Here is a 144179-nt window from a genome sequence, read left to right on the forward strand (position 1 = left end):
AGTCCTAGAGGAGGACAGTTACGTGGATGACATCCTAACATCTCACAATGACCCAGAGAGAATGAATGACATCACCAACCGAGTGGAGGAGATTCTCAACGCTGAAGGCTTCTCCCTCAAGCCTTGGATCCGGTCTGGTCATAGAGCCGTAACTGGAACCAGTGGCGACAGGAGACCTGTGTTGGAAACCCAAAACTCTGATACTGCCGAACCAGATGCGGGAGGAAGACAATAAAGTGCTTGGCATTGGGTACGACGTAGAGGAGGACAAGTTATATATGATGATATCAATCAGTTGAAGAAGACCTCTGACCCAAGCAGGAATGACATTGGCACTGATACAGGAGCATCAGGGGACGGTAGTTCTATAGAGCCACAGTCACCGGTGGAAATCCAAGGGCCGGTTCAAGTGGTGGAGAAACCGAAGAGGATGCCCTGGGGTGCAGCGCTTGTCAGCCTTGTGGAACCTGAACGGTTCAGTACCCTGTCGAAAACTATGTGGAGTCACAGCCTGGGTTCGACGGGCCGCAGAGACGTGGATGAGCAAAGATAATCAGTCCTCGGGTCAAGCAAAGTGGGAGGCGAAGGTCTCGGAAGTGAGACAGAGTAGGCCTGTGCTGGCCATGGAGGAACGAAAGTCCGCCTTCCAGGATCTCGCTCTGGCAGCCCAGGATGGAAAGGACTTCCGGGGCACGACTCTCAACAGGCTAGTCGTAGCCAAAGACAATGAAACAGGGCTCCTGCTCTGCGGCGGAAGAGTCCAGTCCTGAAGCGAAGATGGAAAGGCAGTACCGCTACTCCCATTCCGAGCGTGGCTGGGGACCCTGCTGGCGAGAGAGGCCCACAAGATAAATCACGAAGGTGTTGCTGCCACACTTCTGCCCATGAAAAAGAAAGCCTGGGTGGTGCAGGGTCGGCGGATAGTGAAGAAGGTTGTCAACGAGTGCATCACCTGCAGGAAACTGAAAGCAAAGATGTGTAAGCAGGTAATGAGTGACCTCCCTCCGGAGCGGGTAAACCCAGCAGCCCCGTTTGAGTTCACCACGTTGGACCTCTTCGGTCCCTTTGAGGTGAGGGACATAGTGAAGAAGAGAACAAAAACGAAGGTCTGGGGAATCGTGTTTTGTTGCATGGTGTCTAGGGCGGTCAACGCACATGTCGTTGACGACCAGTCTTCAGAGAGTTTCCTCCAGTCTTATGCCAGGTTTGCGGCTTTGAGGGGGCATCCTCGGAAGTTGTGGTCGGACAGGGGGACAAACTTCGTAGGCGCCAGGCCCGCCCTGAAGGAACTGCACAAGCACCTGGCATGTCTGAAGAGGGCGTCCGTTGAGGATGTGGCTGCCAGGAACGGCACCGAGTGGAAGTGGGTCTTCTATCCTGCAGACTCTCCCCACCGAAACGGAGCGGCCGAGGCAGCCGTTCGGATCCTCAAGAGAGCGTTTACCAATCTCGGAGGGACCACCGGCAGCTTAACGTGGGGGGAATTCCAAACTCTCCTCTACTCTGCAGCCAACCTGGCCAATGAGCGTCCTATCGACGCCCGAGTTCAGGAGCAGGAAGACGCCGTGGAGTACATCTCTCCGAATTCCCTCATCCTAGGACGTACAGGACAGGGAGGAGACCTGGAGGGGATCAGCTTGAAAGGCCGCTCTTGGCACAGGTTAAAGGCTATCCAGGCCGGAGTAGATAACTTCTGGACAAGCTGGAGTGACTTGGCAGGCCCAAACCTGTTCCTCCGACCCAAATGGCACAGAGCTGCCAGGAATGTCCAGGTGGGAGACCTGGCCTGGATCGCGGACCAGAACACCTTAAGAGGTCAGTTTCGACTAGGCCGAGTTGTAAAAGCCTATCCAGACAGAAGAAGAGTCGTCCGGGACGCTGATATTCGGACCTGTGTGGGCCTTCCTGCCCCCCTCACTGCTGGATCCCAGAAGAGACTGACAGTCCCAGCCCCAACCACCATCCTCTTCAGGGACGTACGGAGGCTGGTGGTACTGCTCCCCGTGGAAGAGCAGTAGAGGCCAGGGACCTGTCCTGAAAGTTCATCAGGTCTGTGAACGGTTGCAGTGGCCGACCGGTTCTGGCTCCGGTTGTGTGGAGACGGGAGGACCCGTCTCGCTTGGCTGGGAGGGCAGGACATCCCTCCTTGGCTTGAAAAAACCAAGAAGTCCCAGACACCCCACTACAAAAGACTCTGGTTTTGGGAGTCCAGGGTGAATTGTGTGGGGTCTCCCTGGATCTAGTGATCGGGAGCCCAAGTGGGAGGTGTGGAGTTAATTTTGGTTGTTTATTCGTTTATTTTCTATTTATTTATTTCAATCAATAAGCATTAAGCTACTTGTTTAGTTGTGCAGGTTATCATGTAAAATAGGTCTCAGTTGGGAGGGAACCTTGTTTCCAGTATTTTGTTTCCCTTGGGAGTCATTTGATGGCCAGCGAAATGTTTGTTACTCATGTTTTGATCAGCCACAGGGCACACGGGCAGCCGGTGAGTGTTTTGGTTTAAATAATGGTGACAGACTTTTGTTGTGTATGCTTTAAGTAATTTGTTTATCATGTGTTTTCTTTTAGGTTGATAACCTAACTTTGTATGGAGGAAGCTAACTTTGTGATGCCATGTGCTACTATGAATGGAGAAAGCACATTGAATAAAACAGCAATTCTACACTAAGCTGAGTAGTCACGCCCCGTGTTGTCCAAACCCTTTCGGTGGGAGTAAACCGAACAGTTGGTGAGACTTTAGATGTGCAATACATCCCCTACCCATTGGCAAATATACTTTTCATACTGTAGTTATACAGTTTAATTAAGTAATCTTGAATATGAGTGGTTAACTCATGGTTCTTTTTTTTTTTTAAGAGCTACAAATAAGTTGTATGAGCTCAAAAGTAGTGGTACTATTTCAGTTGATAGTTAAGAGCAAGTTATGAAAGTTATAAAATCCACTTTTCTGGTATTTTATTTTATCATTCACAGTTTTTTTGTGTCTTTTGACATACTGCACAATAATTGAACATGGTGGTTTGACATGCTTATAAAACCCATCTAAGAAATCTTTAAATATTTGTTCTCTACCTGATAAATGAATGTTTCACAAATTATAATAGCTATTAACAGTAAATAATGCATTAAAATCCACTGGTTTGTAATTTGATATGCTTTAACAATGTTGAATAAAATCATATATCATTCACTTTGCTTTGGAACATGTGCAGTTCACATAACAATACCACAGTGTTAGCTTTAATTTTTTTATCTAAGTTGTCATGCGCCTTTCCTGTGGTTGCATAACACATTATGATGATGTTGATTCTCAGAGGGAGCCTAAGGTATATTTTGGCAACAAAGCTTACAATGTTGGTCAGCCTTGGCAAAGCACAGGATCGACTGCTGAGAGACATGTGAGACAAAGTCAGGGCAGATGTTTTCATTTATTTTGTTTTTACCTTGCACTGCAGGGACAGTAATCTCAGTACAATAGAATAGAATGGATATGTCCTAAAGAAACCCAGCCTGGGCCTGACAGTGAGTTGTTTGGTTACCAAACAAGAGGTTTGGAGAGTAATCTTTCAGCATTCCTGTGTTTAAGTAGTGTTAGGGTTTGTTCAAGTGCATTTCAACAGTAGAGCAATCATTATAAACGTATTATATGACTAACTTTGGTTAGCTTTAGGTTGTCTTTTTCTTTGTAAATGTGATGTTTCGGTGGTGTTGTTTTTTGTTTTGTTTCTTTCCGTTAACTGTCAAGTGGGAACTAAGTATTTTTTGTAGTAAGTTTTTGTGTTTCTCTTATTATCCTATGATACTGTGTGAATAAGAAAATATGAAGGACAGACCATCTATTTCCATTTTGTTTAGAAAGGGGCAGGTAACATAAGATTATTTTGTTCGCCCTGCTCCTTTTCGGTCAATGGTGTCTTAATAGAGACATGTTTTGTAAACAAGTATTATACATTAAGTTGTGCATACCATGAACGGAACAAATAAAAATGAAATGAAATGTTAATGTGACATTTGGTTTATAATTGATGTCTAATAATTTGTTCATACATAAATACAATAAGATTACACTTGATATGCCTTGCTGCAGATAACACACACCAATGTCTGTCAAAAATTGTCCAAACAAATTATCAGAACATTAGGCAGTACTCCCCTTGGTCTGTCTTCTCATAGTTTAAGACAGCGGGGTTCATACTGTATGTAAGGCAGTACAGGCAGTATAGTATACATAACTCAAGATTAGGTGGATTTAATGACAACAATGTACCTTTTGTTGTGTTATGAACATCATCTCATCTCTCTCTCTCATGTTTAAATGTAAATACTTACAATACACATTATTATGTTCTTTCTTGTCTGTAAATAGTTTGTGTGATTTAAATAAAGTCTTTAAAAGCAGAGTTCAGTCCTGTCTAGGAGAGGGAGAAGAATATGTCTTTGGTTGAATCAGATACATAATCTAATCACATATCTGATTATCCAATGAATTTGTATTAGTTTTATAAGAAAGGTGACCATTATATGGTACTATTAAAGTGATTTCACTGTAACTGACCATTTGTGTAACAAGAGTGCCCTCTAGTGGAAGACCACGTAGAAAAGATACTAACGTCTGGACAGAAAGTGCTACTAAAAGCTTGTCATTTTACACACAAACACTCTTACTAACTACATGTTGTTTATGTGACCCTGTGCACATATAGAGTGGAGTCTTCTGGATGTATTTTTGGTTTGAACAATTCCTAGTTGGTCAAATCGGATAAATGTACTCTTATCTTGGTCTTTTGTCTACTCTTCAAGATACTATTTTTTGTATATCAAAAGGTAAAATGTAACTACATATGGTTTTCACATTGACATCATTTGGCAGTTGAAAATGTTTAGGATTAACTGACAATAAAGCAGTGCCATGTTCATATTTGAGGAAAAGAGAAAAACATACAGTGCCCGCGGCTCGGAAAGTCACAAGATTTGAACCACCAAAGAATGTTTTTCTTTTATATTTTTTATAAACCTGAAATGACCTTTAATCATTTCTAGCCCTGCAGAGGGAGTCTGGACACCGGCCAATACATCATCCCCTCTAACACCCACTGCCATATTTCTTATTCTCTTTTTCAGATAAATACGGCACGACTTCAGAAGATGGATTACCTTAAAACTAAAGTGCCACAAGGCATGTGTACAATTGTATTAATTCTTAACAATTGAAAGCTATAACTACAATGTTGTATTATGTTCATTAAACAAGGCTGACCTCATCACCATAATCACAACGTACATGCAGCATATCTTTGAGACCAGTTCAACCAAAGGGATATAGTATTCGATAATTTACGTAATGAAGAAGTAAATTAGCCAGAGAAAAAGAGAAGAGGAAAACATTAACACAGGTTGTAGCAGAAATGTTTTTGTTGCTTCTGTAATTTGTAACTCATCCGTCTTGTGCCCTCTTCCAATCCTCCATATTGTCATGTTGGGCACAGAGGCACTAAACTACCTCCCAAACGACTGTCTAGTATACATTTGAATGCTGTTAGGAATAACACAGTAGTCTCATGATACCTTCGTTCTGTACGTGTTTGTAAAGTGGTGACATGGGTATTGGACCACATTAAACAACACCTTTGTTCTAGCAATTTATGTACCAGCACCGACAGAAATCATGTGATACAAATTATATCCAGCAGAGGGCAGTATTATCCCAAAGCTCAGGTAGTGGGCCAAACTCCACAAGTGTCTTGCCTTGGATGTGGAAAAATATATTGATGAAATAAAGTAGCAACAACAAAAAATAAAATATAGGGTTGGATCAAATCAACTTAAGTAGTGTATTAACGTTTTGAATCAATTTGAGAGGTTATTGGTGGACAAAGCATGAGAGCAAGTCCTAATTGTTTTAATTTAAATGGAAATGAAGTTGGAAAGAAGGAGACAGAATGAGGACCAGTGAGAAAGAAGATAAATGGATGACTGATCCTGTGATGGACTTGTTCGTAGAGGGTGGAGCTGCAATCAGTACTACAGTGTTCTCATCACTTATGTGCTCTTGTGTACATGTCGGCGTTTGTGTGAAATAAATAAATGAAAAAGGTGATGGACTGTATCCTCTAGTTTCACTTCTACTCATGCCTCACTCTCCTCCTTATATGGGTAATGTGTCCCAAATGTACCCTGAACACGCAAACACACACGGGCCGCAAAAGTAACTCAATGTATATCAAACATATTCACAATCAGTGCAAACTATTAGGTACAGTCTAACAGACATCAGGTGAAACCCACTCATTGCAATAAACATAGGCTACAATGTAATAAGTATGTAAATTAATGAATGTATAAATAAACATAAAGTTGCTACACTGCATGATCGGATATAACACCCCTGTAGGAATATTACAGGACCACATTTAAATTGATACACTAAAATGCAGTAAGGCCACTATAATGTAGCCTATTAGTTTATTAAATTACAGTACAATATTTAAATTGATAACAATTTAAAATGCCAAAATAACACAAAGGTCTCTTTAATGTAACCTACAAATTAGTTTAGCATACTCCTCATACATTTCCTAGACCCGGCACAAAGGCACCAATGGAGGTGCATTAAAAAGCAATGGCCAACGGGTAGTAAGGTCAGTAAATGAAGCCCACTATTCACTAACATAAATTAATTATAACATCCCTTTAGAAATATTAGGCTCTATAACAGCAGATAGAGTGCCATTCAAAGAGTAAGACTGTATTTAAGACAATGATTATTTGTAAATCTGTGCGCACAGTTCACAAACATGTTAACAACAATCAGAAATGTGTTCGCACAGATTTACACGTAAAATAAATGTCTGCCATGTGACCCTGCCATTCTTAAACATGTATGTGTGTTATTTCAATTAGTTTGTCATGTAACACATGTGTGTCTCATGTTGTGATTGGGTGTCCCCATTAGCCTGTGAAGCTTAAAGTGTCCTAGTTCTGGAAGGTGGCACACTTACAGCTGGCTCAGCACAGCTCTGCACTAATTATCACCGGGGTTCACATTTGACAGTAAGTTAATTGAATACAAGCTGATGTAGAGCACAGGCTTAAGAGTGTTTTAGTGCGTCTCACATGAGATGGAGGCAGAGAAAGAGAGAGACTGCATCTTTTTACTGCATAGTGTTAAGGTTGTTCATTTACACCTAAAAGATCCAGCACAAACTCCTTCAGCCCTCTACATTATCTGCACTCTGTATGACCTTTCTCTCTTCCCTATTTTGAGTTTTAAGTCTTCTGTATTCCTTTATAGGCATTTAGACCTTCTACTACTTTTCCAATCATGTCTCTTTTATTTTCATCCAAACATTAAATTCCAATGTATTTGCATAGGCTTGAGTGAAAATAGTGTTTCAATAATTCATCCAGTGCCTTTTTGAGCAGCATTCAAACTGACACAGTGGGGATATTGAGGGCTTTGCATGCTCTCATCCTTTTGTCGAAGTCACAGCATGGACCGAAAAATAAAATCGTCCTTTAAAGCCCCAAAACAGTTGTTTTTACATTTTTCCGATGTGCATGACAATTCTTCCTTCCTCAGTGAAACATGACCATTAGCAGTGGAAATATACAGCTATTGCTTCTTTGGCCAATTTAGTGTTTCACTTCAGTAAGAGGAACAGTTGGGTTCATGCTGTTTTATCTTTGTCAGGGGAACTGTCAAATTAAATTTCCCCATTCTGTTCTTACTGACTAACACAGAAAGAACATAAAACCCAACCGTAACGAAGGGAGTAATTGTGAGATTTTGGCACAAGGTAAGGTTTCTGGGATATTTCTTGTTTCAAAATTGCAGTTTGTGGTTAATAAAGTCCATACCTACAATAATAATGTTATTCAAAAGAGTTATAAATCAAAGCACTTTAGATTATATATATCCCAAATGTTGTGAATTGGAATAAAATATATCACATTATTACTTTGGAAGCTACAAAACATTTTTGGGAAAAAAAAATCAATATACCAATCTCGGATGAAAACAGACAAGGTGAAAAGTCAACTGAGAAAGTGATGACACTAAGCCATGTCAGGGTAATTTTAATCACATAAAAAAGGTAATTAAATAGCCAAGACCCCCCATGGCGAACTAGGTTAAGACTCAGTTTGATCCCTGTGCCTCTACATGTCTTTGTTGTATTCTATGCCATGTTGTGGATCTATTTCATTTTCAGTCACGGCAGCTCTGGAGGCTTGTTTTACACACGCTGATGGTGTATGCTGTGTCAGGCATTTTCAGCGTTACTGATATGATTGCCTCTGCTGTCTATTGGGACGTATAAATTCAAAACCACCGTCAGGTCAGCTAACTGTCAGCTAATCGCCACGCTAGTCACTGGACACGTTGCAGAGCTAAGACTTCCTGGCCTCAGCAGGGTCTATATATCTGACTCTGCCATGTTTTCCTCTCCAGCCTCTCATAGCAAGCTCTCAGGTCAGAGAAGCACAACTAATGTCATGCTGTGGATATATTCAGACACTTTACATTTTAAGTGTAAAGCTTGTACAAAATGTTCTGTGTTAGATCATGGTTGGTGTATGGAGACTTTTCCTTAAGCCCCGAGCCTGTTTTCCAGGTCTCAGGCTCGAAAACCAGAACAAATGACCATAACTTCACTTCTAAAAGGGGAAAATTATTAATCTTTTTTCTCAAAGCAATGATAAACCTGTGAGTTGGATGTAGAAAAGTCAGAATCAATATAGATTTTTTTTATTTTAAAGTAAATTCAGATTGAACATAGTAAAACATTTTAAATTATTGTGTCCGTCCAAAAAAAACACATTACTTATAGTGAAAACCACCCTTGAATGATGGTAGACTCAAAGCTTTAGGAATCCAAACTATAACATATAATAAGTACCCTGTATCAAGATTGATGTAAAACAAGTGAAATTTGACCTTTTTAGAGAGATTTTTAGATAAAAAAAACCCACTTCTGGGGTCATTTGGGTGGATTTGACCTATCTCTGGCCCCCCTTGGTCGATTTTGATGATTGACATCTCTTTTTAACCGCTAGAGCCAATGGAATCAAGGGAAAGTACCACATACACACACAGGTTACCAAATGAGGAGTGGGAGTGACGCATAGCAAAAACCGGAAGCTGCGCTAACCTCTGGTGGCTACCATTAGCAGCTAATATTTATTCTCCGATTTTTGCATAAAAATTGAATTATGGATTATCAATAATTTTTTCAAAGTGACAGACAAATTGGATTAACCTATGGATTAACCTTCAGCCGCGTTTTTTCTCGTTTTAATGCCATTGAACACAACTTTTGATCAGAATAACAGCTAAAGGTGAGCATATCTCCGTGTTTTGCTACCTAAAGCTACGTCATGTGTTGTCTGTATTTGCTTCCCCTGTCGCGAGTTCTAATCGCTCAGTGATGATACTTATATTTCTATAATCTGTGGAATCTCAGGATGTTAGCTAAGCTTGTTTGTGCAGATCCAATAAGTATATCGATCGGTATAGCTAGAGTTCTGTGCTAAGTGCGTTAGCATGTTAGTGCTCCAGGCTCATTTAGACCCTTCTTGTGAGACTTGTGTTTTGTTTCGGTAAAAAGGGTTCGCATCATCAGTTAGCTGAGTTTCTTCCCGTTAGGAGGGTATGACACATTCATCGTTTTTTTAATATTAAGAAGCCCTGAGACACAGTGTCGTGAAAAAAAAAAAAAGACCCGCCGAAGGGGTCTTTGGGGCTTAACAGGTTCCTTAGCAAACAGTCAGAATAGCAGTAAGCAGCTGCCTACTTTTAATTATCCTAAACAGTAGCTTTAAAGCTTTTTCACAAGCTATGAAACTTGGTTCCTGCATTAAACTGGCAGTTGTGTGACACGCAGGGGTGCACTCCTAAACTGCAACATCTGTGTGTGATTTCCCAGTTCTTGTCAGAGTTCACGTGAATCAACACCGTTCATTTCGGCAGGTGGCAGTTGCACCTTTTGTTAACGGGTTATTTTCCAAGATCATGCACACGTACACACACTACAAACACTTCAGGGCCTTTTCAAAGTATTCTCTTGTTTCATTACCTGCATCACAAGGTTTTACAGATGTGAACATTAACGCACAACACAGAATATAATGGCCCTCCTGTTCTGTTTCTCGACTTGATGACATCATACCGCTGCTGTGGGCACACCTGGGATCTGTTAAACGTGGTATAATATGTAAAACACATTGTAATGATTAAGTAAGATTAGTATAGACAGTGAACATCTTGTAAACCTTGGGGGAAATTGTCAAATCCTGGAAATTGCTCCAAACGGCAAGGGGGAAGGACTCTTTATATATCAAATGTACTCTTAACAGCACACCAGCTCTCTTGACACTCCTTTTCTCTGGGGCCTGACTCTGCAGCTTGGTCTGTTGACAGCCAAGCGTGGGCTGACGACAGAAAACTTCCCTTTGCAACACTGACATCAGCCGTCCCCCCTTACTCCTCATCATCATTGTAAGTCTCCCGACTTGTCTCCATTTTGCTCCCTCCCATCTCTCTATAATATCAGACACAAAGAAACAGAGCTTGACAGTTTTTTTTGTCAGTTACAGAGTTTGGACCAATGGCTTGTCATATCCGCAGCCACCTAATTGGTGTCACATGGTGTCAGGGCCATGGAAAATGTCATAGCACCCGGAGGACGTCACTGACACAAATCTGTTTCCACACTCAAGAAAAAGAGAGTTGGCAATAGGCCCTTTGAGGAAAACAATGCATGAAGCTGTGACAATATTTGAATGTTTTCAATGTAAATTTGGAAAGATAAAAGTATAATGATGAACTAAGATTTGACACAAAAGAAGTTGCCTGACTTAACAAAAAACTATCAAAATAACTACTAAAACGTTATTAATATCTCTCTATATCATGTCTTGCGTCAGACATAGATACATTTCCCCTGTTTGGTGTTTTGACTTCCTGGTTTGTATCTGTTGGCACCAAAGCACAGGACTCACTTTGCCAGCCATTGTCAAAGTGGTCAACAGTTCTTATAAATAACACAACCAAAGGAATTTGTCTCAGTCTGCTTGGTTTTAAGAAAATACAGGGAGGAAATACAGAGAGATTCTGTTGGTGATCACAGGACTAAAGTACGGTGGCCCGGAAGTGCAAGACACCACAGCATTTCACAAAACACCACAGCATTTCAGAAAACACAACAGCATTTCAGAAAACACAACAGCATTTCAGAAAACTCTACAGCATTTCAGAAAACGCTACAGCATTTCAGAAAACACAACAGCATTTCAGAAAACACAACAGCATTTCATAAAACACAACAGCATTTCAGAAAACGCCACAGCATTTCAGAAAACGCCACAGCATTTCAGAAAACGCTACAGCATTTCAGAAAACGCAACAGCATTTCAGAAAACGCAACAGCATTTCAGAAAACACAACAGCATTTCAGAAAACGCCACAGCATTTCAGAAAACGCCACAGCATTTCAGAAAACACAACAGCATTTCAGAAAACACAACAGCATTTCAGAAAACACCACAGCATTTCAGAAAACACAACAGCATTTCAGAAAACACAACAGCATTTCAGAAAACACCACAGCATTTCAGAAAACGCAACAGCATTTCAGAAAACGCAACAGCATTTCAGAAAACGCAACAGCATTTCAGAAAACGCAACAGCATTTCAGAAAACGCAACAGCATTTCAGAAAACACAACAGCATTTCAGAAAACACCACAGCATTTCAGAAAACACCACAGCATTTCAGAAAACACAACAGCATTTCAGAAAACACAACAGCATTTCAGAAAACACCACAGCATTTCAGAAAACACAACAGCATTTCAGAAAACACAACAGCATTTCAGAAAACACCACAGCATTTCAGAAAACGCAACAGCATTTCAGAAAACGCAACAGCATTTCAGAAAACGCAACAGCATTTCAGAAAACGCCACAGCATTTCAGAAAACGCCACAGCATTTCAGAAAACGCTACAGCATTTCAGAAAACGCAACAGCATTTCAGAAAACGCAACAGCATTTCAGAAAACACAACAGCATTTCAGAAAACACAACAGCATTTCAGAAAACACCACAGCATTTCAGAAAACACAACAGCATTTCAGAAAACACAACAGCATTTCAGAAAACACCACAACAGCATTTCAGAAAAACACAACAGCATTTCAGAAAACACCACAGCATTTCAGAAAACGCAACAGCATTTCAGAAAACGCAACAGCATTTCAGAAAACGCAACAGCATTTCAGAAAACGCAACAGCATTTCACAAAACACAACAGCATTTCAGAAAACACCACAGCATTTCACATTGGACGGAAAGGGTATTCCTTTAGGGAGAACACTTCTTGTTTGTGATTGGACAGAGCCAGCCAGAGAAGCACTGCTGTGATTGGTTGTTTTTGCTGCCAGTCAAGAAATGACGCTTCGTGATTGGTCAGCACCCGACAGCGCAACATGTCCCAACACATCAACCGTTAGCTGTTAGCACACAGAGCTCACAGCTCCTCATATCTGTTCAGAAACTGGACAATAGTTAAACAAGTACAAACCACAGACTGTCTATGTCATGGCGAATACAGTCGCTGCTTTATTTATGTCTATATGACGCTGTTGTGAGTGTGGACGGAGCAGCTACAGGTTAGTTTAGCCGGATCCGATTCCATTCAGAAAACACGCATTTTAAAAGCTTTTCGCCTGCCGTCTTGTCTGCAGACTTGTCAAAGCATTAATTCATGGTTTTTACTAACCGGTATCAGTATGTAGTTACTTCGGCATCACTTTGAAACGTGTATTACAATTAAATCACGGTCAATATGTTCATTTTGTTGTAGTTGGTATCTCCCATAGGATTTACATGGAGATACGCCCCGCCCCCTCTCCAGCGCATCTTGTTTGAATGACAGGAGCAAACACAGCTGACAGCCGCGGTGAAACTCGAGCGATTAGAGCGATGCGAATATTGGGTAGTCTACCATAGTATTTACATGGAGATAAGCCCCTTAAAAAACATGAATTAATAAAGCATTAATTCATGGTTTTTTCGCATCGCTCTAAATCGCTCGAGTTTCACCGCAGCTGTCAGTGTTTACTCCTGTCATTCAAACAAGACGTGCTGGAGAGGGGGCGGATCGATCAGGCTAAACTAACCTGTAGCTGCTCCGTCCACACTCACAACAGCGTCACACAGACATAAATAAAGCAGCGACTGTATTCGCCATGACATAGACAGTCTGTGGTTTGTACTTGTTTAACTTTTGTCCAGTTTCTGAACAGATATGAGGAGCTGTGAGCTCCGAGTGTGTGCTAACAGCTAACGGTTGATGTGTTGGGACATGTTGCGCTGTCGGATGCTGACCAATCACGAAGCGTCATTTCTTGACTGGCAGCAAAAACAACCAATCACAGCAGTGCTTCTCTGGCTGGCTCTGTCCAATCACAAACAAGAAGTGTTCTCCCTAAAGGAATACCCTTTCCGTCCAATGTGAAATGCTGTGGTGTTTTGTGAAATGCTGTAGTGTTTTGTGAAATGCTGTGGCGTTTTCTGAAATGCAGTTGCGTTTTGTGAAATGCTGTGGCGTTTTCTGAAATGCTGTTCCGTTTTCTGAAATGCTGTAGCGTTTTCTGAAATGCTGTAGCGTTTTCTGAAATGCTGTAGCGTTTTCTGAAATGCTGCGGCGTTTTCTGAAATGCTGCGGCGTTTTCTGTAATGCTGTAGCGTTTTCTGAAATGCTGTAGCGTTTTCTGAAATGCTGTAGCGTTTTCTGAAATGCTGCGGCGTTTTCTGTAATGCTGTGGCGTTTTCTGAAATGCTGCGGCGTTTTCTGAAATGCTGCGGCGTTTTCTGAAATGCTGTAGCGTTTTCTGAAATGCTGTAGCGTTTTCTGAAATGCTGTAGCGTTTTCTGAAATGCTGCGGCGTTTTCTGTAATGCTGTGGCGTTTTCTGAAATGCTGCGGCGTTTTCTGAAATGCTGCGGCGTTTTCTGAAATGCTGTTGTGTTTTCTGAAATGCTGTAGCGTTTTCTGAAATGCTGTAGTGTTTTCTGAAATGCTGTTGTGTTTTGTGAAATGCTGTGGTGTCTTGCACTTCCGGGCCACCGTACTAAAGCACTAAGAGTTTAAATGTTGGATTTGTGGTCGAGAAGGTTTACCCTGTTTTCTCATATGGAAAGATATGGAGCATAAATACTCTCAAAAGTCAAAACCAGTTTATAGTGCATGCATTTTCGAGTGTTTATGTTGGTCCGTGCATGTAATGACGGCATTCGTGTTTTTCGAAGCACCTGGTCTTGCGTTTCCTCATCTTAATTTCTCCATCTCTGCTCCTGCCTCATTGGTCAGTCGCTCTGCCTTCACTCACTCCTCCCCAGGTGGTGATTATGAGTGGCATGATACCGCAGTCTCAACTTCATACTCTGCTGCACACAGCCAAGGAAAAAACAAAACAAAAACATTTTCAATGTTAGAATCAGGCAGCCAGTTTCTCTCATCTCCTGCCCCCTCTCTCAGCAGGTAGGTTTTGCCCTGTGACGTCACAGCTTTTCAGCACCCTGGATAATATTTGGCTCATATTGTTTGGCTGACTCGCTCTCCTTAAGTTTATGTTGTGCTCTGAGGCTGCATGGGTTTGTGGGCAAGGAGGGTGGATCTAAATTGGACTTTTGTTCAGATGAAAATAAATCTTAAATGAACTAGCATAGATTCTCTGCTCGCTCCTCTCTTGCTGTAGCTCCTAATTTGCTTTTTAATTCAAAGCACTTTACTACCCCATTAATATCTCTGTTTTAAATTCTTATATTTCCACATTATTAGCCACGCTAGAGGCATGGCTTTAGGGATGGCGAAATATCTTCACAACTACTGGATAAATAGCCAAAAAAACGTTGTGCGTTCAGAGAAGTAATCCTATGTTGGTTAGTTTATAAATGATTGGATTAACATGACATTTGGTACGCACATTCTTTCTCCCTCAGGTTGAATTGTCATGCTCCCCAGAGGAGGAATCATCATCACTTGGTGATCCTTTGACCTGTCCCCTTGCGCCACCATGAGTTGGCATGTGTTTTTCAGTAACATAGCTCAACAATTGCCTCATAGATTGTCAATTATTTGGTACACATATTGTTCCCCTACCATCATGTGTTATGTAACTGTTATGACTTTGGTGAGACTTGAACTTATCCTCTAGTCCAACCATAAGGTAAAATGTGAGTTTGTCCACCACTTTGGTTAATGTGTACTACCTGTAAAACTAATGTCATCCCCTTTAGCCTCAGTTGTACAGTACTTTCTGTTTTGTGCTATTTGGCAAATGTTAGCACTCTAAGCTATACAAATTATTAAAGTAAGCAATGTACCTGGTTAACATCAACATGTCAGCATTGTTCATTGTGAAAGTGTTAGCATTTAGCTCAAAGCTTTGCCTAAATCCAGACTCACAATGCACACATGGGTTTAGATTCTTATCCTTGAAGCCTAGCATGATTATATAAGAATAGAATGTCTGTGTCGGCTTTACAGAAGAATGGATCTTGCACCACTTATTGCTCACATATTAGCTTTGTTCTATCACAACCGTGTTGCCACCATCAGGATTATATGCTGTGAGGGCCACAGCCACAAAGGGTAAAGTAATTACACTGCACCCTCACCTCCAAAAGTTTACCTCATTTCAGTTGCAGTAAACAAAACCAACAATTAACATCACCACACATTTGATTTAAATGGTCAACTTTGAATTTACTTGTAACCTGACATTATTTTGTTCATTTTCTCCTATTTTAGCACAGCTAACACAGGTATTTGTTTGTATTAATAACTTTCTTTGAGTTACCTTGGTCGTTGGGGGAGGTTACTTCCTGGTTCAGCAAAGGGCGTGGCTGAGGGCTGAGGACTGATAAATACTGCAACCAGCCAGATAAATTGGGACAAACCACATGCTTCCATGTCAAAGGGGGGGATTTGGGTTTTGTCAGTGTACTGTCCGTTTATATCAATAGTATGAAGCTGCAGCGTCGGAGGCTGCACTCTCAGGGCCGCACTCTCAGGACCGCACTCACAGGACCCTAGTTGTTTTGCAACATCGCCACCTAGCGGATTGGATGACCGCAAAAGTACAACCAGCGAGTATTGAGTCTCATACACAGCGAGTCTCTTTAGACATTGTAATGCTTGTTATTAACCATCTAAAAATGCATGAAAATATGTTTTTCTTACTGAAATTAAATTATTATTATTAACAAGTTGTTGTTAATATGTTTTTGTTTTTTAATAACAAATTTGACATACAACATAAATATATATATATATATATATATATTGTAGTAATAATGATATAATCTATTTATAATTGTAAATGTATATTGTATGTAGACATACATTTAGATGTATATTTTGTTAAAAGAAAACAAAACTGTTAATTTAGTTTTTGGGACAAGGGGTGGGGTTAAATAAGTGTAAACTCCTTTGAATCAATTTGATACTGCTTATGTTTCTACAGTATCATAATTATCTTGTTTCATTTCATTATTATTATATATATATTTTTTATTGTATTACACGTTTGAAATAAATCAAATCAAATGTGTCTTTGAAGATTTGCTAGATTACTCAAAAACAACTGTTAGTGTGTTTATGCACCAGGCTGCAAAAGATAAACATGCAATTTGACGAGAGGCATTTCAGTGCAGAATACATTTGTATTTATTGGGCACAATTTCCACACTGTGGATTGTTCACTGGGGTGAGGCGGGGTCTGCTGTTCCCTCAACCACCAGAAAACAGCTCCAGCTGCAGTACCCCGGGAAGCCCTCTTCTGAGTAAAAACCCTGTAATATTCCTCGCCGTCCACTTCCCCGGTAGCCTGTGCCAACGTCCTTATACAGGTTGTCACACTGAAAGCACCTGGAAATTTGGTAGGCCTTCCTAAATTCCTGTTTGTGTCCCTCTGTGAAGATATTCCAGTTGACGACACCTGAAGTAGAATGTCATAAGAAAATTACAATTCAGACAGAAAAATAACAAAACCTTCCTTAATTTAGCTGACCTTACTCTTAGTCAATCAACTTCATAATATTCTAACCTACAGAATAGGCCGACATAATAACTGACTAAAACACCTCATGCAATATTACAAAACATGTCAAAATGATGAGACTGTCTGATAAACAGTAAACAGGCAGTCAGCACAGTTAAGATTATTTACAATGAATTCAAATAGTAATACAATGACTATTAAAGAAGCATTTACACTGAAGACAGAACTTAGGCTACTGCTGATTTAATGTAGCGGACAGACAGATCATATTGACATGCTTTTGTCATCCTTTGAAGTTTAATTAATTAGCTGACTATAATTAATGATCAGAGTTGGGAAGTTTACTTTTTTTAAATGTAGTAGGTTACAGATGACTAATTACCCTGTTAAAAATGTAATAAGTAATGTAACTGACTATGTAACTATTTGTATTGATATCCTAATGTTAATTATGGTTATTTTATGTTTTTTGTGAGTCACTTTGGATAAAAGCCTCTGCTAAATAACATAACCATAACATACGGTTTCATTAAACAAATAAACAAAAAGGCTAACAGTTGGTTTTGCAGCGAGTCATCATCATAGGCTAACAGTTGGTTTTGCAGCGAGTCGTCATCATAGGCTAACAGATGACATTTAGCACGTGTTGCTTGTATTGCTGTCCAATTGAATACACCAGAATAGTTGTTAACTTTAAACAAACAACATGATTCACATTACTCACACTCTTACTGTAATTAGTGATTAAATCAACAATTAATGTAGGACACCTAGTTGGGCTTGCCAAAATCACGCTACAGTTTCATTAAACAAATAATCAAATATGCTAACGAAGCTAATGCTTTTGCTAATAATGCTTTTGCCGAAAGCTATAGCTAACGAATAATTGTTTTTAGTGCCTTTAATACTGTTAGAAGCTATCATAAGCTAACAGATGTTTGTTTGTATTGCCTTAAGACTATCATAGTTAATGTTAGCTAATCACACTTCATTTCAAGACACCGGAATTGTTATTAATGTATAACATAACAACAAAATGTACAAATAAAACTTTAAAAGCACTTCACACTACTCACACTCTCTGCGTTGTCGTTCATATTCATGTCTCCTGCTCACTAGGTGGCGATGTTGCAAAACAACTAGGGTCCTGAGAGTGCGGTCCCATGAGTGCGGTCCTGATACTGCAGCCTCCGACGCTGCAGCTTCATACTACTCGTTTATATTCCCGGTAATCTTAATTACCCCTTATTTTGTAATTGGTTTGGCCAAGCCATTTCATACGTTCCTTTTTTAATCATTGTAGCAGGTTATACTGGACTGTGGGGAAAGTCCAAAAGAACTTCATGGATGCAAGCTGCCGTTAAAACAATATAAAATAAGAAAAAGATTGTGGCAGGTCAGTTTGTTCAGTTAACACTAGTGATGGCGAGATGAAGCTTCATGAAGCTTTGAAACTTTCCTGCCAACTGGTTCACAAAAGGGTTCATTTCTTGAGGCTTCATTTGAACACAAACCCCCCTGTTGGTCAAAGAGTGTAAAACAGGCAGATATTACATCTCAACAGTGTCATATTTTCTTGTTCTTGTGAGTTCCCATTCCCAATGAGTAAAGCCTTAGAAAAATAACTCTAAACAATGAACATGAAATCATATTTTTATGTAATCAATTTGTATCAATACTGTATATTTTCCTGTTGAATGATTGTGATTGAAAAGCCTAAGGAGGCTGGTAAACATTGCAAAGAGGGATTTTTATTTCATAAATAATATTAAACTTAACCATGTTATATCCTCAGAAAGGCTAAACAACACCAAAGTACACATTCATTAACTACATTATTACATTTAGCTGACGCTTTTATTATTTATGCATGTTTCTTAGGTAACATTAAGCTGTCTTTGGCCATTTTCTGCTGTAACAATGTACATTTCCCCTCTGGGACTAATAAAGGTATTCTGATTCTGATTCTGAATACTCATTAGATTATTTTTTGTTGACCTCTTTTATAGGCCCACAGTAGTTATTAAAGATTCTTGTTTTATAATGTTTTTATTTATTTTTGGGTAATACAAAACCCAGTTTCTTTAAAAAAAAGAAACCTCCTGTGTCGTGTTACCTTAATGCTTGGTTCCTAACATTCGGCTTCTTCCTGACTGCTGAAATATCCTCTATAATATCTTTGGGAACAGCCTGCTTTTCCTAAGACATCTTTCTTTCTAAAATACTGCACTAAAAATCAAAGATGGAGAGGCTGAGACATTATTCTAATAAGACCTTTTTGTTCAGTGGCTACATGATGTGGAATTTTGGAATGTGTTTGAAACTTTCTTACAATCCCAGTTTTATTAGCCCTTTTATTTCACTCCCTCTGACTGCAAGAGGGAGAATTTCTATCATGTATATGTTCTTTCACTTGCCTCCATAGAGGGACACGTACTCAAATACTCCTTGCTTGAAAAGATGGGTATAGAAATGTGCTCGGGAACCACAGTGATGTGTGAAACAGATGTGCTGCAGACAGGCAGCATGAAACAGAGAGGATGAATGCATTCTGCAGCGGAGCTGGAAATGGTAGAAATGGTGTAGTAGGGCAGGAAGAGCTTTGAGTCAATTCTAAAGAGAGCTTCCCAGATTTCATTAAACCTGAGATTGAATTCTTATGGAGAGTATAAAACTCTCCTCAATAGACAACACTCCTGGGATTTCTCTCTATGGATTCCCTTTTTTCTTATATTCCCATTCTATCATTTTTTTTCATTTCTTCTTTTTTCCTATTACTGCTTTGAGGCTCCAACCGGCTTTTTCATTGGCCTGTTGACGCTACCATCACCTTTACAACATTCCTGCCCTCTCTTCACCTCTGTGTACATAAAACACCTTCCCCATAGAAAGCTTTGATACCCTTTACAAAAACTTCTCTTGAACATCCCAGCCCTTGTGTTGCTCGATCTTGTTTAGTATTTAACCACAACCTCCCATATTGCAGCCTTTACCTCATGCTCCGGTACAATTTCTTTATCTATTCTGTGTAAACACCTCGTACACAAACAAGTGTGCACATGGTCAGCCACATTCTGTGTTTATACGAGTGGGGATAGAGGCATGCCGGTGGTTTTAAGCACTGTAAACACGTCTTAAACGGATGTCTGCTGCACAGTGTGGATGATGTCATTCTGTATGCGGGCCTGAGCCAAATTCAACATTCTACGCATTCAAACGGTGAAGAGGGTCATCGCACACAGGAAAACATATGCCCAAAAAAAGGCAATCCAGAATTGGCCGTGGCATCAGTAGTCTGGAGCAAACATCATTACGCTAAGAACTGTGACTAGCAGAGCAAAGAATTGAGTTAGCTCAGACAGTCAGCTTTCATCTAGACTCATTAGGTTACAGCTCATTCTTAGGCCTGACACACAACTTGTGCTTCTGGTTTTTTCTTCTTTACCCCTTTATTTCTTTCTAGGTTCCTCTTTCCTTCCTTATGTCTACATCATTTTCTCTCTCTCTCTCTCTCTCTCTCTCTCTCTCTCTCTCCCTTTCTCTCTCTCAAACACACACGCACAAAAAGAGAAAAACTATATTGACTCTGCATAGCAGAATGATTAGTTTAAAGCTGATGCTGTGGCAGACTGCAGCCTGTTTTCAAGTCAGTGACTCACTGTGAGCAAAGGGTAACGGCTGGGAGATGGAGATGGAGTCAGAAGTGTAGTGGTTGGCAGGCTGGCTAACGGGGGCTGGGAGGAAGGAGGACAAGTCCTCTGCTGGTTGGCTTTGTGTTGCTCTGCCTTAAAAGGCTGTGTTTGAACAAGGGTTGTTTGCACTGCAAGGCTAATGGACCTCTCAGACTGCCCAAATGTATCCATCCATCTATCTATGTTTTCCTTCTCTTTAGCTTTGCAGAAACATACAACATGTATGTAGGCACCCACAAATACATTTACATTGAAATGCTTGTCAGCTCTGTGTGTTAATGAATAATTCAGCAACAATGCTGGAAATCCCACTCGCACCAGGATGCTGTAATGAATTCCAATCTGAAATAATCATGTTAACGTCGTTCCACGGTGTTTACACGTCTTAAACACAGAAACATGCTTGGAATATTTCCAAATAGGTTTCTCATAATTAGTTTACTCATGCACACACGCATGCACACATAGTGATTGTCACCAATACCAAGTTTCTTACAGTTAGGAAATAGGTGCTGGAGGACATGTGAAATAAAGAACATTCTTCCAGTTCATTCGTTTTACAGTTTCATATCCACATTTGGTTGTTACTTGATCATTAAAATGGATGGAGAAGAAGCGACCGACAGCACACATGTCTTAATAGTTAAACATAAGCAAACCCTAAATAAAAAAAATACAATATATTATTAAGAGGATTTAAATAAAATATAGCTTTAGGCTACATTATATTTCTATACTACCCCAGGAAAACTCAAGACTAAATGAAACATTATGCAGCACTAATTAGCTCAGTTAGAATACTGTATGCCCTATCAATAAGACATCAATGCAGTGGTCACATTGTTGGTATCAGCACTGTAGGGTAGTTATCTGCTGGTTGTACGTTTACATTCTACTTTCTCTACTCTTCCAGTTTTTAACATCCCTCATATTCTTTACAAATGTCTTTCCGTCAACAGTTTATGCACAGCTTTTTTGACATTGCTCCCACTGTGTGTCTGTGATAATGATAAAACACAGCATGAAGTTTCACTTTTTATTTAATCTTTGCTCTTAAATCAAAACTGAGCCGAGTAACATGCATGCATTTCCTAAGGCAGCATGGGTACTGTAGTCCCCCAGATTGTCTGTCTCAGTGTGAGTCTGAGCTCTTTGCTCTCTGTCTGGGTACTAAGGGGATTGGATATGCTCTGCTAATACTATTAGTTCTGCTGCTGGGGATTACTGTCTCTAAAGGAAAGGGGAAAAGGGTGTGAAAAGTGAAATACCATTGCATTGTGAAGTGACAGATTTGCATGTTTGTACATGTCTTTGAGAGAAAAAAACTTAGATTTAAAAAGGGATATTCATGCAGACACAAAAAACACCAACAAAAAATTGTCACTGGATCTAATACAAAGGGTTGTGTAAGGTGTTTTTTTATTCCATTTGGCTGCAGTTCCCCTGGGATTTGAGTTAATTAGTCGATTAAGATGGCCAGCACCTTTTAGAAACATAATTATTTGGAGCTAAAGGAGAGATGGATGCTGCGATTAGTGTTTTTTTAATAAGGACAAAGTTGAAATGTGAAACAGAAGTAGAATTCTGATCCTCTATTATCTCAGCACATACTGTATGGCATGCTCCATTATAGTGCTTTTCCACCTCTGCAACAATTCAGTCCTCCTCTGGTCTGTGTAAGTGATATTACTGAACCCAGAGGAGATATTTGTTTTGGGTTGCAGGCAAACTGTACAGCGTGCACGTTGCTTGAGATCAATACAGAAGGACAAAAAAACATCCTAACTTAAGATAAGGTACAATATCCAAAAAAGAGTATCCGACCCTGAAAGGAAGACAGAAGGTCAGCATCTTGTCAGAAGTCTGAGCTAAAGGTTTCTTTACACAGTATATCACGTCTGTAACGCAGCGTCCACACGGCGGCGTGCGTTGAAGCTTGCCGGTGAGCTTGTCTGAAACTGGACCAACAACCAATCACATGAATCTCCCGCCCCGGACACACAAGCACGCGGTTTGATTGGCTAGAGCTTGTACTGGCATATGATTTGATTGGCTGACGCTTCCGCCGAAGCTTCAAAAGTTGAACATTGCTCAACTTTTGAAGCGAGCAACGCCAGCAAAGCGAAGCAACGCTCCCACAATGCAGTTCGGCAAAGCGTGACGTCACCCCATTCAAAGTGAATGGGCAGAAGCATTGAAGCTTCAACGCATGCCGCCACCCACCGATTTTGGCCATCGGTGGGCGCCAGGCCGACGATGAGCGTCGACACACCATACTCAGATTGGTGTGTCCTGCACCGTCGTGTCTTTTCAGCCGTGCCAACGCCTTTTCGGCCGAAAACCCGCCGATGTTAGCCGCTTTCACACCAAGTACTTTGCCGTACTTAGTTCCCAGCACTTAGTTCCCAGCACTTAGTACCCCCATGGAACTAAGAGCCGATCGCGTTCACACCGGAATAAGTTCCCTGAGGGAAGATTACGCAAATGAAGCCGCTGACGTCACTTCTTCTTCTTCTGCTTTGGGTTTACTGGCAGGCCGCAAACAACTTCACGGCGTATACTGCCACCCGAAGTCCCCGGCCGGAAGTCCCCGGAGTTGGGGACTGGCTTCTACTGAAGCCTTCCGAGTAAATCGCCAGAACGCCGACACCTCCTCATCACTCCACCGCTCCCATGTTTTTTTTTGTGTTGCCATAAGTTATTCTCTCTCCATTGGTGCGCGGGGCTAATGCTAATGCTAATAATGCTAATTCCAGCAAATACAATGGCGGAATGGAGTTTTACGGGGCGTGGTTTGCAATTCGCCCAGCCAATCGAAATTGGTACTTTTCTCTCCCCAGGATAGTACCACCTCTCTAGCAGGCACTAAAAATGGGGGGTAAAAGTTCTCGCAACTAAGTACTCTTTTTGGTGTGAACGCAAAATTCCAGGCACTAACGGAACTAAACGGGAAAAGTACGGGGAAAAGTACTCCGGTGTGAACACGCCTGTTGAATCGGCGGGCAGTCGGCCAAAGGCAATCGGCAAAAGAAATCACTCTGATTGGCTGTTCAGCTTAGTGAATCAGTGCATGAGAAGCGAAACGGAAGTGAGGGACCCAAACAAACTATTAAGAAGGCAAATCTGAGATTTCATTTAACTCCAGCTCTCGACACAGGTTCGGGAAAGCCCCATGAGCTTCTTGTTGTAGAGTGAAAATGCAACGCACACGCTATTTGTTGTTTGTTTATATCACGCAGTCTGTTCTTCTTCTCTCGGTTATCACGCAGTCTGTCTTCCGGTTGTTGCCTCTTTTGAATGACGAATACACACTACCGCCTGCTGGTAAGGAGAGTTATTGCCACTCACGCATGCGCAGTTCGTACGTGCTTCTTGGCCGTCGGCTGAAGTCTTTGCGGTGTGTTCCAGTGCGACACATGGCCAAAACGCAGAGACGCGAGGTGACGCAACAGTCGGGGTCCGTCTGTGTCAGTTCTTTGGTGTCAGCTTGGTGTGTCCGGGCCTTAAAGGAACACATGGAAAACTAGCACAGGATTATAGAATATATGGTACACTGACTGGATATGATCTGCTCTGACTACTAAGAATTACCCATAGCCTTCTTGTGGGCAGATCTGCCCTGTATATTGTACATTGTTCATCTATAACCAACTGCTGAAGAAAAGTGTGTGCCTTCAGGGAAAAAAAACATTCTGACTTTGAATTATGAAGTAAAAAAATGAGGTGTAAATCATTAAACACCATATCATCTGGAGAAAAACATTGCCTTATGAATATGTACAGTCTGCTTCCAAGACTCCCATTCACCACAGGCGATATTATTTCATGAGGCATTTGTTTGTCTAATCAAACAGAAAATCTGCAATCCATATTGCTTGGGGGCTGCTGTAGGTGATCTTTTTTTTTTCAAGTTTTCTCACCGTAACAAAAGTAACAGTTTTGGTATTCCCAGTGCAATTTTGGATTTGTACAAACTGTAGACATGGGCCTCTTGGAAACTATTTAACCTCATGATCAAATAAGCTCAGAAAGTCAGTGTTGCAGTTATGCTGCATAATGAAATCTCAAAGTCTGGATGCATCTTTAATCGACTATTTATTTCCACATAGACAAAGTTACATTTTGTTTATCCCTCAATAGGGTTTTTATAATCTCCATTTAGTTTGAAAAACATAGATGCATATGTTTGACTAAAGCATCTTAATTCTGTGCTGTGTTTAAAATACCAACACCAATAATGAAAACACAGTTATCCGTTCGCGTCTGTGTCCCTTTTGTAGCATCTGTTCTCTTTCTACAACACGCTACACAATCTCTAATAATCATGAATTCCTCTTATCACATATTGATAGATCTTTCTACTAGTAACAATGCATCTAAGTATGTCCATCTGAATATTTACCAACAGTAAGTTGCTGAAGGCAATAGGCGGATATGTGTTCACCCCCAGTCTGTTTCATGTGTATGCATGTGCATGCCTGTGGACTTCAGACTGCATGTGTGTGTATTCCATTTCAGTCCGCTCCTCTAGGCAGGGTCAGGCAATCGGATCAAACCACAGAGTAGCAGATGTTATCAGTGATGTGAACATCTCTCCCACGTACAGAGCCTGAACCGCTGTAGATTAAAATGCAAAGTGTTTTTTGCATACTCATATCATTATTCATGTTTTCACAGATGTCACAACAGTATGAGAATGTTTTGCATTGTTGTGTAACTAACATAGCTACAACACGTAGTCAGTCTGTCAATTGCCCTCTGGTTTGGCTGTAAGCATTCAGTTTAGCAAAACACGATCAAGGTCTGCAGCTACATTGTAGTATTCTGAGTGGCGTTGACAAGGAATTTTCTTCTATCCAACATTTTTGAACAGTTCGGATTATTGTCCTCATAGTAGATGGGCATTCATACGTGTCACACAGTCAGAGGCAGCAGTTATGAACTGGTTGTCAAAGGAGAGTAAGCATATTTGACTGAATGGCTTTTAACTGAAACAAATAGAGGTTTTATAATGTCTATTGAATGATAGCTTTTTGATTGCATTGTTGACCCATTATCATACATTGTCTTTAAGTTACTCTGCTGTTTGGTGTTCCCCATGAAGGCAACATTGCAGACTCATTTTTTTAACACAAAAAACAGAATCTCTTGTTTGGTCCAAAAGCACTACAGACTTTAAGTATTTTTGAAATCCAGTTGTTGAGTTTTTTTTTGTACTTAATGTTATTCACGTTGGAGTAAAGCACTAGCCCAAAGAATATACAATAATTGTCAGGCTTGGCAAGGTATTGATTTATTTCTCCTGGCTTCACATTAAGGGCTTTTTTATGTGTTGTGTATTTAGCAGATCTTACTGGTTAAATATTTATTGGTCAGTATATTACTGTATGCCAAGGCACTCTCATTCCCAAAGCGTCAAAGGCGTTCTATCAGTATCTTATAAAGGCCCACAAGACTCTAAGCCTCTTGAAGAGACGCACCAAGCTTTCAAGTAACATCAATGTATTCCCATCAGTTGCAATATTAGACACTCAGCAATTCCTCTGGAAATCAGGAGAAGTATTTTAAAAGATGACAGTCTGCCAGCGGCATAGGTTGACTACTCAGTGGGTAAAACAATGACGCCAAAGGGTTCCTAACAAATCGTTCGAATACGACAAGTTAGTACAGAGAAACAAGTTGATTCAGTTCTGCCAAACGGTTGTTGTTTGCTTCCATGACTTCCAGGACTTGCACTTTGCATTTCTTTGGTGCTGTGTAGTGTCAGCCTCTAACAGCAAGAATTTTAAATGCAAGGGTGACGACAATCTGTTTCGGTTCCAGCCTGAGCAGGAAGCAGATGGCTGAATATTGTTTCTGTGAGCCACCTTTTAACAGGTTGTGGCAGTAAATATAAACAGGTTTTTTTAATACCATGAGCAAAGATGGAAGCATATTGCATTACTTATTTTTCTACAAAAGCCTTTATTGTTGAAAAGATACAAAGAAGACAGTTGATAGTTTGCATGTGAAGTAATAATCAAATAATTTAGTTTTTCTTTTTTGTTCGTCTTTCTCTGCGGCAACCGATTGATTATAAAAGACTCAGACATCGAACCCATCACCCATACCCGCTCCGTCCCTCAGATAGAGATGAGATGTGTTTAAAAATAAATGGGTAAATATTATTTAGCTGTCCGATGCACTATTTGAAAAGCCTGTTCAACCAGCAACTAGAACTGAGACCTCTTGATGCAACACTTGTATGATGCCTAATGTAAAAATATTTCAGATAGAGTACTGTGCTCGCATCCACAAAAATAGTCTTTACGATGATGTTGTCTTCAAGCTAAATCAGGTTATAGGCGACACTTTAAATGAACCTAGACTTTTCAGAATGCCTATAGGCATATGATTACAACAAGGAAACTAATGATATTCACTGCAACAGAATATTCTTTCAGTTTTTACGTTCTCTTTACTGTGAACAATATACAGTAATAGAGTAAACAAAATATGAAGTTCTAAAAGTAATGCAACATTGACCCCTTTCCCACCAAAGGCACCAAAAACCTTCTGTTGAAGAACCAAGAACTGAATATGTAAGGCGTACGTCGGAGGCTGTGGCGAGACTAACCTGAATAACAGTTCATGGCAAGTAAGGCGAAGAGAAGAAAGTTGTAACAGGCGGTAGCGCTGAGAAAAGAAAAGTGACAGAAACTTATAAAAAACACACATATATAAAGTCAGGCAACACTTACCAGGCATAGTGTGATGCTGTTTATTTTTACCTTACTTTTAATGACTATCCGTTTGCCATTATTGACCGTTTTGAAAAGCAGCACACTGCTTCAGCGGCATACGTTTTCCTGTTGTTTTGTATTATAGCAGCTATTGCGAGGAATCAAAACATGGACTACAGGTTGCCATGTCAGACTCTCACAAGTACAATCATAAGGACAAATATGCCGGTAAAATATGCCAGTGGGAAACTGATAATGCCACAATATGATAGCAACAAGTAGTAAAGATAGTCAGATTACCTTTGGTTGCTATGCTAACATCACCCATCTAATACCAGAGAAACATTAGTAATGGTGGTATGATGCCAAACAGTGGCAATTCAGATTGAAAACACATCCACTTATCGGATGTGGGATTTTCATCAGTAGTTTTATAGATTCAAACTGAGCACACATTTAGAATGTATTGATCTTTGACCCAAAGGTGCTCTGACCTGTCAGGCACCCAGGGGACTCAGTCGCAGACAACACAGAATTGTCTTTGGTGAGTTTTAATGTAACGGAAAAAAGTCAGGGGAAAAAAGGACAGGGCAGAAGCAAAAACAGAGGGCAAGCCAAGGTCAACAACAAAAAGGTCAGGAAGTGAGTCAGAGGTACAGACAAGGGCTTGGAAATCCATGAAAACTGGGCAAATATCACTAACAGGTAAAAAAAAAAAACAAGGCTTGTCCAACTGGCTAGAGAGCTTGACATGAGCACAAGGCAATCTGGCAAAGGCGTAAAGGATAAAATGAAAATCCTAACATGCTTTTTTTCTCAGGGGATTGTTTGCGGGTGATCCCTCCTAAAAGAGATACCCACACACAGCAGAGCACTGGAGAGAAGGAGCACCATGCCAGACTGACATTAGAGGGGCAGCTAATTGCTTGAAGTTACCGTTTATGCTGACAATAAAGATTGAATATCAAACAGTTGTTCTAAAGGTATCTGTTAAATGACAAACCATTTTTAAATTGCGACCCTGAAGAAGTGGGTAAAAACACAATTTAACCACTGTTATCAATGTCAATATAGTGTGTGGTTCTTTAAAAAAAGCATCTGGTAACATTGCAGAAAACTAGTGCTCAGTATTAGCAAATGAATATTTTTACCGATAAATTAATTCCCACAGAATCCCATTGAGCAAGAGCATTTCTTTTTTATTGGTTCAAGACTAGCTATAAGCATACACACATTATCACTGTATGATTACAATTGAACAAGAAAAAGGCACTATGCCTGTACAGGTATTACAAAAAAAGTCGGGTAGTAGTAATAATTACACCTACCACTATCATTATGCACAATCCTAATCAATGGTCATTGCGCTTAATGGGAACTGCAATGTTGTAAATATATAGTTACAATGTGCAGTGTGTGTGTGTGTGTGTGTGTGTGTGTGTGTGTGTGTGTGTGTGTGTGTGTGTGTGTGTGTGTGTGTGTGTGTGTGAGCAGTTAGCGCTACGGCTCTAATGAATAGATGCGGCACACGGGGCCTGTGGACACCTGCTGTTGCCATTAGTCACAAAGAGCATGACTAATCACCGTGGCTTTCGAATCTGATCAGGTTATTCAGTGTCCCTTAAACTCAAGGACCCTTTATTAAGCGGAGCACATGAGGATTTGGTGATAATGCCAGCTTGTTCAGATTTATGCTTTTCCAGGAGCAAATAAAATGCAGAATGGAAAATACCCTTTTATTGATTCAATGCATTTTCTCTACCACAGAAAACACACGACCTGGAGGGGTAGCTTTAACTTAGTGGCACATTTTCCATGGACCCAAAGAGTAAAGTAGAGCAGCAAGTATTAATTGGCACCCTGCATTGATAAACAAGCACACCTACTACCATCTGATGCCTCCCACATTGTCTACACCGTGCTCCTTTTCTCCTCCGCTGCCAAGTGCACTGATTAAATCACTCTCCCAAGAATTGAAACAATCAATGTTCAGTGAATCCCAATTCCTACCTGTTCCCATAGCTACTGGAAAGACAGAAGACACTATTTACTATTATAAACGGCAAGGCACCCCCACCACTCTGCACTTTTATACAGCAGAACAATTTAAACAGCAGAACCACAAGGTCTGCCCTAAGAGGGGAATGTACAGTCCCTCTTAGGTCCAGTTCCTTTGGTAAACACTGTTTCTCTGTGAGGGCATCAACACTTTGGAACACAATACCAATACAGATAAGGAATAACACCTCCTATCATACATTTAACCACTATCTTAAGAACTGGCTTTTAAGCAATCAAAAATGTGAACACTTTTAACTGTATTCTATATGATAGTATTTCATCTGTTTGCATGTTTGTCTGTTCCTATTTATTGTTGTACTGTTGTTGTCTGTTGCTGTGTGTATTTTTTTTTATTATGTTTTTATTTCTCTAGTCTTGTTGTGGTTATTTTTAACATCTTGCCAAAAGGACAACAGTTGAAAATTAGCCTGCTGGCTAACACTGGCACGTTTACAGCAATGTCGATCAATGTGCACTGTCCTTTAAATAAATAAACAAACCAAACAAACTATGGGAGATGTAGTTCTCTTTTTACAGTTTTGTTCTGGTACAGTATAGTAACACTCTTGATCAACATGATGAACATGTACATAAGTTAGGGGTTGGCAGCAGAATGGGGCAGTGCGACAGAGAAACAGTGGGGAAGAGACAGTGATGAAGGCTGCGAGACAAAAACAGGAAGGCTAGATGTTGAAAGATTTAGCGTTGGGGGTCACCAGTGTGATGGTTACGCTGCAGGACCCAGCTGTGAGCGGCTGATTTACAGGCCTGAAGGACAGAAAGGCCTTCCACCCACTCTGTCGCCATGGGAGACGGCGGAGAGAAGGTCTCATCTCCTTCTCTTCCTCACCGTCATTCTCTCTCCTTTACAGTACGTATCCCGCCATCTCTCTCTAACTCTGTCAGCCTCTGCTCTTTTTCTGCCTGTCAACGCCCCCCCCCTCCTTTTCTTGATAATTCACCACCAAGCTATGGTCGTTCTGAATCAGCCACTAAATAACAGTTAGAACCAGCCTCCAGGAAGGTGAATAATGATACAAATTAAATAATTACACCAGTGGTCTCAGTCAGTCTTTCTGTTTGCCTGTGTGCACACGACCCATTCATTTCATTGGTCGGTCCAGCTGTACTTCCCTTATTGGTAATTGACTGAAATGTGGGTTATCAACCAGCTGCAGAAGGGACAAGAAGAAACCACAAACAGGAATTAAAGTCTGCTTTTTAGGAACCAGCTTATGAATCCACACACTCCAACACGCACACAATGAAACACAAACACACTCACAGAGATGCATGTGCATACACACAAACTTTCATTATCTGTGTCTGCCTGTATTCCCTGACAACACACCAGCCTCTCGTCTTCCCAGAAGCAAAAGCAACAGTTAGTTATCGGCGCACGGCTCTCCTCTTTTCTGTGTTAGCCGTAAAGCTCACGCTAGAAGTAAGAAGTACATGTAAGAATTAAAGGAGTACAATGAGTCAAGTTTGTGATCATTTGTTCACTGTTTTTCACAATTCAAACAGAATACACGCCGAGGGAGCCTGTAGAGATACAGGAGCGAGAGGGTGGGGGAAGATGTTGCTATGGCAACCAGAGCAGCGGTGCTCAACATCATGAGGCGTCTTCTAAATTTTGTGTGTGTGTGTGTGTGTGTGTGTGTGTGTGTGTGTGTGTGTGTGTGTGTGTGTGTGTGTGTGTGTGTGTGTGTGTGTGTGTGTGGATACAACGCGTGTGAATTCACCCTCCTCTCTCCAGACTGGAGGTGAGGACATCCCCCTCTAACACTCTGCCAACAGAGAGAGAGAGAGAGAGAGAGAGAGAGAGAGAGAGAGAAAGAGAGAGAGAGTGAGAGAGAGACTGAAACCCCATAATGCACTGCACGCTGCAGGGCTGAAGTCGTGCAGATTCATCAGTTCCTGTTCGGAGGGATTCTGTGTGAGTGAACACACACTCGTACACCCAGACCGAGTGCTAGTGAAACACTCAGACAACCAGGCAGGTAAGAAAGCTTTTCTCTTGATCTGTTGATCTGTCTGCTCTGGAGAGGAGGAGAGGGTTGCTCTGTGGGGATGACAGGGTGTCATTAATATTTGACATGTTATGATTCCGACAACTTCCCTGCCTGTTGCTATAGTAGTAATTGCTGTCATTTTTTCTTACTTGGAAATGTCCGAGTTCAGGATTTCTTTAAAAGCATGGATTTATCTTAGAGAGATTAGAAATAACCAATGTGCATGTCAAATATCTTCTTTTCTTTTTGCAGTTTTTTTTTTTGTGGTGAACAGTAGCTGTTGCTAATTTGAATAGGTTGGGAAGGTTTTGCATGTACTTATATTCTCGGATAGCTGGTGAACATAATATAACTTCATGTTAAGGATATCATGGGTCATGAAAATGCACAGCAAGTCAGACTTTGTCCTTCATTTCCATTTCCATGTAAATTGGGCGTTCAACATAATTAATAAAATTGAATAACACAAAAAAATATTAAAACTTTACAAAATAATACAAAGATTTCAAAAGTAAGATATAATGTTGGTCTTTAGAGGTTTAAAAGTAAATGATGCAGTACATGTTTTTGGCCAATATACTTAATGTAACACTATGACAAATTATGTATTTCAAATGTAAACCTAATGTGCCAGTCAAAATAAAAACGTGTCCTAATGATGAATTATAGGTCACACTTTCATAATGACGATCACTGATGAAGCATTTTTATTCAAATCTCTTAAATCTAAATATAAAGCACTTGTTTCACAATATTACAAATACTTTGATGAACGATGCCTGTTTTTGAGGTATATATGTTCGGCCAAGTGAAAATATTGAAAGCTGAATGGTGGTCTTTAACTTTATTACCCCAGGACTCCAATGGGACATTTCAAATCTCCACCCATGGGACCAAATTGTGGAATCATATTTCAACACTGTCATGGAGACAAAACAGACAGTCCAAATGAGAGCTTAGAGTTCAAAATTAAACTTAAGTGATTTCAAAATGAAACCTTAATTTCAAAAGGTCATAGTTTAATGTTTGTTGTACATAAAGATCCCTGGAGGAAACAATCAAACATAAGTTGCATTATCTCAAATTCCAGCTTTCAAATATTATACTGCTCAAGCTAATGTTATTAATATTATCACACACAATAGCTTTGAGACTGTTTGACTTGTGTATGTTGCACCTTTTGATAATGGGTTTTATGTGGATGTGGGAGGCTGTTTATGCTGAACACGGTAACGGACTATGCAAACAGCTTTTGTGGCTTGGGAAATGAAATGCAAAAAAGGAAATAAATGTAGATCAGACAAAAAAATCTTCTGAATATTCAGTTTGTCTCCATTTAGCCCTGACAGAGCTGGGCTTCTATCTGCATTTCCCCCACAGAAATCCACTTGTCAATCCTCAAAATGGAGAGGCTCCTCTTTTTCATTAATCTCCTTTTATTAAGAGCCCCCTCCACTTTTAATGTTGGGGTGTGATATCATTATTCACCAGACACCTATATGACAGTAGCAGATATATATCTCTGCCTCAGCTCTCTAATAATTCAGAGTTTGTGTTTAGGGGACTGAGAGCTGCTTGATATGCATGTACATACATATGACTATATAGTCATCTGGGTACATTAGCTATTCCTTAAAGTGATTTCAAGATGAAGCAGAGAGACACTGTACAAATGGATGTCTTGTTAAAAAATAACAATGACCCTACCAGAGTACTTTCAGTTGGGGGTGCAGGAGCTTTTTGAACAATGGTCATTTATATATTACACTACTGGTCTGTTATAGAGCTCTGTGTTGACAGATTCCCACATTTTCCAGTGAGCTCACATTTTGGGGCCCCAGAATTGGTACCAGAACACAGAGCTGTTCAGACTAAAGAGAAAGACATAAAGTCATTGTTTTAACTGACTGAAATTAGTAACAGTTGTTTGAAGATCATTGGTGACCTTAGAAACTCATCAACAGAGCTCAGGTCAGTTATGAATGTTAAAAATCTCAGACTCACAGGGTCTCCCTGCTGGATTTTCCATTCGCTAAGATCCTTACTCCACATTCTCTAGTGGATATTCTTTTGCTCTCAGTCCAGCTCTGGCTTTGCTTAGCAGCATGGATCAAAGGTGATATATGGATCCAGATCTCCTTGTCCAACTCCCTCTGCCTTTGTTATTTTTCTCAATTGTTTTCCCTCATTCCTGTCTTTAATGATCTGGAACACAAGGGACACATGTTCATGGATCCATGGTCTCCTTGCTATATGATCAGAATGAGCATAGACGTGAGAGACACTGGCTTGTGAGAGAAAGCAGTGCCTAAAAAGTCCTTTTCAGTCTCTCCTCTGTACACAGACATCAGCAGAGCAGTGAGCAGGAACCTGTGCATTAAATTATCTGCAATTGCAGCAATTATCATCGAGTCTAAAACCTTTCACTGTGCCCTGTTTCTTCGTCACTGCGTCTCTCTCTTTAGACAAGAAGCCTGCCTGTGTAAAGTACATTTACTCAAGTACTTATGTATGATTATAAAGTGCCTGTTATTTTCTTGAGTATCTCCATTTAATTCTACTCTTCACTTCTACTTCATTGTGACTCAGGGGGAAGAAGGGTTTTGCAGTTTCGTTTTTTTAACATTTTTCACATTTTAATAGTGCACAGCAAATCACACTACAACAACATGACATCAGCTAGTTTAAATTCATCTCAATTTCAGAAAGCTACAAGGTTCAGATTCTGCCTTGTGCAAAAATAATGTAATATTTATTATTACGTATGTACTGTATATATGCACAGCTTTATGAAACCTTTTAGTAACCTAAAGCATATTGTTATGGTTTTATGGCCTGCAACTGTATTGATTCACTCTCGACGCTCCCGTCAGCTGTTTTTCGTTGCAGTAGGCAGCTTTGCAAAAAGGGTCAACAAAAAAAGACAATGTGCACTAACCATCCAGCACCAAACTGCAGATAAATAAGGTTGGTGGAGACGAAACCAGAGAAACGTTTACAGCATGTTTCTGGTGCTCCCAAGAAGACAGAACATCTGTTAATGCAGATTTAAGACTTTTTTTGTACTATCATTAAAGTATTGAATTTGCATTTTTTAACCATAACCCTTAAATACTTGAGAGACAATGCTTTTTCCAGAGAAAACTCAGATCAGGCCATGCAGTTGAAGTCTGTTTGTATTCTAGACAATCACAATACAACATGGAGAAACATGGAGACACCATTCCCTACTCAGTATACTCCTGGAAGACAACTGCAGGGCCTTTTTTGGGCACATGTCAGTGACTTGTCAGCTCTAAAATCCGAATGTCATATTACGGGCGTCTGTAGTGCATTGCTTTGACTCTATGAACACATTGATAAATATTTATAGAAGCTGGAGCTTAACATTAACAGTTGAAGCAGCAGAGAGATCCATCATAGGTGCTTTTGAGGGCTAGTATATGAAGGCTGCAGATCAATCAAAACCTTTCCTCCACACACACACACACACACACACACACACACACACGTACATGCAACACACACACACACACACACACACACACACACACACACACACACACACACACACACACACACACACACACACACACACACACACACACACACACACACACACACACACACACACACACACACACACACACACACACACACACACACACACACACACACACCAATACAGTGATACATTCTAAACACCTTGATATATTGCAGATAAGTCAGCCATGCTGCTCTGAGTCACTTGGCAACACCCACCTGACACATACACACCCACCTCCGCAAACAGACACAACACCACGCAGTCACACATGCTCCCATAGACACACATGCACCTGACGTAGTGTTTGATGGAGTTAGACGCCATGGCAACAGAGCTGTGACTCTTGCTGTCCTGTGAGTGGACTGAGGCTGTGGAGGAGGGAGGAGAAAGCTACCAGCTAGCTAGCACCGCAACTCAAGTGCAGCTATTATTATTCCCAGTCTTTCTCTCTTTATTATACGCCTTTCAATGTTCCTTCTCTTCACCACAACTGCTATATTCTGGCCAAATGGTTTTCTTTCATTCAAGTGCAATATGAATTCTGAGTTGAACAAAAAACTCAACCAGGGGAAGTCAAGCAGGCAGAAGAGAGGTCAGCAGGCTTGTATTTTTAAAACGATCGATTGTGGAAAACCTGACACATCAGAGGGAATCATCAGACAGCAATCTCGATGATGTCTTATTTGTTGACATATTATTTTCATCTCGCCATCCTTGCACTTTTACTCACTGCATCACGCTGTTATCACACAGCAAATTCATTTAACTGTCTTTTCTGCCTGTGTTTAACCCTTTTCATAGTTCGTTTTTGTATTGCTTTGCCGTTTGTTTTCTCTGTTCCCATCAGTTTTATAAAGGTAGTAGCACAGATAAAGAAAGCAGAGGGAGGAGAAGAGGGGGGGGGGGGACGTGCAGGTGGACAGCTCTCACAAACAGAATCTGTATGAGATTTACTGCCTGCAGATACAGATGGTGGAGAGACTGTGTGGAAGAAAAAGGGGGAGAGGGAGGTGTTGAAACAGTGCAGGTGAATTGCATTTTGGTCTAGGGTAGCATTTTCACGGTCTGATTGTCTGCATTTGTTAACATACACACATGCACACAGATGCGCACACACACTCATGCACACAGATGCGCACACACACTCATGCAGTATGAAATCGTGGCTGTTGACAGAAGAAGTTTGTCTGAGTGAAGTTCCCCGGCGTTGCTCTCCTCCCTCTTTTGCATATGGTCCAAGTGCGAGCTGTGAAAGGTGAACTCGCAGCCTGCTGTGGATAAATTATGTGTGACATGTTTAGCTGTGCTGCCGTATATGGAGACTCGTGTATCTGAATACAGTAGGGCTCTGCCAAGAGGGAAGGAGGGAGAGAGAAGGAGTGAAGGACAGGGAGGGAGGAGGGGGTAGTGACAGAGGGAGCGAAAGAGAGGAGTGCCGCGAAGTAAGCATGAGCTTTTCACTTTCCATTCTCCCCTCAGCAGCAGTCAGATGAGTCCTTGCAGAGATACAGTAAGTCATTGCTGTTTACTCTGAGTATGTGTGTTACTTTGTGTGTGTTTCGACTCAAGACTGAGGTATCCCTGCTAATATTTTCTGGTCAGTTCTGCTGTTTCACTTGATTTTTTATTCACCATCTGGATGTTTAGTGTGATTTGTTGTTTGAGTGAGTTATATGTCTGCTGGAGCGGGTGTGTGTGTGTGTACATATGCAGATATGTGCGTCACCGCTAATGTGTGGTAGTTTGAGGCAGGACAGTTTTAATGTGGAAAAGAGCTGAGCAGACAAAACAATGGGTAATGTTAGTGTTTAATGTTCCGCAGAATGATTAGCACACACACACTCATGCACACACTGACACATATTCCCTTTTCTGGAAGGCTTAACTTTCTTTCTCTATTGTACTACACTGAAATCCCTGCTGTGTTACTCCCACTGTTAACAGTAAAGCTTCATGTATGCGTTTATGGATGAATGAATAAAAACACACACTGACCTCATCAGAAACACACTTACATATAGAACAACCCTCCTGTATAATGACTGCACTACTGGTGTTTACACTACAGCTGCCTTCAGGAAATGATTAAACTCCTGCTTTCCCAGGCTGTCTATACCAGTCTGACACATAAACACGTTAACACACATACATGGGCACAGACAAAATCATTGCTGAAAGGGCCAAAAATGTAAGCATCATTTGGATATAATGGCTTGATATTCTTTTATTAAGTTTGTGTGTCAATGAGGAAAGTAAACAGACAAATGAGTAAAGCGAGGTACATAAATGCTGTTATATTTATGTCCCAAAAAAGACTGTATGTGAGCCATATTGGATGAGGGGGGGAACTACCTTATGGCCAGGTCAGTCTTGTAAAAGAGATTTTAATCTCAATGAGTTCTTTAATATAAAAAATATATATAAAGGGCTATAATATGTGTGCACCACTTTAATGGGGAAAACAATAGAATAAATAGAGCACTACAGAGGACTCCGTATTTTCATTTTGAACAAAAGCAGGATTTTTTAACACCTTTTGTTTGTTTTGCATTAAAAGCTTACAGTAATTACTTGAATAGGTTCAAAGTATCTGAAAGACATTAGCTTTAGGGTCTTGACTCATTTCAAACCTTTATTTAACCAGGTGAATCCCATTGAGATCATCGATCTCTTTTTCAAGGGAGACCTGCTGCAAGTGGGTTCCACATGAAGACATAAAAACAGAAAACAACAGAAAAACAAAAAGGACATCATACAACATAGATACAGGGATTTACAATTTACATACCTAACGACATTTGCAGGTACCAACAGTATCAGATTGCATAGCATCTATCTGAGCTTTAAAAACATGCTGTGGAACCAAATTGCTCAGTTTCCATTCTTTTTGCAGACTGTTCCAAGTTAGAGAAGCTGTTTGTTTAACAAAACCACAGCATGAGATCTCAGGCAATAGCTACTTTCAATTCGTCGTGTGATCAGAGAGCAGATGTAGGATGGTAGTTTACCTAACATGGCTTTGTAGATGAACATGTACCAGTGACTGAGCCTCACAGTTAGTGAAGGCAAACCTGCCCTGGCATACAGGGTACAGTGATGAGTTAATACTTTACAGTTAGTAACACATCTCAGAGCACTGTGATAGGCGGCATCTAACTTTATCAGGTAATGGGCAGGTGCATTCATATTGATCAAATCACTATAGTCCAGCACAGGTAAAACTCTTTTCAATTAATCTGTACAGAGCATGCACAACTCAGTCGCCTCATTTCAATATGTTTATGACAGCTGCAGTGTACTGTAAACTGTGATCAGAGCTCCTGATGACAGGTCTCCATACATTCCTGCATGGATTACATGTTGAGGCTCCATCAAAATGTAATAAAAGCTTAATGGAGCCTCAACACTATTATAAAGTTCTCACTTACATTGTTTAAAGCTGATCTTCTGAAAAATAAGAATTCGTAAGTACATACTGTATACATACAACAGTTTCATGGTCGCTAAATCAGTGAGGCAACACACTACATATTTAACAATAGAAATTGATGAGCGTTTTGCTGGAAAAATACTTTTCTTTCAATCCCCAGGCAAATCAGAGCGGCTCAGAAAACTAAAAGAAATGAAATAAAAGTAATTAAAATCTTGAATAGAAATGTCAAGGTGCCTGACTGCTGATGGAAATTTGCTAAATATTCCCCGTTGTTTTGTGTACACACCCTGATCTCAACACATCTGTCTCTTTCTCACAGTTTCATTCCCTTACTGCGTCTAGTTCCCTGTCAATCTGCGTTTGTTGTGGCTCGCTCCGTTTCTTTTTCAGTGTCTGACTCTCAGTGGGTTGAATAAGCTTCTCTGCAGATCAGAGCAGGCAGATCTACAAGGTCATTAGAGTATAGAACAGCGAGAGCGCAGAGGCACTCAGATACATACTGAATTTCACTGCACACACAACTCTGTCTAAACAACTGTGTGGGAGAAAACACTATAGCGGAGAAAGAGTGAAGTGGAAACATGCATAGTTACCTGCATTTGACTCATGATTCTTGAAAAATAAGAGAAAAGGGAATGTGTCCTCTTTTCTTATCCTCCCCCACCTTTTTGTTCATTCTGCAACTAATCTGTCCTTTAGAAGGGATGTCATCTCCCTGCTGTCCTCAGCAGGCACAGGGCAGTCTGTGTCGAATACAGATGAGGAGTGTGTTTGTGTGTGGGTGAGACAATTAATGTGTATGTGAATAATGGCATGGGCGCCCTGATTTACATTATTCAATTATCGAGGGGAAAGGAAAATGTGGCAGATGCTGTGATCAAGGTGATAGCAGGAGCCTGTGAGTGAAGGTGGCTTTGAATCCCAAGCTTCAGTAAACCAACACAGAGCATATAACTGGCAGATGGACAGTGGGTCACTCAAACAAATGGTTAGGAGAGTCCTCCGGCAAGTGGCAAAATCACAGTGAGTCAGTCAATGGCGTATGATTGCTGTTTCCCCTGCCGTCTGCAGAGCTGTCACTGGACTAATGTGCACTAGTGGAAGAAGTAATCTATAGTAAATACAGTTGGCTCCTCAGTGGAGCCCTCTGTGATTTCCACAGATTAAGGTGTCAAACTGAATCACTGGTCATAGACAGTTGAAGAGTACAGATTATCCCCCGTTTGGCCAAATGCTGCTCTGATGACAAGTCAGGAAGACTGCACTTCATGTGTGTGTGGCTGCGATTCTGTAAACTGATAGCAGATATTTCGTTTTGGATTGCATCCACTCCTTTGGTATTTCCTGATTTGATCCAAACCAGAAAAAGAATAGCAGAAGGGCAAATCATTAGGGTTAATCATCCCCGTCTATTGAGCTTCATACTCCTTACAGCAATTCTGCCATTAAGCTTCTCAGCCATTGAGTTTCTAATCAGTGATCGCTGTTACTGAACCGTCTCCTGTCAAGGATTTTCCACTGTCATGAATTATCCTTATCTTGCTGCACTTGTATCTTTCTTTGTCTAAATCCTCTGTCTCACTCTGCTCCCATCTCATTACATGCTGAATATCTCCACCCTGTCTTTCTCGGGCCATGCCACCTGTTCCTCCCGTCTGTCTACCTGTCTGTCCTCCTGGTTTTTATTCGTATCATTCCCTGCCTGCATGTCTCAGAGTCTGTCTAGCTCGGCATGTGTCTGAGTGCGAGAGAGAGAGAGAAAGAGCGAGACACTCTGAAAGACTGTGTGTGTGTGTGTGTGTGTGTGTGTGTGTGTGTGTGTGTGTGTGTGTGTGTGTGTGTGTGTGTGTGTGTGTGTGTGTGTGTGTGTGTGTGTGTGTGTGTGTGTGTGTGTGTGTGTGTGTATGTGTGTGTGTGTGTGTGTGTGTGTGAATGCCGTTTTTTAATGTCTGATAAAGGCCCCCCATGCTTGAAATGCCACATGCGGAGGTGGAACATGTACACAGGGGAGCTTTTCCATAGTGGGCAGAGTACTTTTTCACGGCATGTCTGCCAAGCATCCACCCAAAACGTCTTTATCTCTTGGACGTCTCCTTTCTATCACTCACTGTCTGTTCCTCACCCCGTCTGTCTGTCTATATGTCTTCCCGTCTCTGTGACTTCTCCTTTCATTCTCGCCGTTTTCCAATCTTTCTTGTCCCACCCTCCCCGCCCACACAAATATAAACTCATACACACCTCCTCCATTGCTATTCCTGAGAGGAGCAGACTGGTCTGGCAGTGGTTTATGTCCATGAACTCAATGACACCCCACCACTGCATTACACCACAATGGCACTACCACAGCCACTGCAGTGGAGAGAAAAGCAGTTGAATAGATGAAACAAAACGTATGCATATATGCACAATCATGTTACTGCCCCCCCTTTCTATCACGCAAAAATGAACAGGTAACCATGTATCTAAACGTACATTATCTCACATCATTATTCATGTGGGTGTCTGCTTTAACTGCCTCACCCTCTGTCACTCTTGTCTCTATGTGCACGTCAGGCTGTTTAAACACTGGCGCTGATATCACAGTGCAGACGACAGCTTGCACACGTGCCACTTGACTGCTCTTGTCGTCTCCCCTCCCCTCTGTTTGTCTTACAGCCGAAGGAGGGAGTCATAGGGTGGGTTCTTTGTGTGTGTGTGTGAGATAAAGACGCGTTCATGAGAAATAGTTGATGTCGTGCATATGCATACATATTACTCATATGGCGGTGTCTTGAATATCAATGCACGGACTGACCTTCCACTCATCTCTGTAGCTTAGATGATGCAGATCTGCTGTCTCATGGTTTGTGGTCAATACTAGTGTGTGTGTGTGTGTGTGTGTGTGTGTGTGTGTGTGTGTGTGTGTGTGTGTGTGTGTGTGTGTGTGTGTGTGTGTGTGTGTGTGTGTGTGTGTGTGTGTGTGTGTGTGTGTGTGTGTGTGTGTGTGTGTGTGTGTGTGTGTGTGTGTGTGTGTGTCAGGCGAGGGACATGAGATAGTCTAGAATTACCTTGATGTTACAATCTATGAATATCTATCGAGCATCGTTTAAGTATGACCAGCACATCTGTAGGATCAGATCTCAGGCTTGCATGGGTGGGTTGGGGAATTTTTTCCACAGCGTTCACATGGGAGCAATTAGGTTGTCCCTTTGGCAAGGTATTCAAGCTCATTAATGCCACAGATATGTCCATCATTCAATGTTCCTGAGGCAGTTTAAACAGGAAGTAATACAAATTAAATGATTTTATTGTATGACGATATAGATTTATGGCGGCCAAAGAAACTATCGTTTAATAAGTTTAAGTGTTAACGTATCCATTAATCAGCATCAATTGATTTGATGTTTTCTTAATGAGCAATGTCTCCATCATTGATGAGATATTATCTTAGTATTAAATATGACTTATATTTGAAGAAAAAATAATACTAAGATCTCACCCTGTAACAATGCCAGCCATCTATATATCCTAAGGTAGCACAAAGATGGCTTCTAAAAGGCTAATATTTTAGCGTGATAACTCAAGATTGTGTGTTTGAGTGTTTTTTTGTTTGTATAAAATGAACAATTGCAAAATATGGTTTTCTGCTTCAACATTCCATAACAATTTGGAGTGTAACAAACATTTGAAAGGGTCTGCCAATGGACATCATTGGCTAAATAGCTGCTATTGCATTACATATCACTTGTTAGACGCGTTTACCCAAAGCGACTTACATACACTCAATACTGTGAGCAATCCCCTCTGGAGCACTGTGAGGTGAAGTGTCTTGACCAAGGACACAACGACATGCTGACTGCAGAAGGGATTGAACCAGTGCTCCCCTGATCCAGGATCAGCGCACTAACCAGTTGAGCCAGAGCCTACAGTTACACTAGCTAACATACACAAAAACAGCAAATAACAGAACGTTTTATGTTACGCAATGTAGACTGAAAACAAGTTTAAAAGGTACAGGATCGTAAATTCATGTCAAAAACATCTTGCATTTTTCCAAGAAGTTGTGATTATTTGTTAATTTGTTAATTGTATGTGTTACTGATTAACATAAAACGTTTGGTCAACGTATTTGTCGACAATAATGATATATTATTTCATATTATCAGGCTGTGACCATAGACTGTGGCTGCGACTCATCTGATTTGTGAAAATATGGCTCTCAGGTGTGAGACCTTGTCTATTTCTGATGTCATAGAGCTCATTTGATAAGATGGTGTATGTCATTTGATTTCCACCATGCCTCTATGATATCACGCTGGAACTGACACTGTTAACCACTTTATCCTTGCTTTAGACAAGGTTTCCTTACTTACCGTGGCGATGATGACCTTGCAGCACATTACCGGGTTACTGCAGCATAAGGTGTTGTGTGAACAAGGAACAGGACGTTAAGATAGAGGGGGCTGAGACAGTGGGTGAACAAAATGAGGACAGCTACTATTAAAAGACTAGCTACGTTTACAAAGGAGTTTATGTCACATGATACTCAGAGTGCAACCCAGCAGAAAGCACATTTCAAGAGAAACACAGAGATTTTGAGAGGGGGAAGAAGCAGAAAGCACTGAAGCATGTGCATGAAGATAAATATAAAAGGAAATCTGAGAAAGATAAATGAAGAGAGATGAACATGTCAATATGGTATCACAGGAGAACACCAGCAGTGCTTTGAATTGGTACAACATTCTGCATTTTCCAAACCCTACTTTTTCCTCTGACTTCTCCTTTTTGACATGCCAGTGCTGAACTTGTTCTTCCCTTCTCTCTACCTGACACTAACCTCTGTCTCTTAACAACTTCTGTTTCTGTTCTCCTCCCATCACTTTTCCTCAAGCCTCCATCCTTTTCCTGTCACCACCTCTGGTCTCCTTCACTTCATTTGTCTCTCACACTCTCTCCCTCTCTCTCCTTCCTGATGCTCCTATCAGAATAAAGGGCAGCTCAGGTCATATGAAGATGATATGCTGGTCACCCCGTGATGCACTATAATTTGAAACGTCCAGCATCTGCTTTTTGCTGCGGCAGCCAGCGCCCTTTAACCTCTAGCATTACTGAATTTCCCTTCCCTCCCTCCAGCTTTCCTACAAAAGGAATGTCTGGAGTCTCAAATTGACGCCTAAACAAAACTTCAAATTTCTAGACAGCATGTACAATGATATGTTTACTAATCAGATTTGACAGTGTGACTCTGTTGGAGTCATAGGAAATCAAACACGTATAGGAACCTGCTCTCTCAGCTTCTTTTCTTGATTTCCCCTCATTTTTTTCTTCCCTGGAAGTCATTAAAGGTGAATAAATTCCTCCCGTTTCTGGGCCGTGTTTACACCAGCTTTCCTCATTCGTTGTCTGTATCCCTCTGCTCTAAGATGCAGCTCTGGATTTGACTTGTGTTAACAGTGCGATAGACCATAAAAGACAGTATTCTATTTGGTTTGCACTAACCATGGCACATAAACATCTCACTATGTGTAACAGTGTTTTCATTAACAGCAATGCAAAATATTTGTCGACCATATAAAACTCGAAAATAAGACCTAAACAAACTTGACAAAAACTAGTATAGATTATCAACAAAACTCTAAGAATAACACTAAATCAATCTCAGGGACAGTTTGCCACAATGGAACATTTCCATTAATGTAGTCTGTTATATTTACTTTCCCTTCATCATTAGCTGTAACTCAAACAGCTTCTCTTCCTGCGGTCCACACAGGATTATAACACATTAACTGTGTATGTAATTGGGTTTTAACAGTCAGTAATTGAGCAACAGTGGTGTCACAGAGTCTAAATCTTTGTGTTTTTCTTAGAGAGTTGTCATGAAATAGTCCAGAGTCCTGCCAATCCTGCGGCATCATTTCTGCAGACGGATTAGCACAGTATCAGCTGGCTCCCTTTGACCCCGGTGACACTCTTGCCATTACACCCAGCTTTGTGAGGACTACAAACGCTGAAGTTGGTCACAAGTTAGACACACAATGTTTAACTGATATTTCAGTCAAAAAGAGTGTCTTTAATGTGGATTAGGGATTGCCTACTGCAATATCCCCAGCCTTCTCTATCTCTCCTCTCCAACGTATTACCTTTGCTAGTTGATCTGATGGTGTAATAATATCTCCTGCCTCTGGCTATGGGAAATGGCCACATGCATTATTCATACATGCTAAGATGCTTATTGATGACTCCTTTATTTATATATTTCCTCATTGCCAGAGTAATTTATCTCATTTTTTACCCCTACATTTGAATCCTCTGTTTTGACATGAGCCTCGTCTAATGAGCCTCGCTCACTCTGGGTTTTCAAATGGGTTGTGCTTGTCTGATGGGAATGTAGTTCAAGCCTTTGGCACAAGATATATCCATGTGGAATTGGGGCTAATAATACATGTAGGTGGAGCCCCATTTATGAAATCTACTTTATTTAATGTCAAACCTCACGGCTGTGAGCTTTGTCATAGTTGCTTCAACGAAAGAAGTGTATTAAAACCCAAATAAAATATGACTCATAGGAAAACTATATTGGCATTGCCTTAGGACTCTGTTTGGTTTGTAATTTGTGTACATTTTCCAGCTTTCGCTTTCTTTCACTCATGCGGTTATTAGAAATGGGGCATATTCTCTTTTAAGTCAGTGCATGCTTGGGTTCAGTACGACTGACTTGAATTTCTATCGTGAACGTTAAAATGCATTTGTGATCTGCTTTAGGAATATATAGATATTATTATTCCTGTTTTCACCAAAAAGTAGATACTCCTTTTACTGATTACCTCTGATGGATTTAGAGAAAAGCATCTGAAATATTTCTATAAAATGTAGGTTTATGAGCACCTTGGTAGCTCTAGTCAGTCTGCCTGCCTGGTGGCCAGGTTCAAATCTGATGTTGCCTCCCTCCCTCTTTCCTGTTCTTTTATCTGCACTGTCAAAAAAAGGCAAAATAAAAGTATTGATGTTTCATTTGGAATGTTTACAGCACAGACAAAAACCAAATTGACATCAAAAGAACTAGCAGCAACTGATGTCGCCTCTTCTCCACTTCCAAAGCCACAAATTCACACTCACTCAACCCAAAAAACGCAGACAAGTGGCAACAGAGCAGGAAACACCGCAAAAACTAAAGCAACAGATGCTCTCCAACGTTCTGGCACTGATTGACTGACAACTGTCGACTAGGTGTGTCAGGGCCTTTAGGGGGAACATGCTGCATCCCAAAAGAAATGTGGTTGGTTTGGTTGTGTTCCTCGACAGTCTACAACAGGGTGGTCAAAATCAAAAAGAGATTTTGATTATACGTTGAAAGCAGCTTATTAGCATTGCTCACATTTGTGGCAAAGCTAATAAGCTGTGTTGACAGTTTAATTCATGTCACTGGTAAAAAATATGAAAATATTGTAATGATTTTGACAAAGAAACAGTTTTTAATTGTGGATAGGTCATGTCAGGTTTAACAAAGTTAAAGAAAAAAAATCTAAAAATGGCACATTTGACTCCATATAAAAAATAAGCATATCTGGAATTACGCGCCAGAAACCCCTCATGTGTTTTATAGCGGCGTTAGCATGACCCACACTCAGAATGGCCACAAATGAACAGCATTTTCTTTTGTTCCTACCATCCTAACATCTGGACTTCTTTGGTGTGATTCAGAAAGTTATAGCAAAGGTCAGAAAGTGAGTAAGAATAAACGATGTAGAAGACCAATTTGCTACCCACATTTTAAGGATTGGTGATGGTTTCCCTCTCTGTATTCTATATCCCTACCACAGTCTTCCTGCCAGATACAGTGGACTGCCCTGGCCTTAAAACTCACAGCCTAAAATAACCCTGTGCTGAAAAAGTAGTTCACCACAAATGTGACCAGCCTGAATACGAGAAGAGAGCATGACACAAAAGCAATCAGTGTTTGACCAAAGGAGTATTTTTACTTTGTTATTTGTATTCCCTCCTCTCTTGCTTCTCTCTTTTCCTTCTGGTCAAGTTGAATCAAAATCACCAGTTTTATGCAGTAATAATGATTCCAGATTCAATCATTGGATGCTCTATTACTGTTACATATCATTATTCTTGTGTTTGTTGTGTTCAGGGTAGTTTTTTGGTTAATAGCTTTATCATTTTTATAGTACCATTTACGCTTTAAATCTAACTCTTCAGTTAATGATTTCTTTCAGTTTCAAGAATGTGTTGTGATAGTAGTCTGAGAGAAAATACACTAACTTCACTAACATCTAGGAAGCAAACCTTAGCTCCTGCAGCAGGCTAACAATAGTCAGCTAAGATTGAAACTCTCCCCAGGCAAGATAGTATCAACTATCAGAGAAATATGTTACATTTTTCACTGAAACAAAGTTCATACCATTGTATGTTGCACATCTTTTATAAAGGTTATTTGTATTTTAGGCATGCATCCTTACAAACTTTGGTCTGGTTGCGTTAAGGGTAATAACAGTGCAGTGCATGTCAGCATATTCAAGGTATTACATCTGAGCGTGGGGGCTTAGAAGTAATCTAACCACATGTGGGATGTAGAGTTCAGGGCCCTACTATAAGTGAAGCAGCTGTATGAGATTTGGGGGGCAGTCTGTTCTTTCAATATCCGAAAATGTGAGCAGATAGGTCAGGAAGTGTTGGATTAGTGGGTTAAAGGAGCCTACAGTACATGACTGTGTGGCAAAACAGCAGAAATAGTTCACATTCCTTATTTTTCTCGTATACTGACATCATCTAGTCCTTATCTCTTTTGTCTTTCATGGCCACCTGCCAGCAGTCTATCTCAACAGCTGATTGAAAGATGTATTATTTATCAAATCACTATTTGATACTCAAGAACTCGCTTGTTGTTATTGATAAGTATAATAAAGGTAGTGTTTTCTTTCAAAGCACAAGCTCAAAACAGACATTAAGAAGTCCTAAGAAAGTGTTAAAGTCTGTCAAATGTTTTGTCTTTTGTTTCTGTAATAATGTTGACTGAGGCTGATATGTGTTAATAAGAATCACTTAAAATTACTAATTTTCTTCCGGTCCTCCTCCTCCTCCTCCTCCTCCTCCTCCTCCTCCTCCTCCTCCCTCCGACTCATCCTCTCTATCTCTCTCTCTCTCTCCTCTATCTCTCTCTCTCTCTCTCTCTCTCTCTCTCTCTCTCTCTCTCTCGCCCTTTGTAATAAATTGTCTGCGCCTGAATGCGTGAGCTTTACCTTTAGCTATGGTGTTTGATTTGATTTTCAAGCTGAGAGCCCGGCGGTCTCTGTGAGGGCTAACGTAAGAGAGGATGTGCAAAATAATGACTTGGAAACATGTTCAAATAAAGCAGTTTGTATGAATCTAAATGTGTGCCGGAGAGCTTTAACATTAGGGTGTATGTGTGTTGCTGTGTGTTTGTTTGTGAGTGCAAGTTTTAAGCCATGCCTCACTGACACTCTTCCCTCCTTTTTCACAGAGAGAATTGTGCCTTCTTTCGCTGACCCCTGTGGCTCTTTGGCTTCACTGAAGCCCCTCTGCCTCTGTGCCTGTCCATGTCTGCCTGAGGTGCCAGCCACACTCGAAGCCCCATGACTGCTACCGCCATCCACTGATCCAGTCTCCACACTACTGCCACATTCATCCTTCCCTCCATCTCCTGCTTTTTGCCAGCCAGACCTTATACCATCCATGCCAGTCAGCCCTCATCTGTGGAAGTCAACACCCCCAGACTCCTCTGCCGACCCAGCCTGACACCGAAGACAGACAGCATTTATCGACTCCTGTGATCGGAAGGAGATAACTGTCCCCTCCACCACAGCCTCATCCTTCTCAACCACCTCCTCCTGTTCATATTTCTCCTTCTTCCTCCTCTCCTAAAGCCCTTCAGCTATTCATCATGGGCCAGCTCGATCGATAATGTGTTTTGCCATTTGTCTCATCTGACAGTTCAGCGGAGGAGCGAGGCAAAAGCCAGAACTGGCGTGTGTGTTTGAGAAGGAAATCCAAAGAGATTACAAAGCAAACCCACGAAGGCCGTCACCAGCCCAGGCCTTGGGTGACATGCTGTGAAGGATTTCTAATACAGCAACACAAAGACTCTTAGGATGGGGCGCAGGTGGTAGACAATTCCCAGGTCTTCACCTCAGAATCACACCTTGGGGACAACAAACCTCTTAAAATAGCATTTGCCCATGTCCTTTACCTCTTCTTTCTCAATATTTGTCCCAGTGTCAATAGAAAAAAACAGACACAAACATAACTGCATTTTTTGGATATCTATTTGTATTGATCGACCCTTCCTGCCTGGTTCGAAATGGCGGTAAATATGACACAGATGCGGGACACAAAGTGGCTGACGTTGGAGGTTTGTCGAGAATTCCAGAGAGGAACCTGTTCACGACCGGACAGTGAGTGCAAGTTCGCCCACCCTGCCAAGAGCTGTCAAGTAGAAAACGGCAGAGTCATTGCCTGTTTTGACTCACTCAAGGTGAGTACGACAAACACCAATAACGTCCATTCATCACAGCCTTGTCTTTTCTCAATTTCCTAGCATGCAGCGTTGACAAGAAATTGTTTTCAGTAGTTCTATTTTGGGGTTTTGCAGATGCCAGAATGTGTTAGACCTAAAGAGGAGGTGGAGTAGGAAAACAGTAGAAGTATGTAGTACATTTAGTGAAAAGTGAGATATTGTTTCTTTATCCATACACGTTTATGCCATGGGATAGGGATGAAAACATGTACATATAAAAACTGGGTGTATGTGTCTTGGTAAGCTGAGATGGGACAGCAATCGCAATAACATCTGTGAATCAGAGTCAGAGTTTCCTTCACTGGCACATCATTTGAGTACAGGACTCTCAGTTGGCACGGAGGTTTTCTGTCTGATCGTTGCTTCAACAGGCTGAATAGGAAATATAGAAATAGGGCAGCACACTGTGTATTCTATAATTGTATGTAAGCCTGCTAGTGTATGTCTGTGTGTGTTATTTTGAGGTCATGCCACACAGTGGGGTGTTCTCAGAAGGCTCTGTAATTTACTGTCTATTTTTGCCCTGGCACTGGGACAACACACTCTTTTCTCCCTCTCTCCCTCGATCCCTTAGAGACAGAAAATCAAACAAGGGAACAAAAAAAAAGAGAAAGGAAAAATAAAGGGACAGAATCTAAAAGTTGGGAAATGTTGTGGCATCCTATATGGACATTATAATATACACGTGTCAATAATGGGCAAGATGTTTCTGTCATTTTGTCACGCTAGGTGTCATCCGACACTGTCTCAGTATATAGTAGTATATAGGGATGTCCCGATCACCTTTTTTTGCTCCCGATCCGATTCCGATCATTTGATTTTGACAATCTGCCGATACCGATTTTTCCCGATCCGATCTTTATGCAATGCATTAAGAGGAAAAAAAAGGTAACAGATAACGGCTGGTCATCCAACGCGATGAATTCAGCTATCTTGGCTGTTCTGGGGTAGTTTCTCTTTCCTTTTAAAAGTCTCTGAAAGTGTCGGTTGTTTCTGTTAAGCTCACCGGTAGCTACAGGAGTGAACTCACAATGCTGAACACAGGACGATGAAACAGAGCTTTTGAGGTAGAAAAAGGTTTATTAACCAAAAACCTTATATAGAGTCAGACGAGGGATTAAATATCCAATAAACCCAAAGCCAGGGTTTGTTAACTGAGGTGGTGCGGATATGCACGGAGATACTCTGGCGAGGAGAGCCGGGGGACCAGAGCTGGTGAGAGTCGACAGGAAGGAGCTGGTGTGCGTGGAAGCACGAAGGTACACTGGCGAGGAAAGCCGCTGATCCAGAGCTGGCGATAGTTGACAGGTTGGAGCCGGTGTGCGTGGAAGCACGGAGATACTCAGACGAGAGGTACGTGGCTGGATGTGGCAGGCAGAGGAGTAGGCAGATGGATTCTGACGGAGAACACAAGGGTTAGATTCGGCAGGAACACAGAGAGTTAGTTTTACCATAAACTACATGTACCAAGTCGAATTACCAGCGAGGTGAAACGACGAACTGGTGAATACTGGATGAGAGGACCGGGCATATAAGCAGGTGAAGGTGAGTAGTGTAATCAGGATGATGAGCAGCAGCTGCGGAGGTGAGTTGGCGGGAATCAGAAGTGGGTCAGCCACACCCAGCCAGGGAGACAGACACACAGACAGACAGAACGAACATAACAAACATAAAACAAAGAAGAGAAGAAGGAGGGAGATACTGTAAATCCTCACAGTACCCCCCTCTCCACGGGAGCCTCCTGGCGACCACCAGGCTTGTCAGGGTGTGCTCTGTGGAACTCCCTCACCATGACAGGGTCCATGATGCGTGACCGAGGCACCCAGCAACGTTCCTCCAGGTTGTAACCCTCCCAATCAACCAAGTACTGAAAGCCCCTGCCCCGGCGTCTGACATCCATAAGCCGACGCACGGTGTAGGCAGGATGATCATCGATGACTCGGGGGGGAGGAGGGGGAATGGTTGGAGGGCACAGGTCACTAGTGTGGACTGGCTTGATCTGGGAAACATGAAAGGTTGGATGAACCTTCATGGATCTGGGGAGTCTCAAGCGGACAGCAGAGGGGTTAATAATGCGCTCAATGAGGAAAGGCCCAAGGAACCGAGGGGACAGTTTCTTTGACTCGGTGAGGAGTGAGATATTTTTGGAAGACAACCAAACTGATTGTCCAGGGGTGTAATGGGGAGCGGCATGTCTGTGACGGTTAGCTGACCGTTGATTCCTGGTAGAAGTCCGGAGGAGTTCTGAGCGAGTGTCCCTCCAAATCTTACGGCACCGTTGAATGTGATGCTGGACAGAAGGAACTGCCAACTCACTCTCCTTTACTGTGAGGATTTACAGTATCTCCCTCCTTCTTCTCTTCTTTGTTTTATGTTTGTTATGTTCGTTCTGTCTGTCTGTGTGTCTGTCTCCCTGGCTGGGTGTGGCTGACCCACTTCTGATTCCCGCCAACTCACCTCCGCAGCTGCTGCTCATCATCCTGATTACACTACTCACCTTCACCTGCTTATATGCCCGGTCCTCTCATCCAGTATTCACCAGTTCGTCGTTTCACCTCGCTGGTAATTCGACTTGGTACATGTAGTTTATGGTAAAACTAACTCTCTGTGTTCCTGCCGAATCTAACCCTTGTGTTCTCCGTCAGAATCCATCTGCCTACTCCTCTGCCTGCCACATCCAGCCACGTACCTCTCGTCTGAGTATCTCCGTGCTTCCACGCACACCGGCTCCAACCTGTCAACTATCGCCAGCTCTGGATCAGCGGCTTTCCTCGCCAGTGTACCTTCGTGCTTCCACGCACACCAGCTCCTTCCTGTCGACTCTCACCAGCTCTGGTCCCCCGGCTCTCCTCGCCAGAGTATCTCCGTGCATATCCGCACCACCTCAGTTAACAAACCCTGGCTTTGGGTTTATTGGATATTTAATCCCTCGTCTGACTCTATATAAGGTTTTTGGTTAATAAACCTTTTTCTACCTCAAAAGCTCTGTTTCATCGTCCTGTGTTCAGCATTGTGAGTTCACTCCTGTAGCTACCGGTGAGCTTAACAGTGACCAGTTCGTACTGTTAAGCTCACCGGTAGCTACAGGAGTGAACTCACAATGCTGAACACAGGACGATGAAACAGAGCTTTTGAGGTAGAAAAAGGTTTATTAACCAAAAACCTTATATAGAGTCAGACGAGGGATTAAATATCCAATAAACCCAAAGCCAGGGTTTGTTAACTGAGGTGGTGCGGATATGCACGGAGATACTCTGGCGAGGAGAGCCGGGGGACCAGAGCTGGTGAGAGTCGACAGGAAGGAGCTGGTGTGCGTGGAAGCACGAAGGTACACTGGCGAGGAAAGCCGCTGATCCAGAGCTGGCGATAGTTGACAGGTTGGAGCCGGTGTGCGTGGAAGCACGGAGATACTCAGACGAGAGGTACGTGGCTGGATGTGGCAGGCAGAGGAGTAGGCAGATGGATTCTGACGGAGAACACAAGGGTTAGATTCGGCAGGAACACAGAGAGTTAGTTTTACCATAAACTACATGTACCAAGTCGAATTACCAGCGAGGTGAAACGACGAACTGGTGAATACTGGATGAGAGGACCGGGCATATAAGCAGGTGAAGGTGAGTAGTGTAATCAGGATGATGAGCAGCAGCTGCGGAGGTGAGTTGGCGGGAATCAGAAGTGGGTCAGCCACACCCAGCCAGGGAGACAGACACACAGACAGACAGAACGAACATAACAAACATAAAACAAAGAAGAGAAGAAGGAGGGAGATACTGTAAATCCTCACAGTTTCAGTGCCGTTACCTGAGTGGCCGCTGTGTACTCGTCGTGTTGTTGTTGGTGGTGTTTGTATTAGATTGGTCATGTTGAACGTAGCTCTGTTCTTTCCACCACGCGGAACCTCCGCCTTGCAAACATTGCATCTGGCTGTTACACTGCCTTCGCTTTCAATTTTATAATACTTCCAAACTCCTGACATTTTCTCTGTCCCGACTCCCGAGTCACCAGCTGAACGTAGCCTCTTGTTAGCTTACTGCTAGTATTAGACACTGCGCCCACTCTGTTGCCAGATTTGAGAGAAATAAGCAACCAGGTCTATGAAAACAAGCCCAAAAGAAGCAACACATACATGATGTTGTGTAATTTTAACCCAAAACTAAGGCCTCAGGATGACTTTAAGACGTGAACATGGTCATTTTTGTTTTGTAACATTAAATAAAATGTATAAAAATATTTTATAAAAAAAAAAAAAAAAAAAAAAAAAAAAATCTGATCCCCGATGTTTTTCTCCCGATCCCCGATCACGTGAAAATCACGTGATCGGCTCCGATCCCCGATCACGTGATCGGATCGGGACATCCCTAGTAGTATATGCTACAGTACAAAATACACACGAGACTGGTGTTTGAGTCATCAATGAGTATTTAGCTTTGAGAGACAAAATCAAGAATTAATGAAGGTTTGTGGTTTAAGTTAAATTTGAGACTAAGATCTGCAGCCACGCTAGCAGTTTGTGAGGCTGTATAATGTACGTAGTTTTCCCTTAAAGATACACATATGTGCTAATGAGATCCAAAAACAAAGTACAGCTCATATTCTCAGCCATAAACAGACTGTCCACAGTTTACAGTACTCATTCTCTGTGAAAATACATCTGCTCACACTTCATTTACTAGAGCAGTAGAAGAGAGTGTAAAGGGTCAGCTGTGGCAGCATGTGTCATGGCTGAGAGCCAAACATAAACCCTGGCCTCCTGTAATATAGTTTATGAAGACAAGTACATGTGTATACAAGTCACACGCAGAGAAATTGCACACAAACTGTCCAGATAATGGAAATGTGTTGGATCGAGAGATATCGGTAAAGTCAATCTCAGTATTTTGGCTCAACTAAGCACAATGATTCTGAATCCTTAAAGTATGTCTACTGTGCTGTGCAAATGCTCTGTAATTTGTCTTCTATCTGATTGGCAAGCAGGGTATTATTCTCTGTAACTGGAGACAAGAGTTGGAAGTCAGTCGAGCCCGTCCAGACCCCAGCCTACCTTGTTTTAAAACAGGGGGGAGATTTACTGATAATCCAGGCATTGTGTTATTACAGTTCTGGGATGCTTGGATGCAGCTCCGATGGCTTAGGTGGGTTTTGTTGGGAAAGGTAAGGTAGGAATAGGAACGGGAGGCTGTAAGGGCATCGCATGGATCATGAAAACAGACATGCAGGCTGAGCCGAGAGGCTGAGAGCAGGAGCAGCAGGGAATGTGCGAGGAAGCGTAGCACTGTGCTTAGCGCCCTTCCCTGCTCTCAGTGCCAGGGCATTCCACAGTCTACCTCCCCTCCCTGCCTCCATGACAGAATGATATATCTGCTTTATCTGCAAATGGATTCATAACACAGAGCTAGGCATGGAGAGAGGGGCAAGGGGATGTGGAAGGACGGATGGGAAGATTTGGAGAGAAAAAAAAAGGAACGGATGATGGTCCACGTGTCTTCGCACTCACAGACAATTTGGCATACAATCTACCGTTCATTCCTGATAAAAATGCAGGCCGGCAAAAGAACTGGGGGCCAGCTGGAGAAATGGAAAGGGATATGGATACTTATCCTATTAATTCATCTTTCTCTTTGTATTCAGTTTTCCTTCTCATATTTACTAAAAACACTTTGTTCTGTATCGTTTTTCATTTTAAAACCTCAGTTTTCAGTTGCCAGTTGGTCCTTATGTTTAGATGTCTTTATTTCTCTCTGATAAACTGTCTAAACTTTAAAAAGGTGTTTTTTATGCAGTGAATATAGTGGAAAGATTCAATCAACGGGTGGCGAGACGAAAGAGGCAAATATGTCAGAAGGAGAGGTCTGGAATCCCTTCAGCATCAAAGAACATTTAGGAATCTGTCAGGGTACACAGCACAACTTAGAACAAATCAATGCAGAATTTGAGGTGCTGACTCAGTAAACATTTATGACTAAAGTCAAGTTTGAAAAGGCAAAAATAAACAAAGGTTTTGGACTTGATGGGCAACTGTGATTACAGAAAACAAGGAGGTGTACAATAGCTGCACTGCTCCTAGTACTAGGATGGGTTCAAAGCAGAGAACGCATTTCACTGTGTGGGCTGTGTGCTCTGCATGTGTGACCATTACAGAGGGTTTCATCTCTCCGATTCTAATTGCTCGTCCTTTTGGCTCCTGACACAGGAATTCAGCAGCTTGTTGCTATTAGCAGCTGGGGATAAGGCTGTATTTCATTGTCAGAGAATGAAAAGCTAAAGGTTTAGGCTGACGCATTACCGGGGCCATGACGGGAAACAGGTGAGAGTTAGCCAAAGAGCTACATTGGATTCACCAAAAAATGAGTTTTAAATACTTAAATTGGATTGGTGAAAATCACAGGAAACCCTTATAAGCTACCTAAATTGTACAATGTTAAAACGTATTCATTTGTTTTGGGGTGTATGCTGTAATTATTGTTTTCATACAAATATGTCTTTCTGTGCCGATTATAAATTAGCCATAAATATAAAATTGTTCCTCAATGGTAACATAAAGTCTAACAAGCCCATCCAGGAATGAGAAATGTAAAACTACCCAACACTAAAAACATAATGGATATGAATAAGTAGTGATTATTTAGAGTTATTTAGGGACGACACAGAAAGACGATTAAAAGCTGCAGATGTATTTTGTTCTTTCTCTTCTGACCAGATTTTTGTTGCATTTTGTTCAAATGATGGGAGGTTTGAAAGACGTTTGATATTCAAAAGCATGTGTTTTATCATACTAATCTCAGACTCCTCTCATTCTTTTTTTGTTTTTTTGTTGTCGAAGAAAGTGCTTTGTTGTCCGAAAGAAAAGGCACATAAATAAAACTAAGAAACACTTATATTTGAAGTTCTAAAATGATTGTTCTCAAAGGTTTTCCAGACTGTTTTTAAATTAAGAAAGACCTGCCCCTGTCAAATGAAGACTGTATAACCAATTTGAAAGTGTACAGATGAACACACATACACCGTTTCAGGATTCTTTACGATTTAGCAAAAGACTCAGACATCAAAGTGTCCAGTTTATTGAGCAGTGTAAGACACTGCTATGTCCTTAAGTGAAAAACTTGTAAAGGCGATGTTATTGCCTGGGCTTAATGGTCACTCGGTGTATGCATGTATTTATATTAAACTTACCACATTTTTTGGGGTTCATTATACATGCCATTATCCTAAAGGACCACTTGTCCTTGAGAATCGTTTGACTTATTATTACAATAATATGGAGGATTTTTTTGTGTCAATACGGTGAAGCTGCTGGAAATGATGTGCCCATAATCACTTTGAACAGCATGTTCAAGGATATTATGGCTGTTGTAAAGTGGAGCCAGTGCCAGTGTTTTTTAAAATATATTTTCTAAAAGTTGCATACATTAGAAGCACAATTTCCCTTGATGCCAAGTATGGCTTAGCGTAGAAACATTAGAAAAGGTAGTTAACAGTGTTGCTTTGGTCTCCACCAAGTCCCTTTAGTGTAATAACTAAAACACAAACACGGACATGAATATACAAATACAATAAAAAAAACACCTACCATCTGGGATATTATTACAGAAGCATATTGTTACTAACAAAATATAAAGTATTTGTTTAAAATTCCCATAAGTAACAACATAATTAAAGACTTAAATTGTTCAAATAAAAATAAAATAACAACTCGGCAGCAGAAGTACCGTCTGAAGCAACTTTAATGTACAGTATGTGTCGTAAAAGCCCAGCGTTTTAATCAATGCAGTATGTGTGTTTACCACTGGTCACTGAGATATGAGTAGCCCTTTTTTTCCTCCATCGGAGTGATCAATAAGTATAGGCTTTATTTGAGAGAGTACAACTCACACACACACACCCACAAACAGACGAACATGTTCATATTGACATACTCACACCTGAGCAACGCAGGGTGAACTACATACACCAGGGGTCGGCAACAGGCGGACCACGGTCCGGATCCGGACCCAGACGCCGACCTATACGGACCCGGACCTATAATCAATACATTAATAGGGGATTTCAATTTTGACGGGCCGATTCTATTTTAACCGCTGCCGACAGGGGGCGAAAGAGACGAGTGAGCGATACAGGGAGAGAAACACAGAAGAAGAGACAAGAGAGCGAGAGAGAAGCGGAGAGGTTAGCGCAGTGGTTCTCAAAGTGGTTAACTTGTGTGGTCTGTGTTGAACAGTATTATTGTGATTAGATGTGTCTCAATTAGTTTAGTATTGTGTGACTAGAGTATCTTAGCCTTTACGTTGGCTGTAGTATTTAGCTTAGCTGTGGTTTTCTCCTTTCCATTAGTTTGTACCACTGTGATAGTGAGGGTTATTTTGTTTAATATGTATATCCCTTTGTATTTAAGTAGGCTCATTTAATAGAGTCCTCCCTTTGTTAGAGTCCTCCTTTTGTTAGCTCATTAGCTATATCTGTGCCTTTTGGCCACTTTTGTTTGCTCCTGGCTGCTTGTCTGCCCTTTTGTTAAACTTGTTGTATAAATAAATGCTTGTAACTTTACCAATTCCATACTGGTGTATGTCACTTTCCTCTACCCTAGAAGGGGGACGTAACAGTATCTATCTTCTTGATATTTTCTATTCTATATTATTTATATCATTGACCTTCCACTTTCCCACTATATTAAGAGTATGTACTCTTAATATTTAAATGTTTTCATAAAATATAACACATTCAAAAGTGCTTTACAAAAATGAAATACATTAAGAAAAAGGCATTTTAAACAGTCATTAAAAAGCAACACAATCTACCTGCATTGCATTACTCTAAACGTGTAATAACGTGCTTTAACTAGTAGGTGGTTTGGGTCAAAAAGCTGTCAAGTTTACAGTGTTAACAAAATAAAATATACTGCTGTTTCTGGTTTAGTTTACGACGGATATATTTTGTTATTGTTTTGATATTTGTAACACAAAAGCGATGTAAAAAACCCACAGCAACACAGAAAAGATGGTCTTAACATGACCCAGCGGTCTAGTAGTTAATAAAAAACAATAATATCAAAACAAATTATTACTACTAACTTTATTGTGAAATTAAAACAGAACGGTAAAAGAATAGTTTCCGGTCTATTCTGAGGCCCGATCTCTGTAGATAAATAAAGAACTACGACAGATGTGTAATATTTAATGCAGCCAAACCATTCATTACAATGCATTCATGTGATGACTTTCAAAGAGTAAAGCAAGCACTGCTGAAAAAAGTATGATTTTATCTTTTACGAAACGTTTTTTTTTCATATGGAATGCAGTTGGAGGTCAACCAATCACAGAGCTTGAGGCAAAGCGGAACAATAGCTGAGGATTCTGGGTAGTGTAGTGTCTTCGGCTATCCTAAACTCTGAACAAATATTTGTTTCTCCGAATCGAAGGGGAAAATTACAAAAGCATTGTACACAATTTAAACCAATCAATGTTGTGTAATTAACAAGGATAATCTGGTGTTTTTGAGTTGATAAGTAGTGCAGATATCACTGTAAAATCAATCGACAGTAAGGAGAATACTTACTTCCGGGTGTAAAATCCTCCGTTATCCAATGGGAATGGACGCTCACATTGCTCTCTGCGTCCGTAATACAATAAAGGGGACATGATCAAATAGGAATATAATTATCTTTTAAATAACGTTAACTAAAGAGAACAATCTATTTGACACAGCTGAAGCTCTGGCCTTCCTTAAAAACTAACTAATTTAATAAAAATCACAGTTGTATTACACACAATGCACTGTTTTTTGAGAACAAAAATTCGTAACTAATGTAATTTTTACATTCTGACGAAAAATAAAAATTATTATGAATACAAATAAAATAAAAGAAGCCTCTCGTGAGTTACTACAAGCTATAAAGTATATTTTAAAAACGTTTTATAGAATAAAAGCTCACTGCTGGACGTTGTAGAAATGCGTGTGTGCACCACGACAAAGGAGCCTCATTCACTTTACATTGGGGATGTTTGCGTGGTGCCGACACGTAAATGTAGCAACGTTTTTGACTCCACCACGCACTGCGGTGTTAAGGAGTCGTGGTGGAGTCACGCATTCTGGTGAGACCAGGTTGCCCTGACATACACCATAGAGTTAGAGCGTCCTTGGAAAGACAAAAGAACGTTGAGGGTGAGCGTAATATAGGGAGAGAGGAAAGCAAGGAGAACAGATATAGAATAGGTAATGCAATGTGTATTGAAATGAGAGCCCAGTATAAGACAGAGGTGTGTGTTTGTGTGTCTATGCTTATGTGTCAGTGCTGTATATAGGAGAACAACTCTTTGAAAGGGAAACGTACTCCAACAGTGTTAATCTGCTCTGTATCTGTATTCTGTCATGCTCTCCGCTCTCATCCTATTCTCTCATTACCTCTGTTAATCTGTCTCTCTACTCACCCCCCCCCCCCCTCTCTCCAGTTTTTTTTCCCTTTCCCAGGCATCCACCACACTTTTGTTCCCATTTCACACCCATTGATTTTTATTTTTTTCCCTTTATCGTTTCCAACACATTTTAGGGAGACATTTATTCGTCTATGTCTTTTTATTTTGCAGTATCAACCATTAAGAAGAGATAAATCATGCTTTAACGATGGACACTGCTTACTTGTCCTCATTGTGCATCATTAAACTTGTCGTCCAAAACTTGAGTTTCCCTGTCCGGACAACAATGACAGCACAGCGTTCAAAAGTATTCACTTAACTTAACGTTATTGTTTACAAACATAAAGGCAAGGCAAGGCAAGGCTTTTCTTTATTTTATTGTTGTTGCTTAATCTGTAAAATGCAAGCTAGTTAGCCTAGGCAGGCACAGAGACTCTTAGCATAACATTTGGATAGCCATTGTTACTGCAGATTCCATCTGTATTTTCAATTGTATCTTTATACTGCTTTAATTTCAACATGAGAACCTCTGTTTCTTTTTAGTTTAGGTGATGTTCATGGTTTAAGAGATGCTCAAAAACATTAGTGTTAGCAATAGCAAGTGGGTGTACTCCTAACCATTATCATCTACCCTCTGCACATCCATTTATAGGATATATATTTTGGGCCCACCCAAATAAGACATACCACTTTCCCACTATATTAAGAGTATGTACTCTTAATATTTAAATGTTTTCATAAAATATAACACATTCAAAAGTGCTTTACAAAAATGAAATACATTAAGAAAAAGGCATTTTAAACATCATTAAAAAGCAACACAATCTACCTGCATTGCATTACTGTAAACGTGTAATAACGTGCTTTAACTAGTAGGTGGTTTGGGTTAAAAAGCTGTATTTTCAATTGTATCTTTATACTGCTTTAATTTCAACATGAGAACCTCTGTTTTTTTTTAGTTTAGGTGATGTTCATGGTTTAAGAGATGCTCAAAAACATTAGTGTTAGCAATAGCAAGTGGGTGTACTCCTAACCATTATCATCTACCCTCTGCACATCCATTTATAGGAGATATATTTTGGGCCCACCCAAATAAGACATACCATATCTGATTTCTCACACAGCCCAGCATACACAGGACATTATGAAAGGAGGCTTCTATTAGCACTTTTCCATGAAGTAAGACATGAAAACACAGCTAGCAGCTATTAACTTTGTCTGGCTCTATTCATGAGCAAGTCCTCCCTTGAAACATCTCCTCTAAATGTCGCTCTGTCCTCAGAGATGCCACAGTTTCTACATCCATCTGTGGATACGCTGCCTCAGCATCGACACACGCACACATCTTTAAACATGCTGCATCAGCATGGAGCCATGACATAACAACATTGGAGCCAAAATACATACAAGGGCATTCAGGAAAAGCCTCTCACCACAGGGAACCGTCTCTTTCTCCTTTTGGAATCCTTCATTCTTTCACTTTTAATCCTGAAACTACCAAATAATTAATGTAACCTCTAATTACTGACAGTTTTCTAGCATTACGTATGTGTTTACAGCTGGAGGGCCCTAGATGTTTAGACAGTCTCAGGGTAATATCAGGATCTCTGCGTGCTATTGTGATGTCCCATTGCTACTGCTGCTCCCGCTGCTACTGCTGCTGTGAACAGAATATCTAATTAGTTTATATAGTCATATCCATTCCTGCTTTAGTCTCGTCCCCCTCTCTGCCTCAGCAATCTGCACACCATTTGTAATTCTTTGAGATTGATGCAGTAAAACAAACATTTAAATTAGACTGCGGGCAAGTAAGGTGTACTACGATGAAGGGGGAAGTAGATGGAGAGCGGGAGCCACGAAGCATTTATTCCAGCCTGTCCTCCTCCAAAAAACTACCAAATAGGTTGATTGTTCAGCAGCTTATTACGACCTATAGTCACGTTTTAAAGTTTAGCACCTCTAGTGGTCGTGTAAGAAACAACAATTTGCGGCATATGCTCCCGTTGATTGAAAACGCTCCGGAGGGTCTTACACAATGGCACACTCATACATAATCAATTCAAAATGCCTTGCCTATCCTCCAAAATCCTGTCTGTTGCATCCTGCATTAACATTTACCAGGCACCAAAGCCACTCTAACGTGATTACCTACCTGAGGTGAATGCTCATGATTTCACAGGCCCCTCTCTATTGAGATCTGCGTTTCTGTGTGTGACTGCAGTGGAGAGTAACACTTTGTTTGCTGTATGGGTCTCACGGGTGAAAAAAGTATTTCCGGTCTCGAAGTTTTCATAATAAAACCGGAAGTATTCCCCTCACTGTCAAATGATTTCACAGTGATATATCTGCAGTACTCATCCACTAAAAAACATCAGTTTATCTTTGTTAATTACACAACATTGATTGGTTTAAATTGTGTACAATGCTTTTGTGTTTTTAACCTTCGATTCGGAGAAACAAATAGTTTTTTCGGAGTTTAGGATGGCCGAAGACACTACACTACCCATAATCCTCAGCTATCGTTTGGGACTACAACATCCGCTTTGCTTGACAAACCCCGTGATTAGTCCTCAAGCTCTGTGATTGGATGTTGGAGTGGCAGTGTGCCAAGGTTACGTCGAGCGTCAAACAGCTCTATGAAATTGAATGAAACCATGGCAGACTATCCAAAACTGGACTCGAACAAAGTTTTTATTTTGCAAATATGGCAGTAGCCATCGATCATCTTAAGATAAGATAAGATAAGATATACTTTATTGATCCCAAGTTGGGAAATGTTTTTGTTACAGCAGCATGTACTACTTTTTTCTACTCCACTACAATTCAGAGGTTAACCTGGTATTTTTACTCCACTACATTTATTTTAGTTACTTTGCAGATTCTGATTAATGATGTGTAATATATACAACCCTTAAATCAGACTTTAGTTACACCTGAGTAAAATTCAGGGAAGTTGATTGTCAAGTGCCAAAATAAACTATGCAATATATTAGACGTTAAGTACTTTGTCAGGCTTAATATTTATCTGTAGATACCCCCAAAGTTTTTTTCTTATTCAAAAGAAGACCTTAACTTAAAGTATTCTTTAATGTTTAAATAAAGCCTTATTAGTTTGTCTGTTTTGCACATCCTCCTGTTAATATCTGTGGACGTCCTCCACTAGCTGTTTTATTGTAGAGATCACTAGGCCTGTCACGATAATTAATTTTGTTGGACGATACATTTTCCCAGAAATTATTGCGATAAACGATAATATTGTCGGCACCGTTGTAAGACCATTTTAGACCACTGACATAATGATAATATATAATAATAATTCAAGTACAACTTTTTTTATTGAACATTCAACATTACAAATGAAATATGAAATAATATTTAAATATATAAATTATATATAATAAATAAAACAAATAAATTAAATTCTAAAACATTTATTAAATAAATCACACACAACCAAAACAATAAATTAAATAGACTCAGGCTGGAAAACAGAGCTCTCTTGTGGCCAAAACACGCAATTGCATTTGTGAAAATGCAGTAGTACCATTTTTTTTTTTTTAAATAAAGTAAGTCGGGAAGGTGGGGGCTCTCCATCTCCAGCTGCCGTGTTTGCTCCCAGCTGGGTCAAAACGGAATGGGGTGGTTGTGTTTCAGTTGCAGTTTAAGGTTGGTCGTATTGCTAGCTTTTGTTGCTACCTTTTTAAAACAAATGCGACATACCGGCTCATTCAAGTCCCTACTGTAGGTTCGCCTCGTTGATTTGGCTTAAATCCAAAATATTCCCACACCGGAGATGTGGAATTAGGTTTTGCAACCAATTCCATTTAACTTCAAATTCCCCTCGAGTAAATCACACGTTGTCTCCTGCTTGTCTCTATATTATTCATTTGGCTGCTACACTGCTACACAGCGCGCCTGGCTAAAATGCTGGTCACATCCTTATGTAAACAAACACGCATGTAAACAAACACGCATGTAAACGGCAATTTATCGAGGTCAGAAAAGTTATCGAGTTTTATTTTAATTTATCGTACGATAAGTCAATTAATTGCTTATCGCGACAGGCCTAGAGATCACTGCAGTATCTTCTTGATATTTTCTATTCTATATTTCTATCATTGACCTTCTACTTTCCCCCTATTTTGTATGTAGGCTACTCTTAATATTTAAATGTTTTCATCAAATATATTATATTCAATAAAAAAATTCAATAACGTGCTTTAACCACTAGGCGGTGCGGGTTCAAAAACTGTCAAGTGTACAGTGTTAACCCAATAAATTATACTTTATGAAGATGTTACAAATAACACACAGCATACAATGCCATAATAACTTTGTATTATTAGTGTAGGACACTTATGTATAACATCTGAAGATGTGTAGTTTTATTCATGTTTTCACATAATTTTACAGGATATTGCTATATTATTTCACATATTGTAGTTCTACACATTAATATCTGATTTGTAAAACATCACAGACAGAAAGGTATATCCGTCATTAAATGGTAAGCTATTGGAATTCTGAATCCATAGATGTGTCTCCCATCACCCAAAACCCCTGACTATTCTCTCAACTCAGTATTTACATTCTTTAATTCAAAGAAAATCAGTAATATCTTTAAAAACTACAAGTCCTTTTCTATAAGCTGTGCACCGTTATGGTGTAAATATAACCTATCTACCAATTGGATCAAATATAAAAGTCAGCCGAATTACTATTGATACTGCAAGGAGACATACTGTATTGTGTGAAGAGAAATTGAAGATGTTGTTTAATTGCAGATATATTTATGATCCACGTCACATATTCAGTTTCGGCGGCATTTCTTCCAATTTGTCCAGAAGTCTTCTAATCAGGGCTCTATAAATAGAGAACTACGGCAGATGTGTAATATTGAATGCAGCCGAACCGTGTATTACAATGCCGTTATGTGATGATTTCAAAGAAAAAAGCAAGCACACTCGGAATAAAGTATTATTACTTTATTACTGCACATACAGAAACCTCCCCGTGGTGCAGCCTGGGAAACGCTGGTTGAATGAGATATACATCCAAGAGGATATAATCTGATACTGCCAATAGGCCAATCTCTGTATACTTACCTACGCAATCAAATGATGAAGATGCCTGCCGGATCTCGACAGCGTCACAGATACCTGCCCCTCTCTGGACCCGCACTGTCAATCGTCTCAATCAACATCGAAGGTTTCTCCGGATGCAAGGCAGAGATACTGGCAACGATGGCCGATCGCTTTGACATACTCTGCATGCAGGAAACCCACATCGGCCCTGAACAACACCGACCTACCATCCCTGGAATGAAACTGGTCGCTGAGACCCGACACAGACAGTATGGATCAGCTGTTTTCAGCAGACCAAACCTCAAGATTGAGGAAGTCTGGACCCACACTACGGAAGGAAACATGGAAACCATCACAGTTGCCCTCCCAAATGTCTCTGTCACATCAGTCTACAAACCACCCGCAACCCCTTTTCTGTACACAGAACTACCAGAAAGATGCAAGAGGAGATTCCATATCAGCATCGGCGACTTCAATGCCCACAGTACATCATGGGGCTATGAGAACAACAACCAAGATGGAGATGAAGTTGAGACCTGGCTTGAGTCCAAGCACCTGACCCTAATCCATAACGCTAAACTACCCAAATCCTTCCACAGCGCCAGATGGAAACGAGGATACAACCCAGACCTCGCATGCGTAAGCAGTGACATTGCATCCAGAACTGAGAAGGAAGTCCTGGGGCCTCATTTATAACGCCTTGCGTAGGATTGACGTGAGAAGGTTGCTTACGTAGTACAAAGCAAAAAAATAGGTACAGAAATGTTCCGACATTTTCCGATTCACAAAACATTGCGTACCGGCGAGGGAAGTGCGTACCGGCACTTCCTACGCCTGTTTCCCTTTATAAATCACAATCGACTCGAAATGCGGCGCAGCTTTTGCAGGCTTCACGTAACGCCCATATTTGCCTATAAATAGTCAAAGAAACGCCCATTCATTAATTCATTTTGACTGACTGCATCAAGAAGATCGCAGGAAATTACGACCGAACAGCTAAAAAAGACATCTCACACCGTGTCAGATTTTGGTTATTTTGGGGAGGTCGAGATAAATCATATTGTTTGGTGGATGCAGTTTGAACCAGAGTAGCAGCATGGAGGTCGGATCGTCACCAAAATAAATAAATAAGTGGTCCGAAAAAAGTTAATGACAAAAAAAATACACATAACCTTCCTCAGGCAGTGTGTTTGTCCCGGGGACAGGAGACACCCCCTTGATGAGAAACTCTAAGAAATGATCGGGGAATCCCTCCGGAGTGGAGTCATGACGACTGGATCTGAATTATTTTGTTGTATTTGGTGGTTTGTGTTCCAGCTGACGATCAGCAACTATATATACATAATCCACCAGTTCAAGGAAATACAACTAATGTGTTGTGTTATATTAGCTGTACAATTTACCACATAGGTGTTCTTAGTTTCCATAACTCCTGTGTTTTACGAGCGACTTATCAAGTCTTGGCAAACGGCATAAAACACGATTAAACGTGATAGTATATAAAACCATGCTCGTATCTACAACCTATAGAAATGCAAAACGGCGTCAGTTTAGACGTAATTCTGTCCTCCTGCTTACCGCATCATTTATGAGAAAACATTTCATAACATTAACACAACATATTCGAGGTGGTTTTAAATAACATATCCGTATTTATTTATTTCTCCAAGTTATGTTTTTGTGTGCACTGAGGAGTCGCAAACAGGCGTTTGTTTAATCATTTTAAGATTGGCTTTAATCGATGTTTGAAAATGAATTCTTCATATGATAGATGAGAGGTAACATTTTATTTATTTCCACATATTTCTCTCCATTCTTCCTTCTGCCAACGGTGTCGCAGTTTCTCGTCTCTCCCGTTGTTGTGCTTAGTGCGTACGCATGGGTTAGAGTTTGCGTGGAGGACCGCACATTTTCCCGTCAAGTTAGTATTTTATAAATCGCAAACATTGCGTAGAAACTGGCGTACGCCATTTTTGGAGCGTATATCCCTTTATAAATGAGGCCCCTGGACCCTATCCCCCATACCCAGCACCGGCCAATTGCCATCACCGTTAGATCCGCTCTCCAAGCAACCACCGTCCCATTCAGCAGGAGGTTCAACCTACGGAAAGCCGACTGGTTGTCATTCCAACAGGAGATAGAGCATTCCATATCTAACATACCACCACTTCCCAATAACTACTCCAACTTCACAGACTTATTAAAAAGGTCAGCCAGACATCACATACCGGGGATGCCAGACACAGTATATTCCTGGGCTATCAGAAACATCCAGCGACCTGCTGAAAGCCTACTATGAGGAATATAATAAGGACCCTTTCTCCTCTACCACCATGGAACTTGGAGAGACCCTGATCAGTGAAGTTGGGGAAGAACGAAGGAAAGTCTGGAAGGAAATGATAGAGAACACCAATATGACAAATAACAGCAGGAAGGCATGGGCTACAATCCGCCGTCTTGGCGAAGACCACACCACACCACCCATAATCACAACGGTCACAGCAAACTCGGTTGCATCACAGCTGGTGGCCAACGGCCGTAACCAACACTGCCGCCAACCCACAGGAGAACACCATCGCACAGTGGTATCAGACCAACCACAACCAGCCAGCCCTCTCACCAAACCCTTCGACATAGAAGAACTCGAAACTGCAATGGGTAAGCTGAAACCCGGAAAAGCAGCAGGGATTGATGACATACTGGCAGAAATGATACAGCACCTGGGACCTAACGGAAAGACCTGGCTCCTGGAGATGCTGAACACATGTATGGCACAAAAAAACATCCCTCCTGTCTGGAGAAAGGCCAAAGTGGTTGCAATCCCCAAACCCGGCAAAGACCCATCATCCCCAAAGAGCTACCGACCCATTTCCCTCCTCTGCATCACTTACAAACTCTACGAGAGGCTGCTACTCCAACGCCTCATGCCACTCATAGACACCAAGCTGACTAAAGACCAAGCTGGTTTCCGTCCTGGCCGCTCCTGTGCTGGAAAGCTACTCAACCTCAACCAACACATTGAGGATGGGTTTGAAGGAAAACAAATAACTGGAGCAGCATTCATAGATCTTTCTGCTGCCTATGACACTGTCCAACACCGTACAATGGTCAGGAAACTACTGGACATGACTGGTGACCTGAATCTGTGTCAAGTCATCAAAAGCCTCCTCAACAACAGGCGCTTCTACGTCCAGTTAAATGACCAGAGGAGCAAGTGGAAAGCCCAAAAGAACGGCCTCCCACAAGGTAGCGTACTGGCCCCCCTCCTTTTTAACATATACACAAACGACCAGCCATTACCCCCAGAATGCCAGCGTTTCATCTACGCAGATGACCTCTGCATCACCACCCAACAAGTAGACCTCCAGAAGATTGAGCCTGTCCTTGAAAGTGCCCTCCAAGAAATGTCAAGCTACTACAATAACAACCACCTGAAACCCAACCCATCAAAAACCCAACTATGCAGCTTCCACCTGAGGAACCGAGACGCTAAAAAAGAACTGAGCGTCACCTGGGATGGCCACAAACTGTCCAACCATACGCATCCCATGTATCTTGGTGTTACACTGGATAGGACACTCTCCTTCAAGAAACACCTGGAGAACACCAAAGCCAAGATCAACACCCGCAACAACATCCTGCGCAAACTAGTGAACTCCAAGTGGGGCGCAGATCCACCAACAATCCGTGCAACTGCCATGGCCCTGTGTTTCTCTACAGCAGAGTATGCCTGCTCAAGCTGGAGCCGATCACGTCACACCAAACTGGTCGACACAGCCTTGAATGACACTTGCCGCATCATCACGGGATGATGCGGCACCTGTCCCGTGCCTCTATGCACTAGCCGGCATCTCTCCCCCACACATCAGACGACTGGGTATCGCTCAAGATGAACGGAGAACACAGGAGACAGACATCAGACACCCCTTGCATGGCCATGTAGCACCCCCACGCAGGCTCCGATCCAGAGCCAGTTTTGTGCAGACAGTCCTGCCCCTCCAGACAACCAAACAAGCAGCAAGGACCAACATCTGGGAAGATGAATGGCAAAGACATGACACACGAGCTCTTGAATGGCTGGACAGAGGAATCACACCAACGGAAAGCCTTGCTAGTGGCCACGACCTTGGCTGGACAACCTGGAAGTCACTCAATAGACTGCGTGTGGAACAGGGGAGGTGCAAAGCACTGATGAAAGTGTGGAACTACACCACAGAAGACACGTGCAGCTGTGGATCAGTGCAGACAATGTCCCACTTACTGGAATGTGCCGATGCCCCCCGGTGCAGTCCAGAAGACCTGGCAGAACCTACCCCATCAGCTGTGGCCTGTGCCCGATACTGGCAGAACGACATTTGAGATTGCTACGGACTCGAAGAAGAAGATTATTTATTTTTTCGGATTTCACATTGCATAAACACCATATCCCAACGTGCATTGCGGCTAAAACATCCAATCACCGAGCTTCAACGATAGCTGTGGATTATGGGTAGTTCGATGTTTTAGCCTATCAAAACCTCTGAAAAAAGAAATGTGTCTCTCAGAATCGAAAGGGAAAAATCTATGGGAAAAACACAAAAGCAGTGTACACAATTTAAACAAATTAATGTTGTGTAATTAACAAGGATAAACTGATGTGTTTTAGTGGATGAGTACGGCAGATATAACTTTAAAATAATTTGACAGTGAGCGGAATACGGTTTGATTATGAAAACTTCGAGACTGGAAATACTGTTTTCACCCCGTGAGGATTGACGCTAACTTTACATAGGGGGAAAGACATACACGTTCTCCTGGCGGTGAAGGTTAGTTAGTGAATGTTTAATGTCTCTTTATAACCTTGTGAGAGACTAGCAGCATGGCTCTATGTCTGCCTGTCCGTTGATGGTAATGTTCAGGTACTCTATTGGTGCTATTGGTAAGGATTAGTAACAGTTTTTTCATAAATATATATATTTTTTAAATTGACTTGTGAAGATGTGAGACAAACTAAACTTCACTCACATAAATTGGTATCTGTGACTACGACTGGACCTCGGCTAAAAGAACAAAAACTTTACAGACAGAACATTTTTAAGCAAGCTGGTCATGCTCTTTTAATAAAACTGATGAAACTTAAATCACATTTTATTTTAGATGATTCATTCATTTAAGTTTTGCACATCTATTTCTGCCAAACGACGTCTGTTCCCGAGAGACTGCAGTAAACAAGCCAAGACTGTGAGAGATTTCTGTCTCTGCATCCGTCATTGCCATGTTTTATTCCCCCCCCCCCCCCCCCCCCCCCCGCAGTTATAAACATGCATTCATGAATTTAGTCATTGCCCCATCACTCACTCCTTTAATTAGAAAATAATAAGAGTTGGATGAGAGGTTCATTAAATCTCATCCTTGAGAGCCATCAGCAGGAAACACAGGAGTGAGATATTTATCACGCTTATGAAAATAAATACCTTCTCTAGCTTTGTTTTCTCAGCAGAGACTTCACATTGGTTAGGAGGACAGACTCAACATCCTTAAGGCCCTTACACACCAGGCCGATATCGGCCGTCTTGGGTTGTCTGGCGACAACGCGTTCCTTGTCGCCCAAAGTCAATTTGGTGTGTCCCGAACCCTCGGCCGTGACACGCCTTATTTGGCCTTTCACGGTCGACACCCGGCCGATTCAACATGTTGAATCGGCCGGGTGTCGGACACAAGCTATCGGGCCAAGAAACCACTCTGATCAGCTGTTCAGCTAGCAAATGAGAAGCGAAACGGAAGTGAGGGACGTAAACAAACGATTTAAGAAGGCACAGGACAGCAGCTAAACACCAGCAGGTGATACTTAAAAGACATCAAACATAGCCCTTAAATGTCCTCTCTTACCTCCCACACATAGCAGGGACATCTCTGATATCGGCGGGAGCGTCCCCGGCTGTCCTCTGCTGAGAGCTCCGTGATTTGTTTGGTCAAGTCCGGTTTTTCATCTCATCGTAAATTTAGCAAGAAGTGGCCATTATTACATTGCTGACTCAATAAACTACACACCCGCCAGAACACTGCGATCATCAGATGCAGGTCTATTAACTGTGATTTTATAGTATGTCTGCACTTTATGTGCTCATTTCATCATTCATGTATTTGATATTCTAAAACATGTTTTCGATGGACGAGAGTGAAAATGGAACGCACACGCTATTTGTTTGTTTATATCAGTCTGTTCTTCTTCTCTGTCTTCCGGTTGTTGCCTATTTTGAATGACGAATACACACTACCGCCGCCTGCTGGTAAGGAGAGTTATTGCCACTCACGCATGCGCAGTTCGTACGTGCTCGGCTGAAGTCTTTGCGGTGTGTTCCAGTGCGACACACGGCCAAGACGCAGGAGAACTCGTCGATGGAACTGTCGGTGTCGGGTGTCGGCGAGTTCTCTGGTGACTGCCTGGTGTGTCAGGGCCTTTAGACAAAGCAATGACCAAGTGATAAAACCAAAAGACAGACAGGGTTTAAATGAAAGGGAGAAATAAAAAGGGGAAACATTAAAAATGCAAGAGTTTGAGGGAAGTATTGTAAGCGAGGGAGTAGGGGAAGGATGAACAGACTGGTGAAGAAGGCCAGCTCTGTCCTCCTGGGGAGCCCTCTTGACACTGGTCAGGTTGACACAGGTGGTGGGAGACAGGAGAATGGCAGCCAAGCTGTCCTCCCTGCTGGACAATGTGTCCCCCCCCCCCCCCCCCCTCCAGGACACCCTGTCTGCACTGTGCAGCTCTTTAAGCGACACGCTGCAGCACAGTGTCTCACGGAGAGATACCGCAGGTCCTTCCTCCTGCAGTGGTCAGGCTGTACAACCTCCACGGCCCCCACACACACATATGGGGTCTACCAGAGAGAGATAGAGCCGCTGTGTTGTGCTGAGTCTGTCAGAGCACTTTCTCACTGCAGCTTTCCTGCTCGTGCTTAATGTGTACTGAACTATATGTCACAAACCCCCCACACACACATACAAAGACTAAAACACTCCTGTTGTGCAATACTACTTATGTGCTATATATGTATATATATAAATACCGTAAATAGCTGTCCAATTTATACTACCACCTATTATACTTTCACCTGGCTGCTATATCGCTAAACTGTTATTGGTACTGGATGTGTATTTTGTAAATTGTGTGATTTCTAGTTTTTTATCTTATATTTGTTTTCTTCTGCATGCTTCTTGAGAGAAATTAAGCACATTTTGTCTATTTGCTGTAACAACTGTAAAATCCCCCTCTGTGGGACGAATAAAGGTATTCTGATTCTGATGGAGAGAAAAGAGAGAGGGAGACACATTTTTAAAAGAGGGCGAATTAACAGAAACCTGTTTAGCAGCACTTTGTCTCCATGCAATGCAATATTGATCCTTGATTACCAATATGGAGCGTATGTGTTTTGCTGCGGTTAGCATGCTCATTCCCAAAAGATGATACATCAATCCTAAATGACCATCTTCCGGCAACCATTACAATCCATGTATATCTCTAACTGAAACATGCAAGTTAAATGCAAAGATACAAATAGCTCTCATGTAAATGACCTAAGAGGCCAATGTGGTTGCGGAAATGCTGGCATCTGTAATTGAATCAGCATGATATTTAATATGAGGCAAATAATGTGATGCCTTCAGAGACTGACAGACAGGAAGGTGGAGTCAACAGGCAGATTAAATCTAAAGAGGAAAAGAGAATGCAGCAATGAAAGGGAACGATGGATGCCGGGTGGAAAGACATCAAATGATGTAACATGGACAGTGATGGACAGATGGAGAGAAAGTAATAACAGAGGAGAACAGTGTGGAGGTGAACAGGAGTGGTTTGTTGCGTGCTAGATTGAAGAATGTCTGTAATATCCCGTTATTGTTATTGTGCATGTCGCAGGGCTTGCTGTTGGACATTGTCATTCCTCAAAAGGCTTTAACTGGATTACAGCGGTATCAGGCTCAGCCATCAGAGAGAGATAGAGCCGCTGTGTTGTGTTGAGTCTGCCAGAGCGCTTTCTCACTGCAGCTTTCCTACTCGTGTTTAATGTGTACTGAACTATATGTCACAAAATATCTAATCTAAATAACAGAGATTACCACCAGAGTGTTCATGCAAAGCATATTTAAGCTTCAGTGTAACCTCACTTTAATTTTAAACCACATTTGTTATCTGACCTGTATCTCTTGTAAATGATAATCTGGCTCCTATATATACACATGCACTACGTATCAGTGGCCTCAGTGACAACGGATGAATCCATTATGAGAAACGCTTAAGGAAGGTGATCACCCTGCTCTATGCTGAAGTGGTACAAGCCAACTTTGATCAATGTAGATCAATGTGGATGAGTGTGCAGCCCGAAGGCGCCACGTGATGATGGCCCTCTTCTCTGTCGCACAGTGTATTCGTGTGTCTATGTACGTGTGTGTGGAAGGGAATTAAGACACACTTTGTCATGCTTTTCTACATGATGTATCAGACTAACAAAATATATATCTTTAACCTTTAAATGACTCTGTCTAGGTCTACTCATTCTGTCTGTCTCTTTGTCTTTTGCATCCTGAGGTCCTGAGGCAAAAAACATGTAATTGTCACTGTGCTCAGTTATTTGTGATGAGTCTTCAATGAGAAAAATGTCATAGAAAATATCAATGAATTAAACAATCAATTGTTATCTTCACTTGTTTGGGTCAGGCAGAATTTGGTTTACATGCTGTAGCTCGATATTACTGTAATTTCCCTTTGTTTTTAGCTTTGATACTTTGTCTTATAGAAGAGGAAATGTGCAATGGCTATGGAGAAGAAATGGCCTGTGTCTGTGTGTATGTGTGTGCCGCCCTAGAGCATGTCTGAGCATTGCTCTGTGTGCTTGCGCATGGGTATCATCACTTTATGGAGTAATGAATGCTAATCCTCTCTTATCTGCTTTAACCTCGCGGCAATGACGCTAGCTGCTGATGCCAGTACAGTGACACCCTTCGTTGGAGTAGAATAAGAGTGTGTGACACTATGTATAAGTGCAGAAATGTAGCATGTGTGCATCCAAGAAAAGATGTCTCTACTTCCGTCTGACAATTCTCTCTCTTTTTGTGAGTTGAGAGCTTCAGAGTGTGGTCTTGTGATTGTCTGCCACGTCCTCCATGAGTCATCAGACGTGGTATAAAACAAAACATTCCAGCCCAATGACTCTAATGCATTTCATACTGACTTGCTTAATCAGGAGAGAAAAAAAAGAGTCATTTGAAACTGAATCCTTCCTAAGATCAACATACAAAACAGTGATTATACACATTTCTGTTCACTCATGCGGCTGTGTCTTGTTGTTTGTGTCCACTCATGCGTTTTTTACACTGAAATCAGCCGAGTGCTTGATGCCAACAGAGTCTTTTGTTTTCACATTGGAGGCATTTAGAGTAGCTGCTAAAGATCACAGCACAAACCAAAGGCAGCTGCCAGTCTTTGTCAGTGAGCATCTTTTGTTCATTCACAACTTCATCTTCAATTTTTCACTCTCTGTCTTCAAATTAAGATTTGTATTTAAATGTTCTCCATCTCTTGATTGAACACAATGACAATGGGTGAAAAGCAATCTAAGGAAAGAGTGACATTAGGGAAAGATCAAGATGTGAAAAAAGGGGGAGATTTAGATTAGAAGAGGTCTATTCCCAGCAGCCATTCAGACTCATATATCTGCAGAATGAGCGTTACAAAGATGGGCAGAAAATAATTAGGCCTAAAAGCTGAATCCTGTCTGCCTATTCACCAGTCTTCCGTTAAGACAGTTTTAATGGGTCTGCTCCGGCCATTGAATGGAAGAGAAAAGCTTATTTAGACAAAACTTCAGATATTGTCAATGGAGAATGCTTATGTTCAGAGTGAAGGGAAGAGGAAGGCAGAACAAAATATATGAACAAATAAGAGGATAGAGAAAGAGGGTTAATTGAAAGAGAAATGGAGAAGAAGGGCCAGATCTCAGGGGCTGTGGCTCTCTACATCAGTGTGTGTGTGTGTGTGTGTGTGTGTGTGTGTGTGTGTGTGTGTGTGTGTGTGTGTGTGTGTGTGTGTGTGTGTGTATGTTTGCGTGTGCGTGTGCGTGTGCGTGTGCATGTGCGTGTGTGTGTGTGTGTGTTTTAGGGGAGATAGCGTTGTAGATCTAATAGGCACAAAGCTAATTAGAGGCTTTGCCATACACATTTTACAATGACATTCCCACAGGAGCCAGGACAACACTTGCCACCCATATTGCACCCAAAGACAGAGCTAAGCTGTAGAGACTCTCTTTTCAACTTACATTTCAAGCTGATTTTACAAGCAACCTATAAATGAACAAGTTTGCTATATGACTGCAGCGGGGTCATTATAGGAGCTTGGTCTCCTACGATGGTAAGCAAAGATGAAAAGGAGGATCAGCTGCTGACTCAGTGACTTTGGCATTACATTTAATCCTTTTACCACCAACTTCTTTTCTTTTAGATGCTAATTATTATGCCCTTGGACAGCACCTGACCCGTGTGATTTACCCTTTACGGTGTAAGCATGTGTGTAAAGTAGTGTATGGGGTCCCTATTTTTGTTTAATTTTGTAGTCATCTTTTAGTTGTATTTATTTAACAGATTCAAGCTGGTTATTTTTCCTTTGTAATTTGTCTCCTTTGCTATTTGTAATAAGTTACATTTGTATTTAAGTTACCTAAGACCAGTCCAATAAATGACTTTTACCGAATCCATCTGGTTTTATATTGCTTATCTTCTCGTCTAGGGAGTGGGATTATAACAACTGACTATTAACTGACTTTTCTAACAATGGGGGATGTTCACGTCCAAAGCATTCAGCAACAGTCATTAGGGCTTCATGGCAGCACCACTGTGAAATCTGCAAGTGCTTGAGATGGAGTTTTTGAGTATTGTATGCACACCTTTGGAAATCTGAAATGACTTTGCTTAAGAGAATAACTAAATAATTTATGTTGTGACATTAAAACAGCTGGCACTTAAATGATTTATGAATATATTAAAAACTAGTGGGAAGAAAATGCTATGGTATGCAGCTATGAAAACCAGTGATCAACCATGTCAGATACAAGCTTTATGTTGCCATCATACAATGAAGGTCATATTAGGAAAATAAAAAAACGGTAGCAAAAGTGGCCGGTAATTGATGTGAAGTAATGTTAGTTGTGAATACCTGTTCAAGTTCATAAATAACTGTTTTATATTCACCTTAGTTCACTGATCCTTTAACTAATCATGGAAACAGTTAAATACAAGTTAAACATGGGTAACTTGAACCAGACATTTCTGCCATGCATAGCCTTAAAGTGAATAACAAAGAAGAAACAGCCCAGCTGACGGTGGCAGAGTGCTGTTATTAGCCATGAAGGCTAATGATTTTGCTCCATCGTTAGCTTCCTGTGCTAACGATTTTGTTCCCGCATCCACCCAGAGCATGCTAACACATTGCCAGGCTAAGTAGTGCTTTTGGTAGCTGTAATTGGTGTTATGGCTAATTGAGCACTACGGCTAAAAGCTTTCTGCAGACTTGGCGTCATTTGTGACGTAAAGGAGCTTCACTTTTTTCTGATAAGTGTTTTTCTGTGGATTCATCAGCTGTTTTATTTCAGTTACTGTCTCTACTAGCTGTGCTGTGTCACTTCTGTCTTTCATTGTCTATGATTCTGGAGCATTTATCTATCTTTGTCACTGTCTCTAAGGCTTCTCCTTCTGCCCAGTTAAATTAGGTTTTAAAGTCATTAACTGATCCAGGCTATTATACCAATGCTGAAGGGGTGTTCCAGATTTGATAAATGATTGGAAAGAGATAATGAGACTTAAACACATCTAGTATTAGCAGTGGCACACCGTGAGATGGAGAAAGAAGAGACAAAGATCACAGGATGTTTTTCCCTGATGACTTCAGGTTTTCTTTCAAAATGTGGCATACTAGTCCAGTAATGTCTATTGCCTAATGTGCTATATTCATGTGTATGTTGGTGAGTGAGTGTGTTTGTTATTGGCTAGTCTGGCAGCACGCTCAGTCCTCGGACAGGCCGTTCTTTGTGCTGTGTCTGATGTCATAATTTGTCGGACGTGTGCTTGCCAACAAGAACCTTTGGTCAAGAGAGCAAATGTGTGTGTGCTTATGTAGTTTCATTATTCCCATCAGCCAGAAGGCGTTTTACTGACTGATGGTTGTCTTTGGTAGCAGGAGGGTGAGGCGGAATAAATAATGCAGAGCACAAGGGTATGGGACGGTGGCTGTCCAGACTCGAGCTCTACAGTTGTTACACTGGTCACGGTATTTGGTAGTCTGAAGGGAGCTGAGACACAGCGTGTGCAGAGAGAGAATGGGTAAAACATCAGAGGCTTTTGAATTATGTGTGGTCAAATGGGAATGACTCATTCTTGACAGGTAGATGAAATGATAATTTACAAATCAATGACTGATTACTGGAGAGAACATGGGACACAGTCTAGTGGAAAGATATGCACCATTCAACCCTTTGTGGATGTAGATTTCTGCCAGTGGAGACTGCTGAAATCAGCCAGACAAACTGCTTTGATTCATATTAATCTCCCTCTCTGTTTTTATAACCCTCTCTCACTGTCTACCTTTCCTTTCTTCTGGTATTGTTTTTGTCTCTGTTGCCAGTTCGTGACTGGAATTTGGTCACAGTTTTTATTATGAGACTCCATAGACACATTTTTCAGAGAGCTGCTAAAGTATCACAGGCTACGAATAAGACAGGTTTTCATCATATAGTTCCACAATGCAAAACCACACACACAAAAGAGTCAATGACTTCATTATTATGTGATCCAACGTATCTTGACCCTAAATTAGGCAAATATGGTTACGAATTCAGTTTTATTCACTCCAGACAAAAATACACAAAATAAACAACCATACTTTGAGACCCTTAATAACAGGTCTTCCTTACTATTTAGTTTCAATGATTTCGATCAAATAGATAATTAGCCTAAAAAAAACAGGATAAACCAGTTGATCTTATGCTTTCTGAGTCCAAACGAATGAATGAATAGATGGATAAAAGGATGACAAAATGATAATGACCAGCATCTAAGACACTTGTAAAAATGTGTCTTTACGGTATGACCGCTTTGCTGAAAATGTGATTTATTTTGTGTACCTTTTCTTTCATTATCTATTTTACATTGCACATTTCCCAAATCACGATCAGCCTTTTTACCACAAACTGTAAGCTGACTATCACCAAGAAGAACTTTCACAGACTGTCATTTAAAAACAATACATGTAAAAAAGTACATGTTATACATGTATTAGTAAGAATTCTCAACTTGGGTGGGGATAAAAGGGTTAAGAAAATCAAGTGCAAACTGTTCTGACTCAGAGTATTTTTGGACAGCCTTGTTGATGTAACCTTTTCATAGAGGATTATGTGATACTGAATAAAACCATGCTGTTGCCAAAATCAGAACCAGACACATGTGAAACTTGAAACTGCAGTGGAAAGGCTGCCGATGTTGTTCAAGTTAAAGTTTATTCAAGGTGAGGACATGTATAAGCACATGTGTGTTTTGTGTATTTATACATTTATGTATATGTGGCCGAGTGTTTTTGTTGTATTCAATTATAACAAAAACACCATTATGTCACCCCAAAGTAAGAATTAGTGAATGTGTGTCTGTGTTTATGTGCATATAGTGTGCCTGCCTGCCTGCCAGTGTGTGTGCATATGTGTCCAGGAGTTGACATATGGCTGAAAGGTATCTGGTGTAATGAGGCCAAGTTGATTTATAAGTGCAGAATGCTCCATTCCCCTGTGTGCACATGCAAACACATACTCTTAAGAGTGGGACTGAGACAGCTGGTTCACTTTCTTTAAATTCTTTGCCAACTAAAAGCCACTGAAACTATGCCTTGCCAGAGCCAGAGCCAAAGCCTGGCAAAATAATAAGGTTCAAGTTTCAGAATCTATATATGGTGATCGCCGTATGTGAAGGCTGCTCACAAAAACCTTGCCCTGACATATTAAAAGGATGTTAATGTTGTTTGGTGAAATGGCTCGCTGGGAAAACTGATCAGTCCAGACAATGACCTGAAAGGTAGGATGGGAGGGAAACATTGAGAGAATGCATGACAAACAGACGTAGTATGCTAGCCTATGAAGGTGAAGGTAAAACAGAGTCAACAAGAGTGGAGTCTGGTAGTCAACACTTTTAGCCAGAGGGAGCACTGCTTTGGATCAGACAGGATCACAATTAACCTATTCTGACACTGTTTAGACAGCCGTGAACAGCAGAGAAAAGGGGAAGGGAAAGCAAGGACATAAGCATCCCAGGCACTGATCAATGGGGACTAAACATGCAGGATTGAACTGTTCAGACAACACTGCAAAAGATATGGGGCTATGGTAAAAACAGAGGGGTAGGATGACTACAGTATGTGAACGCTCTGACCTTTCTGAATGCAGCTGATAAAATGCAGAGGGAAATCCTCATTACTCTAAGCATACTAATTATAATTTCACCTTTATCCTAATGATAACAGTATGTTCACAGTGGTGTCTGTCCCCAAGGAACAAAATAATCAATTTTAGATTGCACTATATTATGAGCGAATTCATCCCACTGTGGTATTCTACAACTGATATATCAGGACAAGAAAATGTATTATTCTGATTCAACTTCTAAACATTAATTCAGTAAAAGGGTTTTCAAATCATGGAAATTAAACTTCCTTTAAATTTGACAATTTCTCTATTAAGGGCTGTTTGTGCAAACCACATTATTTCAAAAATGTTGTTGCATTAAACATAACAGTTGAAAAGGTTTGAGCTCTTCACTATAACCAACACAGATTGACTTATGCTAAAATATCAGATATGTGATATATGATATATAATAATATACCACATATTCTGTAGACGCTAAGTCAAATTTGCACACATTGGAGTTCTGGCCACCTGATGAATATAAAATCAGTATTTACTTATTTTGCTTTCTTTTTGCTCTCAACCCACTCCTTTAACAACACAGTGCATCTTCAGTTGATCAATAGTCCTCTGTGTTTACGAGCTAGTTGATATCTATTTCTTTGCAAATTTGCAGGCTTCAAAGACCGTCAGAGTATGGTGATTTTTTTAGGCTTGTCAAGGCCCCCTTTAAACTATACATGCTGTACTCATTGGATCTAAAATGATATAAATAACACAAATATTGAGTATATAGCTGCCTTAAAGTTGACCATTGCAATAAAGAGATTGCCTTCAATTGTCACAGTGAATCCAACAGGCACATACACTCACAGCTGGAGTTGACATGTTAAGGCCCGGACACACCGGGCCGATTTTCGGCGTCGATAGATGTCGATAGATGTCTGGCCGTCGATGAGCGTCCTGTCGCCCTACTCAGATTGGTGTGTCCTGCACCGTCGTGTCTTTTCGGCCGTGCCGACACCTTCCGTTGTTGAATCGGTAGGCTGTTGGCTAAAGGCCGTCGGCTGAAGTCTTTGCGGTGTGTTCCAGTGCGACTGTTGGCCAAGATGCAGGAGACGTGAGGCGACACAACAATCGGGTCCGTCGGGACGTGTTCTTTGGTGTCAGTTTGGTGTGTCTGGGCCTTTAGAATTTAGTCACCCAGGGGGAAAGTGGCATTGGAAATCAAAAGACATTAACCAATTAGCGCTGATCAATAGTCACACACTGGGGTGTAGACAGAGTAAGCACTGTTAATGTGTTCCTCATAGGCCAATCACCATGCTGTGAGTGCTATTACTTTCAGCTCTCATCCAATGAAAATGGAAGAACTCTTGACATTGTGCTGCTCTCCAATAGAAAGTATATTTCCTGCTGTAGCTAGGCAGAACATGCTGCATGCGGAAATAAAGAGAAGATGAGAGATAGAGAGAGGCGAGATAGAGAAAGAATAAGGGGGGGCTGGGAAGAATAGAGGAAGAGTGGGAGAGTGCATGTGTTGGCTTATGAAAGCAGGTGTCATAGTGGGCAGAAATGGGTACCAGGTAATCTCACTGAGATAAGCTGTAGCATGACAGCCAACCTTTAATTCCCCATGGGAGGTGCTACTGTGTAGTTGTCCCCGGGCTGTTTTCCCCATCCCTTGAAAATAGATTAATATAAAGAAGTAATAGGAAAAGACGCATTGGAGGATTCATTTTGATGAGCAAAGATTGAGTCGAGAAAGAAGAAAGGGTGGAAGCAACAAAAGCAGAGTGAGGGTAGTACTTCAGCTTTGCACACATGCGTGTTTGCATGCACAGATCACAGCAGCACCTCTGCACCTTGACTGTTCTGTATTCATGATGAGGAGAATACAAAATCAGTATGGGGATGGAAATGTACAGGGGATTGAGGCAAGAGGGTATGAAGGGGAAAAGGAGAGCAAAAAAAGAGGAGGAGATATATAAAATATTTCACATATCTGGGGGAGTGTTCAGTGGCGCAGGCATTATGAGAGTGTAAATTACATTCCCTCCTACTCCCCTCGGGCTGCTGGCTGCTGGAGGAATATAATCGCCCACAGCTCAGAGGACCCAGACCCACACAGTGCACTGCCTATAGACACTAGCAAAATATCAGATGAAGTGCTATGATGTGTTTGTTTATTGTAAGTCTTCTTACATCTTACATCTTCCGCCATTGCTTCTCCAACCTGTTCTTTTCTGAAATAATGTTAAGTATTGACACATAAGTCATTCGTCTCAATTGGGCAGAAATCAATTGTGATTGAGGGCCATGTCAAACATTCAGCATCAACAAGGACAGCTTCGGAAGCGAAATAATAGAGGATTGTGGGTCTTATGGGCTGATTGAAATTCAAAACAATCCCTTTTCTGTGTTAGAGCAACAATGCAGCAGAAGTTCAGTTGAGAAGCTCGTTTTACTTTTATTTTCTTGTCTTTATGGTTATACAAAAATATATATTGCCAATGTTTTGAACTTGTGCCTCCTTTCATTGTACCATCATTTGTCTCAAATAAAGAAGAAATACCTTTTGAATATGAAAAGACAGAAACAATCATTGGTCGACTACTGATCGATTACTCCAACAGGAAAAATATGTTGTTGTATTTTCATTAATGATGTTAAGGCATTTCCCTAACGGATCATCATCGTCTATTGAGCTATTAGCAAGAAGTAGATAAGAGTTACTTTTTTACGCAATCTGCACCAAAGATGTACAAATTACGACAATCAGCATTCAGGTTGCCAGCTGTGAAATGTTGAGTACCCCAACGTTTTATGTTAGAAATGTATAGTACAGGTCCCCAATAAGAAACTGCTGGATGCTAACTTGCATATGTTGAGCAAATCGAACAATTAGTTGTGTTGATTAGCATTCATTACCGTTATAGCCTATGTGGACAATAGCTAAAAGATGGCTTGGCCCGATTTGGACAATTTCCGAGTGGTTTTCGGGGTTATTGAGGATGCTGAGTCCATTTCTGACATTTTCCGTATTAAAAATTGCTGTTTTATCCAGAAAATGCCAATATTTGTACTCTCTGTGGGCTGATTTATATTTAATTTTGTCAATATTTTTGATGCAGTCTGTAAGCAACTACAAATGTCTCACAATATGTAACAATGTAATGGTGTGTATTCAAAATAAAAATAATTAAAACATGTGATTAAATATATTAAATATATATATATATATAAATAAATATATTATTATCATTATTAATATATTTAATTTGTCTTAAAAAAGGGAAAGTTAGCCAGCGCATAGCTAGGGTTATGAGGGGGGAAGAGAAAGCAGAGCTGATCGGTCTTCTTTACGACAAAGCCAGTGGCAGGCCCAGATGTTAGGGATGTCGGGTCAGAGCCTGCTAAATCGGAGGGCAGCCACTTTGGTCAAGGCTCATTACTTCTTTACATTAGGCAACAGTTAAAGGAAACGCTATTCTAAACATGCTCTTTCCATGTCTCTATTTCCCTATCCCTCCTTTATATTCTCTATCCCTCCCTCCTTTATCTTCATCACCTCTGTCCTACTTCCTCCTCCTCCTACCACACCCCATCAGGGCCGTTGTTCGAGGGAGAACTGTAAGTACCTGCATCCTCCTCCCCACCTAAAGACCCAACTGGAGATCAATGGAAGGAACAACCTTATCCAGCAGAAAAACATGGCAATGCTGGCCCAGCAGATGCAGCTTGCCAATGCCATGATGCCCGGCACACAGCTACAGCAAGTGGTGAGAGGACACATGCACAGCTCACATGAACATGAACACATATAGATTTGACTTTTGTCCTGCAAAAATGATGTATAAAACACTTCACATTTCAACTATTACATTTAAGTTTCAGTGCAGTATGATCACAACTTTGGAACATTAAGTCATGAAACGTCAATGTTTATATACAGTGATAAAGTCTGATATTTTTGTCATGCAATACACGCACAAATCAATGCATGCACACCCACATACACTTGCAGTAAATCAGAAATGGCTTTGTGACGGTGCTGCATGCTCCAACAATCTGAAGGTAATGGCCGGAGCTCCAGTCAGCCAGTTCAAATGAATCTTTCCCCGATCCATGAAACCTTACAGAGTCAATGAGACCTGTCAGTCAGGCTTGAAGTAATTCCTCTGTCTTCGCTTCAGATGCTGCATGCTTGGACACACCCACGCACATCCACACTCAGCTGATGGCGTATCACCCTTATCTAGGGAAGAGGGGCTGAGTTGAGAGGACCATTGAGAGAAACCGAGGGGAAACCATGAAAGGGTTTAAAGAAGCAATAGATCTCCCTGGGACGGCAAAGCCTTCCTTTTCTGTTTATCCAGTTAAACCCCACGGCCCCGCGGGCGGGGGCAAAACAACATATTGCAAGAAACAGCGTCTGAGGGCTTCTTAATATTTAACAAACTATGAATGTGTCATACCCACTTAACGGGAAGAAACTCAGCTATCAGACAATATTAACCATTTTTAGCTAACGAAACAAAAGGGTAATAACAAAGGCTCTGAATTAACCCTGAGCGAAAAAATGCTAACGCACTTAGCACAGAACTCATGTTAAAATACCCTTATTACTTATCGGATCTGCACAAGCAAGATATCGATTAGCAAGCTGAGATTCCACAGATTCCAGACATATAAGTATCATCACTGAGCGATCAGAACTCGTGGCGAAACTACAACAAACAACAACAACAGAAATTAGCTTTACGGAGCCAAAACGGCTAAAAACGTCTTACCTTTGTTGTTTTCTGATCAAAGGTTGTGTTCAATGGTATTAAAACGAGAACAACGCTGCTGAAGGTTAATCCAATGTGTCTGTGTCACTTTGAAATGACTGCTGATAATCCATCATTCCATTTTTATGTCAATAACAGAGATTTCATATTAGCTGCTACGATAGCTACTAGAGTGTATGACAGCTTCCGGTTCCAGGGCATTCTGGCTACGCATCACTCTATTCACCAATGGGTAATGTTTAGATGGATTTTAGGAACTTCCCCTCGATTCTATTGGCTCTAACGGTTAAAAAGGTGTCAATCATCAAAATCGACCGAGGGGGGCCAAATAAATGGAAAATGCACCCAAATGAACCCAGAAGTGTTTTGTTTTTTTCTAAATCTCTCTAAAAAGGTCAAATGTCACTTATTTTGCATCAATCTTGATACAGGGTACTCATTATATGTTATAGTTTGGATTCCTAAAGCTTTTAGTCTACTATCCCATCGTTCAAGGGTGGTTTTCACTATAAGTAATGTTTTCTTTTTGGACGGACACATAATTTACATTTTTTTACTATGTTCAATCTGAATTTACTTTAAAATAAAAAAAATCTATATTGATTCTGACTCTTCTACATCCAACTCACAGGTTTATCATTGCTTTGAGAAAAAAGATTATTAATTTACCCCTTTTAGAAGGGAAGATATAGTCAATTGTTCTGGGAATGTCATTTTCGAGCCTGAGGCCTGAAAAACAGGCTCGGGGCGCAACTGGTCATGGGGAGAGAGAAAGTAAGGATAGGAGAGGAGCAGGAAGACAGTCTGACAGAGAAGGACGGAGCAGAAGAAGAAGAAAGGAGTGAGGCAGGAAGAGATAAATGAACAGAGTAAAGACAGGTAGGTAAAGTGAAAGAGATATGACTCCAGCAGGGAGTAGAAAGTTCTTTAGACATACACCACAAAGAAAAGACAAGAAATCAGAGCTACTTTGTGAGCAAAGGGAACCAAGGCTAAGACCCGGTACTAGCCTTTTCAACAATCAGACTTTCTTCCTCCATCCCTCCCCTGTGTTCGTAGCTTAGTTTCCTGTCCCCTCCACAGTATCTCTACCGGCTGCTTTCCCATTGTTTTGTCTAAAGCTGTCAACCCTCCCTCTACGGGTGTAGGAGAGTGTTTTTATTTCATGCATGGAACTGTGCAGAGGGTGAAGTAATTAGAGTCCATTACAGCTATCTGCGAGTGATGGTATTGGTGCTGCTTTTTATTACAGTCATTGTCAGTGGACAGCCCACTTTACAATTACATCTATCTACAGTACTGTTTTACTCACTCCTTCAGTCACTGTTGGTTTACTTGTTTGGTGGAAAAAGTGTCGAAATAAGGTTTAAAGAAGGGTGTTACAAGTGACAAGTGTCCACAATGTAGATAATGAGGCAATTCAATAAACCTAAAGTTTCAAAATGGTTATGTTTGATAGATTTAAAGTAGAGATCTGGTGCACTTGTTCAGTACAGACATTCAATCAGACAACTATAAAACTCACCTTACCATCACAGTCACTGGTTCGACAACTCTCAGCTGCTATCACGATCAAATTGCATTGTTGCTAGTAGAAGTAGTGACGATAAATAAAATATTATTCATCCAAATGTGGCATTAACGATTGAAAGGGGAGAATAATCAAACACAGTACTAAGTTCTAAGTTTAGGTAAACCAATGTAAAGCTCATGCAGTCTGATACACAAAAGCCCTGCAATATATTGTATCTTCCTGAACTTTAGCGCATACTTTTAAACAGTTACAAAGGTGATGATTCAACGTTATGGTTGTTTTGACTACACAGTAGACTTATATAATAGTGGGAGTTTATTATGTTTTGTAAACCTCATTTTTTCAATTGGGTTTGGGCTTCTGTGTTAGACTGCATTATTTTGTGTCATCATCATTCCTTCACAACAACATCATATTTACCTGCTTTACATCCAAAGGAAGGCTACCCAGTGTGCTTTGGTGCAAAGTGGAGGATGAGGGAGAGGGGGCTTTAACGGCTACAGTTGATCCTGCAAAAACACGTATTCTGTTACGATCCTACTTAAAAACTGTCTACATACACTATTATATATGCATTTACTGAGGAAATTAACAGGGCATGGTTGTTTTATTAAAATCAGGTGTGATTTGTTTAAATGTTTACTTTTTATATTGAAAAGGGGCTGGGCAGATATAAAATAAGATTAATATATTAAAGAGATGCAGAGTTCCACATAGTTTCATTTTCTTTGCCTTTCATTTGCTTCTGTAGTGCTTCTGTAGTGTGTTGCATCCCTTTAATCAAATAACAGACAGCTTCAGGTTCTTACACTCCCTCTCCAGAAGCCTCCAACGTTTTCCTCAGACCTGTTTCAGAAAATAATATGTTTTCATAACAATAGTAAATCCAAACAAAACTAGCAACCCTGCCTTGTCCTAAATCTACTGTACCTCCACAGTTCTTACGAAGGTCAGTTTTAGAAACGTTATTATGTAGTTTACCATTTCTTATCAGAAATACTGATTGACAAATCACTTCATCAAGTCTTAGAACATACGAATTAAGTAATTATAAACTCTACAATTAAATAAATTCCCCTTTGTTGCCTTTAATAGAATTGTCAATATTACTTAGTAGAGGTGTTGTGCATTACAAAACAGTTTCCTTTAGACACTTGACATCCACAAACCAGAGTAAAATGAAATTACTGCTAACACAACTACACCTGCTAAACTGATAAGCTAACGTTAGCTTAGCATTTGAAGTAGAACTACTCAATAAACATTTTATGTAGGATAAGTTTCCATCACAAAATTCTTTAAAAAAATGAAACAGAGACAAATTAAGCCAACCACTAAAGTATAATAAAAAAATAGGCTGTGGTGAGTGGTTTGACAAACCCAATTCGCACAGGTTAAAATGCATTTCACTTTGATTTTGTTTTCATAGCAAATGTAACCGAGCTGGTAGAGATCGTCATTAGTGTTTAATATTATAAGCATATTGAGCTAAAAGTTATTAAACGTAATTAAAATATAATTACGTGGCAGCTTATAACCAGGTGTGCACATAACTTTTTGAGTGAGTTACTCAGATGAGTACCAGGAGACAGCGTTTGGTACTCACCCCACATGAAGCGTGGTGTTAATAAGTGCAGTCTTCCTCACTGTCCTCCTCAGTGTCTCCTTCACTGTCCTCTATTTACACTTCTTGCATGCTAGATGATGAAGATGATGAAGATGCACCTCCCTGTCTCTTTGTAAGCCTCCAATTTGCTTTCTCCAAAACTTGTTGCCAAAACTGTGAAGTCCTTGCATTTCCTGAGGCCAAGTTGAAGGATCAAATACTAAGAAATTATCACATGACTTGAAGTCATATCTGATTTCAGAGGTGGGAAGTAACAAAGTACACTTATTCAAGTACTGTACTTAGGTACAATTTAAGATACTCGTAGTTTACTTGAGTATTTCTATTTTATGCTACTTTGTACTTCTACTCCACTACAGTTCAGAGGTAAATCATGTACTTTTCTTCCACTACATTTATTTAATACCTTTAGTTACTTTACAGATGTGGATGAATGATGTGAAAATATAATCAAGTGTTAAATCAGACTTTAGTTCCACCTGGAGTAAATCCACAAGCTACCCTGCAGTATACAAAGTCATTCAAACTAATTTTTAAACACTTTAATGATCAATAATTATAAAACATATCATATACATTATTATGAAATGGACCAATCTGCAAAATGACTACTTTTACTGTCGCTACTTTAACTAGATTTTGATGATAATACTTTTCTAATTTTACTTGAGTAACACTTCTTCCACCTCTGTCTGATTTCAAACTCTTCCATTAACAGCCTGAGTAAGTTTGCAGCTGTGTGTTTTACTCCACTTTGTTGTAAATAAAACTGCAGCAGCTTGACCACAGAGCGTGAACGTTGTGATCAGCTGATTTTGCGCAGTTCTCCAGTGTGTGCGCGGGGCACAGAATGTGCACAGGGGAGTCTCCCACCGCAGCCAGTTGACGTAGTTTTGGTACAATTCTGTTGTACACACCGACGTTAACAGCAGCTCCGTCTGTGCACACGGCGACCAACTCTGTCGTCCAGTGATCTAAGCCTCTGCCTCCTGTGAAGCTTCACAGGTCCGTCGGTTATGTCCTGCGCGGCACGGCCAGCACCCAGTTCAATCAGTCATAGAAAGTCTGAAGATTTTAGCAGGGAGCGAAACGGCAAAGTGGCTGCTTAATGTCTTTGTTTTTTTTGGACATGTCTAATAATTTACTCCACTGAGTATTGACAAGAAACATGTGTAGGCGAAATATGTGTTTTGTTTTGATGACCTATCAGGTACGCAAAGGCGCGTTGTGACACAAGTGACGTTACGCATTTCAGATTGTTGCCGCGCATGCGTACCTGCGTACCAGTTATGTGCACCCCTGCTTATAACTTCAACTCATTATCTTACCTTAAACTTAAAGGTGGGGTATGTAATTTATTTCAGAAACACTTTTTGTTATATTCCATGGAATGCTCTTAACATCCCGATAGCAATGAATATATTAAATGATTTGACAATAAATACATTAAAAAAATGTCATCTGTGGAAGCCGTAGTACTGTAAAAAGCACAACCAATCATCTGAGCCGGCCCGGCTAAAATAACTGGATGGCCTACCTACCTGTCAGCCTTCCATCTGTGCACAAACTTATCTCGTGCCCTCATTGGTCATGTGCGCGTTCGTGTGTGTTGGAGGAGGGGCTCTGTAAGGAAGTCTGAAGGAAGGGGCAGATTTTTTTCGGCTGCGTAGTTTCAAATTCTAGCGCGCTCGAGCTGGTTTCTCCAAAATTACATACCCCACCTTTAATGCAACAATATGCGACGCTTGGCAGTGGCATCATAAACATCATTCATCTCTTCTGTTGCACTGAAACTGCCAGCACAGAAAACAGGACACAGTTTCTGCATCTTTGCTGTATTCAGTGTGTAGGTTTTGAAGTTATCAGATGAAGTTTTCGGATAGACCGGCAGGGTGGGCTGAGACGGGTCGCTTCCTCTATCTCCCAAGTCAGTAGCAGTAGGCCTAATGTATGGCAGATTCCCAGCACTATCAGCCAGCTGTCTGATGTCGTTACTGCCCGGCTCAGCTCCAGTCTCTGCTCACGGGACCCTCCTGTACATGTATCCGGTGACTCGATACTAGCAAAGGCACCAGCTGTGAGTCCATCGTTGGTACTTCTGCTGGCATTTGGATCCAATGCAGGTTTTTTGTTATGTTTGCCATGACAAATGTTTGTATAACCACCTTTTAAGAAAAAATTAACAGTTAACTAGCTAGCTATACTTTTGAAAATCGCATTTGCTTCATTGTAATTGGTGGTTTGATTACTGGGCTGGTGCTTTGCGGCCGGATCGGGATATGATTGGCTACGAGACAAAAGTGGCTTCGCAGGCGCTTTAACGATAAATGCATTGCAGTTAACGTCAAAGACAACTACTACAGTAATACCATAACCCAGTTGAAACCAGTCCGTCACTCGGTTTTCATTATTTGAATTTTACCAGAAAGCAGTAAAAAAAAAAATGGGAAGGCTACGCCGGGATTCCACCAGGTCCACCTGCGCCGCGTTACGGCTGCGCCGCGTTACGGCTGCGCCGCGGTTTTGTTCCGACCTCCTACAGCGTCATACCCCACCGGGCGCGTTTCAGAAGCGGAGCATCTTGCATGCCGGCTCGCAGTTTTGTTGATTTGGGCATATTTACTGGACAGGCTACTTTGTACAGACAAAAAAAGTTAATAATAATTGTAATAGTCCAGTTATAAACGACATGAATCAAAGATGTGTTGCTGTATTTTAGTGGTAAAAAAATGCATTCATCATCATAATTATTCTATATAATTTACACAGTGCCTGTAAACCGGAGGAGAACGCTGGCATTTTACTTGAAAGACTACGGAGGGATAGGCAAAATTTGTTTATTTTGGGGATTGACTGGATGCTCTGACCGTTCCACTTCCTGGCCGGTGCTATGCAACGCCTCGCGTAAAAAATAGACCAGCCGCGTATTTTTTGCGGAGCCCAGCGCAGAGACGCTTCTGGGACGCTTCTGAGCCGTAACGCGGCGCGTCTGGTGGAAACACACGCATTGACTAGAGTGGCCGCGATCGCTGTGGCCGCGATCGCTGTGCACGCCGCGGCGCAGCCGTAACGGTACGTCCACACGGTTCCGTTGCGTTGAAGCTTGCCAGTGACCGTGTCTGGCACGTGACCAACAACCAATCACATGAATCTCCCGCCCCGGACACACAAGCACACGATTTGATTGGCTAGCGCTTGTACTGGCATATGATTTGATTGGCTGGCGCTTCCGTCGACGCTTGAAAAGTTGAACTTTTCTCAACTTTCAACGGAGGCAAAGCGACGCGACGGAACCACAATGCAGTTCGGCAAAGCTTGACGTCACCCCATTCAAAGTGAATGGGAAACGTCTCCGTTAAAGCACGCAACGGAACCTTGTGGACTTACCGTAACGCGGCCGTAATGCGGCCGCAGACGGACCGGGGTGGAATACGGGGGTGAGCTTTCTTTAGCCTGCAGCACCCTCCGTCACTTCTGTCAAAAATGTGAATCGGAATCTGTGAAACAATATATCTGACTAGTTTTGCAGTGTAAAAAGGAAAATAAGATAACACTTGAAATGTAAACTTTTAAGTACCCCAATCTTACAAACAGGCACCACAAGTATTATATTATACTCTAAATACACTCTTAAATTGTAAATACGACAATACCTTAAACACAAAGTATGGAGGCCTAGGCTACTGTAACTATTTAGTTCATTGATTAATTATAATCGTTAAATGCTGGCTGATGCTAGGGTGTGGCTCTACTGCAGTACACTAGATGATGGGGAACACTGTGATCGTCTTAAAGACATCCAGTTAAATACGTTTGTGCATTTGGATTGAGTCGGATAACTTAAGCAATTACACTTGTTTCATAATAAACATTTGTATGTTTCCAATCCACTTCAAACACTTTGTCTCTATTTTAAAGATGTTGTAAAGATAAAAAAATGTATTGAAAAATGTATTATAATATAATATATTTTGAAACAATATATAAAGCGATTCATTGATGTAGCTACAGTATTTGCATGCTCATTTAGTAGGACATGCTTTTTTAACACGGGTTCAGGAAAATAGGAAATCTTTATATCCATTGTCTGACAAACCTCATATCACTGTGTACACACAAATTGCTGTTAGGAGGCACGCAGTGATATGTGTTTTGTATCATACTGTGTGAATATGCCCAATTTAACATAACTGTTTTCGATCTATTGCGATTGTGATTCATAGCAACAATCTGCAATGTCCTGTCATTATAGGACACATATTGATGCAAAGTAAAGAAAAATAGATTCCAGAAAAGGTCATTAGCAAGATCACAAACGTTTTGCAGGATGACATCAGTGTATTGTTATAGTCTCATGACTGTGAGTCTTTTCACTGACATCATACCAACATTCAGCTGAAAAAAATCCAAACTAATATCATAAAACTGATATATATAAGAAAGCCCAGAAAGAATCTGAAAATCCACAAGACCATTATTCCTGATTTTTCTGAGTCATCCCAGAGCAGCGAGGAGGTTTTTGGGGGGAATGTAGCTCTACAGCCATGGCTGCTCTATTACTCACTGTGTCGTGTTGGCAGGGGCTCAAGAGACAATCCTCAGACTGGGGCTGAGGTCAGGAACGTGCAGGGAAAACTTGCATTTCACTATGTCAGCTAGCATACTACTTAGCCTCTCTCTCACATAATGTGTCTTTCAAACTCTAGTGAAGCCCTTCAGTATAACCCATCTTCACCTCCTACACACGCACAGCTTGACATCCCTCAGCGTTATTACTCCTATATGTGTGTGATCTCTGGTCTGTGAAGCGTATGATTCCATCTGATACATGTAGGGAGTAGGTGACACCACATACAGAGTCTAGGCCTCCTTCATGTGTAATCTCAATTGAAAGACAAAGACATTAAAGAAGATGTAATGTTTTGTTCTCAGATCAAGGCACATAGCCTGTTTTTGACACCTTCTTTGCATTCACAACCCCAACCACAGTTCTTATCCTCTTCTTGGCTGTTGATGATGCACACATTTCTTTTCTTGGGCTATTTATCTGTAATATGTACTTTGATTAGGAGCCAGAAAGGATGACATTGTAATTATTCAAATGTTCACTGTTTTTACATAGACCTTGAAAATGTGAATAACATAGTTTAGCTTTCCTTTGACCAACTCTCTCATTTTGCTTGTCCCAACAGCCCATGTTTTCAGTCACACCCAGCCTTGCAACCAATGTCAATGCTGCTGCGGCAGCAGCCGCTGCGTTTAACCCTTACCTTGGCCCTGTTTCGCCTGGCCTGATGCCCACTGACATCTTGCCCAGTGGCTCCGTACTGGTCACCAGCAACCCCAATGTATCCATACCAGCTGCTGCTGCTGCCGCACAGAAACTCATGAGGACAGACAGACTGGAGGTGAGCAACACCCACACACGTTCACAAACACACACACAGATGTATGTTTAAGAGATTAAATGTGAACAATGGCACATATTCCAAAGACCAAACAGATAGTTGGATTTGTATCCATTTTTGTTCACTTTTATATCAGTTACAGATTAAAATATAGACCAACAAGACTCTACTAAACACCACGCTCACTTAGGACCTTTTCCTCAGCTATGCAAACATATTGTGCTTTGAATAGGGCTGTGCCTGTTTGAATATTAAAGACATTGGTTGGAAAGTCTTGCTTCAACTGTTTCTGTTTGTAGACTTTAATTATGTATCCGGGCCACAATTTATGTTACAGTAACTTCATCCAATTACCATAATAAAGTCATTACCCAGACTTAAGCAAAGATAGACGTTAATGAGAGTATGTCTACAAACACAGTCGTTTTCCATGCTGCATCCCATCAACCAGCAGGATACAGCTTTGTTTGGCTCGAGCTCAAGATAAACTGTATCATGTCATTTTAAGAAACATCTTTAATTCTTACATGAGGGCAATCAGTTATTTGAAACCTGAGTGCCGCTCCTCTATCTGTGTTCAGAAAATCATTAATTGGAAAGTAAGTCAATCTCCTCCATTATGCAGCCCTATACCCGGGAAACACAAAGTGGAATAATGGGCAAATCGTTAGAGGCAGCCAGGAGGCGTGCAAGAACGTTGGGAAGGTTACATTTAAAATGGTACGTTGGGTAGCTTGGTAATTAACAGGGGTGAGGCTGAGGAAGTCTCTGGGCCAAATGAACGAGTGAATGAGATGCAGAGCAAGAGAGTGGTTCAATGACAGGAAAAAGAGATCGTTGGCCTGTTGTTGTGTCAGGGGAGCTGCTGGGGCAAGTAGAGACAAATATAACAGAAACAAAGGGTAAAAGTTTTACATGTGATTACATTCCTTATCTAAGTCATGACTGCAGAGAAGTTATAAGGGTGTAGGAAAACTAGAGGCCAGAAGTTGTTGATAGAATGATAGAAAGATTCAATAAATTGTCTAGCAAAGGATTGATAGAAATCCACCCCAAGTCTAGTAAGCAGACTAACAAATGTGTCATATTTATCAATCAAATGCAATAATTGGAAATGGAGGAAACATCTGCCCATCGTTTTTCCATCAAAAGATTTAGAGCCAGTGGTTAGGTTTACTGAAAATATGTACGAGAAAAGGGACAGACATATTTTAGTTTCTAGTGTGTGTCATTCAAAATAAACATAGCTGGAATTTGGTGGACCAACACACATGCGCAGATATGGTACAGGCTATTTCCTTGAGGCTGACAGGAATTCCTTTTTTAGAAAAACAAACCTTCAGACTGTTATCCTGAGAAATACTTTCCAGACAGACTCTCTGTCTCTATCTTTATCGAGCTGTACTGCAGCCTTTCATTGTGCATTAAATCATAAGGTTGCTTACCTGAAACCATGGTGATGTAAATAGCCCAGAGGGACAGTTACCATGGGGACAGAAATATGATTAATGAGCCCTTTATTTGTTTGTCTAATTAAGCACTTCCACTGGGTTTGCTCTCTCTAATGCATTCTTAACCGCAGTTAAAAACCCCGGTCCACACCTGGTGCAGAGAACATTAAATTGCTTCCATTTAGTCTCTTCTTTTCATCTCAAATTGTTTTCAATGATCGCCACACTCACCTGATTCCATGACTCTCACTCTGTCTTTCCTTGTTCTCCATCCGTCTGTCCTTTACTCTTTATTCATCAACCACTCTCTCACTTGCTCTCCCTCCCTTGTTTCCTCCCTCCCTTACTTGTCTCTCAAACATCTGCCTGACAACAAGGCAGTCTCTCTACTTTTTTTCTTCTCTTTTTTAAATAAGACCAGTGTCAGCGGTGATGATGGTGGCAGTGGTGAGGAATTATTGTGTATGAGTGTGCTTGTGTACGTGTACATCAATATGTGAATGAGTGTGTGATAGAGGTACAAAAGAGAAAGCAGAGACAGATAGAAAGAGAGAATCCTGCTTCATCGCTCACACAGATTGGTGATTGGGGATGATGAGCTGTCATGACAGGAGACTGAGCAGGGGTAGTTTGTAGATTACACTGTTGGTGGCCTTTTGTCTGTCAGCCGTTCCACCACAAATCAAATCCTTTACGCGTGCAGACAGTGAGACTGGTAAACAGACATTTGGTAAATGGCTTGTATCTATTACAACAACTGATAGATCGATACAACACACCATGAAATGACGTTTAATTTAGAGTAGGATCCTGAATGCAATTCAGACACAATGGAGGCTGACTGTTCCCTGAGATCTAGGTTATTGCACAGCTATGTCAATTTGGGGAAAAAATGCTGCCTCATAATTTAAATGTGCACCCACCTTGTGTCTGTGTGTGTGTTGTTGTGCGTGGGCTGGATATTACGTCAGCTGCAGCCACCCTTGAGGGTAACCAGCCTCATATTTCCCATGAGCCTCATTGAATCTCTACATTCTAGCTGAGGCAACCAGTTTCCGAACTGCTCAAGCAGATGTTGCCCCCTTCTGTCTATATGGAGAAAAAACAACAACACATCTCATTTGAATAATGGATAAATGTTGTGTGATTGATGAGTCTGTAAACACTGGTTATGGTCTGTGCTGCTTATCAATCAACAGTAATGGCCGAACCTGTCACTAAGATTGGTTAGCTCTGTCTGGTAAAGTGATTGTCAGGTTCTGAAATGACTGAACAGATTGATTACTTCATCAAATCTGAAGTAAAGTGAACAGTAACTTCATGATGTGTGTGTCTGTCTGCTGTTTGTGTGCATAAAGGTGTGTTATAATGTTGTGTTCTCAACATTTAACAATACAAAGTTGTAAAAGGTGAGTTTATTTGTGTAATTTTGTGCACCAGGTGTGTCGGGAATACCAGCGGGGTAACTGCTCACGTGGGGAGAACGACTGTCGCTTTGCCCACCCTTCAGATAGCACGATGATCGACACCAACGACAACACAGTCACCGTGTGTATGGACTACATAAAGGGCCGCTGCACGAGGGAGAAGTGCAAGTACTTTCACCCTCCGGCTCACCTGCAGGCCAAGATCAAAGCTGCCCAACACCAAGTTAACCAGGCAGCGGCTGCTGCAGCCATGGTAGGTATCTGTCCACAGATTGTAACATCAGTAAAGACTCTAGCTAAATAACATTTATTATAAAACGGACAAGTAAAATCAAGCAATCTGATTGGTTCTTAGCCGTGGTATACTGAGCGTATACCACGGGTAGAATTGTAAGTTACTTTTCACAACAAGTCAGTATCCCTCCGCGTCTGAGATAAACAGTATACAGTTGGGCTGAAAAGCAAACTGCCTGCAGTTTGCTTTTCAAACTGGAACAAGAAAGCAGCGGAGAAGTAACCGGGCAGAAACCCTCCTTTTTACGCAACGGTCCAGACATAGACATCAAACGGCAAAAACATATTCAGTGTGCAGTTCCTTTGGCATTAGGGCAGGGATATTTAGATACTTTCCAAGGTTTGACATAATGAATTGTGCTACTTTTAAAGCAAGCAACGATGTTTTCAGATCTGTAATCAAAAAGGTCCGCAAAAACATTTAAGATTAACTTCGACCTCCGGGGGGGGGGGGGGGTCTTACTATGGAGGAGTGGATTGAGGAGTGCCTATCTCCAGAACAAAAAGCACCTAAACGACGACATGTAGAGCTACGTGAAGAGCAGGTAGACCAACTGGAAAAGTATCACCATTCAAAAGCTTTCTGATGCGGGTCTTGAAACAAAGCAGAGAAATTATGACCGTTAGTGGCCACAGGTGCGAAAGCTCTCTCCAGAGCTACTGGAAGCCGAATCTCGGGGACCGGAGAAAGTGGAGCAATATTCTCGCCACGCCAAGCAACAGCCTAGAACAACCTCAGCCTATACAAGTAACCACGTAAGCCATGCTACTGATGCTGGACAGTTTTTCAGTGGGTGCACAATAAACGGCAACATACACATTAATGTAAATAAATAGCCAAATAATGGATCAACGCTCTCTGTCTAATATGTTCGCTAGCTGTTGTTAGTGTTGTTGCATAGCAACCACCTCGCACTATGTTTCGTGCAGAAGGCAACAGAGGGACTATTTTATTTTGAACATCATTATTTACTAATAAAAACTATTTAAATTAGAGTGTGTATTTTTCTTTCATATTGCCACACTTGGTAACCGTTTTATAAAAGCAATAGCTCACTTCAGGCCGTGATATATGCTCATTATATCACAGCTAAGGGGGTTGTCGACCCTCCGCTTCGCGTCGGGCCGAACCACGCCCCTTAGCTGTGATATAATGAGCATATACCACGGCCTGTCGTGAGCTATTGCTTAAATGTATCATAGCAACCTCAGTTTATGCAACAGGATAAATAACTTTCAGTTCAAACCACTTAAAGGTCCCTTTTAATACTGTTTTTCATCAATATATTATAGGTCTCAGATATAATACAAAACATGTCTCTGAAGTGTTTTGCTCGAAATACCAAACAGATCGTGCATTGTAGCATCCCATAAACCGCTCTGTTTCAGCCCTGTTTCAGCCCTGTTTCAGCCCTGTTTCAGCCCTGTTTCAAAAGTGCTGATTCTCTGTCTGTTACTTTAGATGAAAATAAGGTGCCACTTCCCACACCCCTCTGCAAGATATTTGGGTAAAAAGAACACAATGGTGCTCTAGGAGGAGATTCAGGTGATAACGGGGGGGGGGGGGTTACCTTGGTTGGTTATTGGCTAATGGTTACACAAGCCAAAAAATCGTTATGACATCATAAAGTGGCCAAAATCTGATCAGCTCATTTTCAGACAGGTTTTTATATAAATGGATCAGGACAAAAAGTGAGCGAATATTTTTTCCTGAAACTTTCAGAATCTCTTTACACAGAGGGGACACATGCTTATATATAAAAGACATGAAAAAGTGGATTTTGCATAATAGGTGACCTTTAAGTATAACCTAAAGAGTAGAGTTCATATAGTTATCCCATAGATTAAGCCAGATTTGATTTATCATGCGATGTCCAAAAACAAATTATTAAACTATTCTAATGTTGGGTTTATATTCAACATGACCTACACATAAGCAGTTTGAACAATGCCTAGACTTTCAAAATCGTATGAATGTAGTTGTTTAAGTGTACACCTTCTACCCTGTACTTTTACTCAACCTTCCATCACACATCCCAGTCTCGTCTGTTCCTGCTCCCTTTAGCTCTGACCCAATATGCACCGAGAAGATTCAGAGTTGATGTGTGCTTTATTAGCAGCAGGCTGTGATCATGCTAGTTTGTGACTGAGCCATACTGCTCCCCTTCTCCTGCTCTTCCTTGTTTTGCGGCTTTGATAGTTATACATTTTGTTGTTGTTTGCAGTCAATGGTTGTTAGATTTTTTCTAAATAGTCAACTGTAAAGCTTGCTGTTAATTTCCACCTTGTTGGTGTTAGCTTTCTAAAATGTGTCCCAATCAGGTATCGTTTATTATAGCCCTTTGCCTAGTCAAATGTTGACTTTTTATTTTAATTGATAGATACAAAATATATATTTTTGAAGCATTACGTTTTTTTTGTGGAAATGGAAATTGTTAAAGACTGTTTAAGAGCTGGTGGTAAAATGGTGTGGGACTGCAGGTCATGATCAAGTTAACGTGCTATTTAAGCAGTTTAGTACTAGAGCAACAGTTGCCATAGCCCAGTTATTACAGATTGTAGATAAAGCCAGTATCTGGAGCATGGGTCATATAGATGACATAATAATACTAATGTATCTATTATATACAATTATCCAGGATTGCCTTGACTCTGAATTCAACAATGCTGGTTAATTGGCTCTTGATCTCGAACTGGATCTTCTTTTCTGGCCCAGAACACCACACACTTGGGGGTAGGTAATTTTGGAGAAACCAGCTCGATTGCGCTAGAATTTGAAAATACACAACCGGAAAAAATCTGCCACTTCCTTACAGAGCCCCTCCTCCAACACACACGAACGCGCACATGACCAATGAGGGCACGAGATAAGTTTGTGCACAGATGGAAGGCTGACAGGCAGGTAGGCCATCCAGTTATTTTAGCCGGGCCGGCTAAAATGATTGGTCGTGCTTTTTACAGTATTACGGCTTCCACAGATGACATTTTATTTATGGATTTTTTGTCAAAGCACTTAAGATATTCATTGCTATCGGGATGTTAAGAGCATTCCATGGAATATAACAAAAAGTGTATCTCGAGCCGGTTTCTCAAACTTACCTACCCCACCTTTAACATTATCGTTAACAGAATTTTATTCTAACAAAAATCTATGTCAAACCCTAATTATTTTGCATGCCTTAGTCTTGTTATTCTTGGTGTATATTGCATTCCAATGATTTGTTTTTATTTGTTTGTTTGTTTTTTTTTTTTTGTTTTTTTTTCACCAACCCACACTGCACTGCTGCCCCCATGATGCACCTTCGCTTGCTGGTTTATGTTAATGCGCTTGAACCCCATTGGCCCATTGCCATCATGTGCTCGCTGCCTGCTAATTAAGACTCAGTCGGCTGTCAAATCACTGAAGCGACCCCTCAACGCAACTTTTGACCTGGTACTATGACCTTTCACCTTTTAGCTTGGCATGTAGCTGTGGTGTAGTAGATATACCTTTTTAGTTGTAAAAATCAAAGTAGATGTAATGACAAAACACTAAGGGGTGATGAACTGATGAAGCCATTCGTTTCGTATATATATATCTTTTTGTAAAATGTCCATTTAAATTTTTGATCAAAACATGACAGACTAAACAAAGAAAGAAGGCCTTAAGTAGTAGACCCCCCTACATATTTTACTCGCAGTGGTCAGTTCATCACCTTAAGTGCATCTCAAAAGCAAGTTATTGATGGCATGCAAATATAAAATTTTAGTTGCTAATAAAACAGTCTTTGCATGATTCTGTCACTTCCCATGCATGTGTAAGTGTTAAAGAGGTGTCTCAACATGGCTTAATGTACTATTCTCATGAAGCTGGCAGTGCAGCTTTCACTTACTACATCATTTATGTTGCCGGTCCAACAATCAATACAAAAACCAGTTTCATAGCTGTGATTACAGTTATGGTAAAAGAAATATCTAGTTATGCCTTAGCCTGCAAAATATGTATTGAACAAACTGCTTAATTCAAAATCATATTATAGATCTGTGACATTGTGCTAAGAACACTTTTTTGGTTATGATGAGCAAGATAAACGTCACAGTTTGTCAGCTAGCTCCACTGTTCACCGCTTGCTTGCAAGTGTCTGTAAAAGCTGTTTGAAAGGGACACTTAATCTTCTAATGAAATTCTTTTTTTCTCTCTGTCCTGAATGTCACTGCTACCATCCTCTGGTTTCCCTCACTCCCATCCCTTTATTTTTGGTGTTGTCCCCTCTTCAGGGGCTCCCTCACATCTTGCCTCCTTTACCAAAGAGACCTGCACTTGAAAAATCCAATGGTGCCACCACTATGTTCAACGCTGGCATGTTCCAGTACCACCAGGCCCTGGCCAACATGCAGTTTCAGCAGCAGGCTGCCTTCATACCGTCAGGTAAGGCCAAAGCCTTCTTGTGTGGTTGGATCCCATTGCTATTGGCTGTCAAATCACATGTCTCACAACTTATTATGTTTTGACATCAGCAGTGGATGTCTGAATGTGTGATTTAATTATTAATGACAAGGCGGAACATACATGCATGGACTTAACTGCACACTCTATCTATACCAAGGAGTGACGAGTCAGGTTCATTATTAGTATTTTTAAAGGTATTAGGACAACTCTTTTACAATTTTACATTATTTTACAGTTGGTCTTTTTATCAACCACAATAATGGTTATCACTAATTCTGGTAATATCAGTTTCAATATCATATTATATATATTCAATGGCTTTTGAAAAATGTCATGGATTTTGATCTCAAGACAATATACTGCCTTTTTCTATGCAACATTCTTGTATTCACAGCTCTATCCTTGTCTGCCAAGTATTTGATTGATGATTTATGCTAGCTTATTTTCAGAATGTTAAATTGTTACATTTCTATCTGTAAATCAAAATCCATCCCAACGTTAAATCCTATATGTCTGTTTTTATAACACTTGTAATTCGTTTTCTTAATTTTTGTCTCCTCCCTTTTCACTCCACTCCCTGTTGCAATGCATGATGGGCAGGCTCGATTTTTTGCATGACACCAGCAACAAGTATTGGTAGGTGCCAGCATTCCTTACTGATTATCTCTGAGCCCATTGCAGTCATTCATGAGTCATTCAACTCACCTCATACTGTGAGCGCAATCGCCATTTCATGAATTTAGATTTTAACATCAGACTGGAAAGGCATAATGTAAACCCTTTTCAAAGCAGCCGACAGTGTGGCTGATAAAATGTTAATTGTGAATGCAATGTAATTATGTAATTTTAATTAGAAGTTATATTTTTGATTATGCCCTGCAATACATCTTTGTGGTATTGAAGGAACCTCGTTTTGCTCTGCCACAGATCTGTCACCTAATGCTTGTTGCATTCCAAACCCCCCTGACCTTTGCTTCCTTATACTTCCATCCCGAGTGTTTTAACCTCTAGAGCGCCTCATTACAAGAAAGGACTCTAAAGTTCACTTAAAATAGATTTGATTTAAAGCTATTTAACATATTTGTTTAATATTTGTTATCATCTATAGATAGATGTGTAGAAGTGAATACATGACAAGCTTTAAATCTGCTCTGCTTCAACTACCTGTGTGATCTTTCCCTTCAAGTACCCATGATGCACGGTGCTACTCCAGTCACTGTGTCTGCAGCCAACACATCTCACACAAGTGTTCCCTTTGCAACCGCAACAGCCAATCAGGTTTGCTCCTCTTCCGACTTTTCTCTCTCTCTCTCTCAATTCAATGCAATATGCTTTATTGGCATGAATGTCAGGTGAACAATATTGCCAAAGCGTCAAGGATAATACAATTCAATAGTGATATGATAATAACATAAAAAATACAATTCATTCATTAATTGTATTAATTCTCTCTCTCTCTCTCTCTCTCTCTCTCTCTCTCTCTCTCTCTCTCTCTCTCTCTCTCTCTCTCTCTCTCTCTCTCTCTCTTTCTCTCTCTCGCTCTCTCTCTCTCTTCACTTTTGGTATCAGCTCCGACTTATCAGTATATGTTTTTTTTTAAATCTTATGATTCCCATGTGCCTCTTAATAAAAAAATGCATGAATGGCTCATCTCTAATATTTGCTAGCTTTCCAGAGACTCTTATCTTATTTAGATACTATACATCCTTTTTTAATTGTCAACTTGAAGTGCCGTTTGTCCTCATTACAGTCTGACCCCTTTTTCTCTGTCTGCCTTTTTCCCTCCCCCTCCATCTCTCTTCCTCCCCCTCAATCAGATTCCAATGATATCTGCAGACCATATGACGAGTCACAAGTATTTGACCCAGATGTAGGAGTCCCAATCAGAACAGTATGTACTGAACATCCTTCTAACCTCTCACATTCTTGCTTTAGAACAATACTGTTTGATGTGTTTTACCCAGCTTTATAAGTTAAGGATTTGCTGCACTTCATATTTAGCAGCTGACAACGTTATTTGGTCAGGCAGTTACTGGGAGTTTGGTTCTGTTTTTTCAAGATGAGAACTGTCTAAACTATGCTTTGTTACAGTTTTTCCCACATTTGTTTTCCTGTGTTTTCGCAGATGGACTGGAGCGAGCTGGTGTCTAGTCCAAGATATCGCCTGCAACACCAAGAGCAAAACGGAAAACCAAATCTTGGTTTGTGATAAATCTGTATGTTAACATAGGAGGCAAAGTTGGTTAGGATTGTTTTCACGTGTACTTCATGCACACTATTACACAACAGAAAAGACCATCATTTGCATTAGAGACTGCCTTTCGATCTGTGAAGGCAACTTACCTTTATTCACCGGACACACTTTGAATGTTAACATGAGGTAAACGAGTGGAGCAGTCGCCAGAAAAATCGACTGGATTGGTACGTCCATTGACCAAGAACCATGATGTTTGTTTGTTCATTGGTTTGCGGTCTCTGACCTAAATGTGTTTATATGTTTACACAAAGGTGCACCTTGTATTTAATTTGACGTAAAAAAACGAACTTGACTGAATCACATATGCATGCACAACGATTTTGTTTATGATTTTACTTTGTTAAAGGGAAATTACATGAGTGCCATCAGAGGCAAAATAGCAACTGAATGTCTGTAAGGTGTCTTTCAAACCTTTGTAGCCTACCTTTCTCCTTGTAAAGTGCCATGCATCTCAAACACAAATGAATGGTATTAAAGCAGTTCTACAAAGTGTTAAACTCATTAATTCCCTTTAAGACGTCTATTTTCTTTGTTGGACAGCATGTGGTGTCCAATGTTTTGACCTGTCATTACCTGTGATCCCCGATAGCACCACTGCTGATTAGATTACCTTACCCAGATGTCTGCTTTAATCAAATCTTCTACTGAATGAATAGCTTTTTTTTATTTTCTGCTTAGACTCTGTGGTTGATGTCAGATGTTTAGAAAGGAAATGACTGGTTCAATGCTGAGACAGAATATAAAAACGAGGCAACTGGTGATGTATTAATATGACCCGATTTGTTTTTCATTTCTATGGTTATGCAGATTTTAAGAAAGATAGTCAAAGAAGATTAAGTGTAATGTATATGTAGTTTGACATATTTAAGTATAGTTGTTTAATACGTTTACCTGAGAGCTGCTTTCAGATAGTCAGCCAAAGTCTTTTTGTGTCACTGAGTGTGGGTAGACTATTTTAAAATGTGTGGGTAGCACAAGTAAGCCCAAAGTAGGATCGGGGGTACAGAGTAGATCTCTAGAGCTCTTTGTTTTGGTTGTGTTCTGGGTGTTCTTCAGGCATATTTAATTGGTGGACAGTACAGGGAAAGTGGCAGGAAAATAAACGATTGTATAACTCATCCAAAGCCTTAGAATGTACCATCGGGTCAGCACAATGCAACATGCCATTTTGAACCATCCAGTTGCCTAATCCACGCCATATTAACACACACAAAGCACTATGTAATTGTCACTTTTTGTCAGTGTTTTCTGAACTCTCTTGTGTTTTCATTTAGATGAGGAGTGTTTTACTTTTCTTTGTTTGGATAGTACGTTGATGTTTAGTTTGAATTTAAGTTTTGCTCATATTGATTTTTTAATGAATATAAGGTTAAAAAATTGTGTGTTTGTGTGTTCCTCATGCACATTTTCCTGAAATTCCATGTAATGTTAATTTTAGTATCATTATGATTGTAAACTGAATATTTTCTACGTTATGCATATTGTTGAACTGTATGCATATTGTCAATTTCTCTAGTCTGTTTGTGTTCTTTGAACAAAGATGTTTTATATGAGTATCTAACAGTGATGAAATAATAGAACAGAGAGGCTAAGTTGTCACTGTGGCAACCATCGCCGATAACTGAGTAATATTTTAAAGATTGTAAGGTTTGTAACTAGTCATATGAGGAAAAAAAAGACTATTATAATAATCTAGTTCTTAGATGTTTAGAGTAAAAATGTTATTTTCTACTGTATCCATTTCAAATAGTAACTATTGTTTTAATATTTTTACTCTCCCTGGAAATTGGGCCATGTTGGAAAACAAGCTGCATATCTGATCACTTTTTGGGGGCGTCACTGGCGGGGTCAGGTTAACATGGCGAGTAGGAAACTGAGTCTGCACACTCGTCTCTTACTGAGCCATCTGCCAACAAGAAGGGTGGGTGGGGAATCGTGAAGCGATAAAGGTGTTAAAGGTTGACTTTTTTGCACTCTGTACATAGTCAAAAAAGAGAGAATCATGTATATTGAGATCTTATTTTGAATAAAAAAATGATGTCTATAATGACAAGGAATTTTGCTAGGATAACAAAAAAAATCTTATGAAAGGCTGAACAAATTTGCTTGCATCAATCGGGCACTGAGTTCTTATTCTCCGACCCGTTTCAGAAAAGGCCGAGTGTTGCTCTTCTTTTTCGTCAGCAGCTTGTAGTTTGCCAGGTAACCTTCCGGAGGAGGCGTCCACTACCCTCCAGCGTAAGGGCCTGACTGGGTGGGTCTGGTCCCCTAACCTGCCTGCACTGACAGGTCTGTGTTTCATGGCCACGCCCACAGGCCCAACCAATCACAACACGTCCTGTCTCCTTACTTTACACCGAGAGGAATGCATGTTGAAGGAAATACATATTCCGTCAAAAAAAAATCACAACAGTAATATTGAATAAGAAAACGTGTTACACAGAAAGATGTATTTAAAGTATACAATATTCTATCAATGTAATTGAATAAAATATATATAAAAATACAACAATAGAATAGTGGTTTATTTAAGAACAAAAAAAAAAAGATTCCTTAAAATATACTCACTAAAGTTTTACCACTTGGAGAGTACATGCAACACAAACACCATAGCTATAAGTTTGTTCTTTATGTTTCTGTAAGCTGTGCTTCTAGTAGATGAAACTGACCAAACAGGGAATGTAGTTCAGGCAGAATTTATGAATCATTTCAGATTGAAATACTGTTTCGTGGTTTGGTCATTAAGTCGTTAGTTTCAAATTGTGTCCTGATCATCTTTGTCATCTCTCATCTCCTACAAGCACGCATGCTTACGTTTATGATACAATGTAAACTTTTTTCCTTTCTTGTTTGTTTTTCTGCTTGTAGTGCTAATATGATGTATTCTGTCTTCTGCTGCAGTTTGTTTCTGCTTGGTTTCCTGCTCCAGGCCCCCTGAAAGGATATTTCATGATTGTATTGGCCACCCCTTCAAAAGAGACTGCAGAGAAAACGCTGATTGTCATAGTCTAAAGCCATAAATATAAACTCATCACAATGGAATGTGTTTGAAGAAACCAGAAGTTAAATGGAGGTGGGAAACGGTATTTCTGAAGCTGGTAGGTGTTTGTTGGGGTTTTTATTTCCTTCAACATCATGTCTGATGTTTCCAAATCTGAAGTCATGAATGTAGCTAATATAACCTGGGGTGTAACTACTTTGATGGAAATGTGTACTTTAGAGAAAAAAGATCTTGTCAATTCTTTCACGGGGCCTGCATTGCTATTTTCTTGCTGTTATGAATCAAATGTAATAAAAATGTACAAATGAAGAAGACTTTGTTTCAGACATATTATTTCATACTTTAATGTTGTTTCTTCAAGCTAAATAAATATCTCTACTTTTCGAAAAAAACTAAATAAACAGCAAAACAACATCAAAAACTAAAGACAGGGAGAAACAGCTGGCTCTTAAACAATGGTGTGAGGTTTCCACTAGGTGGGGGTAATGCCCTGTGTGTAGCTCTATGTACTTTCAAGCAAAAGTATAAAACATTTTTCAACTATTCCTTTTAACAAAGCCAAAGTGATATCGACCTGTCATCAATAATCAGCAAAACAAGAACAGTGATATCACATAACTCTGAGCCATGACTTCATTCGATCACAGTGGTGCATCTTTAATTATACATTTGCACAAATCTGACTGAATAAATGTGTTGTTTCTAGTGTTATTGCAAAGGCCATAATACCTTAAATATGACATTTCCCATTTCAATTACAGAGTTAAAGAAGATACTGGTGGCTGGCACTCTGATCAATAAGTCATGTATCTCCAACTTGGTGAAATATGTCAAACATAGATACTTTTAATTATCTGTTAGACTAAAGCAGCTGTGCAATTGTGATGTATACATTTTTTATTCTATTACGATGGTTGGATTTATTCACTAAATAATTGATATCCGTCATTTTATCATCTAAATACATATTATTTGCAGTGACTTTTAATAATTACAATTACTCCGATCCAATAATCATAATCATTTGACAAACACGAAAAGTGGTCCAACGTCTTACAATTTATTCTAAATGTTTTTGTTTTTTTTGCACTCATGATATCGATATCAATATGTTCATTAAAATTCTATTATGGATACCTCACAATTTGATGCATTAGTTTTTCCTACCCACTAAAGCTTCTAATTAGGAACAAAGATTTTAATTGAGATAGCCATATGTGTCTCATCTCTTTGAGAAACACGAACTGATAAAATCTGAATGTGACTTCATTAGATACAAGTTTTAAGGCAAACTAAGTGAGTGTGGTGAGGTATACCTTGAAATATTTGGTCAATTCATTCTGTTAACATCAACACAAACTGTGGAGGAGAATATGTCAAAGTCAATATTTTAGGATTGAAAATATAATGAAATACTGCGTACCAAATTCAATACTTTTTTTATTTTAAGTACACACTGTACTCAAGCTACCCTTACAACATTTGCACTGCTCCATGCAGCGTGTAATCAATTGGGCAAAAGTACTTTGTCCCAACTTGGCTCCTTGAACTTCGATCCTCTTGATAATATATCTGCCGGGCAAAGGATTGTGGGACACAATACTCAGAAAACATGCGAGCTTGCATAATGCAAAATATGGCTGGATGCTGAATAGGGTATTCTGGTTTTGGCATGCAATATTTAACATACCTTGTGTTGCGACATACTCAATATTTCTCTGACTATAAATTGTTTGGTATGGGTATTGCCATGTCATGGTACACTAAAACAGGTGTTTTCAGTCAATGCTACTAAAGCAAACCTCCTGTGCTTGTCTACACAGTTCTCTCTAACTAGCCAAAATAGTTGAAAACACCTGTGCAGGTTTGCAGCGGCTTCATATGATGTCGGAAAACCGTCAAAGGTAAAAAAAAGCCTGCATCTGTTTCAAAGATGTGATGCACAGAACAGCCAGCAGATAGCACCATGTCTTTGCTATTGTGAGCTCACATTCCTGCAGTGAACACAATGTAGATATCTGCTATCCCCTGTTTGTCAGTCATTGGAATGATAAATTGAGTAAATCTTTTGAATATAATAATACTGATACCCGGCAGTGGCTCAGTCAGTAGGGGCTTGGACTGTGAGCCGTAGGGTCGCCGGTTCAAGTCCTCAACAAGACCTAAAATATGGAGTGTGGACTGCTATTTGGAGAGGTCCCAGTTCACCTCCTGGGCCCTGCCGTGGTGCCCTTGAGCAAGGCACTGGACAACCCCCCCACTCCCATTGCTCCCCGGGCGCTGTACAATAGCTGCCCACTGCTCCTGGTTCTAGGGTGGGTTAAATGCAGAGGCCACATTTCACTCTGTGTGCTCTGCATGTGTGACCATTAAAGAGGGTTTCTTCCCTCCAATTCTATCTATCTACTGTATTAAGTTGACATTTGACATTTGTTCCTTACGCTTTGTATTCCTCTAATCTTACAGTGAACAATATTATTCCGTTTAAATGCCACATAAAGATGAAGGGATGGATGGATGATGGATGGATGATGGATGGATGATGGATGGAGTGAAATGATCTTCGGAGTGAGTAAGTAAGCTGCAGGAGGGTTTGCCGACTCACTGCCTGAGATGCTGGGAAAGTGTTGACAAAGCAAGCATCAACGGAAAGCTTCAGGACATTTTCTCTAATGCATTGTTTCCTAACTCACCAATTTACATCATATTATCTACCGGAAGAATCACCAAATGACCTTGAATTGCAGAAAATTGTGGAAATCTGGTTTTGTTCAATTTTTACTTTTCACATTTAATCTCCCTCTTATCTCTTTTCTTTTCTTTGCCTTATTGCCCAACTATAGTTTCATTCTCTCTTCTCCATCACTCAGTTGTAAGCTCCCTTTTCATTCTCTCTTCCCTCTCCTGGCTTTTGTCCTAACTTCTTCCTCTCTCCCTCCCCTCCATCTCTCTGTCCACAGGCGTTAGTGGCAGACTGTGTCGTGTAGAGACTTAATGAAGCATTGCTGATCCAATAATGGCAGCTTCTGTCGCCTGCCTCACAAAGTATGATGTACGACCGTATGTCCGAAACGCGTCATGAATCTCACTTACCCCTGCCCCGTCATCATGCCCAGCTTTTCAATTAGGGTCTTTATAAAACAACAACAATGGCTGAATAGTGTGTGAGTGTGTGAGTGATTCTGGGTGTTTGAGTACAAACAGATTGCATCCCCAGCCAAGTTGAAATGTGGGGAAAAGGGAAAAGGAGTTGCACTGTGAACACTCAGCCGTTACTGTCCAATCATACAGAATAATTACCCTATAATTGATTCGCTCTCAGGGAAAGAAAATACAGAAAGATACAATTAAAATGTGAACACTTTGATTTGTGAATTATGGATAGAGACAACACCATGATGTAAATGGTGTTTCGATAAAAGGGTAAGAGCTTTTTTTTTTTTTTTTACTGACCCCTTGACTAGTGCTCTGACCTCATTATGAAGGCAATAATGAGAAGAGAGGAAGGGAGAGAAAGATCATTAGACACATTGTAATAAAAAAAACGACAAGAGGAGCCAAAATGAAGAACAAAGACAATGCAATGGTGGCAGAAATGAGCTATACATTCACACAGAGACTCACAGAGCAGTATCTTTGGCAGGAGTTATAATAGTGCATAAAGAAATAATGATGATGTGTTTCCATTGTGATCATAAACAACAGATCAGAGAAAGTGGGCATCGTGAAGGGTTATATGTGCAAACAAAAAGAGATGGATATGAAATTCCAGGGGTGATGCATGATGATCAAAAAGTTAGACAATTATCATCTTCTTCCCTTCTTTGACACTATTTTTATTCACCATCCGCCCCACCTTGACTTAAACCCTGTTTCTGTCTTTCCCTCACTTTTTATTCTGTCTGCTTAGTCACCACTTGACTTTCGCTGAGTGCTACTTGGAGCATTGCTCAGACATCCAATTTTCCCCATGGGTGTATTAGGGAGTGTGTGTGTGTGTGTGTGTGTGAGTGAGAATGCAGGTGTATGGGATTACATTAAGTGTGTTTGTGTGTGTACACCGTAAGTGACTGTGAGTGTTTTTTCCTGTGTTGATGGAAAAAAAAGAGTGGGAGTAGCAGGTTAGTGTAATATCATCTTGTCCTGGAAAAGGAGTTGCATCGATTTGGCAGGTTGTCCATCACATAATCTACAGTAGCACCATACGCCGCCAAAATGAGGCAGGTGGTTTGGTTGTTTTTTTAAGGAGTCATGTAACTGAATCCCTTTTTCAATTTTGTATTCGCAACCATTTTTGGTAAATCCGTATAGTAACACCAAAAATGTGTACCAGCATGAAAGGTTGGAAGCAGGTACTATCTCTGGTGGATTACCTAAAAAGAATGTTAAATGTAGCCGTACCATCCAGTGGAAGCATGGCATTAGTGATGCTGAAGTTGAATTGGTGCGATTGTGTTGCTGTTCATATAGCTTTTTACTTCTGGCAAATGCGACATAACCTTTTGTTTGCCACAGAGCATATTTTCTGCAATTATATAATGAAACAAATATATTTTCCACAATGCTAACTGCCTGATTAGCCTTCAAAAATGCATTGTCCTAACAATGTCCTATCCAAGTTCCTGTTTCAGCTTAAGTGTAAATGTTGGTGGGTGGCAAAGGTTCACTTGGGATTATGAAACATACATTAAAAAGTGTATTCTCAATTATTGTTTGGTGTGGACCTAGTGAAAACAGGCAGAAGTATGAAAAGAAAATTACAAAATATGTTTTCTTAATTTTTTCCAATTAGCATCATTAAAGGCTTGTTTGTAAAAAGACTTACAAAAGACTTGCCACAACCTTCAAACTACAATCAGAACACCACATGTTATCTTTAGGCATATGCTATAACCTTGAGCCTCTAGCGAGCTCCAGTGACAGAATGAGCAGTTTATTGAATATTTCTTCCCTCAGAAAACGGAAGAAGAACAAGTCGGGGGCACACAACAACTGAAAGGGCATTTTGCTTACAGAATATGGGTCATACAAAGACAGTACTGAGGGCACAGCTGTACCCAGAGATGAACGGCCACTATTCACATGGTGACAGGATGTCCCTCGGCGTTACGTGGAGCACACAAAGACGGGAATAAAGGAAAGAGAGAGGGGGTCAGGGGAGGCATGATGTAGGTCCTATTAACATGCCAAGCAATATCCTTTATTGTGAGATTATTAGCCAGTCATTTGTCTTTACTGGCTTGTGATGCTATTTGAGGACTCGTGAAGCAGCAGTGAGGGAAGAAGACGGAGAATGAGAGCAGTACAAAGAGAGACAAAGCCTAAAGAATGATCCCACTGTGACACAAGAGCCAACAGGAAGAAAGAAAGAAAAAAAATCTGTTGTAACAGCTGTGGTGTAGGCTATACTTCATCTTTTGTGACGGGGCTCTGTGGACAGCTAGGAGGATGAAGTGAACAGTCACATGTGTGAGGAGCCAAAATGGATTCAAGTCAACTCTGACACAGCCTCACCCTCCAGCTTGTGAAGGTTGGGAGGGAAGCAGAAGGAAGGTTGGGATCAACCATTTCAACCAAAGGCATATCATTTCTAGCATTATATAAATCTGCACTTAAGGGTAATCATCAGTATGCAGCTCCTGTAAGTGTTTATGTGTAACACCCTTAATCCATCCCTCTCAATAATGAGTTTCACTAACAGCGCCGTCTCTCTTTTCCTCCCTCATCTCGTCCATCTCTGCCACCCGTGTCTAGCTCATAAAGCAGTCTGTTCACTGAGGCTATCACTAGGCTCACGGCACAGTGGTTGGCACCTAAATCATGGTGGTGTAATTAATTCACAGTGATTTAGGAAGAGTGAGAGGGGCCTATGCTGAGACAGGCAGTTTGGCAGGACCTTTAAGCAGCTCTCGCCTTTTCTCAGCATCTTGTCTCACATGTTTTATTGCAACTCTTTAACTGAGGTTTCATCTGTAATGGTTACTTTTTAGCAAGTGGGTATGTTATTAGTTTCAAATTCATTTTTTCCAGCAGCTGCAACTTTCTTGCAAAAGAAAGATCCAAACTATACACTCAGTACTTTTGAGATTTAGACAAGGTTATATTATTTTCTGTAGCGTGGTATCGGTGTTCTCATCAAAATCTCATCATGATAGCAATGACAGTATTTCTAAATATAGCTTATATAACAGATCACAGACCACATTTTAATACATATATGCCTTCCAGTATTACATTTTCTTCATCCTTTTGAAATAACAGGAAACAGGAAATGTTTATGCCATTTAGAAAGAAAGATAGCAATCACAGTGCAGACGATTTACTTGCCACGGGCTACTTAGATTTCTTCTTCCCTGGCCTCACACAGCACAGTTTGTTTTCCCCCGAAATGAGGTTTTATCATGTTGAAGCTACAGTAACACACTTGAACTGTATTTTAAAAACCTGCTAAGGGTCACTAAAGAGAAATAGAGACTGGATGTTTTATTCAGGGCCGTCAGTGTGATTTCTGTGCTATTTCCTGCTCCTGTGCCCAACCCACCACCATGCTCTTCCATGTGACCTTCAGCTTGAGTGTATTTATGAAGGCAGCCAAAACTGAGACAGGCAGTTTCTCAGGAACCTGTGTGAATAATTATTTATACATCGTGACTCATACAACCGCTTTGTCACACTAGAACAAACAGCTGCTCAGGAGGCTCTCTTTTTTTGCAGTGAGGTAGCACCAGATTTGTAATTTACTGATATTGACTTGACTGATATTTTTGCTAATCTTATATTAATTAGCTAATAACAAAAGGCTAGTGTGTGATTGTGAAGCTGACAAATGAGCGGCCCAACCAAAGTAAGGAGGCAGAGGCAGAACGTCCAAATACAACCCGGTGTGGGCGTTTATCAATCATTGGCACATGATTAACAGTCGTATTAACAGCATCAATCATCCATATGACTGTCTCCAGCACTATCCCCGTCTCAATAGGCGCGTTCACACCGCAGTACTTTTCCCACTTTAGTTCCGATATAGTTCCGAAATGTTGCGTTCACACCAAAAAAATCCGGAACTAAAATGAGTTCATGAGAACCTTTTTACCCCCTTTTCGTCCCTGCTAGAGAGCAGGGACTTTCGTGGGAGAAAAAGGTTCCTATTTCTGATTGGCTGGGCGGATTGCAAACCACGCTCCGTAAAACTCCCAAAACGTTTTGTGAAGCCGCAATTTTATTATCCTTGCATTAACATTATTAGCATCCCAGCAGCTTCTACTGAAGCCAGTCCCCAATTCCGGGGACTTCCGGCCGGGGACTTCGGGTGGCAGTATACGCCGTGAAGTTGTTTGCGGACTGCCAGTAAACCCAAAGCAGAAGAAGAAGAAGTGACGTCAGCGGCTTCATTTGCCTAATCCTCACCCAGGGACTTATGTGTGTGAATGCGATCTGTACTTAGTTCATGAGAACTAAAGAGTTCTCATGAACTAAGTTCTGATGAACATTTGTGGGAAAAGTACTGCGGTGTGAAAGCGCCTAATGAGACTAACACGCCACCTTTTATAGTATGGGCTCAGAACAGTCTCATAATACACACATGCACACAGAAGGATTCACACTTGTATTTCCGGATCCACACTTGTGTTTTTCAATAGGCGCTTTAGTGCTGGAGACAGTCATATGGATGATTGATGCTGTTAATACGAATCATGTGCCAATGATTAATAAACGCCCACACCGGATTGTATTTGGACGTTCTGCCTCTGCCTCCTTACTTTGGTCGGGCCGCTCATTTGTCAGCTTCACAAGTGTGGTTGACAACATCAATATCCCCATATGACTGGAAGCCACATGTTTGAAGTTGTACTGACTTCCTCTAGTAGTCCTTTCTGTCACCTTATTAGGCTTGGAAAACTGTGCTCACCAGACCATGAATATGAAGATAAAAAAAAAGTTCAAGCATATCTTTTCTTTGGTTCAATGCATCTTAGAAAAATAGGAGGGGGTACAAAACCGAAGAGTGATAGAGAGGAGGAAACGTTAATCTCCTTAAAGTTAAGGGAGAGAGTTATGCATTAATATACAGCAGTGTCAGGCAGCAGAGAGATGACATTGTTTAAGAACAATTGGAGAATTCTTTGGGCCAAAATTGGCTTTTAGACATTCTGTATAGAATCACGAAGTTAAAACTTTATAATCAGGTCAGCTGCTGCCCCATTCTATAGAGCAATATCTATTATCTTTGATTGGCCTGACAAATACTGACACGTTATCTCTGCGATTGTCTTACGCTCATGTGAAAAAAAGGAAGTTAATTAAATGCCAGATAAAGACTGATAAAGTGTTATGAAATAGGAGAGTCTGCAGGCATGTGAGGCTGGAGCTTTTAGGTGATTTGATGACAATGCTAACATGATCATATTTAGCTGGAATAATGTTTATGTTAACAATCTTAGTTAGTGTGCTAACCAAAATCATTGGGTACATACTGTAGTAATGTTGACCTGATGATAACATCAGAGGAAAACTTAATTTATCACCAAAGTAAAAATGATTCACCCTCAGGGGAACATTGAGGTATAAAATAAATTGCTAACATTACCTCCAATAGTTGTTGAGGTAGACATTGTCGACCTGCTCATCCTTGTGCATTTTAGTAAGGGGATGTTTCAAGGATGGATTTTTACATTCTGTGCATTTGCATTCAATTCGTTTTCCTAACTGCTGAAACAGAACTTAAAAGTTCACGTTGCAAGTTATGTGAGAGACGGTTAACAGCTCCTACTCAGCATCACATATTTTCTTTAGTGCCTCTCAGTTTGAACCTGACTCTTAGCCTGCTTCTCTTCATCTCCAATTAAATGCCTCAAAACCCCCCATGGCGCACTGCTGCATTTCTGTCCTTTTCTTTGCCTCTAATAACATGAAAGGATGGATTGTTTCGGTCTTGGCGCGAGATCTGCTCCAGATGTTACACTCTGTTGCTTCCTTTCTCCTTTCATATCTGTCACTTTTCCCTCTGTCTTCAGCTCTATGTTCAGAGTGTTCTTCCCTTGTCCTTGCTCTCCTCTTGAATTCATTCCCTCGGTTCTCTTTCTGTCACTAACACTTCCCGTTGTCACATCTCTCTTTTTTTGTGTGTGCTGTCCCTTAATCAGCCTTTTAAGTCTTCCTCCCTCCTGTTTCTACTGCATTTAGGTCCCTCTCCTGTCATGGTGCAAAATACTAATAAGCGGCAGTCTGACAATGGGAGCCCATTCATTGAAACTCCTGAAAACCCTTCACAAGAACTCATATTTATTTGTATTTCTTAGGCATATTGCTTTGCTAAGCTGTCTTGTGCTCTAATCTATACAATCATTTTGTAATTAAAACTGTTAAACATGAATTGATTGGTGTGCCATGAGGTGTGTATTATTTTCTGGGTTATTGCAGTGGTGCATATTAAAAGTGAATCACAATACAACAGTGTGTGTGTGTGTGTGTGTGTGTGTGTGTGTGTGTGTGTGTGTGTGTGTGTGTGTGTGTGTGTGTGTGTGTGTGTGTGTGTGTGTGTGTGTGTGTGTGTGTGTGTGTGTGTGTGTGTGTGTGTGTGTGTGTGCACAGAGAATGATTAAGTCAGCATGAACTTGTTCAATCATGCAGTTCTCTTTTTAACCGATCAGCCTCTCCTATTTAATTTTTTCATTTATTTTTAAGTCTTCCTGTTCCTCTCTTTTCTTTGTGTCCGTTAAACATGGCTGCCAAATGCACCAACACTCCTTAACGTGTTAAGACACGCTAGTTAACACTGCACGATAAATCGCTCTTCTTACTCATGCTTTACCGCTCACATGTTGTGATTTTTCTCAAATAGACCAAACAACTTTACAGTGGCTTGTTTGCCAAATAGGAAAACTTCGACAAAGTAATCTTCGCATGTTTCCTCCCTTTCTTACATGTTTCAGTATCTTCCTTCACAAAGAGCTTCATTCCTTTGAGGATTTAGTAAATACAATCCATTTAGATTATGGTTCACAGGACAATAATGTTAATATGGTATGGTACCATACATTCAGATGGCGCCATTCATTTACTAATGTACCTTCTTCCATACAAGAAAGGATATTTCGCAAAGTCACACACTCTCATAAAAATAAAGAAAACCAAACACTTGGCGCTCCTTACCTTCCACTAAGCCCTGCTGCAGGCACGCACAGTTATGTTGGATAAAAATGGAAGTCATCCAGGAAATATTTAATTAAAATTGTATTTGAATCCCTAGGGATACTGGCAGGGTGTAGATCGATGTGGAACTCTCCTGGAAGTAAAGTAATGTACATCCTGAATGTCTCACCAAACTCCTGAGTCCTTGTGAGTCACACTATATGGACACACAAAGAGCTTTACGCTAATGTGCACCATTAGCCCCTACTCTTTCACCCCACTTTGCTCTAAGCATCTCAGCATTTCAGCATCCTTGTTTTCAGCCACGGGTCAACAAATTATTGAGTAACATAGAACCCTTTCCATTAGACAGCCTCTCAACCCCGCAATCCTCTCCATCCATCCCTCCACATTTGACATTTAAAACCCTCTACTTTGAAAATGTTTTGTCATTTGACTCCACTCTTCTCATTAATCAGATTAAGTGTCCGCAGTGTGTTTTTACAGCTTCACCATTACAAATTCAAGTTGAAATCGTGCCTGTTTTGTCATCTAAGTTGAAAGTGTTGTTCCTCAAGTTAAATGGATGTAAGGAACTGATAAGACACATTTTAAATATTGTGATATAGTGATTGGATAATTATTATATAACCGTCTTAGGCACAGGCACACACTTATTCATAAACCCAATCTTGGGTTGACACCTTATATATGTATTTAACAAATAAGTGAACAGCTTCATTCCTTCCCAGGACTTATTTATATTATAATGTCTTTTAAAATGTTCTGACATGATATAAAGAGCTCCCGTCTGCATGAAACTAATTTCCAAAAGGTGTCTCTTGTTGAATTGAAATTATTGCTGCAGAAGTGGTTTGTTCTCTCCTTCGGGAACACACCATGACATACAACGTCTGACACGGTTTAAGATTGTTTTAGGATCTAATAACTAACATCAAGCTAGTCCTGATGTATCCTGATCATACATCAGTGTAAAGGCCAATCATCACATTACCTACTGCACATATTATGTTCTTTGATTTGTACCGTAATGATTGGTGAGACTATTATTTATCCAAATGCCATTTTGTGTCTTAATCAAATTGACTGCAGCAACAAATTCCATTTTAAAATGCACTTGAAGCAACAACTACCACCTACCCTATCAACATGTATTAAATGTGTATATTTTAAAATATGAAACATAAGACAGGAAGATTGCAAGGATTTAGGATCACTTGAACACTGTTTCTTCTCGTCATTTAAAAAAATGATGTAATCTAGCTTTATATATCTCGTACTTTAACTTGTTTATCACAGGCTCCATGCTGCATTTGAATTAATTGTTGTGGATGTTCTTAAAAAATGAGCAATCTGATTGGAACCTGAATTTAACAACGTTGGTAAACTGTTAGTTTCTCATGTAACTTTGTAATTGCGACAAGAACTGTTGTGTAAACATGCATTGTTATTAAACATTTGTGTTTTCTCTGGAATTGGATTCACTGTAATAAGTATGGGTTGACAGAAAACGTTGGTTGTTCTAGGTCCAGAAGTATCTCATCTGGCTTTATATGGATGGTGTGAATGAAGGAGAATGATGCAGGAAAATAAATAATTGAAACAATCAGTAAATACATTAAACCACAGTGTGATGGGTAACATTTCATTAAAACTATTCCACTGTTGGAAGATAAACAGATGGCATAAGCATTCTCCATTGGAGGGCTTATAAACTGCGTCACAATTTACAAACAAAACCTTCTTTTTCCTTCTGATGAGCTGCTTGTGACCTGGAGCCTGAAAAGAAACTGGAAAGGGTATGGGAAATGTAACAGTAAATCACTTAACTGAGACAAGTACAGTAACAGTTTGAAGACAACGAAACAGATGATTATTTTGTCATAACATTTGTTTTATGTTTAACAGGTTGTTATGGTCATCATTACAACTTTACTGGACATTGCTAGCAGCTTTTGACAAAACTTTGAATTCAGCTTACTTTCTTTTCTTTGGGAAAAAAGATCACCTTGTATTCACATCACGGTTGCCTCGCAAAAAGGCACTTATATCCACCGTATTTTGACTGACCGCCCCGTTAAATGCCTGAGAGAATGGCAGTGGGAGCTACATTACTGTGGTATTTACCCTGGGCAGACACACTGACCTTCTCTCTGCTTGATAGAAAACCTCTCTGACATTCAGTTTCATTGATCAGATTATAGAAAAGTCAGTTGTTCAATGTGGACCTGCAAAAGTAAATGATACTCTGCTTTTCGCTTAAGATAGACTGATGAGAAATGCAGAGAGAATGATTGGATGGTAGGCAGAAGGAAGATAGAGAATGAAGAGAAAGATGGAGCTTATGCGGCACGTTAGGATGGTCAAAGCGTTTAGCCGGTTGATCACAGCTACAGTCAGAGGAACCCAAGGGAGCTGCTGACCTTTACGTGTGTGTGTGTGTGTGTGTGTGTGTGTGTGTGTGTGTGTGTGTGTGTGTGTGTGTGTGTGTGTGTGTGTGTGTGTGTGTGTGTGTGTGTGTGTGTGTGTGTGACGGAACACACCTAAACTGATTTGACCTTTCTTTTAAGGTCCATCTAGTGTGAATGTTAGTTCTCTGGCTATAATATCAGGAGAGCATCGGTACTTTAGATGAAGTACAAATGTCATACCAAAGTTGTCGAAGTTGCAGTGTGCCCAGACACCTGCCCAGTGCTATTTAATTGTTCAGTATATTGTTTTATTTGGCCACTTCGGGCAGTAGAAAGGAAAATCAAGATGTAAACACAAAATGTACACATCAACAACATCAAGTTGATACGTGTTTTTGGCAAACTGCTGCCTATTTACACATTAAGCATCTATGGTGCATTTGGAACCATATTTCTGGCCAGCTGGCATAAGTTCAATATTCAGTTTTGATCTCGACTAACTCAAACAATCTCCATGGTTTCATCAGCTAAATGCTTCACTGTGTTTGATAGTTGGATGCCAACTTGGGCAATCTGCAGTGTCAGAGCAGGCAGCAAAACGTGCATAACGTGTTTTTACTGCATCGGCTGGAAGAAACAATAAACGTGATCATTCTTGAGCGGTTGATGTCTATGAGCAATACCTTTCACACAAAATTTGATTTTTAATAAATACTTTTTCAGTATAGCAGCTTCAAGTAAACCATTACCTTGTTTGGTTACAAATCAGTCCAATGAAACTAAGGATCAGAGTGACATCAGAGGCCTGTACTACGAAGCCGGATTTTCCTAACCTGGATATGTTTGAGTTAGCCGGTTGGCCCAATCCAAAACATACGCGCTCTCGCTAAACTGTACTACGACGCTGGTTATCAAGTGGATCGCTCAAGCCAGCCCTGTCCTATCTAGTTAGGTGCTCGTTCACATGAAAGGGGTGGTATTTGGAGCATTCGACCAATCACAAACATGGACAAGCGTACTGACAGCGCAGCGTCATACTTCCTGAATGAAAAGTGAACTTTAATATTAGTCAAATATGAAGAAGTTAAACTTTAAACATCCATGACTTAAACACTTTATCCAGGATAAAAGCCACATAGCTGCACCTGCAAGGTGAATACAGCTGGTAAAAGAAAAAGCGTTTGAATGCGTACATTAACAGGTTTATGATATCACTGCTAAGACACGAGTGGATCTGACTTTAATTACATTTGACTCGAGTGTTTCGTCAACTTAATGTGTTGCTTAAAATAATACTTCTGCAAACAGTAGGCCTATGTGACACTGTGAGTGTTGCACGGACAGATACGGCTCAAGAAGCTGACTCAAATAAGGAAATATATGATACATTATGATTTGATATGATATGAATGATAATGGGACACATCGACGTCTGCACTCACAGTGCCGCGGACTGTACGTAATGTTACTTTGATCCGGTTACTTATGTTGTGGCAGATATTTAAAGGGGACCTATCATGCAAAATGCACTTTTGTACGTCTTTTATACATGAATATGTGTCCCCGGTGTTCCAGGGAACTCACCAAGTGTCAGAAAACACAACCCTCTCTATTTTCCTCCATACCCAAATCTCTAAAAAAGGGGCTGCAACGGATCTGATAAAAACTGATCCAGATTTGAACACTGTCCTGACGTCAGGACGGTGGCGCTACGGCTATTGGGCCAACTCCACCAATCAGGAGGACACAGCCACGGCCATTGCCGTTCGAAAGCGCTGGAGACGCTGTAGTACATATGCCAGGCCTGTAGATGGTGCTGTTCTCACTGAATCTGCCCTTGCAGAGCAGAGCTAAAAAAAAGTGCAAATTGAGCGAAATGAGGCATGGCTAAAATGCATGATCTGTTTGGTATTTTGAAAACAGAAACGTATAAATATACCTTATATAGGTATGGCCCTACAATATATCATTTAAATATACCATGATAGGTCCACTTTAAGTAAGCTTTCTTAACGCTAATGTTATAATAGTCAGATTGCTCTGAAGATGGGAGGGGATATTCTATTAATTTTCACGTTCACACAGTCAGTTGATTTTTGCCGGCCGTCTTTCCTGCAACGGCAGTTTTTCTGTATTTCCTCTATCCTGTAATATGACTTGATAGCTTTAAACTCCGCACACGGAGCTCTGATTGGCCAGCAGGCGGTGCTTTCACTGAGTTGATCTCTTAGCCTGCAACCTAACCTCCTCCCGAGGAGGTTAGCCGCTCAGCATAAGTTACCATGGAGATCTAGCCCGCTAAAAAGAGAACCAGCGTCGTAGGACCGGAAAGCCCGAGTTTTCCCTGAAGTCAGCCGGCTAAGCGAAAATCCGGCTTCGTAGTACAGGCCTCTGATCTCTTGTAGAATAAACACACATGATCTCCCCAGAAATAAGATTCATGATGGTTTGAATGCAGTTATACAGTGTACATTAACCTGTTTACAAAAGCCAGGAATAGAATGAGTATATATCTTGTGGATTAAACAGGTCATTAGGCCTTGCACATTGTTTACAGCGTATTTCCAAGCATCTTTCTAATGGCATACTCAATGTAAGGTTTAGTTTGAATAAGAGATATCATAAATATTATGCTTTAATTCCATGTGGTCAAGATTATGAAATGTCAACAATGTGGTCTCAACAGTAGCACACTACTCTATACAAAACATTAACATTGTTGACAGCTAATGGGCTGTAATCCCACTGTGTTCGGTGCCAGGTTTGTTACCAAGTGAGCCATGCAGTGCCATTACAGTCCCATGGGGGAAGAGTCAGCCAGGCTATCAGACATGCTATTACTGGAAATGTGGCTAAATATTTCGACCTCAGTGGTAATGGCAGTTTAGGCGGTAAACACAGCACGGCAAAATACAGGCAACTGAGAGTTTCCATGTGGGTAAAGCTCTCATTTAAAATTCAAGTCATTCAGAAAAGAGACAAGGGAGGGGGGTGTTCATCTGGAATAAAGGATGAGTTGAAGGGAGAGGAAGAGAAACATGAAAGAGGAATCGCGAAAGGAAACAGAATGGTGGAGTGATGCAGAGTGACAGAAAAAAAAATCATTATATTACAGCTTGGTCTGCTGGACGGCTGATAAGAGAGATTAATACCGGTAGAGATGCTCATCAGAATCAAGTGTGTGTGTGTGTGTGTGTGTGTGTGTGTGTGTGTGTGTGTGTGTGTGTGTGTGTGTGTGTGTGTGTGTGTGTGTGTGTGTGTGTGTGTGTGAGAGAGAAGGTTTTCTTATGGGATGAGTCTGGAATTTGATTAAACAAATAAAGAAACCACTGAGTTTATTTAAAAAAACATTAACTACACATAGCCTGTGAACAAAGGCAGACAAGAAACACAATGAATGGAGTGACTGAATATAGGATAAAATGGGGCGCTGGGGATCAAGAGACTCAACAGCAAAGTGGAAAATGGTTTTCTCACAAATCCACAAATGTATAGATTAAGATGTTCCTAATTGAATGAGACGGATTTGTTTTGGAAATATGCTAATACAGCTTACTTCCTCACTCAGTGTTGTTGCGGTTTTGCCACAGTTAATGAGAATGACACAAACAGGAATACTATTAGCCTCCTGACTCTGATGGTGATCCGGTTGCCTAAGGAGCCAGCGAAGCAGGAAACAAAGAAATAAAGGTCAAAACCTGAGACAAATAAAAATTCCCATCTGTGCTTTAAACTTGTCAAAAATGATTACATTTGGGATATGAACATCCAATCAGTTTAGACACTTTAGCATATTGGACTAAATCCACTGTTGCAGCTGATAAACAACAGGACCCAAAGGGCTTGTTAAAGTTAAGAATTTGTTCTTAAGTATTTCAGCTGTAACTCTTGAGTAATGCAATGTTCTCTGTGCATTCTTTTTGCTTTTTATATACTTGAGGCCAAATGCCGACGTCCTCGGTCAGGATGTTTTGGACTGGAATGTAGTGATCCGTAAGTCAGACATAGTGTGGGGATGGGAGCTGCAGAAGGCATTTTCAACTCTGTCCTTATCTAACTTCACACCTGGAAGCATAAGCAGGGAAACACTGCTCCTCAGACATGGATTTGTTCTGACTGGGAACACCTGACTCACCAAAATCTGCGACATTGTGAGCGGAGCAAGTAAAGAGAAGCCAGACCAGGTTTATCCATAATTAATCATCGTCTGTGTTTTTCATTTGAATAAATATATAATTGACTCTATTTTGTATGTAGTTGTCCATAATGTCACATCATCTGTATGACTTGTTTAAGGCAAGCCTGTGTCACTTTTGCTGGACAGCAGCCACTAGTGACAATTGATCATAGTAGATGCTAAAATATAATGCAAGAAGGAAAAAACTCACTCACTAAACTCGCCTGAATTTTGCACCTTTATCTGTGTTTTGACTCGTGTATTTGAGTCGTCCCCTTTACTGAGTCCAGGTAATGTAATAAATATAACTTACTTATATATCTTTATTATATTATATATTATTATCATATATTTATATTTAATCAATAACATGACAACACAATCCATAATGAAGAATACAATGTGATACGATTAAAAGCTTCATAACTGTAACAAAATTGATTTTAAAGTTAGATTATATTGTCATCAATTAATTATTTATTTATTTCATTGGTGATCCAGGACTTTGTAATATATTTCAAGATTTCTATTGTTGACTTGATTTTGAGATACATTCCTAATAATTATTTGTGTATATTTATATAAATATTTTAGCAATTGTTTAAGGTAGTTTTGTTCTAGGTGTTTTTTATTCAACTCCACTCAAGATTTGTTTCCAAAATGTTGTTTTTTACTGTCACTATGCCTTCATTCTTGTAGTACACACCTGTGCATGAGACGATATTCTATACATACAATACAATCAGCATAAGCTCATACAATTGTAATATAAAGAACTGAAACAACATTGGAGGTTTGGGATTTAAGAAATGACTTAAAGTAAGTTTTAAGTCTGTATACAGAGAGTCTCTAAAACACTATTCTTCTAATCTTTGACGTCTTCACTCAGAAATAAAAAACCTAACAAAATGTATTGAATATGTTTTAAAACTAAAACAAATAGATAATCCTCATACAGCAGCTCCTATGAGATTGAGGAACACTGACCTCGCCAATGTTGGTGTTGATGCTAACACATTCAAATGAATCTAACAGTGCGCGTCCAGCCGTGGCCGATATGTCTCCCTCCCTGTCAGCCTCCAGAGAAATAAAAATGGAGGTCAGAGCCAAATAGGATAGGGTCCTTGGCAGGAAATGTAAAGGCAGGTGCACTGAGCATATCTTAACTAAGCTCACCCTGCCTTGAGGCTTTTCATTTGATTTGTATTTTATATGACAACACACAGTGCAGTTTGACAGGGATTTAAAAGAGGACTGAGTGAACAGATGCAATCTTAATGTCACATGTCAAACTTTCTCAACAGCTAAGTTTTAGGGATAAGTTTGCTCAATCAAAATGCCTGCAGAAATCTGTTTGGATTGAAGTCTTTTCCTCAGTGCCAACATATGCCCATTTGCTATGTTCACACTCAACAGAAAGGATAATCCACAAGGGGCATATTTCATCACACTGTGTGTTTGTGTTGGCAGATGCACACTGTAGGATATCTTGAACTAATTATGTACCACAGTGAGATGTTATGCTGAAAGTTTCTAATACTGCACATTTAAAACAAGGCCAAAACTATTTTAATGGCTTCACCCATTTTGCAGATTAGTAGGGCAGAAACATAATTTGGGTTATGTGCTCAAATGTTAGTTTATTTTACCTATACTGTACATTATTGTCTTACTTTTACACATGACTCTGACTGGGACTTCTTTGACTGTTCCTCTATATATAAATATATGTAATCATGAGAAAAGACATGTCACGTTTATGGGACAGGTACAATTGTACAGTTGAGTTTCTTCAGATTTGTAATTATAACAATTGTACACAACTTTGTCTTGGTGGCTTCTGCAGCTCAGTCTAAACGGCATGTTAGCTAGATATCCTTTGAATATTATTCGAAGCATTGAAAGTAGGGGTATCGAATTTTCACTGCACAATTATCATAGCCAGCAGAATTTAGAACAACTATTTTATTACATCCTTTCCAGGAAACGTGCTAAGAAATTATTGATACATATCAGTTCCTTCATAAAAGTTATTCGGAAACCACAGGCATGGTCAAATGAAATGTTACTTTTGTTTTTGTGTCTGTTTTCTACGGGTTAGTTGCTAAGGACATGCTAAACTCAATATGTTGTATCTATCTTCACCTCATCTCACCTAATGGACCACACAGTTCATGGAGGACATTTATTCTCGGTGTCGTTAGATAATTTGCTACAGTCTTGGCTAATTCCCTCTTTTGAAAATGTTCAAATGTTTGGCATCACAGCATGATTAACTGAACCTTTGTCTTTCTCTATCTCCTTACTGCCAGCTCTCTTCACTATTCAGCGTCCTCCCTCGGTCTGCTGCCTCTGAAAGTGTCTGCCTTGTCCTTGGTTCCACACATCCAGCTGTCTGAATCAGCCTTTTGGGAGAAACAAAGTGACTGTCTTGATACAAAAAGTTATTTGTTTTTTTTAACGTTTCTGCAATTTCTGTTTCAATCAATAGCTCCTGACGTTTCATGACTGACATTGTGAGGAGGGGCATTTAATTGAATCCTTCAAATGCAATTGAAATGACAAACCTTAAAACCAGGGACGTGCACAGGAACGGGCTAATGTTGCCCTGGAGAGAGCAAGAGGTTTTATTTATTTCTGTTGTGGCCGAATCAACATGATAAGGCCACAATTAGTATTGTAGCGTCTCGCTGCGATAAGGATAAAACACACCTTGTCAGCGCTGTCATCTGCCCCCAGTCACGTGACTTTGTTTACAATCTGACAGCTGAAAGCAAAGGACAGCCCTCCGGCCTCATATGGCTATGGTGATCATACCAAATGCCCGCCTGGCTTTGGTGGCAAATCCCCGATTCAATCTGTCCCCGGAAATGTCCCCGTTTTTAAATATGCTTAAATAGATTTTGAGCTGTTCTCATGGCAGTTAGAGTATAGAGGACAAACCAGGGGACTTTACTTCCTCTTGACACCGTCGGTTATTTCCACACAAAAAAAAACGAAATATACTTGTTATTGTGCATCTGTCTTTCTGTGTCTTTTCATCTGTAAACTCCCTCAACGGGGCCGCTCGCTCTCTTTTCTTGATCGCCCTCTCTCACATACGGGAGAACACTTCACTGTCCCGCTTCATTGTAGGATTTCTGCCATGTCTCTACCACTTTAGTTTGACCATCTCTGTTATTAAGTTATGGAATACTAAATAAATAAGTAATTAGATACCTTACCGTTACTGCGCTCATAAAGAATGATAAGAATAAGAATAATGCGTATTGAACTGGTTTAATTCATTAGTGAGATTATTTAAGAAAATTACTTAGAAGCCCTATTTTATCAGTATGTCTGCACAGCAGTCACAATGGTCAAACTAGCCTAAAACAGAATTGTCCCCATTTTGTCTTTAATAGTTAGTAACATTAGAAAAAAAATTCAAAAGGTCTTATGTTGTTTTTCGGGGGGGGGGGGGGGAGGCCCTTTTTCTAGTTTAGAGCAATAGCCCCTCCAAATGTCTGTGCACGTCCCTGCTTAAAACCATGACTTAAAGTCCATTATTGCTTTGTCCATATCAACAATATCACCTGGTAATGTACACTATTCCCACTGTGATATAAGGGTCTAGTATTTCTTCATGATATTTTGAATTACCTTGTGGTAAAATCACAAGCCTAATATGTAAATGGTGTCATTGTTATTCTGGTGTGATGGCAAAGAAGAGCAAACAATAACTTCGTTGAGTAAAAATCAAATTTCTGTATGAATATAGGCTACTGCTCGTGCTGGCTGCTCAAATCTGATAAGGGTCCAATGAGAGGAGGGAGGAACTGAAAGAGCGCGCATCGGAGACGGGAAGCGGCACTGTGGTTTAGTGTGGTGCGCACCTCCCCTCTCCACAGCGCACAGAGCCTCTCGCTTTACGGAGCCTGCTTGCAATTCCTGATCTTCGTGCCAGAGTCTGCAGCTGTCTCTGTTCGCCCCGCTGCCGCTGCTGTGGGAAATCGAGACTCCGCGTGACGAACCGACGGCAAACCATTTTCCCCTTGAGGTGTCAGTGCAAACCTGAAGGATATCGCAACTTTTAAACCATTTCCAACACAGTTAGGAGACTGAACGATGACACCTGACAGCTCGTAACGTACCATCCGCGTGTTGACTGAAATCTTTGCAACTGTTAAGGCTATAGGAATGTGGAAAACAAGTCTAACTCAGCGGTGAGTGTTGTAATAGGTTTATTATTCCTCTCGCTTTTTTTCTCTCTCTCTCTCTCTGTGTGCGTGTGGTCGTGTGTGTGTGTGTGTGTGTGTGTGTGTGTGTGTGTGTGTGTGTGTGTGTGTGTGTGTGTGTGTGTGTGTGTGTGTGTGTGTGTGTGTGTGTGCGTACACTCCAGTGTTTGTTAGATTGAACATAGGCGTTCCGCAAAATTAAGTTTGGAGCTTAAACGTGGAGTCTGAGCACGACCGGTTTTGAATGCAAACGCCTTTACATTGAAACATAATGACTACGGATATACCAATATATCACTGACATATTCAACCTATAATTTTGTGTTCAAAACTGCCCTTAAATACCTACTATTTCCTTTCTGTCCACCCCTCTCATGCAGTAAAAGGACCTTCCTCTGCCCCTGACACCATGACCACGGACCTGAACTTGACCTCCCTGCTGAATGTATCAGATATCCACAATCACACAAGAGGATGTTCCCTCACCAAAACCGGTTTCCAGTTCTACTACCTGCCCACTGTTTACATCATGGTATTCCTCACAGGGCTGGTGGGCAACAGCCTGGCCATTTGGATGTTTGTGTGCCACATGAGACCCTGGAGCAGCATCTCCGTCTACATGTTCAACCTGGCTCTGGCTGACTTCTGCTACGTCCTCTCTCTGCCCTTCCTCATCTTCTACTACTTCAACAAAACAGACTGGATATTCGGGGATATTCTGTGCCGACTGCAGCGTTTCATTTTCCACGTGAATCTCTATGGGAGTATTCTGTTTCTGACCTGCATCAGTGTTCACAGGTACACCGGGGTTGTGCACCCGCTTAAGTCTCTGGGCAGACTAAAAAAGAAAAATGCAGTTATTACCAGCGCGTTGGTGTGGGTGGTGGTTATTATAGCTATCTCCCCCATCTTATATTATTCTAGGACTGGCTTGAAGCGTAATGCCACCACTTGTTATGACACCACCACTGAAGATGAGTTACCCGGTTATTTTATCTACAGCATGACTTTGACTGTGTTCGGGTTCTGTATCCCCTTCCTTATCATATTGTGTTGCTACGGCATGATCGTCAATGCATTAATCTACAATGATATGAACAACGCTCCCCTGCGGCAGAAATCTATCCACCTGGTTATCATCGTGCTTGCAGTCTTCGCCGTCTCATACTTGCCTTTCCATGTGATGAAGAACCTCAACATGAGAGCCAGGCTGTACTTCCAGAGCCCGGACATGTGTGATTTTAACAACCGTGTCTACGCCACATACCAGGTGACACGGGGGCTGGCCAGCCTCAATAGCTGTGTGGATCCTATTCTTTACTTCCTGGCTGGAGATAACTTCCGGAGAAAGCTGTCACGGGCCACTAAGAAGCCCTCAAGGAAGGGGGACAATGTCATCCAGTCCAAGAGCGAGGAGACGGCTCTCAACAGCCTGGCAGAGTATGTGGAGAATGGGGACCGGAGGCTGTGAAAAGGCACCTCTGTGTACCCGGTTACGGATGTGGATCTCTATTTACTTTAGAAAACCATGATGGACTTTGTATTGAATACATGAATGCACTGTGTGGACTGAAGGCTGTGTTTAAAACTGAATGGCTGATGGTTTATAGAACTGTAGGATAAATACATTCATTTAACCCTGTGTTAACCAATTGCTCGCTTGCAGCCTGTCGATGATGATAAGCTATTGTACTGTATTGTCCCGTACACGTATTGTACTCTAAATGTCAGAGCCATCACTCTTTATTCTTATCAAATAGTCTATATTACCTATACGTCGGACAAAATGAACATTAGGATCAGACAAGCTGCGGGAACTAGGTTTCCCTACAAGCTTTACAGTCCTGTTAATCAATTTGTTCTGGAAAAATAGGACTGAACGGATGGCACCTCTTAGTCATCGGGCTGATACTTAATCAATAGCTATTAAGCAGGTGAGAATGTGGTTAAGGAAGCATACCTGCAATGGCTCAAAAAGTAAATGCACTGAACCTGAGACTGCTGGATGTGTCGTGCAGACATTATAATGCACTATGACCGGGGACTCTCGGCTCAGAGAGCTACCCATCACTCCTCGTTTATTTCTCCATCTATTACTGACTCGGCGAGGAATGTGGTCGACTAGTTTTTCAATTTGACAGCTCTGAGTTTAAGGTCTGCAACGGCTCTGTTACCACAATCTTTCTCTCCTTGTAAACCTGTTCCTTACAGAGAAAAAGAGAAGATAATACTTACAGTATTTTTTGTGTATATGATACTACACTAAATGTTTTTTGATGTGTGCTGTACAGGATGTTGTGACGTTTCAGGGTAGTATGTGTTGGTAACTCTTCATGTTGGTATCACCAATCCATACCTTTAGTGCATGAGTCCAGTATCAAATACCATCAGTAAATAACCACAGTATCTAATGTAGTGTTTATTGCAGTCTAGGGAATAACAATGCATTTTAAATGAGCATAAATGATACACACACACTCAATCATCTGCTTTGTGACTCCAACATATTGAAGACATGTTTGTATGAAATACCTCAAAGTAAATACTGCACTGTGTCCGTGTTTTGACAGATAATCATTTCTCTTTTACATCTGTTGTAATCACTTTGCAGAAAAGATCGTGGAGCTCTCAGGGTGTGTTTTACCCTGGACTAGGTGTTTGATGTCTGTACTAATACTATTGTAAATCTGTAATGTGGTCACCTTTTGTCAAGAAAGGAAGTGAATCACCTGTACAGGATATCTGGGGCCACGTGTATCTTTGTTAATAAACTTTTTCTATAAACTGTGCCAGACAATTTTACGAGACTCACATATTTCTTTCAGGCTAGTGCCTCATTTTAAGTCTAAATGTAATGGATTAATGCCTCTTTGTTCGTTCCAGCTGCACGTGTTCTTAGTTAAGCCCGCTCACTGTTACGAGTGAACAAACACTGTTGGTTGTGTAGACATGCGTGCAGAGTTCCCTCCATTCGCTGCTCTTCTTGTTTCTCCACGGTCCTGTTTACTTTGTTTTTCAACACAGCCGGGAGGAAGCGAAGGGACGAGGGAGGAATAAAGAGTGGCACCTTTTTCTCCTGGCTTATCCTAAGACAGCTTTTGTGTCTTTCACAATAGTGTGGGGTTATTGATGCAGACAAGGGTGCGAGGCTGTTGCCAGAACCCCGGAGCTGCGCCATGTTGTGGGCACAGGAAACCAACTAACCTTCTTTCTCTTAACAGGGTCCATGCAAACGCCTTTTGATTTCCTGGCTTTGAGGTGCAAACTGCATGGCTGGACTTGGCACACAACTGTGTGTGTGTGTGTGTGTTTTTGTCTGTGTGTGAGAGAGAATGTGTTTTTGCCCCTGTTATTGAGCCAAAAGGCAATGCAGCCCTTCTTCAATAGGTGACTGTTATAGCTGTCACTAGTTGTTGCCGTGACATGGACATAGTTTACAGGAATATTAATATGTTTATTTGTATTATATGCTGCATATTCTATTGCCCTGTACACTTGATTTGATTAAAGGAAGGTTATATTCAGACAAAACTAAATCTCAAGCCAGCAGAGCTTTTGAGCCTGAGTGTCAAATCTTGACTTGCAGAAAGCTGGGATGTTTGCCAGTATCTCCTCCCTCCTTTCTCAGCTACCTTTCACCTCTTTTCTTTCACATCCTCCTCGCTTTATTCTGAATCTAGAATTGGAAAAAAGCCTTTTTCTTCCACCTATTCTATTTGCATAAGTGTTGGGAAGACAAAGAAGGAAGAGTGAAGTGTGCAGAGTAATGGCATCTGTGGAGAACAAAGTTTGTGTTTGTTTTTCCCGAGGAAACTGTTGGTGGCAGGGGGGCCCACATTAGAGACAGCTAAACTAAAATACTGAGCTTTGTTCTTGGAGATATACCGTGGAAGCTAGCACAACCACATCTACCACAGGGGCACCTGCTTTAGCCAAGAACTACCGCTAACCACACAAAACCCGAACATGATCAAAAAGCATTTCGTATTTGGTGAGGAACTCATGATACAAACAATCATGGGACAGCATGATCGCAGTGATGTGGGAAAGCTGTAAAATTCAGTGGGTCCACAGACACCATGTGACAGAGCTGTAAAGACCACTGGAGCAGATATGAGAAAATTAAGTTCCCACTATGAGCCAGCATTATAGTTAATCATGCCCTAAAAACCCCAATAAACCCTAAAATCATAAGCATTTTTCAGATTTTACGTCTTACTTTACACTGAATTTTGTTTGGCAATGCACAGCACTTGGAGATAAACAGTATGCACTATTTAGGCGGAAGGTCTTGTGTTTGTATACTTAACTATACCGTTTTTCAAAAGAAGTCGCGCAACCAGTCACATGTTTTCTAAAACTGTTGCAGTTAAGTAAACATGTTAGAACAAATATTTTGTTTGGCAAACCTTGCTTACAACACTGTACTGCTACGCTTAGATTATCATGTGTTTATTTTCCCTGATCAGGCATCCACCTTCCGTCCAACACCAACAACAGAGCTTTATTGCACTTCTATGGTAATGTCAGTATGGAAGTGAAAACACTTCCAGTTGTGTACTTGTAGCAGAAGACTTAGGCGCCGTTTACACGAGGAGAAAACTGCTTGTATCTGCATAGTTTCGCGTGCGTATAGCCCTATTATTTACACGAGGCCGATAGAAACTGACCCCACAAACGATAACGGGTCCCAAGGTGGATAGATTTGCAAACGAAACGCTCTGGGGGGTCAACCGAGTCCGTGTAATCACCTCTATACGAATATTTCCTGAAAAAATAGCGATAGCCCCACCTCTCCTGCTCACTGCTGTAGCAACTATCAAAAATAGCTGTGTTAATTAAACGCACAAGGGGTTCTTGAATGAAATAATATTATAAAAGGCAAACCAGAATTGTTAACGCCCAATATACTCCTTAAACAAAATAAACAGAGTCAGATTTCATGCATTGATCCATTATATTGACAAAGGAGCGATCTCACCCGGTGTTTGTAGAGAATATCTCTCTTTCTGAGCGTGTCCTCTCCACAGAGACGTGCTTCTTGGTCGGTCGATGCAATATCCACAGATTCGGTTTCTTTCAGTTAACTTCCCTGTTGCATTTATCCATATGCTGAGGAAATTACTATATCCCGCTGAATACCAGCAATCGCCACACACACTTCCTCCTGTCAGTAGCTACTGCTAGTGCTACTGCTACTGACCATGCTACAGATATTAGTGCAAAATCTACAGCTTCTCTACCACAACCATCAGCAACAAGTGGACATGGAGAATTACATGAACTACATGTTGCTAAATACACCACGGGGCTTAAACAGAAGGGTAGCCATGGCAACATTGCTGCGGGGCTGCTCGGGCTGCTCTTCTTCGCTGCTTTTGGTGTATTTTGGCGGAAGTTACAGCGCCACTTACAGTCCCGGCATATGTACTACAGCGTTTCCAGCGGCCTCGTTTGAACAGACACGTTAAATGAAACGAATGCATGTGAACGGAATACTTTTTTGAATACGCATACTGTGCATAAACGCAAACGTTCCCGTGTGAGTGGGGCCTTAAACCAAAGATTTCTTGTCAGGTAAGGATGGCTCTCATCTCACAGGCTGTTGATGCATGATCGAATGCATGATCGGTCTGAGACAATGGAACCGCACTCATCACACACCACAGGTAAGAATGTGCATGGCATTTTATAGACTTGCCAACCAACACAAATTAATGCGGGTGCAACCAGTGAGAAAGTGGTTGCAGTTAAACAAATACAAAAATATTAATTGTCAAACTCACAGATGATGATTAAAAAAAGCTACCAGAGACTTAAATGTCACATTCTGGGGTTGCTGGGGACATATGTCCCCACCATTTTTAGTTCAGTCAGACAACTCACGTGTTTCTTAATATGTTTATTATAAGCAGCATATAGTTTGAGTTTGGCGTCTAGGCTCGGGCCTCATCACTCCACAGATTTACAAAGAACATTGAGTGATGATTAGATAAATATCCCCCAACACGCGTGGAGATTAGATAACTCTCCCCCAACACGGCATGGAGATTACATACCTATCCCCCACAACTGCGAGAACTGAGAGCCTGACGCTAGTGAGTAGAGGGCCTGGCGAAACAGCCACGTGGCCATTCCCCCTAAGCACCGTGGCTTTGAGGGGAATATACTACCTAGTGACTGCTATGTGAAGGCCCGGGAACAGCCCGAGAAGCCATCCCCCTCAAGCACCGCGGCTTTGAGGGGAATATACTACCTAGTGACTGCTATGTGAAGGCCCGGGAACAGCCCGAAAAGCCATCGCCCTTAAGCACCGCGGCTTTGAGGGGAATATACTACCTAGTGACTGCTATGTGTAGGCCTAGGAGAGACCAGTGCCAATCCCCCTCCGAGCACAGCGGCTTTGAGGGGAATATACTACCTGTTGAGACTTCTATGTCTAGGTCTGGAAGCAGCAACAATGAGCTTTTCCCAAGTGCACAGCAGCTACGAGGGGGAAACACTTGAGCTAATTGATATACAATCTAAACCAGCAACCACCTCATATGCAATCGCAGAATTCTACGGGTATACATCTTTGAACATTACGCATTCGCCAAGTTGTGCAAGAGCTCATGGTTGTTGTGCTGAAAGGGTCTCATTCTTGTGACGCATGACATAGCACTGGTAGGCAGAAGATGACCGACAGCCCAGGACTCCTGGGTTGAGGTAAGCTGATAGGGTGCTGCGGTTGTGGCTGCGCACATCTTAAACAGTGATGGGAATAGCGATCTGGGGGGAGGCCGCAGCTTGGCAGAGATCACGCAGCCTGGAGGAGAACTTTGATCTCGTCAGGGGTTTGCAGCCATCGAATCAACATGGGTGCCGACCCATGTGTCAGAGGGCAATGATGCAGGATGTTCAGCATGGAAGATTAAGGACAAAGAAAACAGTGTTAGTGTTAGCAATGATTTTTCAAGTTCCTTGACCAGAAGTATCAAACTTTGAATGTTTTGAAAAACCTGGCGACATGACAAACGCCGGCTACTACAGCAACCAAAGTTACTGAGTGTAAAACCTTAAACGCTATTAACGTCACATATGTATGCCATAGAAGGTATCTGCTTTCCCTAGCCATGCACATACCCCTATTGACTTAATCGTCTGCCGGCTTCATCTACAGAAGCTTAGAAACAGGAAAGCTCTTCAGGAGTTAAGCTATTAATACTCTTGACGGAAGAATCATGAGGAGCTAACAGATCAATAAAAATACTTTGCAAGAATATTTCCTCGTTGCGCTTGGGCGCCTATCATGATTCTAAACTCTTTAATAGCGGCACATCTAATAATCCTGGTTCCTTCAGCGCAACTCAGTCTTCAGTGCAGGTTTTAACAGACATAGGTCCCTTTGGGAGCCAGCAAACCTGCTAAGGAACCTTGATTTAGCCTGGTGATAAGGTAATTGACCAACATCTGTTAGGGTGAAAAAGCTTTGGAGAGCTGGCACATCACTGGAGTCGATTTTGCAGCGTGAAGCCTCCCGAGGCACACCAGGCATGGGTGGCCATTTCTGTACAAACTACACACGTGTGTAAATTACAATTAAGATAGGTACACACATCCAGAATTATAGCATATAGAAGGCTTGAATCCTCTGGGGAAAACTCTCTCCTTGGTAGGTGATTGAATGTACATGGCTGCTTTGGCAGAGAAGAATTCATGGTATTCATAGAAGAGAGAGCCACTGTAATGAGCGAAGTCTAAGATGATGGACAAATAAGTATCGAGCTATTCTTCATTCAGAACCACATAACAGATTTATTTTTAATTTATTATTATTTAATAATTATTTAATTCATAGTAGTATAACTACTTCTGTATAATTGCCTCAAAATATGAATTACTGCAGACGAAATATTTCCATAATAAAACATTGCCTCATGCAGAATTGTATGATATACCTGCTAATATGTGATTCCTAAGTCAGGAATTGCTGCTTCAGGGTTCAGGAAGCTAGAACCAGTGGTTGGAGCTGAGACTTCATTTCCCAGAGTCCTCGGGGGTGTGACGTCAGCGGTAAGCGGAGCAGCAGCATGGGTTGAGGAGGAGTGACCCAGTTTGTTTACATTTGCAGGCAGCGGAAAACGGGTTTTGTTCCAGGGAATCTATCCTGGAATTAAAGGTTTCAAGCGCTGATTTAACTTTGAAAAGGGAAGACAGGATGGCAGGTAGTTTAGGAATGCCGGAGTCAGCTTGCTCCTGCCTTTTTTGGTGTTCAATTGGCCGCTGGCCGAGAGACATTGAGCCTGTTAATTGACACTCTGTGATGAGAGGTTTTGTTACCGGTGGTGGCGTACAACTCGGGCATTTCTCTTGGCCGGAAGGAAAAAGGCTCCTCGTGGTTGAGGACGGACGGGACACCCGGCCAGTCGTTCCGGGAGCTGCGGCTCGTTCCAGCGGCGTCTGAGCCATGCTCTGAGCTAGCCTATGTTTCGGATATGAGGCAGGCTTCTTCCCCCGTGGATTGAAGAAACACACTCCTCAATGTCAGTTTCAGTGTTTTAATGACAAAGATGACGACACCCTGAAACAGAGTAATACAGCGAGGTAAGCTGACAAAGTATTACATACATGCATGTCATCATTAACACAACACAAATATATGCTACGACACCACGTATATATACACCAACAATAGTGGGAACAGTCTTACATGTGTGAGTGGATGAACGTCTCGACACGAGGCGGAGTGAATGAACAATGTTTGAACTAAAATGGCCGCTCAGTACTACCGGGTCAGAGCGCGGCATATCCGGTGCGACAGCAGTGAGACGCTGCCCTCTAGTGGCCGGCGATAAACTCTTCATCCCCCCCAGACCGGAAAGCTATAGGCTGGAATAGATTAACGGTCTAAATCCCGTATCCAGCTGCCGGACTCGGGCTCGTAGCGTGCCGGCGGCTTCCTCACGCGGCCCGGCCGAGTGGGCTGGGGCAGCGCCGGCGGCGACTGCGGCACCGGGAGCGGTGCGCCCAGGAAGGCACCCGTAGGAACGGCGAGGTCAGAGGACGCCTCATCAGCAAGCGCCGGTGGGGAAGCGCCCATAGCCGAGTCGCGGGGACCATCAGCCGGCCGCTGAGCAAGCCCCTGGGGCGTCGCCCAGCCCGGGCGGATAGGTGGGGGCTGATGTCCCAGGGCAGCGGGCGGCGGCGACGGCGTGGCCGACTGCTCATGGGCGCAGGGTGTGGCCGGCGTGTAGGCATGGAGGAACCGCCGGTTGCGCAGTGTCAGACGTCCCGAACCGTCAACCCTGATCCGATACTGGTCATGGTCCAGCGACTCCACCACGATCCCTGACCTGTCCCATTTGCTGGGGCTCGGGCCTTGCTGGTTCTGGAGGAATACCCTTTCGCCGAGCGCCAATGGGCGGAGCGGTCTTGAGTGAGTCCCCAGAGACTCGGTGGTATGGGACATACGGGTCCGAAGGGCGTCCTCCTTCGCCGCCCATGCCTCGCGCCATAGCGGGCGGATATGCGGGCGGATATGCGGGTTCGAGAACTTCTCGAGGCGGTTCACGAAGGAGAGCGAGGCACGAAGGAGAGCGAGGCACGAAGGAGAGCGAGGCACGAAGGGGGCGGCCGAAGATGATCTGCGCCGGCGAGAGGTTGCAGTCGGGGTCAGGCGTGTTCCGCAACTGCAGCATAGCACGCAGGAAGCGGTCCTGATCAAGGCTGCCCGACGGGCCGGTGTTGGACATCAGGAGGCGCTTAGCAGTCTTAACCGCAACTTCCGCCCTCCCATTCGACTGCGGAAAGCTAACGGAGGACACACGGTGTTTGACGTGCCATAAGCGGAGGAAGTCCTCAGTGTGGCTCGCCTTGAATTCCGGACCACCGTCGCTCGAGAGCTCCTCCGGTACGCCGAAGGTAGCGAAGAACGAGCGGAGGTGTTGGACCAGGCTAGCTGAGCCCGCCAGGGCAGTACCCGCCGTAGAACTCAGGACCTCTACCCAGCCCGAAAGCCGATCCCCGACAACTAGGTAGTGGCGGCCCCCATAGTCGAAGAAGTCAGCAAACACCGCCTCGAATGGCGTGGACGGGGGTGGTGACGGCAGGGGGGGTGTAGCCGCCTGTGACGGAGCATTGCGGTTGCAGTCTGCACACCCGTCCCTGGTGGCCTGAATGTCCCCGGACATCCCGGGCCAGTAAACTATGGCTCGGGCATGCTGCCCCATCGCTGAGGTCCCCTGGTGAGCGGCATGGAGATGCCGAAGGACTCTCCCACGGAGGGATGGGGGGACCACGACGCGGTCCCGATAGAGCAGGACGCCGTCCTGTGCGTAGACGGACTCACAGACCGATGACAGACTCGCCAGGGCAGGGTCGTTAACGTCAATCCCACCCTCCTGCTCGATGAGTTGGAGGAGGTGGCCGAGGCATCCGTCAGCCGCTGTCTCCCGTGCGAGGAGGGGCCAAGAGACGGCTCCGAGCTCCCGTGCGTCGTCGCGGATGGAGGCCATGAGTGCTGACTCCACGGCGTCAGGCCCGCTCGGCAGCCCCAGTGAGAGGCTGTTCGCTGAGCCCGAGGGGGAAGGATGCCTTGACGTGGCATCAGCGGCATAGTTGCTCTTGCCAGGCAGATGCACAATGTCGAAGCGCCATGGGAGGGTGCGCTGCTTGAGTCTAAACAGACGCGAGTTTGTTATCTCATCCAGCGTACGGTCACCAAAGATCTTATGGCTTATGGTCGGTGACCACGACGAGGTTGTCGGACCCCTGCGTGAAGTACCGCGTCTGTTCCAGACCCCAGGCCACAGCTAGGGCCTCTCCCTCGACGGCCGCATAGCGCTGCTCCGCAGGGGACAGGAAACGCGAACCCGCGAGGGTGATCCTCCATCCTCCTGGACAGCAGTCCGGTATGCCCGAGGCACAGTGACAATGTTGCTGGAGCAGGAAGTAGCCAATGCCACGCATGGACCAGTCAGGGCGGAGGCAGGTACGCTTCTGCATGTCGTAGATCTCCACGCCCTCGCGGATGGCCTCCATTATGGCTTGCTTGGACGTCTGGAAGGCCTCCTCCAGAACGGGGGACCATAGGAACACACAGCGCGGGCTGAGGAACGGCTTAAATGGGGCCATCGTGTCACGCAGCTGGGTGTAGTTAGCCACCTGGTTGACGAGGCCAAACCAACTCCTGATGTCCGTCGTGGAGCCTGGGGTGGGGAAGTCCCGGATGGCGTCCAAGTATTTCGGGAGCGGTTCGATGGTAGATTCCGACACCCTGAAGCCGGCGAAGTCGACGCACCTCTCCGCGAACTGAAGCTTGTCCGGGTTCAACACGATGCCCGACCGGCCGACACGCGTCAGGAAGTCGATGGTCCTCCACCAGTGTTGCTCCAGGTCGGTGTCATAGTGGATGGTGTCATCCACACAACGTTCCTTGCGTTCATAGTCCGAGAGGACGGCGTCAAACCGACGGTTGTAGCCATCCCCTGATGACAGGAAACCCTGTGGTGCCCTGGTGTAGCGCCAACGGCCGAAGGGCGTGATGAAGGTAGTGAGGTGGCGATCCGACTCACGCAGGGGGACGCTGTGGTAGCCGTTCCAGGCATCCGTGACGGTCTTCCAGGTGCCCTTCGGGACGCGGCGTGCAAGGTGGAACGGGGACTCAGTGGCGAAGGTCTCACGTTGGCAGAACTTGTTGAGGGGGGAGAGGTCCACGGTCCTGCGGGGGGAACCGTCGTGCTTCCGAGTGACTACCATACGATGGCACCACGCCACTGGCTCGCCGTATGGTACGGGTTCAATGACCCCGAGGGCTTCGTCCCGCAGGAGGTCATCGTGGACCCTCCGCTGCCAGTGTAGAGGCACTGTAGCCGCGGTGTGGCATGCCTTAGGCGTAGCTGCGGGGTCCACGTGCATCTCGATAGATGGCCCCTCCATGCATGGTAGTGCCCGATGGGGGCAAGTATTGAATGTCGACGAGGCATATCTCCCGAGCAGCCAACCTTTCATCTGGCTGTTGTTCTCTGGCGTACAAGGCCCCACGCAGCCGCCGTTGGTTGACCTCGTCGCATTGACGGATAAGGGCTGGTCTGGCGTGTCAGCCGTGTCAGGGCCACACCCGTCCTGGGGCCCCCCTGCAATGTCGTCCGACGGGAAGCCCACGGGCAAGAGACCGAGGTTGAGCAACGACTCGTAGGATAGGTACATGGCCCGGACTGAGCTGCTCACGTATACCATGGAACGGCAGGATGTAACACGCCCCCCGCTGCAGGTCGTCGAGAGCCTGGCGAAGAACCCTCCCTCGATGGCTATAGGGGAGCGGTTGGCGGCCGACAGGCTGAGGCTGGCGGGTCGCAAGTCGTCCCGCGCGAAACCGCAGGCCAGGAACTCCTCCAGAGACCAAAGGTCCGACTGCGCGCCAGTGTCCGCGTCGGCGGATATCCGAGCTCCGTCGGCCGAGCCCCGGTTGCTGGTGCCATCCCTCAGCCCGACTGGCGAGTCCATCGAGATGGTGATCAATGCTCTGGGGTGGTCTCTCATCCTGGCTCGTCTCCATTCGCCTTTGGAGAAGATGTGGTGCTCGAGTCTGATAGGTGCAGGCCTGTTGAGACAGCCGTGCGACGTAGGGGCACGGCGTCGGCGATGGCTCCCGTGACGTCGGCCAGGGCGGGCTCCAGCTCGCACCGACGAGACCTGGGAGACCAGCTCCGACCCCATGGCGGCATGTTGACTGTCGGATGACGACTGTGGACGCCTCTGTCGTCGGTGGGCCCTGTAGCAGCCGATGCACACCGGGTGAGGCTTCGGATTCCACCCGCGAGGCCCCTCCGTGAAGACGTTGAAGACGCTCTTACATTCCGGGCACGAGGCACGTTTAGCCCCGGCCGCAGGGCTCGGGGCGGGGCTCGTCTGTGGAGTCGTCTGCAGGCGCCGGAATGACGACATGGCTGATAGGGAGGACGACGGGAGAGCGTTACGGGCCATCTCTTTGTTCTCGACGAGTGCAATTACATCGTTAACTGGCTTGACCAGGACATCAGATGTCCCCAGCGTCTCGCGGCGTATGTCCGAGTCATAGATGCCATTGAGCAGAACATCACGGATAATGTGGTCGGTATAGTCCACGTCTTTACCACACTCGCATACCGCATTATAAGCGCATGTCTTTGCTTTACCCCGCACTCTGGCAGCGAATGCGCGGAATGTCTCGTCGCGTTCCTGGCGTAACTGGAGTAGCTCGGTGCGCAGGACGCATGTAGCGACTGGGATGACAGCTAGGGAACGCATGACGGCGATCAGATCTGGCAAGGGTCCGGAAGCGGCGTCGGGGACGGCTTTCAACAGGCTGTCTCCAAGTACAGGCCCAGCGCACTGAAACAGCTGGAATGGGGCCTGGGCATTCCCTATGCCTGAGCCGGCGCGGAATACATTCCAACGGCGGATGAACACGTTCCATTCCTCTATCGATACGCCCACATCAACTTTGGGCCGATCGAGTCTCGGGCCGTGAGGGGCTGGGGCCTGGGCTGGCGCGGCCATGACAGGCGCTGCGTGCTGGTGGCTAAATCCATGAATCGTCAATAGGGCAATGACGAGTGCTTCAGATACGTCTTCGGATTTGAACTCGCAGCCGGGGGCAGGGCATCCAACAACGACCATGGTGTCGTCATGAAGAAACACACTCCTCAATGTCAGTTTCAGTGTTTTAATGACAAAGATGACGACACCCTGAAACAGAGTAATACAGCGAGGTAAGCTGACAAAGTATTACATACATGCATGTCATCATTAACACAACACAAATATATGCTACGACACCACGTATATATACACCAACAATAGTGGGAACAGTCTTACATGTGTGAGTGGATGAACGTCTCGACACGAGGCGGAGTGAATGAACAATGTTTGAACTAAAATGGCCGCTCAGTACTACCGGGTCAGAGCGCGGCATATCCGGTGCGACAGCAGTGAGACGCTGCCCTCTAGTGGCCGGCGATAAACTCTTCATGGATGATGATTCGCTTCCAGAGTCGGAGATAGCGAGACACATGTGCGAAGGACAGCACCAGCAGGTAACCTGAAAATATCATGTAGGACTTTGTAGAGCAGCAGCGATGTGAATAAGCAGGTAAGCAGCAGCAACATGAAACACAGCAGCATGAACATGAACGCAGCAGCAGCATAGCGAGGCAGAGGCAGGAAGACCTGGCAGCTTAAATAGAGCGACATATTTAGGAGAATGTGTTTGGTAGAGATGGGCGAGTCCTGATTCATCCGGATAATTAACCCGGATCCTAGAAATGAGCTGGTCGTGACGAGTCTCCCCTCTCCATTAACCCGAGTCCTTGAGTCCCACACTTGGTGTGACGTACAAATTAAAACTATAAATTGCGTCACTCGCTACTCTCTTTATAACATGTAAAATCACATTACAACGTACCCCAGTCCATCTGCCTACCCTTTAGCAAGTATACAGGATAGCTGCCTGCCAGAAGTTATCGTTTGGCTCAGGGGAGGGGACGCGGATCAGTGAAACTTCCTGCAGACTCGTGGGGACTCAGAGGAGCCGACGGCTCCTAACCGTAACCGCATAGCAGATCCAGCGATCCATACTCGCCATGTGCACGAGCATAGCCCCTCCTCCAGCACCCGGCTCCCGCGCTATATTATGCACGAGTCAACAGCAGACTCGCAGATTCGCAAATCCTGACTCGCTGTGCAACACACAGCAGAGCAGACTTGTGCGGACTCGGAGCCGTAACCATATAGCAGCAGATCCAGAGATCCAGCAGACTCGTCGTCATGCACGAGTCAACAGCAGACTCAGATTCGCAAATCCTGACTCACTGTGCAACACACAGCAGAGCAGACTCGTGCGGACTCGGAGCCGTAACCATATAGCAGCAGATCCAGAGATCCAGCAGACTCGTCGTCATGCACGAGTCAACAGCAGACTCGGATTCGCAAATCCTGACTCACTGTGCACAACACACAGCAGAGCAGACTCGTGCGGACTCGGAGCCGTATATAGCAGCAGATCCAGAGATCCAGCAGACTCGTCCTCATGCACGAGTCAACAGCAGACTCAGATTTGCCAAATCGCAAAATAACCCTTTATTTTGTGATCAACATTTTTTATTAAAGCAAAATACACTGTGTAGCGGAGGTTAATATAACGTCAGTTTGATAGATAGATAGTACTTTATTGATCCCAAATTGGGAAATTGTTGTTGTTACAGCAGCATAAAAGGCATTTTACAATAAAACAAAACTACAAAATATACAAGAATAGAAAGAAAAATAAAATAAAATATAAAATATACATGTCGAAATAGAAAATATACATGCAGATATTATATATATATACAAATATATATATATATTCAAAATATATGGAATAATAATATGCTCGTGAAATGCAACAACTTTTCGGTTTCACCGATAGGATTTCTACGGTCTTGGTGATGCTGACTCATATGACTCAAATGACTCGTATGATCCGGATCTCTTCATTGACTGACTCAGAAGACCCTGAGTCCGTAAAAGGATCCGGATTTGCCATCTCTAGTGTTTGGTTGGTTGAGGGACGAGGTGCGTCACGTGTTAATGTATCATTGGTGCTCGAGTTGACTGCCTGAACTAGCTCGCAGGCTTCGCCCCATAAATGGCCAATTGTGTCCCCACCACGCATTAGGTTTATTTGTTAAAAATGTTCTGAAAATAGCGTGGACAAAGAATTGTAAACTTTGAGTCAGGTTTATTTGCACAAGAGAACATGTACAATCTCGAGGACTGTTCACACTTTTTGGGTGTATTTCTGGTAACCCAAGTGGTGCAATTTGGACCTGCAAGATACGATAAGATAAGATGGTACTTTATTGATCCCAATTTGGGAAATTGTTTTTGTTGCAGCAGCATAAAAGACAAGGCATTTTACAATAAAACAAAACTAGAAATAAACAAGAATAGAAATAAAATAAAATAAAATAGAAAATATACATGTTGAAATAGAAAATATACATCAAATCAAATCAAATCAGGTTTTATTTATATAGCACATTTAAAAGCGATTTTTGGTCGAGCCAAAGTGCTGTACATGTAATAAAAACACATTACTACAATCACAATAAAAGACAATAAATTACAGATATATAAAAAAAAACACAAGGAAAAGTCAGGAGTCGTGCTCCGCTCTAACTAGAAAGCCAGAGAGAAGAATGTAGAATTTGACAAGATATTATATATACAAATATATATATATATACATAAATATATAACATGGAATATTAATATTAAATATTGAACAGATTATATAAATGTAAAATGTACAATGTGGTTTTATTACAAGAGAAACTATGGAGCAGAGAGTTCTCTTCCAGCCAGAGGTGATTTATTGTACAGTGTTATTGCAGTGGGCAGGAATGTTTTCCTGTGTCGGTCCTTGTGACAGCGGAGCTGCAGCAGTCTGTTGGAGAAGGAGCTCCGTTGACTGTCCAGCTGCAGGTGGAGAGGATGGGTGGGGTTATCCATGATGAACAACAGCCTGTTCAGTGTCCTCCTCTCCACCACAGCTTCAAAGGGGTCCAGCTTGATGCCGATGACAGACCCAGCTTTCCAGATCAGTTTATTGATCCTGCTGGTGTCACCGGCTCTTATGCTGCCCCCCCAGCAGACCGCAGCAAAGAAGAGTGCACTGGCCACAACAGACTGGTAGAAGATCTCCAGCATCTTACTGCACACGTGGAAGGATCTCAGCTTCCTCAGAAAATAGAGTCTGCTCATCCCCTGTACACAGCGTCAGTGTTGATCCTCTAGTTCAGCCCATTGTCTAAGTGCACTCCCAGGTACTTGTAGTCCTCCACAACAGCCACATCCTCTCCTAGAATGCTGAGGAGATGTACTCTTCCTCCTGAAATCAATGACCATCTCTCTGGTCTTGGCCACATTCAGAAGCAGATGATTTCCTCCAGTCCACTCTACAAAATCACCCACCAGCGCTCTGTACTCCTCCTCCCGTCCATCCCTTATACACCCTACCACTGCAGAGTCATCCGAAAACTTCTGCAGGTGGCATGACTCTGAGTTGTATTGAAAGCAACATGTTTAATATTAGTAATAATTGAATAGAGAATAGTAAAGCAATTGTTGCTCCCGCTTTTCAACAGTGTACCATAGATACTGCACTAGATAATGCACTAAAGAATTGTTAGAATATGTATGTACATATGTACAGTATGTTGTGTGTGGGGGCGCTAAGAAGTATTGCTTTTTTGAAATCTGAATATTTTTTCCAACAAAGTGATGCCGATGTTAACCTGATGTGTAAACTGGGCATCACATACCTGGTCCTTTTGTACAACTTTACTGTGTAATTTGTGAAAGTGCAGAGTATTTTTACATTGTATTTACTTTGTGAGGTATCTGAATAAATCTTCCACTACTTGTGTTAAAAAAGAAAAAGAAAAAAACACATACCAGGAATGTCAGGAAGTAAATATGAGTAGTGAGAAGTTTTCTTTTTTGAATAAGTTGCATAGGGTAAATACAATAATGACAGCCCAGTCTGTTGAATTTGAAGCTTAAAATCTAAAACAATATTGCCAAGATAAAAACAATGTACAGCATGAATAATGGCCCATCAAAACTACAGATGACCTGTGTGGCCGCTCTCAACAGTAAAAGCCATTTCAAAAGATGGAGTGTCTTCAAGGCAATATGTCCACTGTCACCTCTGAGGCTGGCTTACTGTGACCGCATGTAATGACTTCATGTTCATCATGTTGTCAGACAAAGCCTACTGTATATAAAGTAAAGCTAAATATAGACCTTGATCTAACATGTTCACCGACATAAAAAAAGAAAGACACTCTCCATGCTCTGTTAGTTAAAAGATGGTGTGCACTTAATGCTAAATGGCATCATTATAAACTCTATGGGTTGCTGTTAAGTTGTGCTTAAGGCTTTGGCCCTTGCCAGTAACAATAATACTATAATGGTATTGTATATACAGTATAATGTGCAAAGATTAGTTGGGATGGAAAGAATAAGTTGGAGTGGGA

The 144179-nt window shown here is 41.6% G+C and overlaps 3 protein-coding genes and 3 long non-coding RNA genes across 10 annotated transcripts in view; 4 read left to right on the forward strand and 2 right to left on the reverse strand.

Annotated features, from left to right (window-relative positions):
* LOC117470238 overlaps positions 1-3746 on the forward strand; it is a 5849-nt gene extending 2103 nt beyond the window's left edge. For both annotated transcript variants that reach the window (XM_034114940.1, XM_034114939.1), the window contains exon 2: positions 1-3746. This exon is cut by the window's left edge and continues 223 nt beyond it. In XM_034114940.1, coding sequence (XP_033970831.1) covers positions 885-2018 — 1134 coding nt within the window. In that variant the 5' untranslated portion in view covers positions 1-884 and the 3' untranslated portion in view covers positions 2019-3746.
* A 32688-nt stretch (positions 3747-36434) lies between these two features.
* On the forward strand, positions 36435-105495 carry LOC117470351 (muscleblind-like protein 1). Of its 4 annotated transcripts, XM_034115099.1 has the most exons (11): positions 36435-36614; positions 48004-49014; positions 82572-82742; positions 92107-92322; positions 95214-95453; positions 98874-98927; positions 99752-99902; positions 100524-100559; positions 101110-101201; positions 101741-101814; positions 102049-105495. In XM_034115099.1, the coding sequence occupies exons 2-10, from the start codon at positions 48841-48843 to the stop codon at positions 101795-101797; spliced, it is 1191 nt and encodes a 396-aa protein (XP_033970990.1). In that variant the 5' UTR covers positions 36435-36614; positions 48004-48840; the 3' UTR covers positions 101798-101814; positions 102049-105495. The 4 variants fall into 4 exon arrangements, with proteins under 4 accessions (XP_033970990.1, XP_033970991.1, XP_033970992.1 ...); XM_034115100.1 differs by lacking the exon at positions 98874-98927; XM_034115101.1 differs by lacking the exon at positions 98874-98927 and having other exon boundaries at positions 99785-99902.
* Positions 50117-51371, reverse strand: LOC117470352. The gene is made up of 2 exons (XR_004554685.1): positions 50537-51371; positions 50117-50453 (listed from the first exon to the last, which is right to left on the reverse strand). It is a non-coding gene; the product is annotated as an uncharacterized LOC117470352 (long non-coding RNA).
* Positions 51425-52038, forward strand: LOC117470354. Its single transcript, XR_004554687.1, has 2 exons — positions 51425-51618; positions 51702-52038. It is a non-coding gene; the product is annotated as an uncharacterized LOC117470354 (long non-coding RNA).
* On the reverse strand, positions 52186-52783 carry LOC117470353. Its single transcript, XR_004554686.1, has 2 exons — positions 52606-52783; positions 52186-52522 (listed from the first exon to the last, which is right to left on the reverse strand). It is a non-coding gene; the product is annotated as an uncharacterized LOC117470353 (long non-coding RNA).
* Positions 105496-125756: 20261 nt separating the features above from the next.
* p2ry1 (purinergic receptor P2Y1) lies at positions 125757-128932 on the forward strand. Its single transcript, XM_034115283.1, has 2 exons — positions 125757-126123; positions 126516-128932. The coding sequence occupies exon 2, from the start codon at positions 126545-126547 to the stop codon at positions 127604-127606; it is 1062 nt and encodes a 353-aa protein (XP_033971174.1). The 5' UTR covers positions 125757-126123; positions 126516-126544; the 3' UTR covers positions 127607-128932.
* Positions 128933-144179: the final 15247 nt, after the last annotated feature.

This window comes from Trematomus bernacchii, unplaced genomic scaffold (genome assembly GCF_902827165.1).
Source record: "Trematomus bernacchii unplaced genomic scaffold, fTreBer1.1, whole genome shotgun sequence".
NCBI classification, from domain to species: domain Eukaryota; kingdom Metazoa; phylum Chordata; class Actinopteri; order Perciformes; family Nototheniidae; genus Trematomus; species Trematomus bernacchii.

Coding starts and splice junctions, on each gene's coding strand:
- LOC117470351 (XM_034115099.1), top strand. CDS start 48,841: ATGGCGGTAAATATGACACAGATGCGGGACACAAAGTGGCTGACGTTG. Junction 92,323..95,213: donor TGAGGACAGACAGACTGGAG/GTGAGCAACACC, acceptor TTTGTGCACCAG/GTGTGTCGGGAATACCAGCG. Junction 95,454..98,873: donor CAGCGGCTGCTGCAGCCATG/GTAGGTATCTGT, acceptor CTGCTAATTAAG/ACTCAGTCGGCTGTCAAATC.
- p2ry1 (XM_034115283.1), top strand. CDS start 126,545: ATGACCACGGACCTGAACTTGACCTCCCTGCTGAATGTATCAGATATC.